The 144,179-nt window shown below is 38.5% G+C and overlaps 1 pseudogene; it reads left to right on the plus strand.

Annotated features, from left to right (window-relative positions):
• Positions 1 to 32,114: 32,114 nt before the first annotated feature.
• Positions 32,115 to 92,297, plus strand: LOC128089195 (palmitoyltransferase ZDHHC1-like; annotated as a pseudogene).
• Positions 92,298 to 144,179: the final 51,882 nt, after the last annotated feature.

Raw genomic sequence — 144,179 nt, forward strand, 5'->3', positions numbered from 1 at the left:
AACAGAGAGCTCTGGTACTCTTGAAAGGCAGCCTTAAAGAGTTGCCAACTCCACTCTAATCATATGACCCTAACGGCAGCTTCCCAGGTGACCTCATCCATTTCTTCCTTAAATTGCCTGAAGTTCATTCTCCTGAAGTTCAGAGTCCTGATTTTACTTTTTGCCAGACCTATCACCTCAAGATCACAAACTCAACAGAGCATGATCACTACAGCTCAGACTGACTCTTTAAATATTGCTTTTTACTGAGCTCCTGCACAAAGAAATTATCCTCAATGTCTCCTGAATTGATTGCAGCCCACCATGTTGCTTTCCCAGCAGACATCCAGGTGATTGAATACCTCATTAAGATGAGAGCCTGCAAGTGCAATATTTGTAGTTGAACAAAGAAGGCCATCCACAGGCTCATCCTGGTTAGTAGGAGACCGTGATATACCACATATACTTTTCTGGTCTGTTCCCTGATTTTCACCCGTAAGTTCTCAATCTAGTTACAGCTGTTTCTCAGAGACAACTCTTTTCACTGTGGTCTTTCACCAGGAAACTAGCAGCAAATATTCTCCCTCTTTAGCTATGATCTCACCAAACTCCAAAAAAAACCTAGGAGAAAATAAAGGGATATGTAGCATGATGGTGTGCTCTCAGATAAAAAAGTTATGGCTGAACAAGACAGAACTTCACATTTTACGTGATGGCCAACCTTATCACAATTTATAGATTATAGGCAAGATCATAGATCAAGTATTCCTGTTACGCTACAACAAGAATGAAATTGCTAGTCTAACCTTTAAAAACAAGACAAACCTCCCATCTCTTCTTTAAGGAAATGAATATTAGTTTGCATGACTATACAAAGAGATCTTTTATATAACGGAGCCAAGAAAACCTGTTTTCAAAGTATCATTTGAATCCGTTTTAACAAGAGGTGCATTCTAGTACTAAAAAAACATTTATATCATGAGACTACAGCTTGAACTCATAATAAGAAAAATGTATTATGAGCAAAAGAGTCTATCACAACATAACAATTTCCAGCTTCCACTCATTTTTCACTTTAAAGTCTTGGTTTTTGGTCTTTAGATAAGAATTTAAAGGTAGAAATCTGTGATAAAACATAGGACAACTGGAAGGAGGTCCAGCAATTACAGAAAGATACAAAACTGACAATATAGCTTTCAGTGTACTGATTTAACTGTGTTAAGGTTTAAATGTTATGGTAAAAGGTAGCATCACTATCTGTATTCACATACTACTGATACAGCAGGACATTTTTGTTTTCTGACTTGGAAGTATTAGCGCAAAAAGTCTTTCTGTAAAATAAACCATAAATTTGAAGGAATACAAAGCTATAATTTTTTTTCCCATATTAGCCAATGACACCAATTAGGATTACACTGAGGTATTTAACCTGCATTTTCCATTACTTGTGACCTACAGGAATATTCTTTAAGGACAGAGTTTAGGGCTTATTTGTTTTCTTTATGAAAAAAATTTGTTTGGCTAAATTGTTATATCATCTCTCCTAACTCAAACACAAATATTATACTCTTTTTAGCCAAGTATTAATATAATCTTGTTCGTGTAAACAAAGTATGCCATAAACTTACACTATTAAGTTCTCATTCAAAGTGCCTGTTTGCACAGATTGAAAGAAAGAGCAACTAAACAGTAAGTTTTTAAAAACTGTTGCATGTGTGCGTTGAAGCAGTATTGGCTACTGCTGTAAACTGTTATGTGTTTTGGCTGCTAATATTTGCAGAAAAAGCTTTCCCTGTAGAAACAATCCAGTGCCAGACACTTGACTTGACATCCTGTTGAGAGATTTCAAGAGGACTTTGCAAAATACCAACATAATTTAGAATATCAGAAATGACTATGGGGAGACTATAGAGGCAGAAATAAACCATTATTGGGATTAGTCTTTTGAACATTTGAATAATCTTAAATACAAGATTTGTATGGTGAATTCAGAGCTCAGCAGTTGCATTATGCATACCAACCATAATGGCAGAGTATAACAACAATCACAGACTTCTTTTCTTTTTTTTTTTTTTTTTTTTGGCAAGTGTTGCTATTTTCTGGATTATTTTGTCAATTTGAGTACACTCGAAACCACTGTGTATACAAAGAAGAAAAAAAAAGGAGCTGCAATGTTGATTAGCATTCAGACCGCCAAATTCTAGCAATCTCTTCCCCAGGTTACCACTACTCAGATTGCAAATCCTCTCATTACAGCAGTGCTTTGGTGGCATTGTCATTCACATTAGCAAGAAGTTTAAATAATTCTTTCTTAATTCATGGTTGTAATATTTCTTGATAAATTGTAAAAAGGCTATTTTAGATTTCACTCCTTTCACTCCTCAGAAACCTTATGTGATGGGAGAGTTTGTGCGCTCCAGGAAATGTTTGTATTGAAATAGGGCAGGAGGTTGAATGTCCTGAAATACGAGAAATGTCAGGGAAGTGCAAAAGAAATTAAATTCTGCCTCTTTATGTCTTTAAAAAACCTGAAGATAAATGAGATGAAATTGTTAGTACTGTTAAAACAGACTCTTTTTCTAATTAGCGTATCTCAGAAAGTACCTCAGATACAGCCAGATTTTAGGCTGTTTCATTAGAAATTATACATCGGTATATCTGTAAAAGCTTAATTTACCCACAGCTTTGTTGTTTCCTATCCTTTCCTACATTTAGTCCATATCAAGGGAAGCTGGCTAGGGAGGGCTAATAACTGAAGAGGGCTGTTAGAACATTTCAGGTGTTTGTTTTCTCATTTAGGGGTTTTCTGATAAGACTTCACTGACACAGTAGACTGCATAGTATTTTATCTAATATGCCATGTTTTGCTATAGTGTAATGGGGAGAAATAATGAATGGATCTCATCTGTATTTCATTTTGCATTAGTCACTGTGGGATTTTGAATGTGAGTAAAGCAGTGGTGTTCTTCCCTTTAGCAGCTGCTTCTTCACTCAGAAAAACACCCTTTTCACAACATCTTCAGGTGTTGGCTGTACACTTTTCTACATCTCTAGTAAGAACAGGCTATTTTAGATACATCGGACTTCAAACTAAATGGGAAGTTAGCTCAGAGGTAGGAGAATATCAAAATGTCTTCTTCTTCTGGACCTCCTTCTCAACCTGTTTGGAGTGGTGTTTTATGGCTCTAACCCATGCAGACAAAGGTGCAAAGCAATAAAGTTGTATTGTTGAGGGTAAAAAAATCTGAAGGGCAGCATGGGAGTTTCTGTCAGTTCTCCCTTACTGGGTTAAGGTTTCTAGCAAACTGTTAACAGTCACTGTGAGGTTAAAATAGCTCATCATTTTATCAGGATTATTGAGGTTATGACTGAGGACTTAATAGTCTGGTAGTGCTTTTTGTCACAATTTAATGGCATATTGATCTTCTGAGTGAACAATCATGACCTTCAGCTGCTTACAGATGCTTTCAAGGGGAAAATGCTTAAGGAGGTTGTCCCCAGGGAAGTGGGCACAGTGAGCCATGACCCACCTAGATGGGTGCAGATGGGTGCCACGCTGCCACCCTACACAGCAAAGCAATTTGGGAAATGCTTCCCTATCTAATGACATGTAAGTAGGGAGAGACCACAGAAACTCATGACCAGCCATTATTATCATAGACAATCAAAAAAGCAGTCATGAGTACCATTAGCAGATTCAAATCTTAGCCTGTTTATCACCTATGTTTAAGAAGCGTCTTTGATTGCTGTTCAGCAAGTGTCAAGGCAGCACTGTTCAGACAAACCTATGGAGTCATACTTCAGTGGTGTTGTGTAAAAACAGCAACTTGGTGGAAGAGACAGTTCTTCTGAAATGCACCAAAATCTTTTAAATTTTTTATGGACCATGCTATCAAGATGCTTTCTCATTCTTTGATAAGTAGATTTAATGCTTCTAGTGTGGTTCTTTTTTTTTTTTTTTTTTTTTTTTTTAAGCTATTCTGAACTATTTAAAAATAAAGGTAACCAGATGTTTCATACAAACATTCAATGTTTCGGAAACTTCACAAATCCTACTTAGAAATTTCTAGACTTTCAGTATTTAATACAGACTTTATTAGTGTAATATCTTGATCTAATGGCAAAGATCAATGTATATACACAACTCTTCACACACACACACACATATATAAGAATACTAGCTCACCTAACAATCGCAATTAATCTTTATGCATTTGGGGTGAAGAAAACTGTACATTCAGGAAGAAAATCTGACTTCAGTGTCATATTTATTTGTGCAAAACCTAGATTTTCTGTTGTCTTGTAATTTAATATGTCTTTGGCTGCAAAGATTATCCAAAGCAGAATGCTATTTGCCTCTTAGCATGGTTTAGTAAATGCCTCTTATGTCATTCTTTGCATTGCCTAATGTTGCAGCATCAAACATGCTGAGTGACAGGCCTACTGAAAAGGCACTCTCTTGTCTGTTTTGACAGAGCCACACACTAGCAGGCATTTTAAATCTGTCAGGAAGGAAAAAAAAGAAAAAAAGCTGAATATTTAATTATTGGTATACTTAGATTCTGCAATCCCACATCTTAGTTCTGATAAAGTTGACGTGATTTTTAGCATCAGTCTTGCATTATGTGAAAATTAGCTCAAATGAGCATGGAACTGTAATGTCCTTTAAAATTCCCCTGTATACTTTATTGACTAAAATGCACAGAAAATCAGGCAGTGCAGTAAACCATATTGAATGTGCTTTACTTGGAGGAGCTGAAGGGGGAGGGGAGTATCAATTTGTCTAAAATCCAGTAAATAGCCAATAAAAATTCACCTTGCCTCTATACTGTCCTAGGAGAGGCAATCTCATTTACATTTATTAGAAGAAATGATGTAGTGTCCTGCAGATAATTAACACAATAAAATGCTGCTAATTTCACAGTGTCATTATAAAATTTGCCAGTTTAAATTAGAAAGTGATTAACCCTCTGAGTGAGGCAGTGACATTTCCATTCCCAGTCTGCAAATTAAATTTGCAATATTTTTTTTCACTTTGAAAGTTCATCTGTCTCTCCAGTGATATCGTCCTGTATTTTTCCACCCTCCCACTCTGTCCGGTGAGCAAATCTGTTGGCAAAACAGTTTGAATCCCTGACTATTTCACATCACTAAGCCAAGCTCATACACAGGCATGAACATGCTAGTTAGTAGGGGATAAAGTCTCTCTTAAAAGCAAAAAGAACTAATAATGCCTGATAAGCAGAGGTGCACTGAGCAATGAACTTCTTGTTGGTGCGTGTAAAAGAGGAAGGCTTTTCCATTAATGAGGTCTCCAGAAAGAGCTTCATTTCGTATAATGACTGCAAATCCTTAACCTTTTGCCTGGACACTACTTTATCCATTTACTGTATCTATCTCTTCCACAACCTGTTTTAATTAATATCTTAAAAAAGGAACAAAGGAAAAAGAATAGACTTATTGCATGTAATTTAAATATTCTAACTCAAGTAAAATCCTCTTAAAGAATGTTTAATGAGGGAACAAAACCGAAACAGAATGAAAACTCAAATTAATGGTAGAATTGTCCTAGTCATTACACCAACTACTAATTGAATAAATTTAAAACATGAATTTACAATGTACCTAAAAATATGGTTAGCCCCACCTGCTAAAAAAAATTAAGCCACAAGAATAAATCAGCAATATGCAAGGACTATAACCGTAAAACTGAGGAAATATTTCTGAGGTATCTAATTTTACCTGGTACATTTTGTTAATTAATAATGAGATCTAGGGTCAAAGCCCCCTGCATTTTGTCTAGAAATGCATTACTTTATAGTTTGCCTGCAGATTTGCTGTATCTTCCATATGTTCAGTTATTTTCTTAAAGTTATGAAGTACCCCCACCACTGGAAGATTTGTTCCAGCAGATGAGGAAGAAAAAGACTGATGTATTGTATATATGTATTACTCCATAACAGCCTTGCTCTTGCTTCAGGATACTCCCGAATTGGGGTCCATCCTTAAACACAATGACTATGAATGATTACTTTTTGATCAGTAGATTCCAAAAGACATGGCCCCTTTGCAGGATCTCCCTAGATCCTGTTCACAGTCATGCCTGACCTATAAAGGTGCAGAAACTTACCTAAACAAACATGGAGAAACTCACAAACGTGCAATTATAAACATACTCAAGTGCAGGATGGAGAAACAGAACAAAGCTTCATCCTTGCTCTCCTTACAGAGAAAATTCAAAGTTAAGGGGATAATTACGTATATTTGTTATTGTTATTTTTGCTACAATGTGGATTGATCTCTTTAAATATCTTTTTAAACAAAGCACTTATGATGCATTTACTTGAAACATCTGTGTAAAGTTATTTCACTTATACACAACAATCTATAAAGTTGGCTTCTTGAATGCATTTTGTATGAGTCATGCACAGACAGCTCCCATTAAATGTCATGACATGAAAATGTCTGATTGATTTAGAGTACTGTAAGAAAGTAGTAGTTATTTCCCTGCACCGTTTAGGCCCTGCAGAGTCCTCCACTACAACAAATTAACCCACAGAAGTAGCTCCAGAAGATATTCAGTAGCATGAAAAGTCCCGAAACCAGGAGTTTAGCTTGCACTAGATCAGAAAAAATTTTGAACGTTGCATAAAAAGGGACTGAGTGATTAAATTTTGTTCTGTTATGGAAACAAAACCAGTGCAAAGATCCCATTTAAGGGAAGTATCTTGAACTACTGTAACCATTACAGAACAGCAGCCTCTCAGGAGTCTCCTGACCAGCCTGCATTTAGGGTGCAAACTTATTCAGAGAAGGAAGTATTCCACTGTCACAGAGGTGATTAGATCAATCTATGCATGTGAGAGGGGGGACAGAAGGCCCCTGGGCCTCCTCCCAGCCCCACAAAATGGGAAGGAAAAGGGAAAAGGAATAGAGAGATGGGAGCTGGGCTTGAGGAAGGAAAGAAAACAGCAGCAACGATCTATGGAGGAAAACTTACTTTACTATGATATTGGAATGCAAGATAACACAATAAAATGCCATCTAATTGGAATGAGACTAATAAATCAAATAAAATAAGAGAGAGAGAGAGTTCCTGAGGCCGAGTCAAACCTGAAAAGCTTGGTACAGCTAGGAAAGAACCCTTCAACACCCCCTGCGAGGCAGTAAGAAACCGCCCAACCAGGAAGGGCCAGATCCCATGACTTCTGCGACATACAGGGACAGGTGCCTGGAATTGGAGCATTAACAATTTAACCCCCAGTGCACTACATGGTATTATGATGTAGAATACTGAAAACCAAAAATCACAAAACCATGACATCCACTTAGCCCACTGAGAAGATCTCTTGTTACAGTTGACAACAGTCTCCAGCAGGAGACTATTTTCTATGAAGGATGGAGTTATATAGCATATCTCACCTAGGATCATATAAAATTATATAATAAACTTATAAATAAGCTTATTTGAATCCCTTCACATCTTTCTATGATTTTATATCAACTAGTTCTGTAGAAATGGTCATGTAGAGATATCTTAGTAGAAAAAGCTATTTTATACTTTTCAACTAGTTTTAGACAAACCAAACTTCTTTTTTTGTTTAATTTTCTTTTTTTGTTTTAATCTGTTTTAATAGTGCAACTTAATGAAAAAAAGAGAAGCTGGAATGTCACCATACACACAAAAAGAAATGGGGGACTGTGTATGGCACAAGAAAAGTCAAAATAAACCTTCCACACTTGTCAACTATATTGAAGACTGATGTTAAAGAAGAGAAGAGATAGTAACTCCTAAGGTAAACTCGTGTAAGTCTTCAAGCGCAATTCAAATCTGAGAAATATAGACATTTTCTTAATAAATATTACTGTCATTAGTCTTTGAAAAACAGGTGATATTCTTCTTCATGTAACAGTGTTTTCATGTTACTCTAGAAAGCTTATGGATAATACTTGCTACATTTAACATTGCATAGCAATTTTTATGATGCTTACTTGTCCTTGCACATTCATGACTCCCTTGAAAATTCTTTTGGGGACCTGCAATTTTTTATAGTTTTTATCTCTGCCTGAGAATAAACATTTTTTAAAGGCCCTGCAGCTATTTTTTTGTTCAATATGTTTGAAAAATAACAATTTACATTCTCATTTACAAACACAGCTACTCGCTTCATTATTATGGAGAAAAAATTCACAGGTATGAAGTTTGAAATCTGAAGTTTGCCTAGGGTTTTAAATGCTACCTTTTCTTGTAATAATAATATTAAAAAAAAAAAAAAAGTATAATTGCAAATCATCTGAAATGAGACAAGACAGTATCACTGAGAGAAGTGGATGAACATTTGGTTTCAGAATTCCTTCTCTGGGGCAGAGAAGTTAATGAAATGCTCTAGTTTTGCACCAGTTCAGAGTGAGTAGCACCAATCCCAAAATTTACTGAGGCTGTAGTTTAAAACATAATGCAAATCAGCAACTATTCCAAACAGTCTCCTTTCTTGGCTGCTCATACTATATGTGCTGAGTAGTGAGCCAGATAACTGGTTGAAAAAAAAACTGTTTTAACTAGGTTAGCTTTCTGCTCATCATCATGGCAAGAGTAAGCTGATGAGGTGAGGAGGAAGATGGGATTTTAGAGGCAACATCAACTGAGCTTGATCAATGCATAACAAAATTACAGCTTACTTTCAGTATGCCATTTACCCATGAAATGTGGATTGAAGAAACTGTGTTTGATATTTTTAAATTATTTAAAGCAATCTGAACTTCATGATTTCAGCTGAGACTAACCTGCATGCAGCTGTAACTTTGACTGACGCTTTTTAATTTGTATTCTTTCAACCATGCAAAAGCTTTTAAAATTTTCTTTCTCACCAAAAACCTTTTTCTTCCTGATCTTAGGAAGAATATTGTTCTGAGTTTTGTAATGAAGTCTTAAAATGACTAGCTGTGGAAAAAAAAAAAAAAAAGAAAAAGAAAAAAAAGAAAAAAAAAGAAAAACACTAAAAATTTGTATGAGTTTAAAATGTATTAAATGTAAATGTTTAAAATGTATTAAATGTATCAGGATAAACTTTTAAAATGTGGATATTGGGTAAAGAAACTTCAAGATCTTAGTTTAGGCACCTCAGAAGTGGACGTTTGAAAGCACTACACAGCAGCAAGTAGAAAACTCATTGGTTTTATCACATGGATTTTATAGATTGAGTGTAACTTGTATGGAAATTTCATGATGTATAGTTTCTTTTAGAAAGGAATCTAAAGCTTGAGAATATGAAATTTTGTATTTTGCAGTGAAAACCTAAAATAGAAAAATTAGTTTTGATTGAAATGGTTAAAAATTCTAATTATAGGACGCAATTTATAAATTTATATGGTAAGAAGAATCACCACAGAAACACAGAATTAGTGTCCGCTTTTTTTTGTCCCAAGACCCTGAAGTCAGGGATGGCCTTTGCTCCTCTCTTCACATCTGCTTGACAAGCTGCACATTGCAACTGGGGTACAGACCGAACTTGCCATACTGTTGCTCGGAGATGTAGGACTATCTAATCTTTCACAATCAAAAGATGATTTAATACTCGGACTGTCAAAGTCTTCCTATGGGCTGTTGCCATGATTCAGCGCCTCACCTTCTGCACTAGGATGCCACCTCTATGCACTGCTCAATTCAAGGTCACTGATAGGGATCTGACTCTACGTTTGTCTTTCTCTGGAGCTCCAGCATATGTGAGAGACATCCCCTGCTCAATAGTGGCAGTTTCCCAGTGGCATTACCCAACACTGTATCTGCTAATGTCAAAGCAAAGATCATCCTCCATCTTCCAAGGTGTACAGTCATTGTATAGCACTGTCCAGAAGCATATTGGATTGCAGGACAGGAGTCTGCCAAAAGATTTACTGAGTGGTCCCACAGAGTTAGAAATAAAATTATTTTCAGATTACCACTTCTGCAGTTAATGGCATATAATGGTCTTTTCACTACTTCTAAATTAATTAAAAGAAAAATACTATTTGAATTCAGGAAAGAAAAAAAAAATACCATTACAGCTTAGTCCTATATTCATTCTGAGACTTTTTAAATACTTGAAGTTTTGTATGTACTGACAATGGGAGGTGAAAGTACAACTGAACTTAGGCAGATACGTCACCCTAGAACATATTAATTAAGAGCTATACTTTGTGTAGCCATGCTAAAATTCCCTTGATGTGAGCAAAAAGCACACTCATCCCTACTTCTGAAGTACAAGATTTTAGCACCTACAAAGGTGAGAACTATGACCCAAAATTGGCTTTAATGTGTAAAACAGAATTTTGAGAAATATATACATATATAATACTTAAATTTCATGTTTTATCATAAAATATAGAAGTTCACAGATGTTTAAATTGCCAGCAGAGAAATTTCCAAATATACTTCTGCATATTCATGTGACTGCTTTTGCCAAGGTCTTCAGGACACCTTTTCCTTGCTAAAGTTTGTTCCAAATTCTCAAACTGAGCATTCTTCCAAATGAACGTTTCCAGAAAATCCATATGCAGTGGGTGTGTTTTTCAGTACTATTATTTGGTTTCTAAAACAACGACTCCAGAAATACTGCTGTAGCTACTGCCTTGTTAAGTAATGTCCACACATGAAAGATGCAACATTATTCATCTACGTGTATCACAGTGTTTAGACTAAATACTCAGGATGCATTCAACCAGCTGATCAGATCACTCAAATACTCTATCTTTGTGAAGAGTGTCAAATATTGACAAGACTATCACTATTATTGCTGTGCTCTTTACATAGCTGCAGACAATATAGCATTTTTGGGAAAGAGAAAGAAAGGCTTTTCATTTAGGCAAAAGAGAAGAATCATAACCAGAAACTGTGGTACTTCCCTTTTAAGGAAAAGTCAGCATGAATGTTTTGAAACTAGTGCAGGTATGTCTACACTATATTATTGTATCATGAGTTAAATCTTTAATGACTTAATCTTGATTTATTTCCTGACTATTAAATCTCACAAAATTTCCTTAAGTCTTTTAAGCAAAAAACGTCCTTGTTATACAGACAGCTCTTTGCAGCAGTTTTGAAGATCTCTCACATTTCCTTCTTTGTTCATTGTAGTTGGTCTTACTGATCCTAATTTTTGTAATGAAATGATGACACTTGGCAAACATCCATAAAATGTGATAAGAGGCATTTTTTAAAATATTCCGTAACACTAATGAAAAGATCATTCACCTATGTTGTAAGCAGAGCGGTAACCTGGCTGGAAAGATCTTGGCAGGGTGTAGCTGAAAAGGAGAAACCCATAGAAAAAACATTTGTGTTCTTCATTAACTTTGTTTTCTTCTCCATTTATGGCAAGAAATTCAATGCCTATATGTAAGTACTGCATGCCAGTCCCTTCACAGATTAGTGAATTCTGAAGGCTTTGTTCTTTCTTCCTTTTCTCTCTCCTCAAATTTACTAAAAAGGTGTAGAATGAATACTTCAAAATGCATAGCTAATATTTTGCTGCCATTGGAAATGAGTTTTTCAAATTAGACTTGTGGAAATAGGTAAAGAACATGAAATCAGTTAAATAACCAGCACAAACTGGAGATGCTCAGCAATACTTAGACACACAATACTTTCAGCTGTAAGAAATTTATGTCAGCTTTCAGAAAGCTGACTATTTAAAGTACTGCAAAATACTGTTTACATATCTTAGTAAATTCCATTCCACTGTGGTCACGATGCCTCATTTTATATTATCATATGTTGTTTCTCAAGCTGGGAAAATTAGGATCCAAATAACTCTCAGATTTTATGTTTAGAATTCATCATTCACTCCATTTTCATTAATTTAACTAGGTGCCATGCTTACAAACAGAATGAACCAATAGGTTCCTTGTCAGTATTTTGATATTACTTCAGGAATCAGATGTCATGATTTGACAGCCTATGATATCTCACCAGTATCTTACCTATTTTTTCACAGCCAGAAGAAAATAAAATTGTTGTCTTTTTCTAAATTCGGATTACGCATTCCAAATCACGTAAGTTTAGTTTTACTTTTGTATCATTCAAACATAAAAAATAAAATCAGTTAAAAGATTAGTTGCAAGAAAGTTTACATTTATAGCAATTTTTTTTTTTTTTTCCATATCATTTCAAATTCTACTGTTTGTTTAAAAAACAACAGACTATTCCAGGGGCTGAAATGAATTAGTTAAACAAGAAGCTATATGTCAGGCATCACTCTGATGCCTGACAGTTTATTAATTATTTTAAACACCTTTTATTTATTTATTGAATTTTTTATCAATGTTGTTTCAGGAAGTAAGAGATTACTTCAAAGAACTTCTCTCTGGAATAAAGAAATACTGTTTATGGGTATCATGCACAGAGGAGTTATGACTGGCAAATGAAGTCAAATACTGACTACTAGTTTACATATATTTTGTTGGTTTTTTTTTAATTAATATTTTAATCTTCGTGTTTTTTTACTGAACGTACAAGGGTTTGATACCCTTATTAGCATTTTGAAATAAATAAATTTAAAAGGAGACTGGAAAAAGAGGTGACAGTAAAGGCATACAGTCCTACAAAAATCTTAGCAAGAATTTAAGTTTGGATCTGATTCTGCAGAGAAAGTAAGTTTTCTGGGTGTTTGTTTGTTTGTTTGTTTTTGTTTTTGCTTTTCCTTCAGTTTTTACATGCTCAAAGCCTGAAACAGTAAAAAATTTCAGTATTCAGTTACTTGTGGGAGTATTCTTATTGGAAAACAAGAAAGAATATTTTAAGTATTAACATTGTTCAGGCACTACATGCTGTGGAGTCCCTGAACTCTAACATATTTTTTGCTCTAATGAGCTCCTAGGGATGCTCACCTCTTAGGGAAAGCAGATCTACAATACAGTCCTCAGAGCAGAAGAGAATATGAGAAAATCAAAGCATACATTGCTTTCTTCCTTTCACGTGTATCATGGAAAGGAAAACCAACATCTCTGTGAAGACAGTAGTGAAAAAACAATCAAATATCTCTTGCGCGCATACAAAGCCAGAAAGGTGGACTGAGAGCAGCGCACAGATAAAAAGCAAAGTCACTGAAACTCATTCTGTATTTAAAAAAGACAAATATCTTCACGTATAACCAACAACAATTTAGCAGCTGCATGGCCAAATCCAATAAAAAAAGTTAAGTATGACAAAAAACGTAGAGAAATATGCCATACTAGAAAGGTGATCCCACAAACATGACTAGCAGGCACTAGTTTGCATGAGAGCCAGACAGAATAGTGTTTGCTTTCCATCAGAGGGAATATGTGAACCTGTGCTGTTGCAGATGATAAAGTCATGAGGTTCATGCTTTGCCTTCTTGAGTTAAATGCCGTACTGTTCAAAATTTTTCAGGATGATACTAGCTTGTGTTATTTATCCCTTTACTAGAAGTATGCTCTTCACTTTCCATTCCAGCAGACACAAAAGCTAGTGCCTTAAATCAAAGCAACAGAGAAAAAAGAATTTCATTAATTCCTTGAATGCTACTTCTACACAAAAAAATGAATTTCCTTAATATGTATTTCAAGAAATGGATTTGGCAAGACAGCATTTACTCTAAAGCTCAAATTGTCACAAAATTTACATTATAAAGGTTGACAATATTATCATTATATTTAAAACCTCTTGTATAAGATCTCTTTCATACTAATGTCAATGACTTGAATACATGCAGTTTATGCCCATCTAGATGTTCTGTATGGATATTTCCAAAGAAAATCAATCTAATCTTATTGTGGGAGCAAAGACTAGAAATTTATTTTTTCTTTTACCACACTTTCACAAAGACTTTGTTATAAGCTCTGAAAAAGTTACATCAGTGTTAGAGATAGATAGCAGTATTTAATTGCAAAGAAGTGATGAAGGTGGTATGAAGTACCCTTCCTTCTTTGTTTACACCAGTCATTTTCTATTTCCACAGACTTTCCAGATTTTGTGGGATTTGTGTCAATCTGGTAATATTTGAAAATTATGTCAAGACTTTAGTCCTGAAAACAGCAGTTTATGATAATTTCCAGTGGTGTTTCATTCTCTATTTTAAAATATTTATTATCTATTTTTTAAAATATTTCCAGAAGAGGATAATAACAAAGATATAAGTTGTCACGGTACATGATTATTTTCAACTGTATTAGGGAGCATTTGCAAACAAACAAAACAGTCAAAATAGGTAAATACGGAAAATACTTTTTTTTTCTCCCATAAAACATGTGGTGCTTTAGGATGTATCTCATTATTTCTGTTAGTAATTAATGCATAAGGGCTTGTAGCAGTGTTTTTGTTTCTGTTTTTTTTGTAATAATTGGCAAGTTCTAACAGCAATTGAAGGCGATTTGTCCAAGCAACACCTGGCCAAACAATAAAAGGTGCAAAGTTAACATTAACATAACAAACCAGTTGCTTCAAAATAACCTAATAACAATATTTATTTTAAATATTTTCAAATTATCAGAAATTTAATTAAGATCTCACATTAAATTCTGATAGGGAGCAAGCATACCTTAGCAAATCAAGAATGTCCTAAAAAGTACAATCATTTATGTCCCTTCCAAAGTGAAAATATATCTCAAAAGCATTACAGTCCTAAGTAAAGTAAACTAAAGATAACCCTAAAATATAGATGAATATGAAAAAATTATTAATACAAATCAATTTGCAAAAATGATAGCCTGTACAAAAATCCACCCAAACTAAAAGCAGAAAAAAAAAAAAAAAAAAAAAAAAAAAAAGAAAAAAAGAAAAAGAAAAACAACAGCCAAACATCCTGACCTTCATTGAACCAAATAAGCTGTTAATTACAAAAGGATGAACACCCCTGGAGATACCTGCATACACGGTCAGTCAATAGAATGTGATAACATCCAATACAATTAAGAAACATTTGACTTGAGAACTGGATTCTACATGAAGACTGGAGGTTCTTAAGGCATTTCTGAGTCCACTAAACAGAAGTGACAGTTTGCCAGCTGGGGAAAGTGGGGTGCAAGAAACGTGGTAGCGATTAATTAATCCTTGTGACAACCGTTCAGTTAAAGTTCTCTAGTACTGTGGTCTGATTTTTCAGCTCACCTCAAGGAAAAGGATGGTTCTTATGAAATATGCAAAATCAAAAGCCTATTATCTCATTGTTCCCATGAGAATTAACTCATTGCAAATATAACAGTTATCTACCTAAATCAGTACATCAGAGAAGCTTCTGTGAAAATACATTTCATTTCTTTATGAAGTTATGCCACAATTTGATAGTCTTCATATAATCTCATTCTGAACTGTTACAAGCCTCCCACGATGATTTTGCAAGTAAGCATTTATTTTATTTCTCATCACAGTACAACTACTGGCATGTGCTACCAGCACTGCCAGTCCACTTTTATCTTCATTTCTTTTCTAGTAACTGGCTCTACAACATTTTTGAGAATTCTCTGAAATCACGTCAAGCCCTTACACTTACATAGCTGAGCTGTGCCGAGTGGTTCATATACCAGTAATAAACTGAAGTTCTTTGAAAGATTCCCAGTGGTATAAGGTGCAGGGTAAGTAGATGTTCTTTTTTTTTTTTTTTTCATTTTAAAATTAAAATTAACTCTTCTGTTATTTTATCTGACCCATCTCTTGTAACACAGCAGTATATTACCTTAATATACTTCAAATATTAATGAAATGCTAAAAAAATAATTTTTCCAGCTTAATTTTTAAATTCTTGATACAAAAATCTGAAAATATGAAAACATTCTGACTCAGTGCTTAAAACTGATTGGAGTTATACAGTAGAATATATTCCTGCTAATAATCCATTCTCAATCTGTTTATAAAAACAAAAAGGAGTTTGAATTTGTTTCATTCCAATTACCTGGAATCCAGAGATTGGACATGGATGGGCACCAATGACAACTAAGATTATCAGTTTAATTCCCCATATTCAATTTGCCCATGATAAAGAAAAGATTTGTAACTGAGAGTAATTTGTTGTGCTTGCGATGGCTTAGAAATTGCATAATGAAGTGTAATCTTTTTCACAGGAACCAGAAAAGAGGGGAGTAGATTACTGTAGCATTCTTCGTGCGGCCTCATCATTTCCTCATTTCTCAAACAAAAGACTCACCACAGTATTTACTGTCAACTTGGGGATGGTTTTAAGTTGAGGGAGGGAAGATTTAGGTTGGATGTCAGGGGGAAATTCTTTACAGAGAGAGTGGTGAGGTGCTGGAACAGGCTGCCCAGAGAGGTTGTGGATGCCCCATCTCTGGAGGTGTTCAAGGCCAGGTTGGATGGGGTCCTGGGCAGCCTGGTCTAGCATTAAATGTGGAGGTTGGTGGCCTTGCAGGTGGCAGGGGGGTTGGAGGTTCGTGATCCCTGAGATCCCTTCCAACCCTGGCCATTCTGTGATTCTGTGATTCTGTGATCTGTATATCCAAAAGATAATGAATTAAACCTCTCAATTTATACCTTTGTTTTATCCTTGCCATATCCTAAAAATTCTTACGCACTGAGACCATTAGGATTCCACATTTTTTCAGTTGTTCTCATTGCTCCTCTACCTAGTTGTTCTTTCCTAGTAACTTTTATACCCTTCTGTTAAATATAATTGAAAGTGGTCAGCAAGTTTAAGTACCAGGGCACTTTCCTACAAGTGTTGAGAAAACTGGCATCTAGACCAAAAGAAAGATGCCATCATTTCCTAAGAGAGTTTCCTACTCTTTCCATTTGGCCAGCCATCAGCATGTACACATCCAAAGTAGATACAGTAGGTTCTGGCTTTGCCAAGTTCTGGTTTTGGATTCATTGCAGAGAGTTGGTAGAAATCCAACTTACATATGGCCAAGACATAAGTTATCACCTCCTGACTCAGTTTTCCTGAGTACCACAGAGCTGGTTCATTCAAATGCACAGAGGCAAGTTGTTGCCAATGAGCTGACAAGAAAAATCTACCCACTCTATAAAGCAGAAAAGCAGGCACATGGATTTCCTGCACGAGTATCTCTCTCAAAAAGTGAGAATAAGGCTTGGCCCCATGTGAGCAGCTACCCTATTTGGATTTATTAGGAGACTTCTCTCCTGTGTGCTGAGGCTTAGAAACTGTTGAACATTTTTTGTGTGGTCTTTACTTCCTGTTTCATTTCTGGTTTCCAGACCTCATCAGAAACACATCCCTGCTCTTTCATCATGCTTCAGACTTGGAAATTGCTAGTAACCACATTCAAATAGGTTAATATGATTTTGCTTGTAGTTTGAGTCTGATTTACTGTATTTTGACCTGGTGAGTTTATTTAAAAAATCTTGTAATGCCCAACCTGGATTTTCCTCCTGTTTCACAATATAGCTAAAAAATTATAAACTAGTTGTTAAAAAAACACTGAATTGTTTTAACAGTTCCTTCAGCGCATTTCATTGTTAACATACTGTTGTTGTAAGCGTCTTTTTCTTACTCTGTTCTGTACACAGCGAGGTCAGGTCAGTGAACAGCCTTTTTTTGTTTTTTTGGTTTTTTTTTGTTTGTTTGTTTTGCTTTTTGTTTTTTGTTTTCCCCTTGAGTCAGTAATACTGTTCGCATTGTTTGTGAAAGCTTTAGAGATAGGAGAAATACAGGTAGCACTAATCTGGCCTTTTGCTGTCAGAGCAACTTGATTCTGAATTCATTGCATGGGGGTGAGACCACTATCTCCTGGGTAATAAGTCAATCCTATCTTTCTGCTCATTGAGCCCGTAGACCTCCTTCGCCACATTAATTCCACTTGAACTATAATAACCTCCTGGCTGGCAGCTGCTATTGATAAATCACAAGAGAAACTAGCAAATTGACATTGGTGGTGGACAGGCAAATGTGAACAGAAAAAAAAATCATAATGAAGTATGTTCAACAACTAGGTGTGCCAGAAAAAAAGAAAACACAAAAGCGTTGCTTTTATTTCCAAATTTCAGTCAGTTAAGGATATTATAAAAGTAGTCAGAGTACTGGATTTGTTGAGTAGTCAGCACTATTTTACCTCAGGCAGAATTTTTCAATCAGTTATTGGTTAATTAAATATGAAACCATCCAAATCACATTACCCAATCCCAGCTTTCTTTCTACTTGCAGACATCATCATGATATTTTGTTCTTCTCTCTCTTTATCTATCTTTGCAGAGTTTTATGCTTCACTCATAGGTAGGAAGCATTTTTACTTTTTTATCTACTAAGAGATATCTACTTTATTCAGCAAGTTCCTGACTGATAACAGTCAGACTGCTAGGAACAAAATCATCAGTGGTTACTTATTAATTGGAGGAGAAAGAAAATTTGCAACCTACTTGTCCATAACTGGAGCACATACTCGCTCACATTTATTATATGATGCCAGCTTCACCTTCCCTCATTCCAAGTGGGGGTGTATTCTATATTCCACATCTTCTCCCAGCAGTCCTGATTTTCAGAAACCTTCAGCACTGTATAACTGTGCTGCACTGTGCAAGGAATATAACTGAAATCAACAGGACTATATGCAACTAATGACATGATACATGACTTATACGCCCTTGAGAGACAAAGGACTTAACAGTATCTTCACAGATTAATTTAATTTCATAAAATGCTCATGGATCTCATAATTCCATTATATCCTGAATCTAGATTGTGAACTTGTCTGTAGTTAGTAAAACTGATAAAAATTTTGGAATTTCTTTTGCCAAATCTATCATCTACAACGATATTCCAGTGTTCAAAAGAAAATAAAACAAAACAAACAAAAGAAAACATTAAAAACATGCTTACAACATATAAAAATCCTGAATTATATTAAAAGATCAATACAGATTATCAAGCTGATTTTTTACATTTGAATTTTAGGTGGATATTTGTATCTGTTTAAACATACAATTTCACAGCTTTTCTTGTGGATTGTCCACTTTTCCCGGTACTGTAAAAAAAGACATATATTTCATCTGAGTGCAAATTATTTTATTTCTTGCAGTTTGTTTTCTTCTTTCTTAGCACATCTCAGAAAGCAAATACTTTCTTTAAAAAAGTTTGAAAATTCCTATGAAAAACAAGAACATTTTCCACAGTCTATGTTGATTAACTTCACTACTGCCACAAGATACTTTATTTTTATAGCTGAAAATCTACTGTGGTAGGCAAATGAAGTATACACTTAAATTTGAATGCATGGTTGTCAGTGCTTATTCTTACCCCAGTAAAGTATGTTGCTCCAATTGGTCTAGAAGTTTTATACTTCGTGCCTGCTACCAAGAAAGAAATGTACATTTTCTCTTTTTTTTTTTTTTTTTTTTTTTTTAATAAAGCATATGGGAAATTCTGCTGATGAAATCTTAGTGGATAGTTGAGTGTAATAACCCATTCAATGATAATGGCACTGATAAAAGAAAGAGAAATCACAGTTTCCTGCCCCATCATAGTTTTTTACAGTATTTGAGCAAGTCCCACTTCAGCTCCATGCCTCAGTTTTTTATGTGTAAAAAAACTAAAACATTTGGCTTTTACCTCACTGTATTTCATAGATAAGACTTTCATACAGTAACATAGTATTATCGTGGATGTCCACTAAACACTTTAAAGAGTGTTTCAGAGCACTGCTTAGCCAGTGATTAGAGAAAGACCTGCCACCTGAGCAGTCCTCCCCCTGCAGTGACTAATGGCCACACTGTACTGGTGGGTCATGCAAAACTTCATGCTGGGTAACCACTAGAAATTAGAAAGATAAAAGGAAGTGCACAGAGTGATCAACAGTACTGAGTAAAGGCTGAAAAGGGGAGAAAGGGAGAAAAAAAAAAATAGAAAAAAAGAATGCTTTCACTTCACTGGGAAGATGAGAACTACTTAATATGTTGGTGGGCATCCCTAGAATGGATTTTTAATCAACAACAGTCCTCATTTACTGGAAGAGTGAACCTATGAATAGACTAATACTACTGAGTGACATTATGGGCCATTTGTCTGCTTAAGTTGTCTGAAAATTTCAGCCACCAATGAAGGATTATTATCGATTTTCAGGCTGTCTTTGTTAAATACCTGATATACTGTACCACTCTCTTACTCCCCTCTACCTCCATTGTCACTGATATTAAAATGAAACCCACCTATTATCAAATCAATCATGCCTGATGAAACTACTCAGAATAAGGTGATGTGCACCATATTTACCCACTGAGATTGAAAGTTGGGATTTCAATCATTCAGGAAATGTACATTTCTTTATTTATTTATTGGTTTTGGTAAGCTATGAACTACAACAGCAATTACAACTCTTTAAGAGATGCTGTTTAGGACAAGAAGGATTTTCTTGTGATTGAGACACCAAGTAAGACTTAAGAGCTGCCACTTATGTTTCTGACTTTGGTAAAGGCTTCTTATGTAACTTCAAGAAAAAATGAATCAGTTCTCTGCACAACTGTTCTATCAATAAAGAAAAAAAAAGGCCTACATGTTTCCTGCAATTTAAAAACTGAAGGCAAATCACCACTTTTCTATGATATCAAGCTCTGCAGGCATGCAAGCTAGAAAAAGCACAGTTAGAGGAAATGTTCTTTATCACAGAAAATAAAAATTAACAAGTCCCCAAAAGTCAACTTTCTCTAGGTTATGTTGAAAAATTACAAATTATAACTCACACATTTCCACCTGTGAAAGCTTAACATAACTGCATGTTTTGATTTCTTATGAAAGAAAAAAGGGGACATTTTTTCCTGAAAACAAAGTAAAACGAAATAAGATAGAAAAAAAAGTTATACTGTATGATCAAAAGCTATAGATTTGATTTCCTAACACACAGGGTGATAGCTTGTCTTCTTGATTTCACATCCACCCAGCCTTCCTCAGCATCACTCACCCAGTTCCTAGGTCTTGCTTCTCTTACTGAGGATATGAAAGGAAAGGAATTCTGCCCAGTTATCCATAATCCACTACAGCACTCAATTATTCCAAATAATACTAGATTCAGACCAAAATCTACAGAGAGCCATCCTTTATTCTCTTCTTGTTTCCAAAATCAGTTCACACCTTAGGCAATTTGCTGAAGAATTTCCCTATGTTTGGGGAAAAAAAAAATAATAATTCTTCTAATTTGCACACTATATGTCTTTCCATCTGCTAAGGTACATCCCAGTCATTGCGGTCACTAACTCAACTTCATACAATTTTTCTCAGTTTGTGATTGGGGAGTTTTAATCCAAAGCATATGACACAGAAATAAAAACAACTCTACTTCCCTGGCTTCAGGATCTAAATTACTACGTCATCTTTTCCACTCTATTTTTTTTTTCATTTACATCAGACCTACTTGGAATTGAATTCATGTTCATATTGAAATACTTTGTTACTCATCTTTACTGGTTTTGTGCTTATCTTCTGTCTTAAAGCCTCCCATTTACAATGTCCACCCTTAATTCTCTTCACTACGTTAACCCCTGGGACCCAACTCATCATGGATACATTACACAAAGCACATGGATGCCCTAAGTTTTATAGCCTGTATTGCCTATCAAAATACTTGACGTGGTTTACACTCCCACATGTTTAAGCTACATAACTCTTTAAAAAACTGCACAACAAAAAGGATATGCAGCTGTATAATTTACAATATAGAGATACTCAATATATGGCTTCTAAGTCTGGAGGAAACTTAGAGATGATAAAAGATCTTCATCTCAGGAATGGAGTGTTAACTTGACAAGAAGTACATCCAAGATGGTATAAAAAGGACTTCACAGGATGTAAAATACAGTGCTAGGAATGGCAATTAGGATCCATAATATTTGAGGAACAGTATTTTTTCTTCTTTTCCTCTCAGTACGCAAGAAGTCATGGGAAGCTTACTTCTCTTTTTCATTATCTGGACCCTAACTTTTCTATTACTACTGATTAACATCAGTCTAAATGTGAATACACTCCCCTCATTTCTGGTGTTTTAATAGTTTCTCCAGTATTTTCGTGGAGTTGCTTTCACAGCTTGCCCATTACCACCAACCATGCTTGGCTCAGTACAAGATGGCTTGGTTATACTTCATAATAGGAAAATATCTTTGTGGTTGAGAGTACGATATTACTTTTGTGCTGTACAATACACGCCTGTTGTCTGGGCTCAGAAGGTGAGAGTGACTGGAGAACAGAGTATTTCTGAGCCCTGAAACAGGTAATTGGAAAATAGGGGAACAGCAGCCTTCAGGTAGCACATATGCTGAGACAGACATGAGCCCAGCTGTTCTCTGTGTCCTACACAGGGTGCTAGTCAGGGCAACTGTCTTTATTTCCCCTTGCGTTAACAGCTATGACTGCTGTATGACTTTTGGAATAGATACTGTTGTGTATACATGATTAAGTGTACTTGGTAAAGATTCAGAAGCAGGCGTGATCTTTCCATTCTTATATGGCCTTATCCTACTTAACAATATTTTCAAGTATCAGTTAATTATCAGTTGGGTTGATTTTATCATTATGGCCAGAAGTCATGCCACCATGAATTTAATATGGCTTCAGAAAAGAGGAAAGTGTCCAGAAGAGAGGAAGAAGGATCTAGGAGTCACCCAAACCCTCATGAGGTTTAAGAAGAATATACAACTCAAGGTGAGTGTCTGCATGTGTGCCCACAGTTCTCCAGCCTGGAACAATCACCAGGAGCCATATAAGCAAGGAGTACAAGCACAGCCAATGAGAAGTAGATTTCCTTTTGGGAGTCTAATGAACAATAAAATTCTAGGTCATCAGTGTTTGTATTCAAGCTGAATGCAATAATCTGTCATTTCATCTGCAGTAAAACTTCAGAATAATCATAGATGCCAAAATATTTATCAGTTTTCACAGGCGCAGAAAGAGAGAAATCCTTCTTCTTGTGTTTACAAATTAGCAAAGATCTAATCCTGGCCAGGAAGTAGCCAATAGAAAGGTGTAAGAAAATTTGAAAAGTAAAATGAGTATTCAACTGAAGATCTATCTTCAGCCTTGAATTTCTCAGTGTGTTTATCATGTTATATTATATCACTGTTGTTAAAAAATTCAGTTTCAACAAAAACAGGGTAGTCTGTGGGCATGAAACCTGAGACCACCCTTTCTATATTGACTGAAGACTCAGTAATATGGAGGACCTATTGTGTCATCTTTACACATCGTGCTGCAAATAAGGCTATCTATTTGTAAATAAAGCATATCAGTATTGCTACTGACATCACAGTAAGATGTTATCTTACATTATTTGTGAAAATATTCAAATTACGAAACTATGTTAAGCAATTCAATATATATTTAATCAGATCTTTATTGCCCTAGTTCCCAATAATTGTTACATTTACCTTAAAATATTTCTGTTAAACTCATCTTTTCTGAAGTCTTTTACATTTTCTATGTTTTCTCTGACTTATCTTGAATTCTGTGATTAAAAATGGAAAATAACATTTCTCTGCAATGGACCTTACACACACTAAAGTTTCCGTTGTTTTGGTATCTGCCAGTTCTGCCAGCTAGTCTTTTCTATTAGCAAAGTTATGTGTAGTCTAAAAGAGTAAATAAGCAGTATCTGTATAAAAAGACATATAGTTTTATGTTCTTTGTTTCTCTTATACTGCAATATTGTCTGACATGCGGAAAGAGATATCCTCTTACATTAAATTATCTTTTTCCACTTGGATTCATCTAATTTTTCTTCCTTTGTTTCTTACTAAAATGAAATACACATGAAGGCTCAGGCTCTCTCTCTCCAGTGTAGTGATTTGCCCCTAGCTGTTTGGAAGAACATAATTTAGCCTTTTACTGAATGAGCCATTTATGGGGTGTTATGGGCTCCTAAATAATAGTTCACTTTAGATAGCCTGAGTAGAATGAAAGAGGTTGATACCATGACATAGGTGAGCTATATGAAGTGAATATGGCAGCTCCACCTGTCTCAGCTCTCCCTAGGCAAAACCATTGCAGAACACCAGCGTGCTGGGAGGAAGAAAAATATTACTCATTGTTTTTCAAGCTATTTCATAGCAGACTGTGGCCAAACAGCTAGGTGGAAGGATTCTCAGAAGAAATCTGAGGAAAGAACTGCAGATATGTGCAGGAATTAATATGTTGAGTCCAGGGAGTTTGTCACCCCAAAATATAGGTTACCCAGAGAATCATTACTTTGAAGATTTTCATTTCCTGGTTGTTGATACTCACTTTTTCCTGTAAACTTCAGATTTTTCGATGGCCCAAGTAAAGCAATTGGTTTATATGCATTCACTTCTGTTTTAATTCTGTTTTACAACAGTATCTACCTTTTATGCAGGCTACACCTGGAAACATTTTAAGGCAAAAGAAGAAACTAGTGGTGCACACTCAAGAGAAAATATTGTTTTTAAATAGTACATTGTAAATTGTTCTTAAATGTTTAAATGTTCACAGCAGATTTATGAATGCTTTTACATATATGTCATGAAATCTTAATAGAGTTGGAATATGTGTATATCAATATGTTAAAGACTAAAATTTTTCCCTCTGTATATACAATTTAGTCATGGCCTGTAAGAGGCAGACTGATTTATTTCACACCTATGCAAGGCTGGTTAATAGAGACAGAAAGTCTCTTACAATTTTAAGGCTAAATCTTTTCTTCTGCAAAACACTGATACAATTTCCAGTAGTTGAGAATTTACTTTGCTAAATTGCAAGGTGCTTAATAATACCTTTTCCTGTAAAACAGAAGTACTGTACTGTTATTATCAAAGGGTCTGTAACAGAGTTTCTTTCGGTGCACAAGACAATGTCTCATGCTCCAAATACAGTATGAAAACAACAGCAGCTCCATAGCGTTCTATTCCAGTTACCTTTGTACCATAGAAACATAACCAGAAAACCCAGAGATAACATCATCCATTGCTAAATGGATGCAATAAATAAATAAGTAAGTAAGTAAGTAAGTAAATAAATAAATAAATAAAGATAAAACAGTTTTCTATTTTCCTTCTAAATCTGAAGCAACAAAAAATAAAATGTAAGCAAACACTTTCTCGGCTTTGTATACTGCCCCAGTAGCTTTTACTAGGAGAGGGACCCAGTAGAACATCAGAAGATCCACAGTCACGTGGGAGTTTTTTCTGCTGTGGTAGGAGCAGACACAAACTAAGTTAAAAAGAAAATATAAATGAGAAGAGAAATGGGGGAAGTTTCTGCCAAGGTGAAAGCAGCACTGCTGTTTTTCATTAGATGCCCTGTGCTTCTTCTCTTCTGGACAGGCATCCTGAGTAATTTTTTTCTGGAATAGGGAAAATCATTAGATCAATCAGAGGCTCTTAATTTTGCAGGCTGCAAGATTCCGAATACATTTTTTAACCCTTCTTCCCTTCAGTTCCTTCACTTGTAATGTTCAGATTTGCAAATACTTTTCCAAGTTAATAAAACATGTTTTCTGTAGGACTTTGTATTTAACACTGATCAGAGGAACCTTAGAGGATAAAGACAGATTCTTAGCTGATGCAAATCACTAACTCAACTGCTGCTGCTGTATAACTGCTGAGATTGGTGCACAGAGCTCATAAAACACTATGATTGCAAAGAGAAGGAAGAAGCATGCATTTTGTTACTGTAAAGCATTTACATAGGCAGACAGAAATTGCCCCTCCAGCAAAAATAGAATGAGCTGCAGCTAAACTAGGCCAGCTTGTAAGGTAGTTCTTTCAGCTTCTTTGCATAAAACACTTGTTAATACACAACCCAGGTGCCCCTTTGTGCCAGCCTTTGAGAAGAGATCTGCCCATGTTAACCCTAGACAGCTCCAACAGAAACTGACTGATGAATAAATAAATCTTTCCTTTCGCCTCAGTATTTTTATCTAAATATTACAAAGGTATTGGGGAAACTACTAAGGGCATTAATTACATCAGTCCAGACAGTGGCAGCCATGTAAGCATTATCAAGCCATGATGTATTAAACATAACATCATGCTTTCCATCTGCATGTTGAAAGTTGCTTCCCTCTGTAATGACAGGTTGAGAATACTCAGCTATTCTTTGAGTCAGTTGTAGAAACCAGCAGGATAAGACATTAACAAGCTTAAAAGGTATTACCTGTCTAGCCCTACCAGGAGGTTTATGCTGACGGTAGGGGTTTCACATATCTCTTGTACTTTCATGAGGGAATTAGTTAAAATTGCCATAGTGCAAAGTATTTGATTTAGATTAATCTTGCTTTTTCAAGCAGTGGAGACTCATTACTCTGATTGGCTGTTCTACCATACTGTCCCTAATGCTCTAACTATATACTCTGAAAAAAAAAGCCTTCAGTTCAAAGCTCTTGATGGATAAGTAAAATGGATCATCATTATCTTTTCAAGAAACCTTTAAAAGACTTAGAAGAATACACTGAAAAATATATATAAGTGAGAGACATGCCTCTAGAATTCAATCTGGGCATACGTCAAATTTTTCTGTTGCAGGTGACAAAATTTCTCAACCAGAGAGCAAAAGAGTGTTAAGTGTTAATCTTTTAATCTAAGAAACAATACTGACAATCCTGTGGTGCTGAAGGATTTTGTCTTTTTCCTAGAGTGACTGCACTGCACAATATGGGATGTCCATGGAATGATTGGGTTAGTCCAAGAAAATTTAGTGTATTTCTATGCTTTTAAAACATTTTTAGAATGATTCTTCACTTCTGCTTTTAGATACAAACTGCATATCTTTCCAGGCATGAAACAGTCTGAGACATTAATGGGACACACAGGAAAATCAGAACAGGAGTGCTAGCGTCCTCCACCCCTGTAAGGACAGAAGGTTACCTTCAATCATTTTACTTGGAAGAAGGCATCTATCAGCAAAGCTCCATGATGCTGACACAAGGGTGAATGCGCAAATGTGTTTTAATATCTAACCATTTAGCCATGCAGGCTGCTGAATCAGAGACATGCAATAAAAACATTATCTGTTTTGATCCTTTGCACTGTGCTTTGGGCTCAGTTTTCAATTATCTTAAAGGAACAGGCATGCAAAAGAAATAGACATCTCATGGTACTAAAGAATTTCCAGTGATCTAAAACACAAGATGTTTATCCTTCCTTAAGCCTTCGACACATTTAGAAGTCATAAGACATCCAATTGATCTGGCTGAGGTGGTTTTTAACAACTATCAGGGTTCTTAACAGATCATTGCAAGCTTGACATCAGTAACCAATAATTCCTCCAACTGTATATTTATAAGATCCCCAGTGTTAATTTCTTAACGTCAGAATTACCTCCAATAGAGTGATTCTGAGGCAGATGATCTGACAGTGGAAGCTACATTTTAAAAAGTGCTATCAGAGATAATGTGTGGAGTCTTGACCTGATTCAATTAGAGCTTTGCCCTTATGTTACCCAAGGGCATATTATCCAGCATTTATAAAGACATTGGCTTGGATAAATGAAAGAGAAAAAAGCACTATTGTTTACTCAGCAGGAGATGGGCTGTGGAAATGGTTAGATTGCTCTCTCATACAGACACTCAATCTTATAAACGCACGCACGCACACACACACATACATACAAACAGCCATACAATACCTTACAACCCTTACAAAATCTCCTCAAACTCCTGCCCCTTGCCATAATTACATATTTTAAATACAAGAAGTGAAGTTGGGTTATTTTTTTTTTTTCCTTTCGATGCAACAACTGGGCCCATTTTATGTGGTTTATATACATGTAATTAGCAGTTTAATTTCCTCAGAGGCTAAATTAGCCCTATGATTTTATTTAATAACTAGGAAAATTTACTACCACGGCTCAGGTTGCAGAGCCAGCCTTAGCTCTGCACTGCCCTCTGCTGCCTCTCGACAAAGAGCTCCGGCCAGTTCAACCTCGAGCACCACGACTGCAAACTAAGTGGCTGCGAGCAAATTGTCTGAAGGAAGGAGTGAGGGAACGCTATCCAACTCAAAAACATACTTAATGAGGATTCCTCCCCTCTTTTTCTTTTTTTTTTTTTTTTTTTTTTTTTATTTTATCCTCGACTCACCAAAAAGGCAAGAAATATATTCCTATGCTGTGTTGTATTTTTTTTTCCCCAGCAAATTCCTAGATTATACTCATTACCATATTAGCCTCATAACAAACTCATTCACATGGTTTACTTCAATTATAGATTACATTGTGTGCCTGTACACAGTCCATGAAGCTCAAGAAAATAATGTTGCACAAAGTAGCATCCATCATGCCTGAAGCAATATGATTAAACATGGCGTTCCTCATTCTTGCAAAATCTAATTCAGGCATTATGCTAAATTTCACTTAAAAATATCTTCTATTAGGTGGAAATAAATCCATGTGTTGCAAAGGAAGGATGTCTTCTTTTGGGACACACTGTACTGACTACTAGTTCTCGTGGAGAGGTCAATTTGCCTGCTAAGAAACTTGCTTGCTACTCTTATCTAAAAGGCTCTTCATTCTAAATGTTGTACCTAGCGACCTTTTTCATTTAAAGACATCTTTCATTTAAGTAGTGCAAAACATGGGGCAGACATTATACACAGAGGATAGTAATTATAGGTAATTTCAGCAGCAAAACTCAAAATGGTTTTGAAAATTAAAAATAGAGAGCTGAATTTCTTTGTTGCTGAAATGCAGCCACTTCTGGTGCAGAAGATGGCACATCTATACATAAACCAGTACAACAAAGAAATAATAACAACATTATTTTTTTAAGGACAATCTTATTGGATGTAATTGCAGGGGGAATTTTAAAAAGAAGCAGTAGGTAATGAGCCTACTGGAATTTAGCCAGAAATAATAGCCCTTTGTTTCTGATGTACTTAAGGAACTACAGCTGGCATCACACTGGCTAATAAGCACAGAAGTCTGGCAGGAAATGAGATCAATTAATTTGAAGGATTGTATTCTTACTAGCTAGAAATTCAGGACTGCATCTTCAGATCTGCACATAGAAGAACCTCATGGAAATACAGAGTCTAGGCAAACAAATGAGCCAATTCAGTGACATCTAGCCCAGTGTTTCACTGGGCTGAAGGCACATGTCAGAAAAAACATCATCTATGCGAAACTAAGAACTGTGGTTCTCTTCTCAGCTTTGACCAGCTTCAGGCAGGTGTGTGGAAAAAAGATAAATAAAAGAGCTCTTTCTTACATTCCACATGGAGAACTGAGAAACAAAGCTAAAAAGAAGCAAAAATTCTTCATAAAGATGACTCTCATCTTTAAACAATACATGGAATATAAATGATACCAGTAGCTCAAACACAAATTCTGCTATCTTGAAGGAAGACTTTACATTCAAATATGCACCTTCCATGCTTTCTCTTCTTTCTCACTTGATTGTTGTGGGAAAAGATTATCTGGTTTTCATTAAGGTCAATTGTAAATCAAGCAACTCTTTACTTCTCTTTCAAAACTGCAGACAAAAAAAAAAAAAAGATGACTTCTGGAAAGACTTAAAACATCTGGATCAGAAAATTAATCCTTTTTCACTCAAAGTTCTTGACAGATAAAGCCCCAAACTCTGAAAGCCATCATCCTTTTGGGTCTTTTTATGGAGGGGATAAATTTTGCCTGCTATTTTTATTGCCTAATATGAAGAAATCTAATGCAATGCTATGCAACTCCATTATCATCCATTCCTTTCCAGGAAATTGACGCCTGGCATCTGAATTCTGGGTCACTTAGACCTGAAAAAAAATGCAGGATTTGAGCATCGCAAGGCACAAGGATCTCAGTCATCTTTGCATAATTAATGACAAATCAGAGAGTAATGGAGAACAGCCAAGGGGTTTCTACCCACTTATGTCCTAAACCTTCTTGGCTAAGTGTCTCAGGAGATGATGCTGAGAGAGACAATGCACTGCTGCAAGAATCTCTGATTCAGTGTTAAGAAAACCAACAAGTAGTAATAGGCAATTTGGCAAGACTATCAAGTCCAGCTGCATGTGGTACAATTCTTGAAGGAAGAACATGGAAAATAAATGTCACCCACTTCCAATTGCTGTGCTGCTTTGGATACAGAATCAGGTGCGGAATCTATTACTGAAAATAGCGGGATATGCACTTTTGCAAGACATTTGTACAGAGAAAAAAAGAGGTCAAGGAAAGAAGTACAACATCTTCTCAGAAGTCATGTCCAAATGTTTAGTTTCACACCTCTGATATAACACAAGATCATCTCATTTCATCTCCTGTATACCACATACATTTCAATGCCATCTAGTTACACATGCTTTCATCTTATTAATTTACAACTAACAAGCATAACTTGTGTTTTAGCAAAAGCATTAATCACCTTCATTATTAGAAATGTGTGGCTCCTTTCCTGTTTGAAATTGCTTCAGGCTGTAGCCATCAGTATTTGTTTTGTATTTGTCCAAGGCCAAGCAGGACATTGTCTCACAAGCAAAAATGAAGGACCTTGGAGCTCTTTTTAAGCATGGTGGAAGTAGAAATATGAAGGACAATCACTGTCCTGGTCCCCATGGTAATTGTTAATGCACATGCCATTTAAACAGCTTTCACTACTTCTGCTCAAAGGGAAAAAGAAAATACCCCTAAAATATAAAGGGGCTGCCAAGACATTTTCTGAAGTCACAGGAATATAAGTCAGGAAACTCTTAATTGCTCTGGCTTTTCTGTAGGTATTACTCAAGCAGACACTAGTTTAAAATAGGGGCACACCAATACATGAGTTTCTATTTGTCCTTTGTTCGGGATGGTGTTTTTTAAGGTACACAGTATTTTAGACAGGACATTACTGTTGTGAAATTGTTCCTACTGCTAATTTACTCTGACAGTTTTTAAAGCAATGCATTGCCAAGGTAAGTTTCTGACACATCACTTTTGTTGACTTTACCTGGTACCTTTCAGCAAAAACCTTGGTGGATTCACCTCAGTAACTCCAGATTTTTGCAAAGTGCATGTTTATACCAGACCTAGTTCTCTAAATTCCTTTTACAGTCCCTTTAGAAAAGGTGGCACACATAATGGGCAATTCTTTTGACCTATCTTAGCCTTCACTGAAATGAGATAAATAATCTCAAATAAATGCCTCTTTCTTTCTGCTGACTAGCTGGGTTGTGGGTTCTTCCCCTGCAGTCCCTCATTACTGAGAGGAGACCATTGTAGGATACAAGCATTCCAGCTTCTGCTTCTGAGTAAGATGCTCTGATGTTACCAAAGTCCACCAAGGAGCCTTGTTTCAAAACAGTGAGGGAAGACTGAAGAGAACTGTATGAGGCCAAAATGCGCATGCTAATGATTGGAAAAACCTAGAAAAACAGATCTTTTTTCCAGGATTTTTTGCTCTTTAGTAACTGCATTTCTAAAGGGAGAAAAGATCACTGATTCAGGCAAACTTCTTTCTTTAGTGTATTCTTTAAAATAACAGAAGTGAGCCTTGGAGTTGATGCAGGAAGAACTTCATGTTATCAGGGCTGAAAACATGACAGCCAGATATATCCTTTCATTGTGTGTCATTCAAAGCTCTTTTGTGTTTATAATCATGTAGGAAACCAAGAAACATCACTATCAGGCAACAAGCTTAAAACTGAAGCTAAAGGAGGAAAGGACCTTTTTTTTTTTTTCTTTTTTTTTTTTTTCTTTTTTTTTATCCTATCTGGTAACAACAGAAATCACCTGTTACTTACAACCCTGAATGAAGGAAATAATTTTAAGTGATTAGAGTAACGTCTGCTTCTAATACTGTGTTCCTTCAATGAACTTTTTTTTTCTTTCCTGATTCACCCACAAGTTAATGTTATGTCACGCCACGCAGCACTGGTTTTGCATGGTTTTGGTAGCTGAGGAGCAGCCGGGGTGACCTCTGTGTGCGGAGCCAAGATGGCCCATGTGAGGTAAGAGCAGATTTAAGAAATGGAAAAATTGCTGCACCACATCAGCTGTGAGACAGGAATGAGAAATGTGAGAGAACAGCCGCCAAGGTGAGGGAGTACAGGAGGAGCTCCAGGCGCAGACCAGCAGCTCCCTGCAGCCCATGGGAGGCCCAGGGAGAAGCAGGCTGTTCCCTGCCGCCGCAAAGCCAATCTCCACACGCAGACACGGAGGAGCCCGCGGTGCAGCCTTAGCTGAGGCCTGAAGGAGAGGCCCACAGAACAGCCCCGCGGAGCCGCAGCCCGCTGTGGAGCTGGGGGAGCGGCCGCCCGTACGGGGCCGTGCGGATGGATGGGCCGCGTCGGAGCAGAGAGCCGGGAGACGCAGCCCTTGGAAAGGCCACGTGAGATGAGTTCAGAAAGGATGGCATCCAGTGGGAGAGAGCCACGTGGAGCAGGGAAAGGGAGCGGCTATGTGCCTGCTCTGCACATGACAGCAATTGGCAAGTGTTCTCCTGGTCTGTATCTCAACCCTCAAGATTTCTCTGTTGTATTTTTTCCCTGTTCTGCTGAGGAGGGGCTGTGAAAAAGTGGCATACTGGAAATGAACTGTTATTGGTACAAAACTACCATGAAACTATCACAGTCCTTCCCTCTCATCCTCTCCTTTTTTAAAATAATAATAATAATAATTTTATTTTATTTTGAGATTGAAGACTCCTTGCTTATTAAAGCATTTGAAAGCATTATGAAAACATTTGTCTTACCAAGCAACCACTAGATGTATTGAGGCACTGCTTCCTAAGAAGTTGTTGAACATCCTTTGGTGATGAAAAATAGAGAATAGTTTTTTTTTCTCTTTTTGTTTCCATGTGGCCTTTGAATTTTTCTTTCATTACGCTGCTCCTATCTTAAACCTACAACCTTTTTTTTTTTTTTTTCCCCTTGCATGTCATTTTCTCCCTGATCCCCAGTCATCCATCTTGCTGAAGAGTAGCAAGAGAGGCTTTCTGGCGCTTAGCTGCATTCAGATTTAAACCACAGTGTATTCAAAAACAGATTTTATCTGACCCACCACATAATATGTTAAAAACTGACCCAGTATCTAAAACAAAGTATGATCTTGCAAATTGTCATTTTGAAAATAAAAATACACTTTATCAAGTGGTTTCTTCATTGTTCATGCAGAACATGCCTAGATTATTCTCCCTTCTCCAAGACAAATCCAGAAAGCAAGCTGAGGAGCCAAGGATATGACTCTACAGAAAACTCATGTTGTTAAATTGTATTCAGGGATCACCTGCTTCTGCTTCCCATGGTACCTCCCAAGGCAGCAATAACTGTATTGCTCTGAAGGAGACCATTACCAACAATGGTTGCAACTCTGTATGGGCGAGAAATGGAATTTCATTATAACTACATTCAAAGGTATTTCAATCAGCACTGATTGCTGGCTCTTTTTAAAGAAAAAAATAATTTACTGAGTAGATTCAGCGGTTGTGGGAATCACAACCCATGATTTCCCACTCCCCAGTCCTTTTTCTTACAAAAACAGTGCATGCACTCTCCTGCTTATCTTCTGGCACTGTCGCCATGCAACTTGAAGCATTCAGAGAGCTAGATTCTGTCGTGCGATCTAAAATACTTAAGAACTTTACATTTTTTTTTTCCTTAATCAATGTTAAAACAATGTAAAGAAAAGGCTGTAATGACACATTTCGGTTGAACAGGCTTGATCTGTAGTTGTCTGTAAAATTGATTCATGGCTTTTTTATGGTCATGATCCACTCATGTGCCTCTTTCCCTCTGAGGTACCACATTATTGAGTAAGTTCATCTGACTTCTGCTGCCTCTTGCCCTTTATCCTGTCAATCTAGTGCAAAGTGTGATGGCTGCATTTTGGTAGAAAGCACTTCCTTTGCTAGCTGGAACTGAACTGAGACCACCAAAAAGTCGTAATAGCACAAGTGATAATGGCTGTTATTAGCCTTGAATAGATTTAGTCTGGATGTGTATGAATGAAAAGATACATCCTATGTGGTTTGTCAATAGCCTCCTACTATTCCATAGCCATACTTAAAGCAAAAACATAATTTACAGAAGGAGCAAAATCTTTTCTGTGAGAACGACCTAAGATATAGCAACTGCAATAAATCCTTGATTTTCTTTGCTTATTTCTTAGCAAACATTTGTTGAACGCAATGGAAAATAAAGTTAAAAGAAATGTATAGGTGAAAATGTCTGTGTATGTATATATGTGTGTGTGTGTGTGCATGTATATATATATATGTATATATATGTATGTAAGTGCCTGTGTATAAATAGTTGAATAATTTTCTTTTGAATCTCTCTCTACAGGTATTATTATTTTCTTAGAGGAGTGCATGTCTATGACTACTGCCCATTCAGTATAGAAAACTGAACTGTATCTTCTCGAAGTCTGGGAATACAAAAGCACAAAGGTTAATTCCAATCACCTTTCACAGGCAGGTGTGTATTCTCCACTAATGTCTCCATCTAGACTTTTCAGTCCACCCCCACCCCAGTTTTGCAGGACTATCACACACTCCTTCAGTATATGAACTTACCACTTGCTACCAGGCTTCTCTCCACTCTCCCTTGTACATCCCCAAAGATGTCATTTATGGGCTCTTTAACAACATTTGAAAATCAGAAGGAATAGGTGGGAGACATACTCCCAGAATTTTCTAGAGTTAGGCAGGCGCTGGAAGCAATGCTCTGGCCCAGACTGCTGCGGAAGCGGCAACCCAGCCTGCAGAGATTTAAAAAGAAATTACCCAATTAAGATGTAATGGTCCTCCAGCCTTCCTAGGCTGTGAATGAGTGCAGACATGATTTACAATCACAGAGAGTCATAAAACTCTATCCAGTTATATCAAATCAACGGGGCTAAATTAGCCAGCAACATCCTGATTAGGTGCTGTGCCTGTGTGTGTGTGTGCGAGTGTGCGCAGGATGATTTATGATGAGATCTGCTGAACCCGTCAGAAGAAATTTTAAAATGACCTTCCAGGGGAAAAAAGGAGTGGAAGAGAGGGAGATTGAGGTTTCAGAAAGACAATTGTACTGCCTCACTGTGAAAGATCACAGTGAATAGAAGCGAAGAAAGATTACATTTGTCAGTGTGTTTGTATGATGAATACTTATCCACATTCACTCGTTCCCTCCCCCTTGGCAGGCAAATAGGAGGCAAAGTTCATTCTCCATTGAGGAGTTTTGTTATGGTAGGGCTCCTAGTCACTATTTAATTATCCTAACAGAGAGATTTCCTTTTTTTTTAAGTGAATCTTACTTATGCTCATGAATACTGAAGGACTGCATGAGCACAGCAAAGTGGAGTCCTCTATTTATCCAAAGGTCAGAGATGATTGCAGGCAGGTGGTCCAATTACCCTAGAGGAAAAAAATATCTTTCTCCCTCCATCCTTCTGCCTGCCTCATTCTCCCCAGCTAGTCCAGGAAAAATGATAAATAAAAAACTAGAGCTGCATAAAGGAAGCTGTCAGCCTTTTTGCTTCTGAAGAGAGCAGCAGTACAATTTGGTACAAGCATAGTGTGTTCATGAATCCAAAACATAAATCACTGCCTTCATAATAGGGCCATGAAGGCAGGGATGAGGCTTCTTTCAGCCAAGAGAGCAACAAGCAGCAACATCTCAAAGGTGAGGGAGATTAGACCAGGTTTTTATTTCTCACTGTGCCTCTGCTCTTTCTGCTTTTCCAACCGTTCACAGCATTTCTTTCCCTGATATGTGCCCTACCTTCCAAACTCCTGGCCACCCTGAAATTTTTCAGCTGACCGCCCGAGCCCACAAGCTGTGACGCGTTCCAGAAAGGACTCTCCATGCTTGTCAGCTCCTCCTGGTGCCTTAATCCTGCAAAGGAAATATTTTTACAGGGCAGTAATGCGTGGCAGCCTTCAACTTCCCTAAAATATGGATGAGGGATGCTTTCAGTGATTGAGCACAAAACGAAAAAGCTCTTATACCAGCTTCCTCAAAGAGAGAAGATTGTTGTCTAGGCCATCATTACTGCAGAATAAAAATAATAATAATAATAATAAATTAAATGGCAGTACTTACACCAAATACAGCTTCTGAGGAGAACAACAAACTATGGAGATGAACACCACATCAGCTGTTCATAATCCAGACATCATTTTGTTAGTTCTTAGGAATTATTGTTTTTGTTGTTGTTGCTTTTACTTTGCTATGCATATGGGAATCTTAATCTGTCCTTCAAATGGAATTTCCTAGGCATCTTAAGAATCTAATGAACTTCTTGCTTAAACCCTTTGATAAAAAGCAAGTCTATTGGCAGGCAAAAGTTTCAGAATTGCAGTCTTTGAGCGAGTCTGACTGCTAAACTTGGCCTGAAAACTCATTTAATTTCTCAAGGTAGAGTCTGCCACCCTCAACACACAGTTCTAGGTGGAGAAGGGAAAAGAAACAGCAGTGGCCTATGAGGTTCAAAATAAGTTTTGCAAACAGCAAACATTCTTTGAGAAGAGACTTTTCCAGGCTAATCTTGCTTGTCAAATATGGCTGAGTTATGTCAAAATGTACTGTACACAAGCCAGTTCTTAGGTATGAAAAGTAGTGGAAGTATGTGACAAAAGATGTCAAGCAGTTAAGAACAAGGAAGAAAATGTAACTGAACAAAGTCTAGCAATCTGACCCCAGCTTTACAGATACTGCAGGGGTACAAAGAAGATCTACAAACTTAGAAAACTTAAATTCAAGAACCCAGCACAGTCAGCTCTGTCTTCTGTATACATGTGCTCTCCACCCCGGTGACATTGCAGCAGCTGAATGACCACAATGGGTATCATAAATAGCAACAGCAAGAAAGGTGGGAGGTGGAGAAACCATTTGGGACCAGAACATCAACAGAGTATTGTGAACCGCAGTCTAACTAAGATTATTTTTCTCTCCACTGTGAATTTTGATGCCTAAATAATATTATATATGGCTGTGAATAGGATATTTCACTGATTACAGAATTCAAGGTGCATGATAGTCGTAAGTGATTAAAAGTCTGTCCTTAACTTTTATTTTCTTATGTACTAGGAATTAGGAAGTGCACTTTGAAACTCTGAAAGAAGAAATAGGAAGGAAATGTTCTGTGTAATTTCTCTGCAGGACTAAGTCCCATATGAACACAATAAACCAGCTGAAAATAGATCTTCTCAATTTCTTATTATTTTAATGTCACAGACAACTTTTACACTCTCACTAAATATACACCTTCTTCCCCTTCCTCTTTTTCTGGATTGCAATTCTAACTGAAATGATACTTATATGGACAATATACTCCATTAAATAAATAAATAAATAAATAAATATCAGTTACATACCAGGATTAAAGAGTTTTTGTTGTTGCTGTTGTTTATAAGCATTGCTCAATTTACAGGACAAAACAAAAACAAAAACAAACAAACAACAACAACAACAAAAAAAAACAACAAAAGGTTTAGACACTAAAAGTGTAATTCTTATGTTCCATAGGTTTCAATTAACTATTGGAGTGTTACATTGCTAATCTTCATTGTGCCCATAATCCTCTGCAGGAACAACATATTCACTTTAAGTAACAAACATGTGGTAAGGGCAAGTGTAGAATCCTGCACCGGGGGAGGAATAACTGCATTCATCAATACAGATTAGGGATTGACCTGCTGGAGAGGACCTCTGTCAGAGAAAGACCTGGGTGTTCTAGTGGACAACAGGTTGACCATAAGCCAGAGCGTGTCCTTGTAGCCAAGAAGGCCAGTGGTATCCTGGTGCACATTAAAAAGAGTATGGCCAGCAGGTTGAGGGAGATGATTCTGCCTCTCTACTTTGCACTGCTGAGGCCACATCTAGAGTGATTTGTTCAGCTCTGTGCTCTTCAGTTAAAAAAAAGACAAGGTTGTTTGAAAGAGAACCCAGTGTAGGGCTACAGAGATGATTAAAGGTTTGGAGCATCTTCCATCTGAGGGAAGACTGAGACCTGGAGCTGTTCAGTCAGGAGGAGGCTGAAATTTTTGTCTTAATGACTCATATACTAATTATTTGTAGAACCAAGAAAATTTATTACTGGTCTAAGGTTACCATACTGTTAGAGAATTGAAAATGCTCTTATGTACCCTTAATACTCATGTAATAACTCCTTGCTTGGTGCTGCAGCTGTCCAAAAATGCCGTCTTCAAGCAGCAGTGTGCAAATGGTGGTATTTGGTCTCACAGTGCACATACAGTGAAGAAAAGATATCACTAGCCACCTAAAGGTCCTGTATTTGCTTTTCTAGCTGTAAATACATGAGTATTTCCAGTACTTACTGGCCACATGCCCACACTTGCATGTTCTTGGTGCAGTATTTCTGTTAATCATTTTCTGCCCTGCTCAGTGGAAAGTTGGAAAGAGCGCAGCTGTATAAAGCAGTGGCTAGCACATTTTTTATGAAGAAAATTTATGGAGTAATGTATCTACTTTTAGCATGACTATTGTTAAACCTGGAGATCAAGCAAAGTGACACCGAGTATATTGCTTTATCAATTGGATTCGTTCGAGTGAAAAATGCTGATCATGCCGTGTCTATCCCCTGGGTGCAGAAACACTACTTCACTCCTTGAGCGGTCGATACATAAAAGTCAAATTCATTATAATTTGTAGCTTTTTTTCTTGAAGAAGAACGCAGTTCTCAGTACATCAATATCAACTCTTAAATCCACATCGGATGGAGAGGGTACAGCACAGTAATTCAATCTCTTTACACTTAATATGGTCAGGAAGGGAGAATGAAAACAGCCTCTTGTAAAATGATGGAAAAAAACAGGATGCAATCATTCTGATGGAGCTTTGCAAAAGGAGTCATTTTACACCATTCGTTACCAGGGCAACAAAATATAGTGAGCCCTATACATCTAACAGGTGACATTTTAGCTAAGAAATTGCTTCTTTGGTATTTTTTCTGTCTATGAAAAACAATGTTACCAGCATTTTCACTTGTCATGTACTATAGGGCAACATATTCCCACTGACAGGCCCATAATGGAAAAATAGAGCAGTTAAATAGTATTACAGTCTAACTTTTAGGATACATGCTAATCTGCTCTTTAAAGAGACTTCAGACATTTTCAAACACCCTGGAGAGTTGAGTGAGTGGAAATTTCTGCGTAAGTGTATACAGACGAGCAGACATGTGTTTATGGGAAACAAAAAACCCCTCTTTTCCAATCTTTTCCGATTTAGCTAAAACCTGGAAGTTTCTTTTATAGATAAATACACTTCAATGTTTGTAAATGTCCACCCACAAACATACTTGTGCTGGATAATGGGTTGATTTCTATACCTTTGTACCACTGAATGTATCAGTTATTGCCCACGCTTATGAGGGTCACATTCTGCTTTCAGATTTCTGTATAACTGCTACTGAATTCAAAGAGAGAGATGGGGCTCCCTTTCCATGACATATTTTCACACCCGTAAGAAATTTAAGAACTGGCAGTACTCAATGGACACACAAACAAAGCTGTGCAACTCTGAAAAGCTGTGTTTTAGGTGTGAAGATGCCTTCTCAGTAACACATTTTGTTATTGTTGCTACAGAAGTCTAGAAGCAGAGTAGCCTCCTGAAGCTAGTGTCTTTCTGGCAGCACTTCATCAGCATCGGTGCTGACTGGCCAAGGGAGACTAGGTGAGAATTGAGTTTTAAGAATCTGTTTCTGCTAAGTGAATTTTATAAAGTGTGTGATCAGCATTAGGATGGAGTGGTGACACCCACCAGTAGGTCAGAATAGGGACAGCTCAGGTTAAGATTAAGGAAAGATTAAGGAAGATTAAGGAAATACCAATGAAAAGCTTGGAGAAAATTAATGCTTTATACAAAGAAATTCTTGTCTGAGTACATGGGGGCAGTCCATAGTAAAGAATAAGAGAGAAAGTCCAGATGCACAGAATCCAGAGATAAGAGAGAACACAGCTGTATTGGTAGAAAGGTTACATACCTCATATAATGTCTGACAGGTGTCAGGCATGTAGAAAATCACTGATAGCAGCCATGAAATATAATGTGATCAATAGAGCCCAGGTTATAACATGGAGGATTGTTTAAGGGGCAGTGCAATATGAAAAACAAAAGAGAGAGAGTTGTGTACTTCAGCAGAAAAGAAGCAGAATTACATGTGAGCAAGAAAAGAAGCAGTCAATGTTAAACATATGCAGAGGAGACAGAAGGATGAAGAATGGCACTGGATAGGAAATGAATCACACCATCACACAATAGAAATCTAAACTAGAAGGTCTCCACAAGCTTGAAAGCACTATGTATGTAAAGATTACTGTACCTGGAATTTTGGTAATGCCTTTGAAGTTCCTTCCCCTCCTGTTCAGAATCAGAGCTCAAATGTTTATCAGGATGAGATTAGCCTACACTGTCCAGGGAGACAAACAAGAACACATAACTAAAAAGACAACTGCAATGCTGTCCTTGAATATGATGTTATGGCCAAGACCTCTAGAGGAAACACTAATTTTTACTTTCTGTTCCCCCTGTCATGCAGTGACTAGCTATAGGTATAGTGTGAATTGACTCTTACTAGTTGTTAATTTCTAACTTTTATTAATTAAAGTGAAAATAAACTGTCCCTTGCTTCAGCCTTTGGATACTTCTTCTGTCCATGCGTCAGAACCAGCCATGATGCAGTGAGGTGTCTGTATAGAAAGGCTACAGAGCCACACTTTCCTGTAAATACAGAATTCATTGTTTGTGAAAGACAGCTAAGTGTCTTTCAGTTGTCAGTCATTTACAAACAATCCTCTGTGAATGGATAATGGGATTACTAAAAGGCTACATGTGGACAGGGAGGTGCATTTAAAATAGGACAGATTTCTGGGTTTCCTCCCAAGTTGTGTGGTAGTATTGTAAGAATAGCAAGGAACAAGACAGTGCACTGAAACTCTTTGGTATTCATATGTCACAGAAGGCACCTTTCATCAAAGATGCCTCCTTTGCTTTTCTCCCTGGATGTGGTGACTCAAAACCTGGAATCTGCATCAGCAGTTTCCCTTGCTACCCACATGGCATGGGTGTGCTGAGTCGCAGCAGTCATCTATGCCCAAGTCTTCCTTGACCATGAGAATAGAAAGTTTGATTTTGAAACATGTAGTTTGGGAACTTTTATTTCTCTGTCACTATGGCAGGACTAATCTGTGCCCTACAGACCTTAAGCTTCTGGCATTGTTATCGCAGCTCTCTCCCTTTCTCTTCTCATTTGCTTCTACACATGGTATTTAACCCTCTCATACAGGACTCTCACATTTTTCAATTTGTGTGCACTTCCTGCCTCAGGCTAAGTTATCCCTAACATCCAGCTGAGAGAGTGCAGTAATTACAGGCAGGTTTATTGTCACTTATGTGCCAGATCTTTTCTGTTGGTCCAAGTTCTCTGAAACACAGTACAATCACCTACGTATACAGATGTACACTAAGAGGCACATGTCTTTAGGCATTCCTGCACCTCCAATCCTGGAACAATATGTGCATCTCATTTGTCTCATACAAATAAATCTAGACTACATCAGATCAAAATATTAAATGAAAAGTGCCAGAAATAATGGTGCTGTTTAAAAGACGTACTTACATATCTTCAGTTTAAACTTTCACACCTAAGACTTCTACTGTGCTTCATAGACCTTCCAAGTAGCGAAATATAATTTATCTACAGATGTTTTTTTTATTTTGCTTTTTTTTCCATAATATTAATAAGCTAAGCTATAACTGTTTTTAAATAATATTCCAAGAGATATATAATCTTTAAACATTTCAAATTTAATTCAAAATAAACTCAAACATTTACATATGTATTCATAGGTTCCTACTGATACAGAATCACAGAATCACAGAATCACAGAATTGTAGGGGTTGGAAGGGACCTCCAGAGATCATCGAGTCCAACCCCCCTGCCAAAGCAGGTTCCCTACAGCAGGTCGCACAGGTAGGCATCCAGGCAGGTCTTGAACATCTCCAGAGAAGGAGACTCCACCACCTCCCTGGGCAGCCTGTTCCAGTGCTCCGTCACCTCACTGTAAAGAAGTTCTTGCGCATGTTTGTGCGGAACTTCCTATGCTGATACATATTTTTTCTTTCTCTGAGATTGAAGTGGATGCAAAAAAATGCAAACTAGAATTCAACTCACACATTTTTTACAGTATAAACATTATTTGGTGATGTGTCTGATGTGCACAGATAGTTATCTGAAGACTGATAACCAAGCAAAGCAAGGAAATGTGCAGAGTCATCTTAAAGTAGACAGTATCATTTAGGAAACTCAGTTTCAGCATACTGTCTACTATGCTTTAGGTTGTTTGGGAGAATGACATATTGTAGATACATAATAAATAATATTTTTAAAGTAAGAGACCCATATAATCTCACTGTCATGCTGTCAGAAGTCTGTTGTTTACACAATGAAGGTGAGATATTTTTTTGCTATCAGCTTTTTTTTGTTTGTTTGTTTCTACATTATATATCTATTCCTTAAAAGTCAGAGCATTAAATTAATTACTTATTAATTAATCATTGCCAAATCTAGACTAGAAGTTGAATCTCAGTACTTCAAGAATACAGCAGCAGCTAAACTGGTCCTTCTGCCTGTTGCTGCCACCAAAGTGTAGAAATCAGCACTGCCCCTTCAGTCTCCTCTTGAGGAGCTTTAGGCTGCCATGAAGCTTCCCTTCAGTCTCTTCTGCTCTGTGCTGAACAAACCAAGGGACCTCAGTCAATCCTCATACACCTTGCCCTTTAGACCATCATCTTCACAGACCTCCTTTGGATGCTCTCTAATAACATCTTTCTACATGACACCTAAGACTGCACACAGTAATCAACATGAGGCTGCACAAGAGAAGGATAACCCCTTACCTCAACCAGCAACAAGTGCTGGACCTGATGCATCCCAAGGTACAATTGGCCCTTTGGGCTCTCAGGGTACACTACTGATTCATGTTCAACCAGTTCCCCCATACCTCTTTCCATGGGGCTGTTCTTCAGCCTCTTATCACCCAGTCTGCAGAATCTGGCATTTACTTTTGTTAAAATTCATGTGTCTGGTGATTGCTCAGCCCTCTGATTTGTTGAGATCTCTCTGCAAGGCCTCTCTACACTCGAGGGAGTAAATAACTTCTCCCAATTTAGCATCATCCACCAACTAATTTAGCATACATGTAAATCCTGTATTCAAGACTTTGATGAAATATTGAAAAGAACTGGCCCTAGAATGAAATCCTGAGAAACCCTTCTGGTGACTGGCTGTCAGCCTGATGTAAGCCCATTAAACCATCCCTTAAATACCAGTGTGCCATACGATAGCATCTCACTGGGAAGACTGGTTTTATTCATTTCCCTCTTTGCATCTAACTTAAAGCTCTATTGATCAGCCTCATTAATTCCTCATTAATACAAAATCCCCATGTGAGAAAGGTGCATTCCAACAGGTGCCAACATGCCTGGTGTTGCTTAGAGCATCCCATGATCTAAAACCCAAAATTCTGATGGACACACCATCCTCAGAACCATGTATTAATCTGCTAGTCTTCTTGTTCCTTTCAATCTTGTTCCCTGCTAGTAAGATAGACAATAACACTACCTGTGTCCATGATCCTTTTGCCAATTACCCAAATGCCACAAAGTCTTTTCTGATTCCCATTGCACTTCTTTTTGCTACCTCCTTGCCACCAACATGACAGAACTACAATGAATAATAATCTGAGGGCCACACTGAAGTAGTGAGATTCCTAAAAATATCTCTTACCTGGGACTAAGGGACGCAGCTATGTGTCAAATATAGTCAGCATACCAGACCCTCTGTTATTCTCAGAAGGGAGTGACCTATGATAACAGCCTATCTTCTTTTCTTGACTGACATGATCATGATAAGGCAGGTAGGCTGACTTGCCCTAAGTGACCCAATCAACCTGTGTGGAGCTTGGTCCACCTCATCTTTTGCCTGTCCATGAAGTCCAGAGCCTCATACCTAGTTTATAAAGACACTTTGTAGGGTGCGGTAGGCAAGGAAAGGATTCTGCTGCTGCCTCAAACTGAAATCTGATTCCATTCCCCTCTGTCTCCTAAGCCCCCCCTTCTGCCTGTTGATAACAAGTAACTATTCTAACAGAATAGTCCTCTCTGCATAATATACCACACATTGTTTTGAATGAGAAGGCTTTCTTTCACCTGAAAACTTGGTGTCTTGTCCAGTCACTTCAGCTTTCAGTTCACATTAATTAAAAAATCTATAGTCCTGCTGAAAGTTCGGAATGTGTGAGGCAGCCAATTTGCTGCTAAGAGAGATTTCTCAGTGGGAGGTAAGTGCAGGGCAGAACCAATCTGTGCATGAAGTTGCATGATGGAAGAATGGACAATTAAAAATATTTGATGTTGGTTACAGCAGTGCAGTGCAGATTGCTTTGAGATGATTAACTGCACAAATACTGATGTAGCCAGAGTTGACATCCAATTTAGGCAGCCAGAGATGCAGGAAGGAAGACATGAAAATATCCAGTAAATTGGATCTTTTTCTGTGTGACTTAACCATTAGTACAAGCCATAGAGAAAATGGTTTTGGTGTGGGGAATCACAAAAGCTTCAAATGAGGGATAATCTGCTTTTGGTATTTTCAGCATGTTTCAATTTGGAAACAGAAAAGTGAGAGTAGGAAAGAAATAGAACAACGGGAAAACATGGCAAACTAGTTGAGGAGAAAGTTTAGTGGGAGGAAAACCAGGTGGAAGCCTATTCTCTGACATTTGTAGCATGGGATATATACAAAAGAAAGTATCAGTTAAGGACAAAGTTGTCAAAGTGAATGGTTGAAAAAAGCACCTAATTTAGGCTACGCAGTATGTTACCTGGTATGAAGTTGCTTTGGCTCATGTTTGTTTAGTATTCATCACCTGAGTGGGTCAGATGTGTCTGATAGTCAATTAGAAATATATATCCATACAGATGGATGTAAATCTAGGCATATCTGGCTTTAGATCCAATTGAACAACAACAATGACAACAAAAAGGAAAAAGAGAAGGCTTTTTTATGTAATATTTCCTCAGGAATTTGTGATTATTATTATTATTATGGGATAAATCTTCCTTTTACAACATTCTGTATTGCTGGATGTTAAGATACCAAATGAAGGGTGACCCTTTATTGGCAGTTATTTAAATATTGCTATAAATACCAGTACATAGAGGTCTCCAGCTTGAGTAAGACCTGGGCAGATTTTCCTTGCAAAGATGTAGTGTATGGGTTGATAAGAAAAGATAGGGGGTATACAACCAAAACTCAGGTTCTCATCTACATTTTTCCTCAAAGGAAGAGACTGTGCAGAAGTCTTGTAGACAAGCAGTTTTTCAACAGGTATTTCAGATAGAGATACCTGATATGGAAATTCAGGTTTTAAAATATTACAGAATTAAATCAGAAGATGTCTTCAAAACTAATGGAATTTGTGTACAAATAATCTCACATTCTATGGTAGGGTGTAATTATGAAGAGTGTTTTCAATACATTTTGTGGGAAATTGATTACCACTGGTAGCAGAAAACATATCCAAAATCTCTGAATGGTGTCGTCATAGAGCAAACTACATGGGTTGCTCTGAAAGTGATATAGTTATTTCCATGGAAATTACAAGAGATATAAACAGCACAATAGCACTATTTGGTAGAGCAACATCTAAGCTAAAGAGTACTGTTTTTCAACATAGACACAACCATTAATTGGATATATTCTCCATCAGTGAGCAAAAGTTTGCATGCCATGATCATAAAAATGTGCATGGCCCTCTGGAACGTGGCTTGTCTTTCATGTTACTGTTACTACTGCTGAAACACACCACGCACAGTTTGGTCTCCGTAATTGTTCAGAAAGCATTGATGGATGTCGGTGGGTGCCTGCATCTTTTATGCAAGGAGAAATTCAATTCCACACTTTTGCTTCATATGCACTTCCATGTCAGATACTGTTTTGTCACACTGCCTCTCTCCTATCACCTGTTTCATGGCACCAAAATATAGTGGAGTATCAATCAGAAGGTTCAGTCTCTAGCAGCGTACCACCAACATCTGCCTCTGACATCATATGCCAGCATTATAAAACAGGGGACATTACTTTCGGAGCAACTCTCATTTCATATTGGTACTTCAGAGGAACCTGTTTTAAAAATCTTGTCTTCGTTACTTAAACTTAATTTAAAAAGCGTACATTAAAGTTAATTATGCTGTGGAGTGTTCATTACTAATTTCTTGTATCCTCTTGTACAGGTGATAATGCAAATCTCTCATGAAAATTGAACTAAGATAAGTTGGGCTGAGGCTGTTTTTCCACAATCATTAATTCCAAACGTGTGTGCTACTAATTGCCCTATGTTAGATATGAAAACGTGCTCATAGTTCCATGCCATTTGCAAAAGCACTTACATGGTGTTTCATATGCTAAATGAGAGAACTGACCACACTGAAGTTACCTAGAAGTATAAAAAAAAGAAAATAACCACTTCAGAAGTATTTGGAATAAATTAAAAAGAGCAAAGAGATTTTGCACTGGTTCAGAACTATCTGTCTTGTGGCTTTGCAGTTTAGCCTAGCACTCAAGACCCTAAAATGTGATCTAATTCCTATGTGGAGCATAGCCATGATGTTCTTTTAGCACAAAGAAATATCTAAGATACAATGGCAAAGAGCTTCATCCACAATTAAATTCCCAGGGACTTCGAATTGAATTATTGTTAAGTATTGTTAAATAATAAATGCCTAGGGAGAAGACAACTACAAAAATAAACAAAACCACACACCAAAAAAAAAAAAAAAAAGTGAAAGAAAGAATAACACATATACCACCATACCATTAGGTAGCTGGAGTTTCAATCTTTTGTTCCATGATAAGGCAACCTTACCTTCAATTTTTCTCTGTCATTCTCTGAATCTGAATATTCAAGGTTCATTGGGTTCCAACTGAATAGGCAAGTAACAAAGTGCAGGAATGGATTTTGTATTGCTTTTTGTATTGCTGCATTTCTAAATAATGCAGGTTGTCTAACGAACACATAATTGATCCTACCACTACTTTGTATGCAACCTGAAGTTATGCACCAGTTTGAGTATGCCCAGGAAAATGCCAAAGTATTTTTACCCTTACACCTTACATCTTAAGAAATGACTTTTTTTGTTCCAAGCACCGTACAAGTTTTCCTTGTCCCATCTATCTACTTATCAATTGCACTATTTCTAAATCCTTGTGTTTTAAAGTGTTTCAAAGATACAGCATAGATTATAAAATGGAATATTTTATATTCCAGAATATAAAAAGGAAATTAAAATCCTTTTTTTTTTCTTCCCGTAACTGTGGAATTCTTTTAATAAGACACCTTTCTCAGAAAATAAGTTTTCCTCTAAAGATGTACAGTGAGGTACATTCTACAATAAAGTTCAGATTTTTTCTAATTAAGCTTAATCCTGTTTGTTTGTGATTTTTTGCCAGTGTATCGCTTCAGCTGAATACTGGTTTTGAAAACTAAAGCTCTTTTCTAGAAGGCTGTATTAATTACCTATTAGCTGATCAGAGATATCCAAATATATGCTATTTTAATTCCACTGAGATCAGTGAAAACAGTAAATAAATTTACATAATTTATGGAACTGCTGTTCTCTAAGTAGTGTGACATTGTTACTAAGAAGCATTGATTTTGTTTGACTTTTGCAGGGCACAAAATGAGGTTGACCCCAGAAGCTGTCTTGGAATAGTTCATGGCCACTGACCACTGAGAATGCAAAATTTCCCAGTCCTGCCTTTGAAGTGGGTTAAATCCACTGCAGTGATCGATTGGTTTGTCCAAGCAAATAATCACTGTATCACTATTACTCCCAGATGGGCTTACTGGTTTTCTGTTCTCAAAGGCTCTGAGAAGCAACTTTACTGATGCCATATCACTGATGCAGGGGCTAGTGTAAAATAAGGTATTATTTCTCACTGATTTCAGTGGGGCCATACAACCTCACAACAAATTGGATTCTAATCTCTTGTATTCATATGACTAGCTATCTTTTCAGGTTCCATGCTGCACGCTTCTTGAAAGTCACACTGAGGAAGTGAGAATCATCACTGGGCTGTCTCTTCAAACACTGCTGGACAACACTCATATTCTGAAGAACATTATGTCAGATTATCGCAGATCAGGTATTTGCTTCTGATGAGACTTAAAAAAAATACACTGTGGATTTGAATTAGTATCATTAGTAAACTGAGGCTTTTGCATTTCAGTAGGTGTACGTTATTAAAAAAAAAATAATCAGGTTTTGTGGCTAGGGGATATAAAATATCAAAACTTCCAAACTTAGTTAAGTTTGAAAAGAACACCATGTAACAACAACGCACAAGTGGGAAAGCACATTGATTATGCCAGCTAGACTAATGTCCTGTCTTACTTAGATGCACACTATCAGCTTTGTCAGGTTAGGTAATTATTTGCTCCTTAAGTTCTAAGCAGTTACCCTGTGTAGACTGGGTAGAACAAACGTGTGTAGTTTGTTAATAAGCAACAGAAACACTTCCACTCAGACAGTATATGCTGGAGAAAATTTGCTGGAGGATACGTGTATCAGCAGTAATAATCAAAAATATTTCTACATCCCATTTTTCTGAGTGTTGCTTTTGGAAGAACAAAACTTTTTAGCAAACTTACCTTTTTTTTTTCTTTTTTTTTTTTTTTCCTATCTTTCTTTAGCATATGCTTCAGAAATGCGAAATGCCAGACAGAGAGCTGTTAACTGAAGCAAGGCAGTTTCTTCCTCAAGAGACTAAACTCCCTTTCTCGGTTAGATCTTCCAGCCTTACAGGCCCAGGAGGTGAGAGAGAGCACATGGCTGCATATTTGTTTAGTCTTTTTCACAGAGTATGAAAGGACTGCACTACTCCTCACACATGTGAAACTTAAAAGCATCTTGGCAGCCATGGCTTAAGCAACACTGCATTTGTTGTTCCTGTGCTCCTATGCTGAGCGCTGGAAGTCCACTTTAGTTAGCTCCCTGGGCAGAACAGCCTGAAAACAGCTCCTTAGTAGTACACAAAGGAGAAGCCCAAACATCTATCTTGACATTCAGGGATCAAAGGGATCTTTGCATTCACGTTCAGATCATTCCACATGCATTCAGGTTTTGAATTCCTCCCTGAAACTGCCAATTGATTTTTGCGACAGTAATAGTGACACTGGCGGGAAGGTTGTGGGCACCTAAACATTTGGTACCGTCATAAATCAGACACTTTAAGTACATTATTTTTCAGTCACCATTCTATTGTTCTATCCAGTTCTTCAAACTCAAACTATTAAAACTTGCTTCGGGCTGAAATTCAGCCTTACACAAAATTTCTGCTAACAAAATCTCTCCCCTGCTCTTCTCCCTCCTCAGATAGGGTGAACATTCAGAAGCAGTGTGGGAAAACTGCAAGGAACACACAGTTCTGAAACAGAATTGGAAGGACTGGACTAATATGGGCTGTAGACTAGAGGAAAAAAAACAAGTGTAGTTTGTTATACAGTGGAAGAGAGAGGGAGGGGACTACAACTGTCCTTAGGTGTACTTTGTATTGTAGAATACTTGGGCAATGTTAACAGACAGGTTCAGATGTTGTTCCCATTATCTTTTAGCTGTTACCAAATGTACAATGCGCTTTTGTGTACTGTCATAAGTCAGCTAAAACATGTGTAAACATATGCTGTGTCAGTCATTAAGAAGTAGGGTATAATTACACTTTTAAATGTGGCAAAGCATTTTCAAAGTAGCGTATAATTTTCCAGAGCAGGAACCTTTATGAAACATATCTTCCTCTGAGTGTTTATACAGCCTGACATCTTCAGGTTTGTTCAGATCAAGAGCCCCACTGTGAACAAGCAGGCTTCAGACAAAGGAGGCAATTTGTTCTTTAGGTGCCATTTCAATGAGGGAGAGATGCAGAGAGAGAAGGAGGTGGGGAGGAGCGAGAAGAAAGAGGAAGAGAACACCATGTCACTGCATAGTTTAGAAGTATTCAGGATCTGGCATAATTACCTTGGGAATGAACACTGAGTGGCTTAGTGTCAGGGTGCTATTTTCACTGCTGGCGAATGATGATGTTGTCTTTTTCCTTGATAGTCGATGAAAGATATGAATATTAAACATTTAGATTAGTTGAAAGGTATGGAGTTTGTACTTTAATTAAATTAAATAGGCTCACTGCTCTCTTGGGGGTAGTGGGAATATGTAGTCTTACCCAGAAACCAAAGAACACAAAGGTGAAGGAGGAATCTTACAAACTGTTCATTTCATCCTTTTATATCATGAGAGGGTACTCCTACACAAGAGGGATTTGTGAAGCTGGTCTAGAAGTTTGAACACCTTCTCTTCATTAACTTTATAATTTTTCAAGGTAATTTTGGAAAATTTGAGCTTAAAAGGTTTTAGGTTTCCAAGAATAAACAGAGACTGCACGCTATTCTGCCTCCTAAATTCGGTTAAGCTACCAGGGTGTTTTGGCATAACAATTTACTTGGCAGCTGAGCCACGATACTCATCACTTCACTTCTATAACAGTTTTGAAGGAAAAATAAGGTAAAATGTCCTTGCAAAATAAATTTGGGAGGAACAAAAGAAGGATAGGCAGTCCTTTCAAAGCAAGATAAAGAAAAAATTGAGAAGAAGACTTTCAGTCTCAAAGATCTAGTTAAACAAACTTATCTTGCAAGGAGATGCTGTCTTAACACCTGTGTATAAATCTTTTTGTTTGGAAAAACAGCAAGTGATAGATTTTACAGGATACAAAAATATCAAAGAATCACAGAATCACCAGAATGGCCAAGGTTGGAAGGGACTTCAAAGATCATGAATCTCCAACCCCCCTGCCACATGCAGGGCCACCAACCTCCCCATTTAATACTAGACCAGGCTGCCAAGGGCCCAATCCAACCTGGCCTTGAACATCTCCGGGGATGGGGCATCCACAACCTCTCTAGACAGCCTATTCTAGCACCTCATCACTCTCTCTGTAAAGAACTTCCCCCTGACATCCAACCTAAATCTTCCCTCCCTCAACTTAAAACCATTTCCCCTTGTCCTGCAGTTATCTACCCTTTCAAAGAATTGACTTCCCTTCTGTTTGTAGGCTCCCTTTAGGTACTGAAAGGCTGCAATGAGGTCACCCCGCAGCCTTCTCTTCTCCAGGCTGAACAAGCCCAGCTCCCTCAGCCTGTCCTCATAGGGGAGGTGCTCCAGCCCCCTGATCATCCTAGTGGCCCTCCTCTGGACCCTCTCCAACAGCTCCCTGTCTTTTTTGTACTGGGGGCTCCACACTTGGACGCAGCATTCCAGATGGGGCCTCACAAGAGCAGAGTAGAGGGGGACAATCACCTCCCTGTCCCTGCTGGCCACCCTTCTGATGAAGCCCAGGATACCATTTGCTTTCCAAGCAGCAAGAGCACACTGCTGGCTCATGTTCAGTTTTTCATCCATCAAGACCCCCAAGCTCTTCCCTGCAGGGCTAAGTAGTTCTAGTTCAGCAAAATAACAAACTCTGAACGTAGATTACAAGGTAAGTCCAAACAAAGGAATTGGTTACCTACTGGGCAGAAGGCTGATAGGTGAATCAAGTATTTCAGCCAATGGGGACAGGGGAAGGGTTTACATTCCCTAGCACTGGGATACAGGAATAAACAGGCTGTGTCTTCCAGTACTTTGAGAGATCCCACGGGGGTATACCCCTGTGGACTCTCCCTTTATTCGTATAGAGAAAGCTAAAGATACTCCTCTGTCTCTTTTGGGGATAAAGGTGACTGAACAAGCTTATTGGAGCAGAAGTTCTTCTAACAGCTTCAACAACCTTAACAGAGTGAAATCTCAACCAACAATAATAATTCTTTTTTTTTTCTTTTTCTTTCTCTTTTTTTTTTTTTTTTTTTTTTGGCATGTGTGACACGTTTATCTGGTCCTGATACTTCTTCTTTTTTCTTTCCTTTTCTTTATTTTCTTTTTCAGAGATAAAATATATATTTTCCTGTGAAACAATTCAGTGCGTCTGGATGAATAAAAATCTGATGCTTGTTTAATGTAAAATTTGCATTTTATGTCATTTACATCTTTACAGCATTTACAGAAATGTGCTGTAAGTCCTTGTTCAACTATGAGGAAAATGAAATAAAAAAAATTCAAAAACTAAACATCTGAAAGAAATGAGGAGATTATAAAATTAACATCAGTAAACACTGATGCAAGCAACATTAAGGTGATTCCCAACTTTCTTTTAATAATTAACAATATTTACCCCAGCAGACTGTTTCCAATTTATAGAAGGAAGGAAATAATTGTCACACTTTGAAAATATAATAATCTCTTTCTCTCTGTCCAGGTTGGTCAAAAATGCTACTTCAAGTTAATTTACACCTGCCTGCATAAGCAATAAAAGTCATATTGAATATATCAAGAAATAAATAATGAATAAACATATAGAAATCAGCCTTGGAGTTAAAGGTGAAAAAGAATCTATAGAGGATAAAATTGTAAATATTGTTTACAGCCCAGGGATAATTAAAAAGAGAAGTTGCTGAAAGTACTGGATATATATGCTTCATTGCAAACTGAGAAAAGTGTTCCCTGAACATAAGTTCATGTACACAAGGAAATTTGAAGATTTCTAGCCATTGAACCAATCATTCTCCAACCTGAAAATGGAAATGAAAATTGCTGCACTCATCTGACAGTCTCCAGATCACACAGTTCTGTATCTGTCAGTTTCAGCTGTACCAAGGATTGAGGTTGGTCATTCTGACAGTCCAAAACATAGCAGTGTAACTATTCTCATTATTTATTTTCCCAAATTCTTGCAAATATTTTTTATTTCATGTTAGCATTTTTCCTGTTGTGCTAGAAGAAATTACTGCAAATTTCAAAGACTAGTTCCTTCATCAAAGTCTGGACAGTCAAGCCCACAATTCAATTGTTTTGAATGTCATATAATCGTAATTGTCAGAAGAGATTTGATCTCTGACATTCACGTTTGAACTGTAGTATAAATTTAATTTATGCCTCCATCGTATTTCCTTGAATTTACATCAGACTATCTTTCTAATCATTTTTGTTCTGATATTACCATGTGCTGAAGTCTCATTTGGCATATCTGAATACAAGGGTTACATGTGCATTGAAGCTTGTGTTGAAATAAATAGGCCAGCAGAAAATGTGATTTGGATGACAGAGCCCAACTATGCTTCTTGGAAAGAGTCACACAAATTTTTGTTTTGTCAAGGCAGAAATGAATTTTTTTTTCCCAATTTTAAACACATTTATAGCTTTCTAGTCAACAGTGTGCTTTAATACTCAATGTCATATTGGTTTGTACTCAGAGCTAATTTTATTCATAGAAGCCAGTAGGGTGCTGTGTTTTGGATTTGTGGTGAAAATAGTACTGATAACACAACAATGTTGCAGTTGCTGTTGAGCGCTGCTTGCATGTCTGCCACCAAGATCTGCTCTGTTCCACCTGCTCTGCCACCAGTGAGCAGCTGGAATTCACAAGAAGTTGGGAGGGATCACACCCAGGACCAGTGACCCCAGCCGACCAAATGGATGTCACACACAATACGATGTCATCTTCAGCAACAAAAGATGAGAGGAAGAAGAAGATATTTGAACTGACAACATTTGTCTTGCCAAATAATCATTACAGGTGATGAGAACTGCTGTCCTGGAAGTAGCTGAACATCTGCCTGCCCATAGGTAGTGAATTAATTTGTTGTTTTTCTTTGCTTGCACGAGCAGCTTTTCCTGTACCTATTAACCTGTCTCTGTCTTGACCTGTGTGGTTTTTCTCCATTATGCTTCCAACTCTCTCCTATCCTACTAGGAGAGAGTAAGTGAGCAAATGTTTGGGACTCAGCTTTCTACTGGGATTAAGCCATGAGATATATGCAGGCCCCAGTCCAGCAAAGGCCACTGAGTGTGTCCTTTAATTCAGACTTTCTGTGTCATCCCACGCAATTGGAATACAATATTCCTACAGCACTGTGAGACTGGGATTTTCTGTCAGACTCAGCCATAAAGTCTCTGCTAAGGCAGCATAGGAAAAATGCTCTTATTTGCATGATTTTTACTTAGCATTTAACTGGAAAAATACATTGTAGACTGCAAAGAACATCCTAGAGATTTTCCAGTAGGCAATGAGAGTGAAAAAAATATCTGATGATTTCTTATGACCAGGTGCGGACAATAGCTTTGTAGTGCACGTTGGAGTGGTCTTTCATACCACTGTGCAGATTCTGCTTAAACTGGTGGCTTAAATGTCCTTATAAAACTTTGTCTGTCATTATTTAGCAGTAATTTGTCCTGTCATATACAAAGACAACATATTTAACTCTGTGATGAAAAAAACAAACACACCTGCAACACCTGAACAGATTTTTGTCTTCTGTTATCACTCACAAGTTCAGCACTTTATTTCCACTGTCATGAAATTAAGAAAAAAAAATATTTCAAGTTCATTTTCATAGCAGAAATCATCTTAAATTTAGAATCCTAATTTTCTGATGGACTTCATCTCAAGTGGTAGCAATTAATTTACTTTAAAAATTCAAAAGATTTGCAACCATTTTTATTTTTGTAAGTATTCCCATTTGTAATAAAGAATGATGGTCACATTGTTGAGTTGCACAATTATGGCCCCTGAATGACTGTTATCACTCGGTGTCATTAGCGGCTAACTCTCTGAAAATGTCAGTTCAGTACTAGTTGCTAGGCAGCAATCAAAGAAGCAAATAAAATGTTGGGAACATTAGGACATGAATAGAAGTGAAAAACAGTTTAAATATCTATGCCATTGTTACAATGCTGATGATGGAATCATTCTGTTCCTTTACTCCTGCTTTAAAACAGATAGTGAAACAGAAAATGCCACAGAGAAGAGCAGTGAAAACAACCAGAGATTTGAAGTATCACTTCATGAGATGGCAAATGTAAATTGGAACATAAGGAAAAATGCTACAAACTGGTCATGCTTGTAGAGGCTGATAAAATTCAAGCAGGATGAACATTACAAAAAAATGATTCTTATATGCCATCTACTTGAAGTCATGCAAGGACTTTGACATGGTTCCCCACCATATCCTTATCTCTAAATTGGAGAGATACAGATTTGAGGAGTGGACTATACAGTGGATAAGAAATTGGTTGGAAGGCTGTAGACAGAGGATTGTAGTGAATGGCTCTATGTCCAAGTGGAAGCTGGTGACAAATAGTGTCCCCCAGGGATCTGTCTTGGGACCGGTGCCCTTCAATATCTTCATCAGTGACATCAACAACTGGCTCGAGTGCACTCTCAGCAACTTTGCTGATGATATCAAGCTGAGTGGTGTGGATGGAAGGAAGGGATGCCATTCAGAGACACCTCAACAAACTCCAAAGGTGGCCCCATGAGAACCTGATGAGGTTCAACGTAGCAAAGTGCAAGGTTTTGTACTTGGGCTGAAGAAATCCAAGATTTATGTGTACAGACTGGGAGAAAAACTCCTTGAGAATAGCCCTGTGGAGCAGGACTTGGGGGTCCTGATGGATGAAAAACTGAACATGAGCCAGCAGTGTTCTCTTGGAAAGCAAATTGTATCCTGGGCTCCATTAGAAGAGGGGTGGCCAGCAGGAACAGGAAGGTGATTGTCCCTTTCTACTCTGCTCTTGTGAGGCCCCATCTGCAGTACTGCATCCAGGTCTGGAGCCCCCAGTGCAGGAAAGATGTGGAGCTGTTGGAGAGGATCCAGAGGAGAGCCACAAAGGTGATCAAGGGACTGGAGCACTACCCCTATGAAGACAGGCTGAGGGAGCTGGGCTTGTTCAGCCTGGAGAAGGCTGCAAGGAGACCACATTGCAGCCTTCCAATATTTAAAAAAGGTATTATCAAAGGGAGGGGAATCCACTTTTTAGAAAGGTAGATAGTGACAGGAGAAGAGGGAATGGTTTTAAGCTCAAGGATGGAAGATTTAGGTTGGTTGACAGGGGGAAGTTCTTTACAGTGATGAGGTGCTGGAACAGGCTGCTCAGAGAGACCGTGTGTGCTCCGTCCCAGGTGTTGGCCAGATTGTATGGGACCCTGGGCAGCCTGATCTAGCATGAGATCCAGAGTCTGACGGCCCTGCCTGTGGCAGGAACTTGATGATCCCTGGGGTCTCTTCCAACCCAAGCCTTTCTATAGTTCTGTGTCTACAGAGGAATTAGCAATACCCTGAGAAATTTTGAAATAGTGTGATTAAAATAAGGAAAAAGAAGAAATTGTATTGACCACAGCAAGCTCTAGACATTTTTATGATATAATATTGCTAACAACATTTGCCATCACTTCACAGCAGCTCTACACCTAAACCTACAGCTAAAATACCATTCCGTTCTGTCATTCCAAAAGGCTGAAATAGCAGCCTCCCTTATTTTTCATTACATATATTGATATGTCTCATAGGTCTAGCAGATCTTTCCCTTAGTTGCAGTGTCTGTATGTGAATCTTTGTTCTGAGAGGACTTTTGTTTAAATGAAATGTCAAATGCCTTCAGTGCATAGAACTCTTGATCACTTGCAAATCTTAAATGTAGCTGTGGTAATCCAATAACGAGGCACTGTAGCACTGCCTGATTTTTTAAAATAAACTGTTACTTCTGGTGCAGTTTGCCGTGCTCTACTCTAGACTCTTCTAGGATCAGTGTCCATATGCCTTTGTAGTAATTTGCTTACAATGCTCAGTGAGATTCTGCTAGAAGAAGCCAAACAAAGAACTTAATCTCTGGATCTGCTATGTATTCAAGTGAATTTATGTGTTTATTATGCTGCTTGACAACAGACAATCCTGTAAAAAATAGACCCAGTGTTATTCTTTAAGCGTTGGCATAGCCACTACATCTTACGCAATTAAGCACTCTTCATCAATTTAGTTATAATTTGTGGGAAGAATTTACTTACCTTTATCAGACAGTTATAGACCTTTTATTAGGGTATTAAAAAGGCTGCTAGGTCACACAATGTTTTTTCCAAATGTTTTAAGCCATTTTTTAAAAAGGGGAGCCACTGCTTAACAGGGCAAAGTAGTATTGCTAGCTGCTTTAAGTAGATGAAGCAAATACATCTATTTGAAAGATAACTAGACAGAAAAGCTATTCCAAAGAACAGAGTTGCAGCCAAACTGTGAATTGCCCAATTTTCCTCACGTTAGTTCCAGAGTTTCCATGAGTTTTTGGAGAATTATATTCTTTAAATACTTATATTTTGGAGGAGCAAGAACATAATTACGAACACTATTGATGATCAGTGCATTGCATTTTTGTATCTTCCACACACCTACAACTTTCCCAGGAAAACATACAGTTTTCATTAACCCATGACTCTGTAGATGGACTTCGAGCATAACTGAGAGTCTATTTCTGCATCTGCTCTAAATGTATACAGTCATTGCAATGATCTGCATTACCTAAGGGGGTGAAGGAGAGTGGGAAGTATGGAAGCAAATTTCAAATCTATCAAACTTTTGAGTCTTATTTGCAGCTACAGTAGATGCATCATTTTTCAACTTGCAGCACAACATTTTCCCTTACACTGGGGAGTATTAGTGGGCTATACATTACAGAAGAAAGAAGCAGTGTATCTTGCAAAGCTTGCATTAAACAGCATAGATTGCTCCAATTATGTCAGAAGGATTCTGGCAAACCTTCGTTTTCTTCCATCTGAATTCTACTTGCAGAAGTGTATATTGTTTCAGTGAAGAGAGGTAAAGTAAGGAAAGTAGAAAAGTATGCAAGTATGATAGTTGTCAAACAGCACTGCTGGTAAACGTATTGGGGTTGATAAGGTGTAACAGAAATAAGTTGAGGGATAGGGACATATTTCTGCACAGAGACGTATATCATCCAGTAAAAAGATTTAATCTTGCACAAGTAGAAAACTTGATATAGTTTTCTGTAACTTTTTATTATTTCATATATAAAAGGAGTAATATTACCTACTTATCTCAGACTGTTTCACATGCTTATTCCCACTGTGTTTTCATAGAATCATAGAATCACAAGGTTGGAAACTACCTACAAGATCATCCAGTCCAACCATCTCCTCATCACCATTGCCACCACAAGCACTAAACCACATCACGCAGCACATCATCCAGACGCCTCTTGAACACTAACAGGAACGGCAACTCCATCACCTCCCTGGGCAGCCATTCCAGTGCCTGACCACTCTCTGAGAGAAAAAGTTCTTCCTTATGTCTAATCTAAACCTCCTCTGATACAACTTTGCGGCCATTACTCCATGTCCTACTCGTTGCATGGGAGAAGAGGCCAAATTCCTCCTCTTCACAGCCTCCTTTCGGGAAGTTGTAGAGTGCAATGAGGTCTCCCCTGAGCCTCCTCTTCTCTAGACAATCCCAGCTCCCTCAGCTGCTCCTCATAAGACTTGTCTTCAGACCCCTCACCAGTTTTGTTGCCCTTCTCTGCATACGCTCCAGGACCTCAACATCTTTCCTGTAGTGAGGAGCCCAAAACTGAACACAGTACTTGAGTTGCGGCCTCACCAGTGCTGAGTAGAGGGGGATGATCACCTCCCTGCTCCTGCTGGCCACACTATTTCTAATGCAGGCCAGGATGCCGTTGGCCCTCTTGGCCACCTGGGCACACTGACGGCTCATGTTCAGCCGAGCATCAACAATCACCTCCAGGTCCTTCTCTTCTTCACACTCATCCAGCCACTCATCCCCCAGCCTGTAATGCTGCATGGGTTGTTGTGCCCAAAGTGCAGGACCCGGCATTTGGCCTTGTTGAACCTCATCCCATTCACCTCAGCCCAGCGGTCCAGCCTGCCTAAATCCCTCTGAAGGGCCGCCCTACACCCAGGCAGATCGACACCACCTCCCAAGTTGGTGTCATCTGCAAACTTACTGAGGGTGCACTCAATGCCCTCATCTAGGTCATCAGTAAAGATATTAAACAAGATGGGCCCCAGTACCGACCCCTGGGGGACACCACCTGAAATGAGTCACCAGCTGGACTTCATTCCATTCACCACGACCCACTGGGCACGGCCCTCTAGCCAGTTCCTTACCCAAAGAAGGGTAGACCTGTTCAGACCACAGGCAGCCAATTTCCCCAGAAGAAGCCTGTGAGGGACCGTGTCAAAGGCTTTGCTGAAGTCTAGGTAGACTACATCAACAGCCTTTCCCTCATCAACCAGAAAGATTTGGTCTCTAAGTTCAATAGATCTTAGTAATGGATTTGTCCTGCAGACAGCTACGTTAAAAATGGAAGACAGCTTAAATTTTGGGATTCTGGTAGGTAACCTCATGAATAGATTGGAGAATAAAGTATAATTTCAGTGTGCTGCGTCTTTTGAGCATAGCTACAGAGGTTCTTCTGGCATCTTCAGCTCTACAGTGTCATAGTAATTTAATGCAGTGTGCATCAAATGGCATGAGTAACATCTAATGTATGTAGATCATTATCTTTTTCATCTCCTTCTCTGAAAGAAAATGGTATGTGTATTATCTTGGTAAGTTGTCTTGGACAACTTACAAGGTTTGGCTTTATTAAAATCCTGTGCTAATAAAGGTTATATTCTTAACTCTTTTCCTACCAGCAATTTGGAGGATGACTCCTCTTTGTTTCCTCAGACACAGCTGCACAGGATATGGAGGCCTGTATCCATACAGCAGTGGAAGTACAGCTGTGGGTTCACGGATTTACGGTACAATTAATATTCTCAAGTGTATGATCGTCACCTTGTTACATCTTACATTTTATTTACTGAAGAATCACAACTTGCTGTTCTGGGAAGGAAGAGTACAGGGAGAGGTGACAACAGCCCCCAGATGCAGTCAGGTTTGTGCTGCTCCAGCAATGGTTTGGTGGCAAGCTATCTTCTGCATGTGATGCCTGCTCTCTACACCCTTTGAGGCTATCAACAGCCTGAATCCAGAAGCTGGAAGGAAATGGCTTCACATTCTGATCTCTAATCTTCCTCTTGCTACACTAGCAGAACCAAAAGCAGAGCATACTCTTTTTTGCTTCCGCTGTCTGTTAATGTCAGATCTGCCCCTTCTACTGGCTGGAAAATTGTTCATCCAAGCCACTTGCACACATAAAATTGAAAAAGAAGTAATGTCAGTGTTACCTAATCATAATAGCAAGGGAAATATGTTTCATTAAAGTATTAATTTTATAACAGCATACATTATAGGGGAAGTGCTAGCAAAGTTTCAGAAATGTTGCCTGAATTGCCATGTTTTTTTCTTTATTATCTCTCTTCTCCACACAATATAGCCTACATTATTGAAAAAAGAACCAAAATAAAAACAATTCCAGAGATCTAACAGTTTTTATAAGCAATATTTTAAAAATGAGTATTATTTTTTTCTAGTCAGGAATTACAACATGTGAAGAAACTCCCCAGTGAGGAGTTTTCTCTCTCTTGCATGTGAAAGATCCCACATGTGATCTTTAAGATGCTGCAGGTGGTTTCTATCTGTCCAGCAGAGAGCAGGACAAGATGGAGCACACTGTTCTGTCCTACGCTGGGGTCAAATATCACGTGGTCTCTCAGAGTTAGTTGACAATAACTCTTAAGGTCCCATAATCTATTTTGGTGCCCTGGATAGGGAGCCAAAAAGCTCTCTTTGATTACTACATCCAGCACTGAAAACAGATGTGAATGTGGGAAACTTCCCAGAACATCCATCCCAAAATCTTTCATGGGCAACTGCACTAGATAACTTAACTCAGAAAGGATAAAGGTCTTCTTGAAAGCTTCTAAGGGTTCTTCTTGCCCCCACTGCTGCAACTGGAACACTGTTACAAACTAAATTCAGTAAGTAAATAGAGAATTAAAACAGATGGAAAATCACTATTGTATGAATTACTAAATAAAACAGAAAAAAAAAATCTGGAAAAAGATAATTTTTCATTTTCTTTTATGAAAACATTATTGTTTTACCTTTTCCTGAACCATAATTTGTACCCTCCTGACTGTTTCTCTAGCCCTCCTCTGCTCCCAGTCCAGCTTAGTTTTTTTTTATTGATATTAGCAATGATACTAGGAAGGAATATGCAAACATGCTATTGACTTGCATGAAAACAATAACATCCTTCTACTTTTATAGGAAGTATCACATCTTACATATTTGAATTGTATCACAGATTATTATTATGGTGTGCCAAAATCGTTTTGAAAGTAGCCTCATACTCTCCACTGACAGTCTGTCCATTTTTACAATTGTCATTGTAAAACCTTGACAAACCTTCCTGATTCCTAATAATACCCATTAATTCCAAATAATGCAAGCTAGACTTTCGAATATGCCAGCTTCAAATACAAACTAGTGTCTATAATTGAAAGCTTATTGAAGGAACCAACATTATTTATTTGGTAGCTCTGCTGTTGGGTTATGTGTACATATAGAAAGTGGGATTTAAAACCCATGCTATTTACTATACAGGAATGTTGTTAGCCTGCATTTCATTTAACTCCAAGGAGTCATTTAAACCTCTTGGGTGAATTAACATTTATGAATGTTTTCTATGAAATTTTTATTATTTATCCACTGTATCATGAGAGCTCTGAAGGAGCCACAGAGTGTAAATGTGTGTGTGTGTGTGTAGGGTATGGAAAAAAAGAGCTTCATAAAAAGCCTAATTCTGTTATATCGATGCTAGCAGCACAGCATCCAACTCTGGGAATGAGGGCAACCAAATCAGACCAACAGTACGTTAAAAAGTAAACAAATAAATAAATAACTTGAAGTGAGCAAGCCACTCATGCAGTGATTGAAGAGGAATATGTCAGAAAGAGAACAGGTAAAGCTGTGTCACTTAAATGTATCAACTACATTGTCTAAATCAGAAACTGACTATGATATTTTAACTCAGAAACCCAAGAGAGATGATTTCCTGGTGGTTCTAACACTGTAATTGGACTGTCACTGTCTAGATCCTGCGTATTATTCACTTCCTGCATCTTGCCTGGTTTCCATAATTTTTATATGTTTCTACATATCTGCTGAGGTGGCTGCTGACTCTTGAAGATTTTGGCCCTTCTTCATCTGTGGTGGTTTAACCCAATCTTTTTCCTCTCCCATCTTCTTGTGCAATCCTGGCCTCCTTGCTGATTGAGGAGGTTGAGAAGCAGAAACATCTTCATCTGACTGCAAAAACTGCTCAGCAATAACAAACACTCCTGTGTTATCAAAACTATTTTCATCATAAATCCAAAGTGTAACACTATTTAAGCTAATGTGGGGAAAATTAGCTCTATTCCAGATGCAATAACATCCCAAATCACTGCTTTGCAAAATTTGCCATTTACACTGCCTGCCCCTGACCCAGTGATCAGCTTGATAGTCCAAAACAAAGCCTACAAATACTCATTCTTCACACCTCATAGCTTATAAAAACTTTCAAATTCCCCTCTAGTATCTGATCACAAGCAACATCAGAATAATGAGGCACAATTATGAATTAGCTGAAGCTGTGTAGGAATGACAAACAGAACATAAGAGAAATAAGAATGTGTTTGAATTACTTAAATATTATTCAGGAGTAAAATATTTTGGATAAAAATAATTAGGAAACTCAAAATATACTTAATCTATGCTGGTTACCTTTTCATTTCAGCCTGAAGTTTTATTGTTTTGTGATTATTAAAATCTAAATATCCATTATTACTTTCCTGTAACTCTGGAAGACTCCATCTGGGAGATGAATATTCTGCCCAGAGTAAGAAGAATAAAAGTCTTCAAAATAGTCATTCCAAAACAATACCTGGAGTAAGGGGCAACCGAGAGCCAACAGCACAGAAAAAAAAACAACTCTGCTCATTGTGTTTTTTTGCCACTAGATAAAAATAGTATGTCTCCTATACCTCACCAGATACTTGGAAACAGCATTCCTCTCCTGCCAAAGTACAAGTGTGTGACTGAGGCTTTCTTTCCTCTGCACCTACTAACATGTAGAGAATACTTTGGAAATACCTCACCAAATATGAAAATCTGTTGAACCCCAAAACACCATGGTCTTAAAATACAGCTTCTGTCATGACAGGCTCCACTCCTGTAATACTGTTCATGGAGTCCACCACTGAGGAAGACTCAGCATGAGTGGAGTGTGCAGGAGGACATAGTTGAGGATGGGCCTAAGTGAGGCACCATGAAGTGTGAAAACTTTCTCAGGTCCCCTTTGAATCAGTCATTCCTATCCTGCTTTGTTTCAGTGGTGCAGGATTCTCTTTAAAATGTGTATTCTCTGCTGAGAAAATGTGCTTCTAATTGTTAACAAATATGTCAGCAGCTGTGATCTTCCCTGTTCAGAGTTTAGTCCAGAGCATTTTTTTATGTCCACTTTATGATCCATGAGAACATAAGTTTATAGTGGATTCTGAAAGATCTCTTAAAACTCTGTAGCAGTGACACTATCATTTCATCTGTTATTTATTAATTTGTATTATAACATAATAAATATTACTGATGTAACAGGGATTTTTAAAGTAAAATACTGTTTTGAAAGCTGTATTGAATGTCAAACAGAATGCATTTTGCATTAGTTCTGTACAATTTTTTATTGAATTCAAACTTTTAAATAAATCTTCCTACATCTAATGTCTCTTATCAAAGCACAAAAACCCATTATCTGATTATAAGAAGAATCTCAGAACTCACCGTCTTCAAATTTAATGGACTCCTGATGCTTTCTTCCATGCCTAGACTGTTTTTAAGAGATTTTGCAGTATTTTATACATTATAAATGGATTCCATTCTTGGCTTGGTAATTCACCTAATGGACAATGGATACAAAAAAGCTCTAACTCCAGGGACATTAAATTGGTTCTAAACTCTGAAAATTACAGCTTTTACAAAGACGAAGAAAATACTAAAAACATGTCTAATGCAACACTGCGTCTCATTTTCCACTACCTTCAAAATCTGTCTAAAAGCTTCTAAATTTCTTAATGACACAATATGTTAAAATTGCATTCCTTTATATTTAGATCTCTAAAACATCTTTTCTTTTTTTACAATCCTAAGAAGATCCGCTAGAAAAGGGGGGAAAAAAAGAAGAAAAAAAAAAAAAACAACACACATGCTTGGCATTCCAACAGCAGGAAGCCCAGAAAGCACTACACTGCTGAATAAATCCTGTGTTTTGTATTTGACTGTGGTCAAAGCTGAGTACCTGAGGAAGGTAGATACTGTTTGCAACGAGTGTACCTCTCATTCTGGGAAAGCAGTGACATGTAACTGCATAGGAAAGCTCTCTGGAAAGACCCTGGAATTCTTTAAACAGAATCACAATTCTTTCCCTGGGGTTCTCAATTTAGGAGTGTTCAGTAGCCAGCAATATAGCAAATGCTGCACCATCTCTCTGTCTGCTGCTCTATTTCTCACCCCTCTGAAATGCTGTGGGATTTGCTCTTTGACCTTACGCAGCTTGACAGCAACAATAAGCTGTAGAGAGAGAAGAAAAAACTGCTTTTACTTGCCCCATTAATTTGTGTTGCTGTATAAAGGGATGCGGAGGCTAGAGGAAGGATGCCTTCCTCTCTCATGCTGCTAATCTATCACTTCCCAAAGCAAAAATGTTTATGATATTACCCTAGTTCAAAAGGATTCACAGGAAAGGAGAGTCTTTTCCTGACATGAAAAAGCAATTCTTCTAGGAATTCTTCTATCAGGAAGCTTTACAGTATTTCATATTTTCAGTGCTTTCTTTATTTATTCTTTTGTTAAATAGATAAATACACTTTATTTTATAGATATTATCAGATACACTCCTACTTATATTAACACTTTTGTTGTAATGTTTTTTAAAAAGGAAATGAATGGTAGACGTGAATGTGAAATCGATTCCATATTAATCGTTATATTTTTTGCACATTTGTCCTCCCTCATACAATAATCACTTCATTTCAGTTAGAGATTCACTTTGTTTGGATAGATCTTGGGCCATTTTCAGTTCAGCTGCCTTCTCAGAACAGTGTCAGCACTGAATTTAAATAAGATTGGTTAGGGCAGTGTCCAGTCAGGTCTCCTGGACCTCCAGGAATTTGAGAAGCTCCTTTTGCAACTTGTGCCAGCATTTAATTAATTCTTTGTATCCACTTAGGACTGCACTTACTTAATCTTTTCTCAAGGTCAGCGTTGGCGTGGATCCAATGACTTTGCTTGCCTCTCTTCTTTTTCATTTTTTCCAATGCGTTTTTCTGAGATCAGAAGACTGCCAAACACTGTGTTCCAATAATAATTCCATAATTTCCATAATTGATATGGAAAAAAAGTGTTGATTAGAGTAGCTATTCTCAAAGCTTACTGTCAGAAAATGAAGCAAACTTTCTCACATTTGTACTTGTCTATTTGTAAACCTGAATGCAGGCTTGTCCAACCTTCAGCCCAGCACAGCTTGTAATGCAGCCGCCTCTCTCCCTGTGCTTTATAGCAGCAGCTCTTTCCTGAGGAGTGGCACCACACATGCACCCATCGCTCAGCAGCAGCCACGCCATCATCAGGCTATTACTGCTATGCCATCCAGAACCAGGGCATGGGGAGGGTGGTGCCAGGCAGTGTTGATGAAGTGATGGCAAATAATTGTATGTGTTCTGATACCCTGGCTTAATACAGTGCTTTCTGTTTTGGTAAAAGAATTTGAGAATAGGTTTCAAGACTGGAAAAAAAAAAAAAAATATATATATATATATGTATACATATATATATCAATTTTTGCTTGTGGCAGCATTTTTAATGATACGAATACATTACCTGCAAATTTTCAAAGGGTCTGTCAAGAGTTGCAAACAGATATACAGATCAAAAAGCTGATCCCGTCTCTTTGCCAGACCTCTCTTACCAGAGAAAAGTATCCCTCATTTCACAATCAAGCTTATTCAATTGTAACAATTGTTTTCAAAGATAAAGTAAAGAAACAGCAAAACTTATCAAAAATCTCCCATTTTTGAGAACTCAGTAAGAACTGCAGCTCCTTCCATTGAGTCAGACTTATTCATTAGTTTCAAAAAAACAACATCAAATATCAGACTTGTTTTATATTCTGGCATCCCTATTTAAAACAAAACAAAACAAAACAAAACAAAACAAAACAAAAAAAATAGATGAATGTACATTTTATTACTTATATACAATAACTACATTATATATTTTACAAGGGTTGCTCTGAAAGTAATGCTTCCTATTTTATTATGAAGTGGATGTTGGTGATATGGCAGTAGAGGATGAACCTTCCCACTAATGTTCCATTATGTGTGGTTGCCATCTGACAGAAGACAGCAGAGGGGCACTCTGACAGAATGGTGTCTGGCATGGAATTGTGTATGAAGCCAAAGTGCATCACTGAATTCCTACATGTGGAAAAAATTGCACCCACTGACTTTCACCAATGCTTGTTGAATGTTTACGGAGACCAAACAGAGGATGTAAGTTTGGTGAAGTGGTGGGTGATGTGTTTCATCAGAGGCGACAGGGGGTCACCTTAATTGGTGCAGATTTTTACAAGCACAGCACACAGGCTCTTTCTCATTACTGGTAAAAGTGCATGGCTGATGGTGGTGACCATGTTGAAAGATACAGTTCTGTAGCTGAGAACTTGCTCTATCAACTAGTGTTATTGTATCTCCTTGTGTCTCTTGTAGTTTCCAGGAAACAAATAAGAGGCATTACTTTCAAACCAACTTAAGTGTATACAGTTCAAGACAATTCCTCTTCTCTCAATGTAGCCCAAGCAAGCCAAAAGGTTGGACACCCATGCCTTAATATGGATAAAGTTTTCTCTGCTATGCACACTTCCATGACACAGGCATTAATGTTTGTTTTCCACAATATCCATGTTAATTTTCAGCTTTGTTATTTATAAGCAGAAATTAAGTTGTCAGATACTTTTTTTTTTTTTTTCTTTTTTTTTTTTTTTTTTTTTTTATGCACAGCAGAAAAGTTTTTAAAGAATGATCATACTCCAGATATTCATAGTAGAAAGTCAGTGTTGTAAATCACCTAAGATACTCAAAATAATATTGAGCAAGACGGGAAAACAAGCTGAGGTACTCCCACAAAAATCCAGTCCAGCCTGAACATCACATTGCCTCTTCCCTCTTTCCCAAAAAACCTATCAGTCAAAAATGAGAAAACATTATATAGAACTGCATGTAGGCATAACTGTTCCACTTGCATTTTTAACATTTCAGCTTTGAAAACTACACTTCATTGGGAATTCATGGGGAAATAGGGAAAGAGGGAGGAAGAAAGAAGGAGAAAGAAAGATGACAGGAAAAGAAGGTCAGAGTGAAAAGCGGGAAAATAGGAAGGGAGGAGAGAGGAAGGAATAAAGGAAGGAACAAAAGAAGGAAAGAAGGAAAATGACTCTTTTTTCTTAGCTCCTTCACTGCCTAAACCAAAATTTCTATCCACACCTTTATCTCTCTGCTTTCAAATAAGCTATGCCAAATGCAAAAGTCTTCGAACTTTCACTCATAAGTATTTGTAGTTTTTAATTTCATGGGGTCATTTTCATTGACCTCTTTACTACTGACCTGTTATATTATTGGATTTGGAAGGATCATTTACACTGACCTCTGCTGCTTTACTGGATTTCTCTCCTCTTTGCTCCCATATCACCCAAGCAATTGAATTTCAGTCTCAATTCTAGTTATTGGATACATAAAGTAATTTCATTTGTATTGATATTATTCCTAGCTGAATTGTCTTTTTGCTGTATGCCTTCCCCAGCTCGTAGTTTAAGCCTTTTTAATATTCATTACAGCTGTCTGTTTCCTTCTGGTTATGGTAGCGACCATTCCTTATATTATAGATACTTCCTTCCTCCAAAGACTCCCTTGTTCCTAATAAACTCAAATTTCTCTTCTCCGAGCAATCTTCTTAAGCATGCACAGACACTTTCTAATTCACCTGGTGTCCCCGAGCCGGAGGTCAGCATCTGTGCTATCAGCACTGAGTCTATCAAGTCAGGTGAACTTTGAGGTAGCAGTTTTGCAGAGAAAGACCACAAATTCTGCTAGTTTGTCTATTTTATCAGCCTCCAGAGAGTTTCAGACTATCAGTGTTGAAAGGCAGTGGAGCATCCAAGAAGCCAGAGAAACTCTTCATTCAGTTTTTCCCTACTAGTAGGTATGCAGTTACAGAATATTACAACATTGTTATACACTGATTGATAACAGTACCATGTCTTGCATAAATGGCAATCTGCTGCTTTCATAGATTCTGATCCAAAGTTTCTTTACAGAAATAACAATTTGATTTTAATTTCCACAATTTCTCAAGTATCAATATAAAAGATACCACTGGCAACAACAAATTATGACATTTCAAACAATGTCCAATTAATGAAATAGATAATTTTTAACTATTTTTTCATAAATAATTCCAACTTATTTGTAGAATTACATAAATTATCAGATTATTAAAAAAAATAAAACTGTGCATGAAGTATGGATATAGTAATAACACGAAGAATGTAGCTGTGCTACTGGAGTAAGCAAAGTCTAGCAACAAGACACATACAGAGAATTTCTCTGTGTATATTGACAATTTTCAACTTGTTTCCAATCTTCTCTTACTTTGAAAGGTTCTTTCGCTTGCAATTCCAAGAGAAGTTCTAGAAATGTTACCTATTCTAAGTATTATAAATATCTTATATTCAACCATCAGAATATAGGAAACGTCAAGCCTGAAACTTGTAGTTTTATGTTATGCATATGGTATGTGGTTACTGAACGGGAAACTGATTCTCTTGACCCTTATCCATCTGTCTTTCTGTGTCTCTATGACAAAACTGTCATGTTTTGGAAGATTTGATGTTTAGCAGATGAAGAATAACTTACAAAGATTATCTGAGACATGAAAAGATACTAACACTTGCCAAGATTAAAATATCTTGTAGTAGAAAAACCCATGTGCTTTTCAGCAAAAATGCTCATTTCAGGACATACTTGAATTGCTTCTCTGGACTTAGATCAAATTTGTACTTTGCTAATTTGTTTCTTAGATGCTTTTTAATTTGAAAAGATAACATGATGGCAAACCAATTCCAGACTGTAAGAAAGAATACTTATTCAGAAGAGAAAGTAAGGAGAGAATATTGATTCAGGTGAGTCAAAATAATCCATAGGTGATAGTGCAATAAAGGACTGCTATGAAGTTACATTCTGGGCTCTTCAGCTAATCTCAGGTTAACTGTGACCTATGACTATGAATGACCAAGTTTCAAACATAGGCACGTAATTTACGTGCACATGTATTTACATGCTGTGCACATGTAATTTACATGCTATGACACTCTATGTTTCAAAGTTTTAAATAAAGGTTGGCTATTGTGGAGAAAGATGATTAGATAACATGTCAGTTTATAGTTAAAAATAAATAAACACCAGAGAAATGTGGAATCAAAAGTAGAGAATTTAAAACATTTTCTTGAGATAAAAACACTGTGGGAAGGCATAGTGTAGTATTCAACAAGTAACCTGGAGTCTTAAAGCCAGAAGACACTATTGCAAAAGGCATTTGAAAGAAAAACAGAATGAAGAAATGTGTTTTACTAATATTGTCTTCAGTGTTTGAAACTATACATTACTTCGCTGTGTATTTGCACTTGCTTTGCTTCATAAAACACACTGATGATATTGAAAAGGGAAGTACATTTTCAAATGTATTTTATTTTTAGTGAGGAGGAAAGTTAAAGCTTCTGAGACAGAAAGAAGCTGGTAATGCTCAGTTTCACTGTGTGGAAACTTGCTAAGATTCATTATCTTTATCTTGACATTTGAATATCCAGCACGTGGTCCCTATTCCCATCTTTAGAGAGTGCGCAATGTACTAGCATCAGAAAATGTGAAGACATACGTTGTTAGGAAAATGGTGGCAGGGAAGAGAAATATCAAGGGCTAAACCAGCTTCATGAACAAACACAGAAATATGAAATAATGCAGGTCTCATTTTAGTTTTAAATACAGGACATTTCCATGATCAGGAGTATAGAAAGGAACTGTGGCTTAATTATAAATTGGCTTTACTTTTAAGTGCTTCTCTTTCCCCTTCCTTGCAAAAGGTGATGCTTTGGCAGATACAATATCAAAATACAGTGCAATACAAAGAAAGAAAAGCCTGCTCTGAACATAATGTGATGAAAGTTTCTTTTAAAGGATCCTTCTGGATAGCATCCTGGCCAAGCCTAAAATATGTCATGGAATCCATTTAATTTCACAGATCCAGAAGGGGAAAAAACCAGGAAGTGGTACAAAAATGTTACCTGTTTACTCAAACTTCCACCCTAGAAATTTGAGTTGCATTAGAATTTTGAAGAAGGCTAGTGGAAACCATTTATGTAAACCCTAACCCAGTGTTGTTTACATTAAACCAAGTAATATTTAGTAGTAAAGGAGCTGAAAAAAATCATACCTTTGAAAATCTTGTTGCCTATACTCTGCACTTCCATCCTTCTTTTGTTTTCTATTCTTTGCATTTATCTTTGTGCTGCACTTCTAATATCATAGGAAGTTCGCCAGCTCTGGCAGCTATGAAATAGAACTGACGGCTGACACCTTGCTGATACCTCTCCTATGGTGAACGGTCACTTTTAAGCAGGGAAGGGAGTACTTGTATGCACACTGGAACTCAAACAACAGAGGCAAGAATGATAGACTCAATTCATTGCTTAACCCCCCAAAAGCAGAATCTCTTCGGAATTTTATTTTGGTGAATGAGAGTAAGAATGACAGCAGAAACCTATATGATTTCTTAATAGCAACTGAAATGATAGTCAGTTTTGTTGGAATTAGTATTAGAAGGTCTGCCTATGTGAAGAATGAGAATTAAGAAGAATAATTAAATCATTACTCCGTTCAACTGGTTTTGAGTGAATTTGGTTGCTGCACAAAATCAAATCCTACAATCTCACAGATATTATGTACTTACATAGTACATACTTATAAAATTCCTCTCATTATTTCAACAGTAGATTTCCATATAAATTTATTGAAAGATTGTATGCAAGTATCTAATACAAACCAGGTCTGGAAATGAGTGAAAATATGCACTTGGAATAGAGAAAGGATAGCTATTACTTCATAATCATGGATATAAGTTAACATTCTTTTAATAAGCTTCATTATTAATCAATTGAAAAGTTGTTCACATGGACACAAACTGTGTTTTGACTGAAGGATAAGTAGGAACAAATATCTTTTACTGGTCAATTCTAGTAACAGAGATTGGGAACAGAAAAAGATGGAAAGAACCCGAATGGGAGATTAACAGGTTTTGTGGTTAGTTGTGTCATCAGAGAAAGCCTGATACACTGACAGCAAGCATATCACACAATGGAAGCAGCACAGATACTGCCAAGTTAGCCAATTACCAAAATAAACACAGTCAATGCAATGTTTATGTTATTTTTTTATTGTCTCAAACACATCTGCTAGCGAATACTGCTGGAGACAGGATATGGGCTAGATGGAAATGTTATTAGATATATATTATTGCTAAATAAATGGAAATTTACAGTAGAGTATATTTAAAAAAAAAAAAATCCTACCGAGAACACAGTTTGCAATCATTTACTTCCTTTTTTTTTCCACATTGCGAAGCTGTACAACCAGGTTGGATGTTTGTTTTGTCTTTCATGTTTATTAGCAAATTATTTAAAATGCATTAACAACTACATTGCTATGACAGTATAGAAGTTCCACTTCAGCTGAGGAGAATGGCATAATGCGAAGATAAAGTTCCAAGTGGGAAGTAAAAAGTCTAAGCACAGAAATAGCATGATCTAGAGAAAGAAGTAAAGAATATGATTTGTCAAAACATGGCTTCTTGCTTATAAAAGCAGATCAAGAATGAAAATACAAACTTTGATTTAAATATTAAAAATAAAAAAGTGCAGCTATATCCTGGGAATAAAAATCCACTGAAAAATCCACAGTCAGCATAGGGGGACATGTTCATTTAAAGAGTTATGCTTTTACTAATATCTCTTCCATTACAGGAAAGACTGAATGAAAACTGACAGTGTATTTAGGATCACTGGGTACACCCATATGAATGGCATAATGACATTATCTCAATTAGTTTGGAGGCAAAGAAACATGGTGAACAGTGCATTACAAACAGTGGAATCAAAATGTGTTGCAGACTCTGAGTATGCCTGCTGAATGAAAGATTCTCAAACAAAATCCTGAAGGGACTTAATGATCCTTTCATTCATAAAATAAACAAACAAGCAAACATACAAATAAATAAATAGATAAATAGATAGATAGATAGATAGATAAACAGATAAATAAATAAATAAATAAATAACATTTCCTTCAGTGTAGATGATATTCCATTTCTCTACTGTTGAACTGGTTTCATAAAAAGTGCAATCTTTGCACCAGAACTTGGAATCACCAAGTTATGCTAAACCATTTGGACAGCACATGCAGAAAGGGTTCTGACTGCAACAGATTAAAAAGCCCAGCTACTATTTGGATGAGACATGCTACAGATGAACGTAGTAAAGTAACAGGTTACCCTACATTGGAAGGGATGTTAAAGCCCATGCAAGGTGAGGAGGTGATCTGAGACAGAAAGGCTTCACAAAGGGTAGATCATGCCTGACCAATTGGATGGTCTTCTGTAATGGAATGATGGCTCCAGTGGACAAAGGAAGGGCAACTGTTGTTGTCTGCCTGGACTTGTGCAAGGTCTTTTACATGGTCCTGTTCTATATCCTTATCTCTACATTGGAGAAGTATGGATTTGAAGGCTAGACTATTTGGTGCATAAGTAACTGGTTAGATGGTAGAGGGTTGTAGACAGGTTGTTGTCAATGGCTTTCAGTTCAAGTGAAAGCCAATCATGAGTGATGTCCTGCAGGGGTCCATCTGGGGATTGGAGTTCTTCAACATTTGTATCAATGACATAGCCAGTGGGATCATGTAAATTTGCTGATGACATCAAAATGAGTAGTGCAGTTGATACAATAGAAGAAAGGGATGCCAACCAGAGTAACACGGATATGCTTGAAAAGATTGTTTACACTTGTATAATGAGGTTTAACAAGGCCAAGTGCAAGGTGTCACACTTAGATTGTGGAATTCCCAGATATATATGCAGACTGGGAGATGAACTTATAGAGAACAGCCTTGCAGAGAAGAAATTGAACGTTCCGATGGATGAAAATCTGAACATGAGCCAGCAGTGTGTGCTTGCAGCCCAGAAGACCAACAGTATCCTGGCTACCAAAAGAGAGGTGGCCAGCAGAGAGATGGAGGACCACTTAGCATAAGAAGGGCATTCAGCTGTTAGAGCAGGTCCAGAGGAGGTCCACAAAGATGATCAGAGGGCAGGAGCATCACCCCTATGAGGACAGGCTGAGAGAGTTATATCTCTTCCACTCAGAGTGATCTTACAGCTGCCTTCCAGTATTTGAAGGGGGCATACAGGAAAGCTGGGGAAGGGCTTCTAATAAGGACAGAAGGAAAATGATCTTAAACTGCAAGAGGATAAATTTAGGCTAGATATTAGGCAGAAATTCTTTCTTTACTCTGTGGGTGTTGAGACACTGGAAAAAGGTGCCCAGCAAAGTTGTGGATGTCCCCACCCTGGAGGCATCCAAGGCCAACTTGATTGTTTCTGCTTGGAACTACATAATCTCTAAGATCCTCTCTAACCTAAGACATTCTATGATTCTGTATTTGGTATTTGGCTCATCAGCTTTGAAAGCTTTTATTCCTCAGATCCTTGCACTCATCTCGCCTTAGTTTTCATCATTCATCATCATTCATTTTTCTCAAGTACAATCAATGGGAATTGTTACTTCATAAAAGGTAAACTAATCCTTCTCCCCATTTTATTAAGCTCATAGCTCAGATTTTTCCATGTGATATATTCAGTCAGATCATGTAAATTTTCTTCATTCCTCTTTGCTTATCCCTTTTAATATTTCCATGTTACATTTTACATTAAGTATCCTAGGCTGCTCAAGGTCTCCAGATAGCCCATCTTTCTAGTTTTCTGTTGCATACATATTTTTAAAGCACAAAGACCTCAGTCAAGAAGATCTTTGGCATCTTTTCTAGACTTAGTTTGTATAAAGCATTCATTTCAAATTTTTCATGACAGTTCTCTCACAGTGACAGTTCTCTTGCAGTGACAGCTCATAAGGAGGCACCCGAGTAGCAGTAATATGTACTTCTGTATAGGCTGGAATTCAGACAAATCACAAGTCTTCTGGATGGACCTACTGATGACATATTTGAAAGGTTCTGATGCAGAATAAAGGAAGCATAATAGAGGTTGTTATAGAAGGAGGATGGAGTAGGCTAGAGGTAAAAAAGGAAGTGTAGAAGAGAAATATCTAAAATTTAAAAACTATCAGATCTCAGAATGTTCTCCCAAAACAAACTCCAAGCATTATGATTTTATCACTGTTTGTGCTTAAGTACGCTTGCTTATGATTTCACAGGCAAAGATAGGAAAGTTAAGGACATATCTAACCATTGCATTCAGAAGTTCAAGTCGTATTTCTTTCACAGCCTGACAGACATTATGATAGATGCCAATGCAAAACTGCTCATACTCTTCCTGATTTGGAGAGGAAATATTGATGAGACAAATGCCCTTATTAGTCAGATATTTTTCACAATTTTTTTTAACACCTTTGAACCTCTAGCCATTTTAAGTCATTTTTACCCAGCAGCCTGGGTATGATAGGCTGCACAGAGCAGTGCTCTTACTGACTTTCTGGGAACCAAGTGCCAGGAGTAGTACGTCTACACTGCTTACCACCACTGGAATGTACTTTGCATCATGCTAGTGGTTTCATATGGGAACTGAACAGACATGCTGTCATTTGAAGAGTAATAAACTCAGCAGCAAGCAATTTGAAAAGCTTCACGGATATGAGAGGTGATGGAACTGAATTCCTCTACCAAAGAATGAAGATGTTCTTGAAAAAATAACAGAAGGATTTGACAACATGGTTTGTGAATTGAGATTAATTTTGAAGAAAAAAAAAATATCAGGAAAAACTGTCATACATGAGAAACAGTGGTAAGAAAAAATATACATTTTTTGAATAACATGAAGAATATAACTGGAAAAAAGATTGTCTAAATTTCTTCCTTACATCAACTTCTGTCATCTCTAAGATTTGTTCTTATGCTTGTGCTTAGTAGAGCTGAAGATTGTTATCGCCCTCTTCTCTAAAAACGAATAGTCCCATTTTTCAGTGTATACTGTAGCCTACCAGTAAGCTCTGTGTAACAATGCTTCAAGAACAAACTATGTACAGACCTGATGTTTTTCATCAATATCTTTTCAGCATTCCTTTCAGACATTCTTTCTTTTGAATCTTTATCTCCTGTTTATATTTAATATTTATTAAATGTGTGTCTGAGGACTTTTTAAGTCACTATTAGAGACCAAAAAACTTTATCGCACTATAGTTTAACAGTTATAGTGAAACAATGTGCTATTCACAGTCCATGATTGGAATATCTTAGGTCATGAATGGAAAATTGATGGAGAGGGTCACTAAGACTGATTTCTCTAGGGATTATCCTGTTGCAGGTAGCAAACCACTTAGTCACTGTCTCTGGAATCAGTGTATACTACTCTCATTTTTGTTTTAGCATTCAGTTCCCTGAGTTAGAAACTGTTGACTTGAAAAGTTTGATCCAGTCTTCACTTCCTGTAAAGTTTCTCTCACCAGGATAGAGAGGCAATCTATTAGAGGAAGAGAACAAAGAGGGCCAACACCATCCTGGCCTGCATTGGAAATATTGTGGCCAGCAGGAGCAAGGAGGTAACCATCCTCCTGTACTGAGCACAGTGTAGGCCACTTGAGTATTGCGTGGTTTTGGGCCCCTCACTACAAGAAAGATATTGAGGCCCTGGAATGTGTCCAGAGAAGGGCAATGAAACTGGTGAAGGGTCTGAAGACAAGTCTTATGAGGAGCAGCTGAGGGAGCTGGGATTGTCTAGAGAAGAGGAGGCTCAGGGGAGATCTCATTGCACTCTACAACTTCCCGAAAGGAGGCTGTGAAGAGGAGGAATTTGGCCTCTTCTCCCATGCAACGAGTAGGACATGGAGTAATGGCCGCAAAGTTGTATCAGAGGAGGTTTAGATTAGACATAAGGAAGAACTTTTTCTCTCAGAGAGTGGTCAGGCACTGGAATGGCTGCCCAGGGAGGTGGTAGAGTCACTGTCTCTGGCAGTGTTCAAGAGGCTTCTGGATGAGGAGCTATGAGATATGGTTTTGTAGCTTGTGGTAGCAGTGGTAATGGGAGGACGACTGGACTAGATGATCTTGTAGGTCATTTCCAACCTTGTGATTCTATGAGTCTATGATTCTGTGATTCAGAGACAGACACTTAAAATTTAAAACTTGAATTATTTTTATTAGATTATATTTATTCCACTGGACAAATTTGCATGAACATTTATTCAAGAGAAATACTGAGATTTCTATCCTGATTTGTAACAAATTCATCTAAAAATTAGAATGAGAAGAATTTCAAAGTTTTCTGTTGATGACCAGATTGCAATGTTTACTTTTCTTTAGATCATTTGAGCTCCTACCATCAGAAAACCATTGGAATCTGAAGGGTATAAATTAAGCTGCAACGAAGTAAGAACGAAGTATTTTCAGATATCTCTCTCCTACGCTTAAGTGAAGAAAATACAAACAAAAATTTTTTCTCCTTATTGCATACATTTTCTTCAGTTACACTCTTACAAACTCTCTTCTGTGATTCAGACTATTAGAAACTAATTTTCTACTGCTAGTTTGAGAATCCATATAATTCACCCATATCTGTAACTCTATTCTTCCATTGCAATTTTTCTATTTAAAAGAATGGAGAAGATTTATATGGAAACAGAAAGAAAGTATGCAACAGCACCATATGTCATCAGTAAAATATGTAAAGCCTAACAGTGATAGAGTAGTTGTGTGGGGTTTGTTTTGTGGGCTAGTTCGGGAGTGATTTATAGCAATTAGGAAACACACTCAGTATTGTTATAATTTGTGTCTTTTAAAGAAGAGGTGATCTCTTGTTACAGAATCCATTTTACTACTTTCATTTGCATGGAAATATGTAACAAAGACATATAACAGCTTTCAACAATAGTTGGCCCTTTAAGGAAAGACAAGTATTCACACACAATGGAAACAAGTTGTGCAGTAAAGCACAAGTAAATGAAATGTTTTTCTCCATGAGTTCCTCTCACAGGAATGAAAAATCAGAATTGCATGTTTGTGGAAGCCATCACAAACTTATCTGCTAAACATGAACAGCAAAAAATGTTCATATTCCGGTTCTTACAAAGTCACTGCTTTCTTCACTCAGATCTCTCTTGAAAACTGCATCCTCCCATTAGAGCTCTACTAGACAATAAATGTTTGCTATTATTTTGCAAGACTTGCAGAATGCAAGATTTTCCTATGACTTCTGGCTATCTTCTAGAAGACATGATTCCATTCTTATCCTGTTCTGCTCAACTACTTTGTCATGTCACTACTCATCATGTGTTTTGTTCTTAAACCCTTTTTAGCAAGTCCTGTTTCTTAATTGTGTTTGCTAATACTTGGCTAAATGGAGCAATAAGAAACACCATGCTACAAATAGATAATAAAATATCCTTTACTTATGGAAGAAACAAAACAAACAGTTCTATCTGCAACCCCATTAGAGCACAAATAAACAGAGAATCCTTTACCAAGCTTTATATATAATGCTCAAACTTTTCAACAGAAACAACAAAACCCACAGAGACTACAGAAAAGATGAATTTCAAGTTCTAATAGATACAAATAGACTTTAATTCGTCTCTCCAAAGACCTTCTGACTAACAAAAATCACAGGGGAGAAGATCAGTGTGATAATAGCAAGTCACAGTCATGCATGTATCTAATATGCTTTTAAACTGAACAACAAATCTGAAATAAACAAACAAAGCAAATTCAGTATGGTAAGAATGACTTTTTTTCCATGTTTTTTTTTTTTTTTTTTTTTTGCCTGCTCAGAAATTTCTACCTATCCTGTTTTTCTTTTCCCCTTAAGGAAAATATATTTAATGTCATCCAGACAACTAGAATATATAATGAAGACATACGATATGCAACAGACTGGGACTTGGCCTGCTGAAGTTAGGAGGAAAACATGTCTTCAGAGGTAAGATACACACCAATAAAACAGAACAATATGATTTTTAGTAATAAAAGGTTAGTCAAAATTTTGTCTAAAAGTGGCAGTTATTCCAACCTTTGCAGGAGGAAAATGTCCAGAAAAAAAGAAAATTTATATAAAATTTCTCTGAAATGTTAAATTCTCAATCTTCAGAGGATGTTCTGATAATTTTGAATGATCAACTCTACTAGCCACGAAGGGTATCACGTAACGTAGTCTAAATGATGTTGCAAATCCTAGTCATTTTGTAATTGACAGTGTCTTCACTAAAAACACTTACCACAGATTACTGTCCAGAGATTTCAGTTGTTTATAAAATTAATTGACTCTCTGATGATGATGTGTTTTATTTTGACTGTGAATTACAAATAACTCACAAATAAAGATGACGTTTCTGCAATTTTCTGACTTATTCTCATGCTCTGTTTCATGAAAAACCCTTCATTAAAACAAAAACAAAAACTTTGAATACATTTCTTTTAGATATTTTGCTGTGAATTCAGAATAATAAAGCAGAATTTACCGAATTCTTTATGCAACAGTCAAATGAAAGAAACAAATGAAAGAAAATAAATAATACCTGCTTCTATGTAGAAACCATATAGTGACATTAGAGCAAACAAATCTCTGCACCTTCATTGTGAAATAATTACAATTTCTGTAGCTAAGTTTTTGTAATCATCAGTATTTTACAGATACTGAGGTTGCTTCTCTGTTGCACTGTGACATTACCTGTATTCACTAGGTATATATTTTGAGGAAAACCTTTTAAGTCAGTACCTGTTCATTTAAGACAAATCTAATTCTCCAAATATTTACATCCATGTTTAGATTGTTCAAGTGGAAGGAAGAGCTGAACAGGAATGCAAACAGTTCTTATTTTAATCTGACTTCAACGGCTAGTATACTGGAAATATTTTACTTCTTTCTTGGAGGGACATTGATATGGTGTGTAATAATTTGTATCACAAACAACAATAGGATTGGTTTTAAAAATCATTTTCTACAAGGTTGCATAACATAAAGGTACAGATGGAAACATAAAACTTAAGACGATGGAAAATCATGTCCTACTGTGCTTAGGTTCTTGTACTGGAAGTTATGGAATGCTAACAGACAGAAAGAGAACCACAGAACAAACCAGCCTTTGGTCTGCACAGTGATTTCCCTGCATAGCAAATGGTGTGTTTTCATTTTAGCTGAGTTTCAGACCTTAGTGCAAATATTACCAAATATGTGGTCTGCTGCAAAGCACATGTAAATCAGCAGAAAGACTGAAAATAAATAAAGGGCAGCACATGTTAAGAGGAGGCAGAACTCCTTGCTCTTAACCAACCCAGTCAAAAATTTTCCAATGTCTCTTTGATATATTTGCATGTTGATATTACTAATTTTGAGGAATATCTGTGGGTTTTATGTGTCAATAAAAGTAGAAGAAAAATAATCTGACTTCTTTCTCCTTTTAATTGTGTTGTAAAAGCCTTATTTTCGCTCTGATTCTTAAAAAATTGAAAATTTTACTTACACAGTGGTGGATTTAAGTATGTTAAAATTATGTATAGGAAGAATTTTTCATTAGACTGTTTTTTTTTTTTTTTTCAAATTATAAGGCATATAAACATGCTATGAGTGTTGCTACTACTTTTGCTGTATTATTAAGGGGGAAAAAAAAGAAAAAAGAAAAAAAAGAAAGATAAAGAAAAAAAAAGAAATAATAAGGAAAAGAGAGGGAAAAGAGAGAGAAAGAGAAAAAAAAAAAAAAAACAGAAAAGAAAAATAAAAGAAAAAGTCAGATATATAGACATAAAATTTTGTCCTTGGTTTAATATCGGTACAGAGCATGTAAGTGTATTTCAGTGCAGAAGCACACATACATAAGCATCTGTTTCTCCTTTATGCAAGGTACTGTGGATAGAGAACAAAAAGGAAAGCTTTTATCCACAGCCCAAGACATTACTCTATATATATTTGGTGTATCTGGATGTGTGTTATAAAAATACATCCTATGGATATACTTGTACAAAGAAGGGTACAGGGGATAGAACAACATGAAAAAATATAATGTACTGCTCATGAGCACTGTTTTTGTTTCCCTATCTTATACACAAAGAAAATGATGGCAGAGAACAGGAAATGCAATACAAGGGCAGCTCTTCAGTGAAGAGATACCATTCCTAGACAGCTAGAAGCATTCTCTCACCTAGCCCTTGTAATGTCAAGCCTAATGCATTCTGGTTTCTGCAATCTACTGGGAAGAACTTTATCCCAGTTTTGTACAATTCCGAGAGTTGCCCTTGCCAGTATTTATAGTAAAAGCAGAAACCTTGGGGCACTCTGAATCACTTCAAGGCTACTTTTTTTCTTTATTTCTAAAGAGATGTAAGCTACATCGTCCAGCACAGACCACATATGAAAGTAATTCAACAATTTTGCTAAGTGACTGCTGGACAATGTGCTGCATCACATGGTAAAAGATTAAAAATAGGATTAAAAATGTCAAACAATAAAGGATGGAACAAGACCTCAAATTAAAGTCTGGTTTTACAGAACTGAAGAGAGATGGAAAGGTTTTTAACCCTTTATATTCAAGTTCAGAAAAAGATAATCTTCCGGAGTTTATTTAGTCTGTCATTTGCATGACCTCTCCATTGCTTCTACCAGAAAAAAATCCTCAGAAATTAAAGCTGACTGTATTGAGTATACCTTAAAATTAGATTAGGTTAGATTAGGTTCAGATTAGATCTGTTTTACCAACTCTGGGAGATTTCCTATAGAAACTGTGGTGAAACTATTAAAAAAATAAATAAAAATACAGAGGGATAAAAAAGCATCCAAGAAGTTGGAGCTGGCAGTGCTGCTGTTGCATCTCATGGAAGCTCTATCTGTGTACCCTGACTCACAGCAGACACACTGTGGCTCTGTCGTATACATTAATGTGGAAGTGCAGAACTGAGTAAACAACATACAGTACAGTAATATAATGCAGTATAATGTACTATACTATACAATATCAGAAAACATTGCTGAAATGATTAACAGAAGGAAAAAAATCACTCAGAAACTTAAAAACTTTGCTGCGGGTAAAGAATTGCCTAAAATTCTCCTTTCTTCCAGGATCGAAATCATTTCTCTCCTCTAGAAACGTGACCTTCTGAGTTTTAGGTAGACACACTCCCGTTTTCTTCAGCATACAGAAGCTTTGGATAGAATCTGGCAAGAATTGCAGTAAAAGCTTACTGCATTCATTCCTTCCTGTGGGCTGTAACCTCTGCAAAATACAAGTCTCACAAGATCATCCACCACTGTGTATTTTGTTACAGCAGCGCACAAGTTGTGGCACAAGTAGGAGTAAATAACAGTCGTCTGAAATGGCATTTCTCTGCTGCCCTATAAAAGAAAAAAATTGAGCTTGCTTGTTTTCAGCCACTAGGCAGAGGTAATGGAAGTGACGAATAAGGACAGAAATGCTGAGGTTCCCACACCTGTGTTTCTTCTGCCCTTCAGTTCTATAAGAGGAACATGTTCCTTATTAGTTTTCATCATCACATCTCATGGTTTCTGAAGATTTATCATCTTCCTTGAGATACACCTAATACTTTTAAAACTAGTTGACAAAGTCTGGTTTGATTTTTGATTTTGACACAAGCTCTGACACGCAAATAAGAGAGCAGATTTCACAAGCAGGCCATTTAAGACTGACACAAGAATTGCTAAAGGAAAAGACCTAGATCCTACATATCATTGAAAATCACTGTCCAAGCCTACCCAATACATTTTATATTTCATGGATTACATAGATTACTCTCTTTTCTGAAGAAAAAGAGACTCTGAGCTGAGTAGTGAATACTGAAATGTTCTGCTCTGACAGAACTTTCCTAAGCACCTTTCTGCATACACAAATTTCACATCATTATGGCTTCTTGGTTTATTGCTATGAATACAATTTTACTTCCATTAGTATGATAAAGTTCATTTTGTTCTGGGAGAGACAGCACAAATCCATTGTGTCTGCCCTGTCATCTGCAGAACTGCTCACTGGAGATCCACAATAGGTAACTGTCCCCAGATACCTCTGTACAACTCTGCTAGCTGAATACAGAGGAAATCAACAAAATCACCTGTAATAACCAAAAAGAGTATATGATTAGATACAGGAAAAAAATATATGAGCCGGAAGTGTAGCTTGCTTTTTCAGTGAAGAACAAGTAAATTTAAATTGGAATCCTTTTGGAAAAACAGATTCAGAGATTATTATCTTTACAGTCATTCATTGGAGATGAATTATATTTGAGCATGGATGAGGAGAACAGCTTTGGGAAAACAGACGTATTTCTATATTCTTTACTCCAATGTACTAAGCTCTAGTAGCCAGCACACTCAGCTATCTGGAGTATTAGAAGATGAACACAACATTTGCCTATATCTTCTTTGCTCAGCTTTTTGATGGAGAATGTTGCACAGATAATAATCTGTCCCTCTTGTTTTCACTTCCCTAGTGATTTTTTCTCCACTCTTTAATTTGTGCAAGGTGAAGATAAGGACAAAAAAATGATAAAAAACTGCTTCTCACAGAAGTCTCAAAAATGATCTTTAAGGTGAACCCTCAATTCCCAGAGGATTGACTTTGACGTCTCTACTAGCTTCAATGTAAGACGTTCAGAAAACAGCAAAGCGATGAGAAAACTCACAAGCCTGCTGGAGCACCTCTAGAGGCAAGCACTGCCCCACCTGAAGTCCCAGACGCCCCTCAGTCAGGTAGTAGACATGTGTTTAGACTACACTGAGTTCTCCAGATATCAAGAATCTTTCTGTTAAAATGCTTTTTCTACTTCCATGACTCCATGTTAAAAAGTATTTTACTCCCATGACAATAATATTCCATTCCCTGAATCCTAAATTTGCCGGGTCCATTAAATTCAACACAAATAATTGTACTTCAAGGCTCTGTGTTTCTGCAGTGTCAAAGGCACCTAATGATTTCACAGCTTAAAGGATTTCATAGTAGTTAATGTCAGTACAATCATTCACAGGAATTCTAGAGTATATTTTAACTTCCAGAGAAGGGTGGGTTTCAATAGCCAGTACCTTGAGAGAGATGGAGGTGGATACAACACAGGTGCTGCCCGTATAGTGGAGAATACCAGAGAGAGGAGGAGATGCACTGAGAAAACACAAGAACAATACTGAACATCCCCACAATCCAACAAAATCAAAGAGAAACACATATTTCTTCATAATGCAACCTTCCCTCTGAGACCCCTCCTTCTAGGTCTGCCTAACGATGATTGGGACCTACTGTATTGATTCACCTGTGCTTACTGTATCCATATCTAGATAACCTATTTTTCATTTTCTCCTCTTCAGCTCTTCCCACACAAACTTTAAGTTTCTCAGGAAGAACTGATATGTGCAAGGTCACTTCTCCCCTTCATATTTTCCCTGCGTGAGCTGGAATAACACAGTCTATGAACTACTCTCCTGTCCAGTATTTTCAACAGACTGAAGCTTATCTTCAGCTGGTTCATCTCATTCATTGTCACTGCATTTCCGCTGTTGTATTATTTTTATTCATGGACCATGTCCTCACATATGTTCCATTATTTATATATACTATATAAGTGTGTGTGTTCATGTTATATATGTGAACATATACGTTGTATATATATAAATAAAAACGTGCACATGTATGGGCATGTACACACACACAGCATGCATAAAATCTTAGAGCCACACTATAGGCAGTATTTTATCCAGAGAATGTTGTAACAGAGTGGAGGGAGGGAAGAAGTCTTCCTTTTTGCTCCTGTCATAGGACAAACAAGACTGTGACTGACTGCAATACAGGACACAGTCTTTGCTTCCCTCTGTATTTTGCCAAACTTTATTTCACTAGAGGGGCAATCACAGGAAGAAGTGCTGGAGTCCGTTGCAGGATAAAATAATAAAATATGTTTTTATGGCACTGCACATTGCCCATCTCCTCAGCGTGTTTCAAAGGTAGCATAATTCAAGGTGATACAATTCTTATTTCACTGGTATCTGCCAGTGATCCCTGGGAGTTCCACTTTCCTGTTGGGATGTTCTCTTACACTGTGCACATGAACCAGAACAGCCCACTGTTGATGGAAGCTCATTGTGGCCACACACAGATGATCCAAGCAAAAGCCTTCTTCAGTCTGCACAGCTCTACAGTTGTGCTAACTTCCTGCTCAGGAGCAGGCTGATCCCCTGAGGTCTATGAATGCATACCCTTCTTCCTAAAATGAAATATTTGGGGATTGGACTAGGTGACATTTTGAGGTCCATTCTAATTCCTACTGTTTTGTGATTTTATGATTTTCACATTCCCTTGCTTCAAAAATATATTTGGAAAATGAATTGATTTCTATCAAGTTAGATACATAAATAATTTGTGTCTCAGGAAAGTTTCAAAAAGTGGATTTTTCTATTAAAAAGCATATAAATCATATTAAGAAGAATTTTATTTTTTTTTTTTAAATCCTAAAGAAATTGAAAATTTCAGCACTTTGAAACTTCTTAAGAAAATGTAGTATTATTTATGTAGTACTTTATAGATTTGTCAGTGGGCATTGCTGGCAAAAAAAGATGGATGGTTTTGGCCTGACACAACTGTAACCTTGATTTAGAACTTTGTTTAAATATTATCAAATTATAAGCCACATTAGGATGCATTAGGATTCAAGCTGAAAATGTATTATCCATAAACTGTATCTGAAAAACCCCAGTTTTTCATTCACAAGAAATCTACCTAAATACTATGTCTTTACATCACATAACTAGATATTTTTATTGACTAACAAGCTTTTATGTTAAGGAAAACAAACTACTTTATTGATTTCCAACAGCATTTCCTCATAACTAAAATCACAGCATAGTTGTGTTTCATTCAATACAATGAGATTTAAAAATTCATTTATTTGGTAGAAATGAATAACAAACTACTTGAATAATTTTTCTTATTGCATTAGGTGATGTTAGTAGTATTTATTAGACAGGTTTCATCTTCACGTGTAAGCAATATTTTTTAAAAAATGAGCTACAAATAAAATCTGAATTTGCATCTACCTATCAATATAACAACTGAATCTCCATCATAGCTCTTCCATCATAACCTCAGAAATTCGTTTCACAGACACTCAGTAGTTCCACTCCCAGATTCCAGGCAGTGCTGAAGAGCTTAGTGGTACAAAGCCACTCATTAATCACAGTCATGGTACTTACTTTAATAAAGAAACAACTTGAATGAAATGTAATAGCTTCTGATGCAGAGATCAAGCTGTATTTGATGTAACTTTGTATTTTGTTTCCGCATTTGTATTTAAGTGCTGTCACCTCCGATGCACAGCATCTGGGCAGATTTTTTTCAAAATCAGCAAATGCCCTGCACAAAGCTCAAAAGAATTTTTTCCTAATTGCATAATATTTTAAAATTATTTTTCTCAGACAGCCATAAATTTTTGGATGTGTTGTTTGTCTTTAAAAGTTAATCTAACCTCAAGATACAACCATGACTTTGTATTAGTGCTATTGTACAAGCATCAAATGGAGGAGGGTAATTTTGAAACTACCATCATCCTCTAATCATCCATTTCTTTGCCTCATCTTTCCTAAGTTTCCATTTTTTTCTTGCAAGACATTATTATAACATTGCTTTAACATTATTTTTCTTTAAATTAGTGACATGTTAGCTTATTTCAACTTAAATTACTTTTAAAAAAGGCTTATATATTGAAAAGAATCTGGTAAGGAAATTTCAGAAAATTCCAAGAGACACTGCATACTTGGCTAATGTTTGAATGAATTTTTAATGGAAATAAATGATAAGCAGAGAAAATCTTTCTTTAAACAGTTGCCTTTTTATCCTGAAGATGACAAGCCAGACATTTCTGGTTCTGTACAGCAGGTCCCTAGAAGTCCCTGCTGTTTTTCCAAAACGTAAAGAGAATTTGTAGGGTTCAAATGCAGCCTACATTTCAATTTCAAATGTGATCTTTTGTATGTGACCAATGTTTACTGATACGAGCAAAGATGACGTTCTCTAACCCAGTGCTGACTAGAGTACAAAGAGACATGTTAGAACACTCTGCAAGTTGCAAGTGCTATGAAATATTCATTGGACACTTCAAGGGTTGTTTTCTTTTTTTCCACATGAAAGTGCTTTGTTTGTTGTAGCTGATCTTTTCCAGAGCTCACAGAAAGGTATTTGCCAACACCACCTTTCCCTTCTCTAGTGCTACTAATTGAAATAAACAAAATCATTTGCACTGTGTTAATTGTTAACTCATGATATTTAATTGCATCACAATTTTTTGCACACAGGTACACCTTTGCCTGATTAAGGAACCATAGATTAGACACCAGATGTCTGACAGAATCATATCTTATTACTAATTAATAATAGACAAGATAAGTCATTAAATAGACCACAAAGCCCATCTTTTTCATGCATACCTAACTGTAAGATGTATGTGTCAGATCTTTATGAACCAGCTACTTTGTTGGCAGTTGAATCTGATTAGACTTTCCTTCTCAGACATTTTTTTTATCCCAAAACACTGAGAAATCAAATTGCTATTATTCGACTGAAAAACTGGTAAACCAGTGTAGCTATATGAACAATGAGATATAAGTACTGCTTTTTTAAAAACCCTGTTTTTGTACTTTCCAAAGATTTCTCTAAATAATTTCAATTCACAAAAATCACATGGAATTAAAACTACGTAAACTTCATTTTTTATTCTGAACTTAGGAATTAAAGAATGCATGTAAATAAATAGTCATGATAACTCATACAGAACTCACAGACTCATTGATCTAATTTATTTGCATATAGTGCATTTAAGACTGGGGCTTAGTCAGCAGTGGGATTTTTCTGAGAGTTATATCTACAAATCAAACCAGTGACTTTATTTGTAAAAACGATTTTACCATCTGAATTAAATGCCTGTTGAAAAGTAGCATTTGCAAAAATGAAGCTGGAAGAGAAAACTCTGATTCCACCAATAAAATTTAAGCGAAATCCATCCAGAAGTCTGAATACAAAAAAAAAAAAAAAAAAAATCATAATCTCATCCAAGCGTCTTTAGTATATGTAATAGTCTGTCTTTTGTTTCAAGACTTATCAACTCCTTTCAAAACTAATAATCTGTCTCCGAAGTCCTCGTGCTTTTTATAAATTCAGCTAATATTATTCTAAATAAAATACTCTTTTTCACATTATTTCAAATACAATAGCCTCCACACACAAAAGAAGCATTAATGTCACTAGTAAAAACACTTCACTGTCTTTTGGATTTACTTCCTCTTCTATTTAAGGTTGTCGGGAGATCCAGCTAGACTGTTATGAGGTGAAAACCCATAATACTCTGACAGTGCAATTAGTGAAAGTACTGCTTGAAAAATCACGATGGAAAGTTTTAGGATTTCATGTTTTTTTTAAAGAGCTCACTTTCATGAGAATTCCCTGTGCAGGGAGAAGAGTCCAAATCTAGGAAGTAAATTATTAGAATGGAGCATTCCAAACAGATTTAGTTGCATAAATTCCTTTCCCCTAATGACTAAGTGAAAATTGCAAGTGTATCTGTTTGACTGTTTCCATACAATGATATGTCTAGAATGGGCAGTATCTTGCAAGAATTATCTTGTTTGTGCCTGCATTTCCTTTCTACATTTCTCATACTTTCTTATTCAGGCATGGAAAGATTGTAGAAATTCTTGTTTGTTCACACTGAATTTCACTATAGTCTTATTTACTGTTGCATGCCTTTCAGAGTCCTTTTATTTCCCATGACTACGAGTGGATTTTAGTGTGAGAGGCAACTGAGTATAAATAACAATGTATTTCAAGTTTGTAAGATGACTTTTTCTTCACTAAGACACCTATAAAGTGAGATGAAGCATTTCTGTATTAACTCAATTTTAAGAACAGAAAATAAAGGTGAAAAGGTGACATTTTTGGTCAGAATCTGGCTAAAGAGATAATACTGACCATTCACAAATAAGATATTAGGAGTCATTTGTACTTTAAGAACAGACTTGCTGTTATATTCTCAAATCTTTGAATTGTAGCTCCTTTATCTATTGATCTTTTCAACAGCTGGAATATACAGTACAGGTGTCCTGGGAGGCATTTTTCCTTTTTTTTTTTTCTCTCGTATTCAGTGGCATAAAGCAACATTAATTGGGTGAAACTCCTTTTTTCAATAACTCAGCTTTTCAGGACACTTAAGACTGACCAGATGAAACTGTCTTTGCAAAGCTTTGCTAAGAATAATACTATTTTACTAGATCAATAAAGCACAGTGTCAGCAGTACTAAAGGAAATGTCCATTACTTTCAATTAACTGACATTTGGGTCTCCCTTCAAATCCCTCTCATGTTCAGAATAAAGATTTTCTTTTATTCTGCACAACTCTGCCTGCACACAGCCCTCCTTCAATGTGAGTCATTGTGCCTCAACTCCGACTTTTCTACAACTTTTTCTATCAGTCTCAGTAAATGATGAAGAGACTGCAACACTAAGGCAGTTTCCTTGTGTCTGCCCTGTCCTCATGATCAGTTTCTGACTGAAACTCACATATTAGCTTGGTCAATCAAGCTCTCACATGCAGATTTTTTTCCTAAAACTCTTATGAACACTTCAGTACGTTTTTGCACTCCGTTGTCCAGGTTCTCCTAACTTTTAAACTTCATTTTTTCGTGTTGTTTTATATATCCTAGGCAAATCAGTCAGATCTACTCAATTTTTTTTCTGCAAAGGTCATACTCTGACATTATCTCTTTGACCATATATACCTCTTTTTGAATTCCATTCTACTGCCATTTTTGTCAACTATAAACTTCTTGTCTTTAATTTTAAGATATTTCCCTTAGTCCCAACCTATCCCCCTTCTATCATCTTCCCTATAGAGACATTTGGTCTAATCCACACATCCCAGTTTCTTGTAATGAACAATAACAAATCATGAGGACCAGATTTTGTTCACACAAGAGCTTTAAAATAAGTCATGGATGAAATAGACAAACAACTAACCACAGTATGTAGTCTTTGATTTAGAATTCTGACAGTCACAGGAATAGAGGGTGGACACTATGGTACTATTTTTTTACAGAAGTCACACGAAAAATGGGGGGAATAACACACCAGTAAGTCTTATGTGCTTATCAGGCACACCATTAGCAATTATTCTAAAAAGAAGAATTTTAGACTGATTAAACAAGATGTATGGATAAATTTTCTGCATTGGTAATAACATTTCAAAAATCTTTTGTGATTTCTTAAGTGGTTTTGAATCCGGGGAAAAGATAGATCAACTGGTAACCAGAAGACATTTCATAAAATCCCTCACTAATGCCTGATAAAGAAACTAAGGTATTCCTAAGATAAAAGTAAATATTCTCCTGTATATAAGTAGCTAAACAAAAAATTGAAAAGGTGAGAAGTATCTCACAAGTGGAATCCCTCAGGAGTCTTTGCTGTTCAGCACATTTGCAAATGGTCTTGGAAAGACAATAATGATACTAAGCATCAGGTAAGGGCAAGGGCTTCCTACTCATTGCTGGAGAGAATCTTGAGTAACATAGAAGATTAAATTAAATGCAATAAATGTGAAGTGAGCAATACAGGATATAAAGTATGTATGTATGAAATAAGTTTGGAATTAGGTTATTAGTAATTTTCAAAAAAGATGTTTTTTTTGAAAGTGCTGACTCAATCATTAAAAGACTACTAGGTACCTTGGAGTCATTAAGAAAATGCAGAGAGTATAAGTGTAAAATATTATTAGCGTCTCCATAAATCTGTGTTGTAGTAGTAACTCTGTGTGATGCCAGCAGTTCTGTTTCCCTGTACTGAAGATGTATAGTAGAAAGGGAAAAATAGTGCAGAAAATTAACAAAGATGGTCAAAGTTATCACAGAAGATATGCATGAAGTGGTTTATACATATGGACAGTGCAATCAACACTGGGAGAGGAATGACAGGACTGGAAGCACACAGTTGAGACATAACAAATGTTATCTGTACATAATCAGAGAACCACAGATTTGTAAGACTTGGAAAGGACCTCCAGAGATCATCGAGTCCAATCTCTCTACAAAAGCAGGCTCGCTACAACAGGTTGCACATGTAGGCATCCAAACATGTCTTGAATACCTCCAGAGGAGACTCCACAACCTCTCTAGGCAGCCTGTTCCAGTGCTAAATCACCCTTATTGTGAAGACGTTCTTTCACATATTGGTGTGGAACTTCCTGTGCTGCAGTTTATGGCCATCTCTGCTTGTCCTGTCCCCACAGACCACTGAAAAGAGGTTGGCCATGTCCTTTTGTCTCCCAGACTGAAGATATTTGTAAATACTAATAAAATCCCCTCTCGGTCTTCTTTTCTCACGGCTGAACAGACCCATTTCACTCAGATTTTCCTCATAGGAGAGATGCTCCAGGCCCTTTAAAGTCTTTGTGGCCCTCTGCTGGACTCTTTCCAAGAGATCCTTGTCTTTTTTTCTACTGGGGAGCGCAGAACTGGATACAGTACTTCAAGAGAGGCTTGACCTGCTGGCCATGCTCCTTTTAATGCACCCGAGGATAGCATTGGCCTTCTTGGCCACCAGGGCACACTGATGTCTCATGGCCAACCTGTCATTCACCAGAACCCCTGGGTCCTTTTCTGCAGAGCTTCTCTTCAGAAGGTCATTCCCCAAACTGATAAAGGCAGTTAGTTATTCCTTCCCAGGTGCAAGACTCTACACTTGGCTTTTGTTAAACCTCATCTGGTTTCTTACAGTCTAGCTCTCCAGCCTGTCTTGGTCCTGCTGAATGGCAAGACAGCTTTCTGGTGTGTCAACCACTCCTCCCAGTTTTGTATCACTGACATATTTGTTGAGGGTGGACACTATCCCCTCATCAAGATAATAAATGAAGATATTGAACAAGATTAGAGTTAGCACAACCCCTGGGAAATACTGCTAACCACAGGTCTCCAACTGGGCTCTGCATCACTGATGGCAACCCTCTGAGCTTGACCACTCGTTCAATTCTCAACCCCACCTCACCATCCAGTCATCTATCCTACACTTTCTCAGCTTTGTTATCAGGATGTCATGGAAGAGAATATCAAAAGCCTTGCTGAAGTCGAGGTAGATATTATTCACTGCTCTGCCCCATCTACTCAGCCAGTGATGCCACTACAGAAGGCTACAAGGTTGGTATGTTCAAATCTAACTCCAATAGGTATATCCAGTAGGTGAGATGCAGAAATGTTGTGAACATTTTAAATGTCCTGGGCTTCAGATAGTCATCAAGCAAGATCTCAGTAGAAAAATCCTTCAAAAAACATCAGGATAAGATCTGTCTTGTCTGGTGACTGTAAGCCTACCAGGCCATCTCTTAACCTTTCACATCTATCTTATGTGGAACAAACTGACTACATATGAGTACATCCTGCAGCAGCATGCCCATGAAGAAGCCAAAGAAGCAGACAAGCAGCTGGATCCTTGTCTCTCTCAGGTCAGGAAAAGGACTTACTATCAGCTTACCCTGGCCATACATACCCTGGTGTTCAGGTAGAGGACTTCTCAGCAGTCAATTCAGAAAAATGCTTTTCAAAGCTCTACGTCCACACCAATGAAGCTGTTCCTGAATGCAGCTCCTCCCCTGACCTCCCGTATCTTCACTTTGTGGCCTCTTTGCAGATACATAAAAAAAGGACAAAGAAGATGCTAAGGACTTCTTTCTCAGTGATGGAGAACAGATCTAAACCACACACTGGAAACTGGGCTTCTTTTCCAGGTCCCCAGTCAGGGTTTCCAGCCACAACTGATGTCACCTCCTCCTCCCACAGCCCTCTCAGCCCTCTCCTCCTGGTGCTCACCATTCTCCCAGCTGACTATCACTGCTGAATCCATGGATGAGATTCCTGTGGCTCAGATTCACCACAGCAACACAGCCCTTCACAGCCCTTATAAGAACAGCTCAAGTTGTCCTCGGCGCTGTCCTGTGTCCACACCTAATCCCAAATATTGCAAAGAGAAAAGTTTGCATTCTGGACACAAGGTGAAAAGGAAAAGCTGCTAGCAAGACAGACATGTGGAGCAAAATCTGGAACTCAGAGAAGCTCATGTCTGTCAGCCCCAGACTGATGGGAGCACATCTGAGCCACAGCACAGAAAATGAACCAGCAAACAGCATCTGGGCAGGCATGACCCATGCTTAAAGGATATAAGGAAAAACACCACAATGCCTGAGTGACCATCCTTCCAAAGCCACAGACTTGCTTCACAGACTTGTGAAGCAAGATGTTATTTTTCTGTTTGTGTGTTTCTATTCAAAGCTTTTCACTCAACAGCAACTCATTTTCTGGTGACAGCAGCATCCCTGTGTGTAATATTGTCCAACTTCCAGCACACTTATCTGGGAGGCAGCAAAAGCCCTGCTGCATCATATCCTTCTGCATTTCACTCATCTCTCAAGACAAGGGGAAATGGCTTTAAGTAGCATCAGGGTAAGTTTAGGTTGGATATCAGCAAAGTTGTTTACAAAAAGGGTTGTTAAATACTGGAATAGGCTCCCTGGGGAGATGGTTGAGTCACCATCCCTGGATGTGTTTAAAAACTGTTTGGATGTGGTGCTCAGGGATATGATTTAGCAGAAGGTTGTTAGGGTAGTATGGTTAGGTAGTGGTTGGACTTAATGATCCTTAAGGTCTTCTCCAATCTGAGTGATTCCATGATTCTATGAAATTCCTTCCTAGCATCCAGGCAACTGTGGGGGCTTAAAAGCAATTGGTAGCTAAGCTCTCACTCTCTCCTCAGCAAAACAGGAGGAGAAAACACAGTGGAAAAAAATCATGGACTGAGATAAGGAGATAAGGGAGATCACTCCTCAATTACTGTCATGGAGAAAACAGCCTCAGCAAATGGGAGATGTAACTTATTTACTGTTGATAATAGCTTAGAGCAGTAAAAACTAAAGGCAAAGTAAATCATATTTCCCCCTCAACTCTCTTCTATCTCATCTACACTCTACTCTCCATTGTGGCCATCCCTACCACAGGATGCTGTCCTTCCCCATCTGGTCCTATATGGGCTTTCCACAGGCTGCCTCTTTCAGGCACTGTGGGCTCCTCCATGTCCGCATGCAGAGATTTGCTCCACAGCAGCCTCCCCTGCTCTACAGGGAGATGCTGCTCTGTGCTTGGAGCTCCTCTATCTCCTCTGCTGACCTTGGGAATGGTTCTCTCACTGTTCCTCACTCCCAGCTGCTATTGCACAGCATTTTTCCCTCTCAGAGGCACAACCTAGAGGCACACCCAGCATCACTCATGACTCAGCTCTGGCAGCAGAAGATTCATTTTGGACCAGCTGGAGCTGGCTCTGATCTGACATGTGGCAGCTGCTGGACCCTTCACACAGAAGTCACCTTGAAGCCCCAGTGCCAAAAACCTCACCACGTAAACCTAGTTAAGAGTACACATAGAAAGTTTATACTGCAGATATGTTCTGTTAATATATACACTTTCTAGCAACAAAGGCAGACCAGAGGCTCAGTATGGTTATACCTGAGGTGTTGAGCATTCATGACAAAAGAAGAACCAAAGAAGAAACAAAGATAAAGAAGAACCAAAGAAGAAACAAAGATAAAGAACCAAAGAAAAGAAGAACCAAAGATAATTCTCATCCTATATTTGTTGCAGCAGGGAATGGCCACTGAGGACAAGGAGAGGGCTGAGGTCCTCAATGCCTTCTTTACATCTGCCTTTAATAGCCAGATCAGTTATCCTCCGGGCTTTTTATGCCCTGATCTGGAATTAGGGGACGCTGCTCAGAATACGCCCCCAGCAATTCCGGTGGAGACGGTCGGAGAGTTCCTCCTCTGTCTGGACTGTGACAAGTCCATGGGACTGGATGGGCTGCACCCTCAGGTGCTGAGGGAGCTGGAGGGGGTAATTGCCAAGCTCCTCTCAGCCATCTATCAGCGTTCCTGGTAAACTGGTGAGGTCCCAGAGGATTGGAGGCTTGCTGATGTGACTCCCATCTTCAAGAAGAGCCATAAGGAGGATTTGGGGAACTACAGGCCTGTTAGCCTGACCTCGGTACCAGCAAAAGTAATGGAGCAAATCATCTTGGATGAGATTGCACAGCATGTACGTGGTGTCCAGGGGATCAGGCCCAGCCAGCACGGGTTCATAAAAGGCAGATCGTGCTTGACCAACCTCATCTCCTTCTATGACTGGGTGACCAGTCTGCCAGATGAGGGAAGGGCTGTTGATGTAGTCTTCCTAGACTTCAGCAAAGCCCTTGACATGGACCCTCACAGGCTTCTTCTGGGGAAACTGGCTGCCCATGGCCTGGACAGGTCTACCCTTCTATGGGAAGGGAACTGGCTAGAGGGCCTTGCCCAGCGGGTCATGGTGAATGGAGTGAAGTCCAGCTGGCGACCCATTTCAATTGGTGTCCCCAGGGGTCGGTACTGGGGCTCATCTTGTTTAATATCTTTACTGATGACCTAGATGAGGGCATTGAGTGCACCCTCAGTAAGTTTGCAGATGACATCAAGCTGGGAGGTGGTGTCAACATGCCTGAAGGTAGAGTGGCCCTTCAGAGGGATTTAGACAGGCTGGACCGCTGGATTGAGGTGAATGGGATGAGGTTCAACAAGGCCAAGTGCCGGGTCCTGCACTTTGGGCACAACAACCCATGCAGCGTTACAGGCTGGGGGATGAGTGGCTGGATGAGTGTGAAGAAGAGAAGGACCTGGAGGTGATGGTTGATGCTCGGCTGAACATGAGCCGTCAGTGTGCCCAGGTGGCCAAGAGGGCCAACGGCATCCTGGCCTGCATTAGAAATAGTGTGGCCAGCAGGAGCAGGGAGGTGATCATCCCCCTCTACTCAGCACTGGTGAGGCCGCAACTCAAGTACTGTGTTCAGTTTTGGGCTCCTCACTACAGGAAAGATGTTGAGGTCCTGGAGCGTATGCAGAGAAGGGCAACAAAACTGGTGAGGGGTCTGAAGACAAGTCTTATGAGGAGCAGCTGAGGGAGCTGGGATTGTCTAGAGAAGAGGAGGCTCAGGGGAGACCTCATTGCACTCTACAACTTCCCGAAAGGAGGCTGTGAAGAGGAGGAATTTGGCCTCTTCTCCCATGCAACGAGTAGGACATGGAGTAATGGCCGCAAAGTTGTATCAGAGGAGGTTTAGATTAGACATAAGGAAGAACTTTTTCTCTCAGAGAGTGGTCAGGCACTGGAATGGCTGCCCAGGGAGGTGGTGGAGTTGCCGTTCCTGTCAGTGTTCAAGAGGCATCTGGATGACGTGCTGCGTGATGTGGTTTAGTGCTTGTGGTGGCAATGGTGATGAGGAGACGGTTGGACTGGATGATCTTGTAGGTCGTTTCCAACCTTGTGATTCTATGATTCTATGATTCTGTGGAAATAATTTTCCCACAGTTCTATTCCTTTCTCAAGAGAGACCTGGACCACGAACACTGAGAAGGTTATTTCAGGATCTCTTCCCAAAATTGCGATTTTCACAAGCACTACAGGAGAACTTGATAGACAAGATTTTTCATGTGTTAAACTTTGTTCACTATGGTTTCTTTGTCTTCTACTAACTCGTCTGTCTTGCTTTCCACTTAAACTGTGAGCCCTTTAGAGTAGCAGCTTTTTCTAAGCTGTGCTTGTGTAGCACCAGGCAGCAGGGGACACCAGTTTCTGACTAGGGATTCTAAGGGTATGAAAATTGTAGTAATTAACGTGACTAAGAATGTCAGAAATGGGTTTTTAAATGTATAAAATGGCTTAGCTTGGGATTTGCAACTGTGTGGGATTTGCAATTTCAACACATATAAGATTCATTGAACTGAGGGTGAGAAGAATCTGATAGCCACTTTCACAATAAAACATGCATTGGAGTAATAGAATTTTTTAAGGAAAGACATCAAACCTTCCTTCAGTCACTGTATCATAAGTCTACCAGCTTTAGATATACCAAGTATAAACAGGAAGAAGTTTCAATACGAAGTACTAAAGAGACAATTTTAATTTAATATTATTTCTAAGCCAAAACTAATGAAGTTTCTTTTACATTGCTTCCTTGTCTCTCACATTTTAAGCTAGCTAAAAAAATAGTTAAAAATGTAGATTGAAGCAAATTCCAATCCATTCATTTAGAATTTTACTGAATCAGAGAAGCGCTTCTTTATGTCTTCACTGCAAAGTAGTCATTGTTAACAATACAAAATTATCATTATTTTGATAGTGTTCATACATTCATTTGGTTGTTTTTATGTGGCACCCTAAAGTGTACTTAATGGAATAAAATATGCCAAAATCTGGGACCACTTCATTCAATAAAATGTAGGTTATCAAGGTGAAAGACTTCTTTAACAACAGCCAAACATTTATTCAGCTCCCAATTACTCATCTCAGAACTTGCTATATGTATAAGAATAGCAGGGAAAAATGCTGTTCTGGATGTTACTTCTTTTATGTTCTATTAAAATTGTAATAGCCTGCATCCATTATACATTTCCCTGTATATTTCAATCAACATGTCACTTAGCTGCTGCTCCTGAAGTGCACTTAATATTTTCATTAAAATCAATAAAGCCAAGAAATGACAAGGGTGCAGGTGGATGCAAGCAATTAAACTTCTCCTATATGTATTGTTAACTAGCATGTGGAAAAAGAAGCTTCATTCAACACCTGTCCCTTTTCTTTTGAATGGCAGCTAACAGAAATCCACTTAGCCAGCTTTTGTCTGCTTATTTTGCTGACAGATGATGTGAAGAAGTAGACAGTTACAGGGCCAGTAATTCAGAATTAATTTTCCCTTCAAAAGAATGATGTGGACAACCGAGTGCAGTAATGGTACCTGTTCAGAATTCCGGGGGTAAACAAGATAATTTGAGATGATGGGACAGAAATAAAAGCTCTATAAAGGTTTTCTCCTCGCATGACTCTCAGTGGCACACTCACTAGCAATTTTTGTCCATCTCAAATTAAAGTCAGAAGAGTTAATCATTGAAGTATTAGCCTGATGTACTTCTTGTGTGCTAGGATTGAAAAGGAAGAAAACAAAATAAGAGAATGACTATTGTGCCCCACCCAATATTAAAAATATGTGATAGTGAAAGACAATGCTTAAGCTTAAGATAGTTTATCAATCCTTTTTTCAGAACATGCTGCAAATTAAACGGAGCTGCTGATTGTGCATTTGCAATAAAGGGAAATCAACATAACTGCAATCATTGGATGACATTTGTTTATCTGTCATCTGTGCAGAGCTAACCAGTGTCAACCTCTGTATTTGTGGAAGAGTGAAATTTAGAAAGCTGTATTGTCATTAAAAAAGCCAAATGCAGTCATTCTGTAAGTGTGCACTAGTTTAAGTGCAATGCAGAAGCCAGAGCTCTGCATTCACTGCTCCAGATGTGCCAGTAAGGTTATCTAAACAGGCATAAACACACAGATGAAGAACTGAGGTAGGTTCTAGAAACTTCTGAGCAAAGGATTGATTTGTCTGAGTGTTTCCTCTCTCTGTGCTGTAAGCAAATACAACGGCATAAATATCTCAAGGTAATCAAAAGTAAGAGGAACCTTCTCAGGGACTTCTCTCTCCCAGCCACAAAGGCAGCCAAATTTGAGGCCTTCCTGTTTGAAGACCTTCTGAGCAGCTCAGAGAACTTGCTATTCCATAGAGAAACAGAGCCTTGGATTGGAGCCTATTGATCTCTGTCTGTATAACTCTTAAATGCAGTTCTAGAAGGAGTTAATGGAACTATTTATGGGACAGCTGCCAAAACAGTCTGTGTTTGGAGTTTGATGCCTTATAACCTCTCATCCATCTCTTCCTAGTATTCATTCCTGTTCTATTACCCAATATCATTATTACTAGATGGCTGTTTCTGTCCTCTGACAATTTACTCTGCACTCCGAAAATTACCACCTACAAAATACATGGAAGTACTTAATACCTAACTGATTTTTGCTGTGACTATACTCCATAAAAAAACAAGAGAGGGAGTGGGCTAATCTTCAGCACACTTCGTAATTCATTCTTGTTCACTATATAAGAGGGATTTCTGGGCTCAGACACTGGTGCAAAAATGTCAAAGCGCATCTCAGGCCTAAGCTCCTCACAGAATCCAGCTGCTTTTGCAGGAGTCACATATAATCAGGTCCTTCTAGGGAGAATTATCTGCTCTTCACTTCTGCCCCAAAAATTTAGTACTGGCAAGCTGTCAGATTAGGGAAGTATCTCTTGGCTGAATTTACCTCATTGCTAACCAAGCTGAGCTGACAGTATTACAGCTACACTTGGCAAACCCATATACACAGTCCTCTTATGAAGGAAACTGTGCACTGGCTGTGCTTGCAAATAGTGCAGTACTGTGTCTTAATAGGGCAGTCTTCCCCTATCTCTACCGCCACTTTACAATGCCCCAAAGTGCAGTGCAGACTGTGCTGACTACTATCATCTCTGACTGTAAAACAAATCACATCAGAGAAGAAATAAGTGCTGAAGTGCTTCTCTTACATTAGAACTCAGGCCTCAAAAGGTTTGTAGACACGTTTTCTGTAAAACTTGCAAGAAGTTGTCTGTGGAGGCATGCAAGCAAATCATTTTAAACATGCATAAAATGCGTGAAGACAGAATGTTGCTTGCAATTCTCTTGTTGTGCAAGCTGCATTTTATTTGTTCTTTTATTTTTTTGAGGAAACCTTCAGCACATTCTGAGATCTACCAAAATAATAATACTCTTATAAACAACTTTAACAACTTAAGTAGTGTCTTCTTTCATGCTTTTCTAGAAAAGAATGGGACTTTATATCTTGGTTAGTTCAAATATATCACGTGAATTTGTTTGGAAGATCAGCATATTTATTGCATGTGGTTAGCCTAGTTTGTCTCCAACACATGCTTATTTCTAGCTATTGTGAGACTTGTTTCATAGAATTTCAGATTGATATGGAAGAGAATGAGACCAGAATGTGGCCCAATCTGTGTGAGAGTCAAGTGGTAGACAGTTCTGTGGTAATGACTTATCTTTTTGATCAGTGGGGTAACTTCTACTGATAAATCTCAGATCTTCTGACATTAAATTATGGGGAGCATTACTGAAAGTAATGCCTCCTGTTTTATTATGTTGGCCCACGACATCAGAGACAGAAGTTGTAAGTATGACAATAGAGATTGAACCTTCCGACCAATATTCCATTACGTTCTGTTGCTGTGAAACAGTTGGTAGCAGAGCGGCAGCCTAACAAAACAGCATCAAACATGGAAGTAGATATGAAGCAAAGGTGTGTCACTGAATTCCTTGATGTGGTAAAAATGGCATCCATTGACTTTCACTGGCACTTGCTGAACTTTTATGGAGACCAAACTGCAGATGTGAGCACAATGAGGGGTGGGTGGTGCACTTCAGCAGTAGCAACAGTGACATGAAATGCAAGCCATGCTTCAAATGGACATGAACAACTATCATGCTGCAAGACAAAGAGCATATCAATCATCTTATCTGCACAAATTGGTGGGTTACAATCAGCATGCAAAGCTGAATATTGGTTTCATTGAATTGGAAACAATGGTGGCAGTGTTGGAATATTAAAAAGTTTGTGCCAAGTGGGTGCTATGAATGCTCACAATGGAACAGAACCGATACCATATGTGTGTTTTTCAGAACATAGTGAACCAATACAAGGCTGAACATGACAACTTCCTGGAGTGCACCATGAGATGTGGTGTTACCACTGCGAGCCAAAACAGCAGTCCATGGAATTGCTACGTGATTTCCTCACTGAAGAAAAAGTTAAAGACTCAACCCTAAAGAGGTATAGTAATATACACACTCCCTTTTGGGATAAGTGTGATTTGATGTCCTTGGAACTCCTGACAAACCATCAGCTCTGACTGCTACTTTGCAACACTGACTAAGATGGAGGCTTGTACTTCCAGAGTTAGGCCAGAGGAGATGACAATCCTTGTAACATGATAATGGCAGGGCCCATGTCAGTTTGAGGACCTTGGAGTACTTTTCAGTCTTGGTTGAACCACATCCACTGTGCAGTCCAGATTTGGCATTCTGACTTCCATTTGTTCAGGCTGATGAAAGATAAGACTGCATGGGCAATATTTTTCTAGCAATGTTGCCATCATAACAGTCATAAAACAGTGGGTCGCATCCATTGTTGCAGATGCAGATTTTCTTGGGCGAGACATACTCCACCTGAGGTTTCTTAAAGTACAGATCATGTAGTCTAATGTGTTCCTAATTCAGGCTTTCAAGTTTGAGCTAAAGAATTGTTTTAGAGAGCAAGAAAGTCAAACACTGGTTTTACAGCAGAACTATAGGCACAAATGTGTACTTCCTCCATCTCTGTGGTGTGTGTAGCGTGGCTGTTGTTAGTGCCTGTTTTCCCCAGCTAATTTATTCTCTTCATACATTCACCTGAAGCACTCACCAGATTTTGGTAATTTCACCTTAGTCCACATGGTTTTGTAGCAGTGAGTTCCCAGCACAGAGAGGTCCATCCATTCTGAACGTACTTTGAGAGCAGGCATATAACTAATTTTGACTGAAGATGAAAAAGAATGTGAGTTGTGACATACAACAGACATTTGGCTTTGTTTGAAGCCTGTTACAACAAACCAATTTCAATATTTTTGTTTACTGCATTGTTATTTTAAATATGCCTGCATATTATGTGGGAAAAAAACCCTTTTTTTCACTTGTGATTCTTCTTGTTTTCAGTGTTCTCTGCTCAAAATTCAGAAGGCTGTTATCATTTATCTTCATAAGAATGATTCTCATAAGCACTTTTGCCAAAGAAAAAAATATTTTTAAAAAAAATATATTTATTCAATGAAGATTAAAAAAAATATAAAATTATTATTCAGTATCTTTCTTTCTCCTCAAAAGCATCGCTTTCTTTAATTTAAGATTTTTGTAAAAACTGCCCACATAAAAGATTTGCTTCATTTCTGATCAGCGCTGGGAAAAAACTTGCTCCTAGTCTGAATGATGAGATGTTCTCTGAATAAGACACCATCCAATGTGTACAGTGAATATAATTAGGTCTAATTCTCAGGAGTATTACAAATCATATCAAGGGAAATGAGTTTTATGTCTTGCTACTAATATCAGTTGCTAAATATAGTAACTGTGGAAATTTAATAATTATTTTAATTCAGAGATACGTGTGTACGTATGTATACATGTATGCATATGTGTGTGTTTGTGTATGTGCTTGTGTGTGAGAGAGTATGTGTGTATATATATAGTTATATGCCTAAATAGACAAGAAAATGCTAAATGATATACAGTCTACATTCATCAGTATCGCTTAAAAGGAAATGCAAATCCAAAGCCTTGAGGTGAGAATGCATCACATGGCTCCAGTCTTGTTATAAAAAATACGCCTTTCGTAAAACCTATTGCCACTTTTTGTATTCACAAGGATTTGTGTAATCTGATTTATTATTTCAAATGTAAAGGAAATGTTCAGTACATAAACTACTAATATTTTTTCCACTTTCAGTCTTTTCCTACTGAAGTTCATTCCATGTTCAAGTGGTAGAAGAAAATTCTCATATTGTCCAACTAGCCAGCAATTCATGACAGTTAAAAGGTACAATGATTTTGATTGCCAGAAACCTCATTTATGAATGCACATAGAACCATAGAATGTCTTGTGTTGGAAAAGACATTAGAGGCCATCCAGTTCCAGCCCTGCTGCCATGAGGAGGGTTGCTACCCACCATATCAGGATGCCTAGGATCCCCATCCAACCTGGTATTGAATGCTGCCAGGGATGGGGCATCCTTACAAAGCATCTGAGAAATAAGAAATGTGTCTGCGAAAATCAGCACCAAGAACTTCATAATTTCCTAAGCTCTAAAGCAGAACTTAGACCATCAGCCATCTGCTTCTACAGTTTATTGTACTGGGCTGAATGTCAAGCACAGTTTGTAGGTTTCCTGAAAATAATTTATTGGTTTTCTGTGTTCACGTGGATGAGGATTGCTGTTTGTTTACTAGCTGATGTTATACTCAGTATCCAAATTATTTTTAAAATATTTATTTGATTAAGAAATGGTAGTGTCAGACAATATAGAATCATAGAATCATAGAATCACAAGGTTGGAAACTACCTACAAGATCATCCAGTCCAACCGTCTCCTCATCACCATTGCCACCACAAGCACTAAACCACATCACGCAGCACGTCATCCAGATGCCTCTTGAACACTGACAGGGATGGCAACTCCACCACCTCCCTGGGCAGCCATTCCAGTGCCTGACCACTCTCTGAGAGAAAAAGTTCTTCCTTATGTCTAATCTAAACCTCCTCTGATACAACTTTGCGGCTATTACCCCGTGTCCTGTTCGTTGCCTGGGTGAAATGGCCACAAGTAATGACTTGAAGTTGGGTGTCAGAAAGAAAACACTTCTCTTGGAGGGTAGCAGAGCATATAGGGGAGCTACTCTCAAGGGCTTATTTCCATCTTCAAAAGTTTTCAGCATTTCACTATACATCATGACTGCCTCTATCTAGTGCTGGTGAAGTTCCTATCAAGTTCATCTGAGATGCAGAGGTTGTTTCCAACCATCATTACTTTGATTCTGGGAAAATGATATTGTGAAGGAAACTAAGCAACAATTTTAGAATTATACTTTCAGTATCCTCTTTTTCATCTTCAAAATGTCTAATCTGAAGGAATGGATAAAATAAATATTAAAAAAAAAAAAAGAAGAAAAAAATAAAATAAATAACTACTATTACCTCTAATCTCCATTAACGTGTAAAGGATGAAAAAATATTTGCTAGCCCATACAACTATGGACTGTGAACAAGCTAAAAATAACCTAAGTAGAAAGCAGTCGAAGCTACAGGAAAACACATTTTTAAAAGGTATAATAAAACATATATAGACTTGGGTTTCTAGTTTATAGGTAAAACTATTGCTCTGTTTGGTTAATATAGTGATCTCCAGTGGGCAGTAACACTTCTTAATGGTTCCTTTCTCAACACAGAAGGCAATTACTTCTTTTCTACTCTAAACCTCAATAAGAGTTTATATGTTCCTATTTTTAGATCAGAATTAATTTGCAACAGTAAAATAAATTGTACAGCTATAAGAAATATTGACATAAGCAAATGAGTACATGTATATAATGAAGATATACAATATTGCCATTGATATCTTTGCTAAAAACAGAACATCACACTGCAACATGCTCTCTCCTTGTTGTGGTATAACTCAGCAGGCAGCTGAGCACCACACAACCTTTCACTCACTCTCCACTCTCCCAGTAGGAAAGGTAAGAGAATTGAGTGGGAAAGGAAAAGAAAAAAAAAAGGTAGAATATGTAGATTGAGATAAAAATTATGTACTAAGTCTGAAAAGAAAGACAGAATTAATAGTAATGATAACATATGTGTACTTTTATATACATTTACCAAAAAAAAGCATCACACAACACAATAGATCAGCACCCACCAACCAATTCCCAACCAGTTTCCAAGTAATGTCTGCCTTCTCCAGCCAGAACCCCATGGTGCTATAATTTCCGCATATTGTCATATGGTATGGAATATCGCTTTGCCCGCTTTAGGCCAGTTGCTCTGGTTCTGTCCCCTCCCAGTTCCTTCTGCCTCCCTAATCTGCTTGCTGGCAAGAAAGTACAAGAAGCTGAAAAAGTTAGTCAGTGACTCTCTACAGCACTTTCAGCAATGACTAAAATATCAGTATATTATCAACACTTTTTTTCTCCTAAATCCAAAACATAGTATCATATCAGACACAGTGAAGAAAGTCAACTCTGTACCAGGTGAAATTAAAGCATATCTTCATACTCAAAAGATGAGGAAAATGCAAAAACCACTCACCATTGTTCTTTCGGGCACCCTTCTCTTGCCCATATTTAAAAAAAAAAATCTGTATACTAGCAACATTACAAAAAGATTTTGTTATGCAAAAGCATCAGTTGGCTGGAGATCTTTTTGAAAGTCTTCTATAATGTTTTGAATAGTGCTTTAGCAGCTGTCTTCATCTTTGTGTTTTAGAACTCACATTCCCTCTCATCAGCCTGTTTTCTCATTTACTGAACAAATAAAGACAGATCACATGGGTACCATTTCAGTTATAGCTGGGGCATCTGACACTAAAAGCCCTGTCTAGTTGTCTATCATTCTCACAAGGATCAAAGCTCTCTACTTTAAGTTCTGGAGAATATTAATGAGTATTATATAGGATCAAGAAAGGCCTATTTTTTTTTTCTGTTAGTCTCTCAAACAGAGATCCATATATAAAGTTGAGAGAGAAGCTGAGAAAGTGTGATTAGGATTGATTTGTGTACAAAATTCCGGTGCATTGAGGAGATGAAAAAAAAATTAGCAGGCCTGCAACAGAAAATGCTTCATCTAAGTAAGATGACAATCTGTTCGTAACTAAACAGCAAGGTTATGAAGTGTTATTAGAATACAGGTCTGCCTATGTAGATGTGGAAGACATTAGGCATGTAAAACCACCCACTCACTCTAAAATGTCTAGTCAGAGGTCTAGTTCTTCCAACCAGATCCCTTTATAGTCATCCATAATACAACTGTATTTGTTGGAAATGGAATGAATTTCTTCGTTATGTTCTTACACTTAACATTCTTTAGACATTTATACTTTCAACATTTGACAATAATGGCTAAGCCATTGAAAATCATTGGGGCACATACCTTTGAGGCTGTTGGTCCTAATGCACTTCTCCAGTGAGTTGGGAAGATTACCTCCTCCATAACTGAGCAAACCCTCCCTATGGAATTCTTCAGAAGTCCCAGGACAACTCTTTCCCTTTCGCACAGGAATGTAGTTTTTGTATGTAGTTAATGACACCCATTCTGTATTCTCCTCTGTGTAAATCCATAGAATCATAGAATCACTAAGGTTGGAAAAGACCTCTAAGTTCAGTCCATCTGTCCCCTTATGGCCAATATTTCCTATGAAGCCACATCTCTCAGTGCAACATCTACATATTTCTTGATCATCTCCAGGGACGGTGACTCCGACACCTCCATGGGCAGCCCATTCCAGCACCTGACCGCTCACTTGGAGAAGAAGCATTTCCTAACATCCAATCTGAGTCTACCTGAATCTGGCTAAGCTTGAAGCCTCGGATCTCCTGAGGCTTACCACTTCTCCTAACAGTTCTTGACACTGGAAAATGAGCTCAACCAGCTTTAGTTATCGCAGTAAAGTTATTCTGAACATCCTCAGTATATAGTCTTTACTTGATAACACCAATGCCTGTCCATAAACAAAATGAGTTATCAAATAAAAAATTTCTTGTGGTTTTCTGCTAAATTAGCAGGGGTTTTCTCTTTGTTATGCTGAACTACAAATAAATATATCAAATTTTCTAGCAAAATACATTCCAAAATCCACTTAATTCCATCAGACAGAGTGAAACAATGCACTGTAGCTGTATAGAATGCTAAAGAGAATAGGAAGTGTTTCTGAGCCTTCTGCAGATGGAACAGGAAAATCAATAGTTTGTGAGACAAAGCTTCCAGCAATATAAATTGTTTGAACTACTTAACATTATGTCAAATTCACTTTAGGATCAGCAAATAGACACACCATAAAATGAATATTGAGAGAAGCACTATTTGTTCTGTTTGCATTTAAAGGCCTAAAGTTGTATAGATTTTTAGAATCAAGTCTATATAATTCAATTACAAGGCTTTTATTTAACCCTTAAACAGTTAATAGACCTAACATTCTTTTCTTCAATTTGGCTCAGGCAAAATACAAATAACATTTTTATGCATCATATTTTTCTTTCCTGTACTGTCTTCCTTTCATATTATTTTTAATTTTTAGAACATTTCCCTCTGGTAATCTAAAGTACTTTTGTCAAGAGTCTTGAAAGGAGTTTATCACCTTAAAGCAAATAAACATTCCCACCTTGGAAAAGAACAAAAGGAAGGAAGGGATGGAGTGAGGATGGAAAGAAGGAAGAAAGGAAGGAATGCAGGGAGAGAGGAAGGGAGGGAGAAAGGGAGAAAGGACGCTAGGAAGGTAGGAAGAAAGGGGGAAAGGGAGGAAGGAAGGGAGAGAAGAAGAGAGGAAAGGAAGGGAGCGAGGAATGGAGTAATGGAAAGGAGGAAAGGAAGGAGGAAGGACAGGAGGGAGGGAATTAAATTTAAATTTAATTAAATTTTAATTTTTAAAATTATACATTGCATGAACTGTTGAATGGACAGATGGAATTAGGCATCCTTGTTACTCTGTTGTGACATGGACTTGAAATATGTTTGTAGTAGTTTTCATTTTGAACGATATGAATCGTGGTTTCCAAATCAAATGATCTACCCAAAACTGTGACAAATTGTTTACACAGGGTTTACAACTGGGTAGAGTCCATTGCATACCGTGAATCACACAGGCTTTAAAAAAGAAAAAAGAGAAGAAAAAAAGGCCAAAACAAAAGTATTCATTATAGTTACTCCTTCTGAGGACTAAGGTGCTAGTTTAATTTCTGATAGTCGCTCAGGACATTGATTTTTACCTTCTATGGATATGAAGATAGAAAGCATCAGAGTATGGAATCACAGAATTGTAGGGGCTGGAAGGGACCTTTGGAGATCATCTAGTCCAGCCCTCTGCTAAAGCATATTCCTTATAGTGGTTTTCACAGGTAAGTGTCTGAATGGATCTTGAGTATCTCCAGAGGAGAGTCCGCAACTTCTCTGGGCAGACAGTAGCAGTGCTATATTACCCTCATAGTGGAGAAATTCTTCCTTGTTTTTGTAGATACAGAAGGGTAAACAAAAATGAGGTTGTTGAATCCCAAAGAAATACCACTAGGACAGACCTATGTTTACAAAATTATGTCACATACTAGGGCATCGTACAAACTTTTATTTGGCTTCTTTTTTAAGTTTCCTAGTAAGAACATTGAGGGGAAAAATCATTACTACCTAGAGGAGTCTTGGTTCTGCACCACTAATCTAATATTTCAGCCAAAATATCTCAACTGCCTGAGAGGCAGGGCCACACAGATCACTCTGCTCTTAGTACTTAGGATTTTAGATGTCTAACTTCGGTGCTTTTTATGTTCTTGAAATAATATAACTACCTGTTTGATTTGGATTGATAGCAATTTTATTGAGCCTACCTGGGAAATTTTTAACACTGTCAGATACAAATCTTTCCTTACTGGCCATCTGCTGTGGTGCTCAAAGTTTCATCAAGGCAGCCAACTTTTGTAATATGTATGACAATATTGTTAAAGACCTATTTTCATTAACTCTTATTCACTAGTGTGGAACTCAAGGCTGTCAGTTCAAAAAACAGAGGAACAAAGAAAAAAAATTTAAAGTGTTTTGAGATGGCGATGTTAACTATCTTATCAGATTGTTTACAGGGCAGGGCTAAGGACATGAATGAAAACCACAGAATAAGAGCATTGTGATAGCTAAAAAATTATAAATCATAAATACACTTAAGTGTATTTAAGTGACTTCAATGATGAAATAAATGGTGTCTTATCCTAACAGCAAATTAACCCTGAGTTCAGATAACACTTTCTCATCTTACAAAGCAGGTATGCTGCACTGAAATATGCAAGCTCAACATAATTCTCTTATAAACTGGTATCTGCAGGCCACCTACAAAACCAGGGTGGAATTGTCAGTGACTGTTTCTAAAAAGCCTCTGCTAGATTGGGTATTATTTTAAGCACAGTTTTAATGCCTGCTTTTAGGAAAGGCAAGTTCTTGTCAACGGTTTATGGGCTGGTCCGGCCCAGTTCCGTGACCAGCAGGGCGGAGGGATCTGTGGATCCGCGCCTCTGGAAAAGGGGAAGCAGGGGACCCCAAAATACTTGAAAAAACAACAGCACTGATCTGAGGTGGAACAAATGATTTTACTAAATATAGTATTAGTAAACTACAAAGAGAGAGAGAGAGAGTCTGTTTGAATTGTATAGACCTCACCACAATCCTGGGGTGAGACGTGCAGTCCAGTTGAGTGACTGAAGTACAGACGGCGAAGTGCAGATGGCGAAACGCAGGCGGCGAAGCGCAGGCGGCGAAGCGCAGATAGCGAAGCGCAGACAGCGAAGCGCAGGCAAAGAAGAAGGCTCAGGTGACCTTGCATGGAGTTATATCCCCTTGCTGACCGCAAAGCCTCCTGGGGAAATGTAGTTCTTCTCCGACGGACGAACATTCAGCAGATATCAAACCCCACCCCCAGTGCATTACATGATGTTATGGTGTGGAATACTGATGACCAAAAATCATAAAACCATGACATTCCACCCCTTATTCTACATCACTACATCATGCTTAACACATGGGATTACAGACTGCACTCCCCCAACATCAAATTCCTTTGTGGTACACACTGAACATCCCCGTTTTTCTGCATCACCCACCAGGTGGACCCAGGTCCCTGGGCAAAGACAGTTCCGCGAAGAGGTTTGCCCTTCCCAGAAGGAGGAAAAACCCAAACTGCTTTTCCTAACATGTTCTTTACATGTACTACAGGGACCTTATCTCCCTCTACAATATGTAGGGAGCTGGATTGGGTAGGACCATCTCGACTGATTGATCCTCTGGTGTTAACCAGCCAGGTGGCTTCTGCCAAATGCTTCTCCCAGTGTTTAAATGTTCCGCCACCCATTGCTTTCAACATGGTTTTTAACAACCCGTTGTAGCGTTCGATCTTACCAGAGGCTGGTGCATGATAGGGGATATGATAAATCCACTCGATGCCATGTTCTCTGGCCCAAGTATCCACAAGTGAATTTTTAAAATGAGTCCCATTATCTGACTCAATCCTTTCTGGGGTGCCATGTCGCCACAGGATTTGCCTCTCCAGACCTAATATGGTGTTTCGGGCGGTAGCATGGGGTACTGCATATGTTTCAAGCCACCCGGTTGTTGCCTCCACCATGGTGAGCACATAATGCTTACCATTGCGAGATCGTGGCAAGGTGATATAATCAACCTGCCATGCCTCCCCATATTTGTACTTTTGCCATCGCCCTTCCTCCCAGAGAGGTTTCATCCTCTTAGCTTGTTTAATTGTGGCGCATGTATCACAGTCATGAATGATTTGTACAATGGCATCCATAGTTAAGTCCACCCCTCGGTCTCTGGCCCATTTGTATGTTGCGTCTCTTCCTTGATGACCTGAGGTCTCATGGGCCCACCGAGCTAGAAATAATTCACCCTTGTTCTGCCAGTCCAGGTCTATTTGAGCCACCTCAATTCTGGCAGCTTGGTCTACCTGATGGTTATTTCGCTGATCTTCTGTAGCTCTACTCTTGGGCACATGAGCATCTACATGACGCACCTTTATAACCATATTTTTTGTTCGGGTAGCAATATCTTTCCATAGGTCAGCAGCCCAAATAGGCTTGCCCTTTCTTTGCCAGTTATTTTGCTCCCACTGCTGTAACCACCCCCATAAGGCATTTGCTACCATCCATGAGTCAGTGTAAAGATAGAGCATTGGCCACCTCTCCCGTTCAGCGACATCTAAGGCCAGTTGGACAGCCTTTACCTCTGCAAATTGGCTTGATTCTCCTTTCCCTTCAGTGGCCTCTGCAACTTGTCGTGTGGGGCTCCACACAGCAGATTTCCATCTGCGATGCTTTCCCACAATACGACACGATCCATCTGTGAATAGGGCATATTTCTTTTCATTCTCTGGTAGTTCATTGTATGGTGGGGCTTCTTTAGCACGTGATACTTCCTCTGCTGGTGGTGTTCCAAACTTTTTACCTTCAGGCCAGTCCATGATGACCTCTAGGATTCCTGGACGGCTGAGGTTCCCTATCCGTGCTCGTTGTGTAATCAGTGCAATCCACTTACTCCAAGTGGCATCAGTGGCATGATGGGTGGAAGGAACCTTTCCCTTGAACATCCAGTTCAACACTGGCAGTCGAGGTGCCAGAAGAAGCTGTGTTTCAGTACCGACTACTTCGGAAGCAGCCCGAACCCCCTCATATGCAGCTAAGATCTCCTTCTCAGTTGGAGTGTAGCCCTCCTCCGACCCCCTGTAGGCTCGACTCCAGAATCCCAAGGGTCGGCCTCGGGTCTCTCCTGATGCTCTTTGCCACAAACTCCAAGTGGGGCCTTTCTCTCCAGCAGCAGTGTAGAGGATGTTCTTCACATCCTGTTCTATCCGTACTGGCCCCAGGGCCACAGCACGGGCTATCTCCTGTTTAATCTGCTCAAAAGCCTGCTGCTGCTCAGGACCCCACACAAAATCATTCTTCTTCCGTGTCACCTGATAAAGTGGGCTTACAATGAGGCTGTAGTTTGGAACATGCATTCTCCAAAAACCCACTACGCCCAGAAACGATTGTGTCTCTTTCTTATTAGTGGGGGAAGACATGGCAGTGATTTTGTTGATCACATCTGTCGGGATGTGACGACGGCCATCTTGCCACTTTATGCCTAGGAACTGAATTTCCTGGGCAGGTCCTTTCACTTTGCTTCGCTTAATAGCAAAACCAGCACGGAGAAGGATCTGGATTATTTGCTCTCCTTTCTCAAAAACTTCCTTTGCTGTGTTGCCCCACACAATGATGTCATCAATGTACTGCAGATGCTCAGGAGCACCTCCCTGTTCCAGTGCAGCTTGGATCAACCCATGGCAAATGGTCGGGCTGTGTTTCCACCCCTGGGGCAAACGGTTCCAGGTATACTGAATGCCCCTCCATGTGAAAGCAAACTGTGGCCTACATTCTTTGGCCAAAGGAATGGAGAAAAAGGCATTAGCAATGTCAATGGTGGCATACCACTTAGCTGCTTTTGACTCCAGTTCGTATTGGAGTTCTAACATATCTGGCACAGCAGCACTCCATGAGGGTGTGACTTCATTCAGGCCACGGTAGTCCACCGTCAGCCTCCATTCTCCACTGGCTTTACGCACTGGCCATATGGGGCTGTTAAAAGGCGAGTGAGTTTTGCTGATCACTCCCTGGTTCTCTAATTGATGAATTAACTTCTGAATGGGGCGCAAGGAATCCCTGTTGGTGCGGTACTGCCGTCTGTGCACCGTTTTTGTAGCTATCGGTACCTGTTGCTCTTCTACTCGTAGCAACCCCACAACAGACGGATCTTCTGATAGGCCAGGCAAAGCAGATAACTGCTTAGCACCTTCTGTGTCTACAGCAGCTATTCCAAAGGCCCATCGATACCCTTTGGGATCCTTAAAATATCCCCTTTTGAGGTAATCAATACCAAGTATACATGGAGCCCCTGGGCCAGTCACAATAGGGTGCTTTTGCCAGTCTTCACCAGTGAGGCTGATTTCGGCCTCCAACATAGTCAGTTCTTGGGAACCTCCTGTCACCCCATGAATATAAATTGATTTTGTCCCTTGGTGACTCGAGGGCATTAGAGTGCACTGTGCACCAGTATCCACTAGGGCCTTATATTTCTGTGGTTCTGATGTACCAGGCCATCTAATCCACACAGTCCAATAAACTCTATTATCCCTTTCCCCCCCCTGGCTGGGGGCAGGGCCCCTCTATTTGTTACCTCTGTTGTCTGCAGCAACTGGAGCAATTACCTTTCTGGAGAAGTTCACCTTGGTGGCTGATTTGTCTTGTAGCTCTTTTACCCGTGCTTGAAGTGCAGGAGTGGGTTGCTTATGCCACTTCTTCATATCTTCTCCATGGTCGCGTAGGTAATGCCACAAGGCAAAACGTGACGTGGTCTTACTGTTGTCACTTGTTCGAGCAGGAGGACGTCTTCTTTTGATAGCTGAGATGTTGGATGACACCGGCTGGGAGGAAACCAAGTTGATCAGCCCCTCAAGTAGGCTGTTTTGGGAATTCTGTTCCTCATTAGATGTATCTGTGACCACCATGTATTCATCGGCATCAGGCACAATTGATAGTTTATCTATTATATCTTCTTGTTTGTTTTCCATTCTGTCCAGCTTTTCAGCTACTTTTTCAATGGCTGAAACACAAGCTCGTAGAGGGCTTAAATGTAACTCAAAGTCTTGAAGCTTATTAACCAACTCATTTATAAGGGGTCTTCTTTCCCCTCTGCCATACATAGCTGCAAATGTACTGGCATACCTTTCTGGTGCAGTCTTCGTGAACGTACGCCACATATTTGGTGTACACCTGGCCCTCTCAGGATCATGCTCTTGATTTGGCTCATCAGGAATGAAATCAGGGCTATGTAGTGTTTCCACCACAGCACATTCTCTCAAATAACGGATGCCTTCCTCCATATCAGCCCATTTCTTCTTCTCGGGCATCAGATCGTCTTTGAAGGGGTAACTTTCTCTTACAGCTAACAGCATCCTCTTCCAGAGGGTGAAAGCCTGGTTCTGGCATGTACTAATACCTCTGTCAATGGCGGAGTCCCTAGCAATGCCACCCAATTGGCGAGCTTCTCTACTATCTAGCCACACACTGTTGGCCCCGTTGTCCCAGCATCGAAGTAACCAAGTAGCAATAGGCTCATTTGGGTGGCGTGAGAAGTCTTTTCTCAGACTTCGAATTTCATTCATTTTCAGAGATCGATCCACAAAAGTAACAATATCTTGCTCACCTCTTGCTCTTCCAGGACTTCTTGCCCTTGTAGGTGTTGGTGACCGTGGTCTTACTGAGGGTCCCTCCCCTGGACTCAGAGGTGCTTCTCTTGGACCTCGGAGCCACTCCTCTGGACCTCTTTCCTCCTCTTTCTTCTCTTCTAACTGAGTCGAGATTCGCTTTGTTTTTCGTCCTCTTACAGGGGCAACTGACATCGATTGTGGTGCCTCTTGTGGTTGATCAAGTTGGTCGGTTCCAATGCTCTCATCCTCCAGTTCAGCTTGGAGCTTGTTTCGTTCGATTATGACAGTATCTAGCTCAGATTGGAGGGTGTGTTGTTGAGATTTAAGATTGTCGAGTTTGGACTGCAGGGAGTCTCTTTCAATTCGGAGGGCATCTCTCTCAGATCGGAGGTTTTTCCTCTGGAGCAGGAGACTCTCTCGCTCATTTTGAACTTTTTCCCTGAGGCTCTCCCTTTCAATTTCAGAAGCTCTCTCTCTCTCCAAGATAGTATTGAATAAGGCCCGATAAGCATTAGCCAGGCCCCAAATCATATGTGCCTCCTCAGAACTGCCCAAACCGCAACATTCCTGCCTTAAATAGCTGTTTAGACTCTCAGGGTCTTTCAGGTGTTCTGGAGTAAAGTTCCATGAGACTGAAGATTTCCATCTGTCTAAAGTCTTTCCCAGACCTCTCCACACTCCCTGCCACTCAGTATTCTCTGGTTTTGGGGAGGATATCCTCAAAATATAATAAATACTAATACTGAGCGAAATGATGAGCAATACATTCAGGGAGATTAGTAATGCGACTAGGTGTTCATTCAAAAACTGCATTACAGGCTGAAAGGTAAGACTGGAAACCTTAAAAAATCCCAGTCCTGTAAAATTGGCAGCTGTCTCCGGAATTGTAAGCCACATTGTACGAACATGCCAGGTCCATATTTCCACCCATGTTTTCATTTGATTGTATATGCCGATTGCTCCATAGAGCAAGGTGGCAAGCTTAATTAATGCCCAGTATGTTTTGAGCATTAGGAAAGAAGAGGCAGCAGCGTGCAGCCCTTTAAAAGTAAGTTTCACTACAGAAAGCATTTTTTTTTTTTTTTTTTTTTTTTTTACAGAGGCGAGATAGTAAAGCTCCGAGTTTACAAATATCCTACGATACTGGCAGTCCGCCTGGAGTTTTCAAGGTCACGTTTTTTTAGAGAGTACCAGTGAAACAGATAAGCTTTACCAACGGAACTCTCCGAGAGCAGAGAGTCTAAACAGCTAGAAAGCCACTGTTGCCCGCATTCTCCACCAAAAATGTCAACGGTTTATGGGCTGGTCCGGCCCAGTTCCGTGACCAGCAGGGCGGAGGGATCTGTGGATCCGCGCCTCTGGAAAAGGGGAAGCAGGGGACCCCAAAATACTTGAAAAAACAACAGCACTGATCTGAGGTGGAACAAATGATTTTACTAAATATAGTATTAGTAAACTACAAAGAGAGAGAGAGAGAGTCTGTTTGAATTGTATAGACCTCACCACAATCCTGGGGTGAGACGTGCAGTCCAGTTGAGTGACTGAAGTACAGACGGCGAAGTGCAGATGGCGAAACGCAGGCGGCGAAGCGCAGGCGGCGAAGCGCAGGCGGCGAAGCGCAGATAGCGAAGCGCAGACAGCGAAGCGCAGACAGCGAAGCGCAGGCAAAGAAGAAGGCTCAGGTGACCTTGCATAGAGTTATATCCCCTTGCTGACCGCAAAGCCTCCTGGGGAAATGTAGTTCTTCTCCGACGGACGAACATTCGGCAGATATCAAACCCCACCCCCAGTGCATTACATGATGTTATGGTGTGGAATACTGATGACCAAAAATCATAAAACCATGACAGTTCTGAATTCCAATATTAATATAAAATTGATCAGGCTCTTTAAACTTCTGAATTTCTTTACTTAAAAACAAAACTTCTGCTTCCTCCCACATATCTTCATTCACTCAGCTAGCTGGATGCACAACACTGGTCAGGAAGCATGTGATATACTACAAGCTGCTGAGGATTTTCCCACACATCCTTATGTGGGAAATCACAGCCATTCTCTCCATAGCAAACACTCTACAAGGATTGATACAAAAGAAATGCCTCCTATTTATTTCCATGAAAACTACAGCGAATCCAGAGAGCACAATAACAGTATTTATAGAGCAAATTCTCAGATACAAAACACTATTTTTCAACATAGTCACTACCGTGAGCTAAAAACAGAGATGAGCAAGACCGTCCACTGGGGTCCTGGGAGATCTTTTTTGAACTGGGGAACATAGAATGAACACAGTATTCTAAAAGTGACCTCACTAGAACGAAATAGATGGGGAGAATGACCTCCCTTGATTTGCTGGCCATGCTCTTTTTACTGTGTCCCAGGATATTGCTGACCACAAGGGCACACTGCTGGCTCACGTCCAACCTGCTGTCGACTAGGCCCCCCAGGTCCTTCTACTTAGAGCTCAGAACAAGGATGTTGTGGGAGATTGTGTCAAGTGCCTTGGTGAAGTCAAGGTAGACAACATCCACTGCTCTCCTCCCATCTATCCAGCCAGAAATGACATCACAGAAGGCAACTGAGTTGGTCAAGCATGATTTCCCCTTGGTGAATCAACACTGATTATTTCTAATAGCCCTCTTTTCTTCCAATTGCTTAGAGAGGGTATCCATAAAAAATTGTTCCATCACCTTTTGAGGGATGGAGGTGAGGCTGATTGGCCTGTAGTTTACTGAATCCTCCTTCTTGTCCCTTTCTGAACACTCAAGTGACCTTGGCTATTCTCCAGTCTTTAGGCACCATTCCCATTTGCCTAAGCCTTTCAAAGATGATAGGGAGAAGTTCAGCAGTCACCTCTGCTAGTTCTCACAGCACAATGTGTGTCCATGGATTTGTGTGTGTTGATTTTGGCTAGATACTCTCTGCTTACATCCTCCTTGACCTCTGGGAGGACCTCCTTTACCCAGACTCCCTCTCTTACCTCCAGTGTCTGGAATTCCTGAGGGCAAGCCTTAACATTAAAGACTGAACAAAAAAGGGCATTCAGAATCTCTGCTTTCTTTTCATCCCCTGTTACCAAGGAACTGGCCTCATTTAGTAGGGAACCCACATTTTCCCTAGTCTTCCTTTTACTACTGTCATACTAAAAAAAAAAACCCTTTCTTGTTATCCTTTACCTCTTTTGCAAGGTTTAATTCCAAGAGGGACTTAGCCTTCCTTATTGCAATCCTACAGGATTGCAATCCTGACAACATTCTTACACTCCTTGCAGGTGGACAGGCCCTATTTCCATGTTTCATGGACATTCTTCTTCTCATTTATTTTATCCATGAGTTCCTCACTCATCCACGAAGACCTCCTGCCATTTCCCCAGTTTTTTACCCTAAGAGAGGCACCTACTTTGAGCTCAAAAGAAGTGGTGTTTTTTGAGTTAGACTCATAGAGTCATAGAATCACAGAATGTTTTGGGTTCAAGAGGACCTCAAGGATCATCAAACTCCAGCCCCTCTGCCGCAGGCAGGTGTCTCACTCCAATTTATAGGAGGGAGAGGAGGTTCTTTTATTATCTATATACCCGGCGTGAGATTAAGAAGCAATGGTTCAAATGTTGGTCCAACCAGTTTATTACAAATCTTAATTAGGAAAATGGGGAAGGGGAGGACGGACACTATTATGAATTAGGGTAATGGGGAAGGGAAGGAGGGCGATAAAAAAGTTAGGAAAGAAGAGGCAAGGAGTCTTTATAGGAAGCAAGAGGGACATAATCACCACCATGGATCCAGCGAGGTTTGTAGTTCCGTCTTTGATCAATGTCATCGGGCATTGTTGTTCTATTGAAGACGAAGGACGACGACGACCATGGCTATGATGGCCCCTTTTCAATGCTTTCAGAGTGGTCGAGTCAGCTGTCTTTGAGTGGCAGCTTCTGGCTCTGGGATCTCAGCAGAAACTCCTTTGTTCCCATCTTCCGGGCCTTGCCAGCAGATAAGAGGGAGCAGGGATGCCCATCTGCATCCTGTTTTTCACAGAACACGATGGTATCATTCCCCAATTTTCCCACACCTAGCTAGAGCTGTTTAGTCACAGGCCAGATCTTCCACCAGTAAACAGTCCTGAGCACTCTCATCTGCTCTTCTACAGAGCAAGCAGCTCTGGGGGAAGAGGCTTTCAAATGTTCCCAAAGCGATATTGATTGTCACACAGTTAGCACCCATCAGTTGCCTCCTTGACAAATCACCCAGAGTCTTATCATGAGAAAAACCTCAGGAAGCAAGCTTTGAGCCAAAAAAAAACCAAAGGATTCTCACAGCAGGGCTGCCAATCTCCCTATCTAATATTAGACCAGGCTGCCCAGGACCCCATCCAACCTGGCCTCGAACACCTCCAGGGATGAGGCATCCACAACCTCTCTGGGTAGCCTGTTTTGGCACCTTACCTCTTTCTTGGTAAAGAACTTCCCACTGATATCCAAGCTAAATCTTCCCTCCTTCAACTTAAAACCATTTTCTCTTGTCCTGCCATTATGTACCCTTGTTGGGGTTGACTCCCTTTCTTTTTGTAGACTCTCTTTAGGTACTGGAAGGCTGCAATTTGGTCACCTCACAGCCTTCTCTTCTCTAAGTTGAACAAGGACAGCTTCTTCAGCTTGTCTTCATAGGGGAGGTGCTTCAGCCCCTGATCATTTCTGTAGTCCTCCCCTGAATCCTCTCCAATAGCACCCTGTCTTTCTTATACTGGGGACCCCAGACCTGGACACTGTAGTCTAGATGGGACCTCAGGAGGGCAGAGTGGAGAGGGACAATCACGTCCCTGTCCCTTCTGGCCACTCCTCTTCTGACTGAGCCCAGGATACCATTTTCTTTCTGAGCTGAAAGAACACACTTCTGGCTCATGTTCAGTTTTGCATCAACCCCACGTTCTTCCCTGCAGGGCTATTCTCAAGGATTACTCCTCCCAGTCTATATATATACCTGGGATTCTTCCAGCTCAAGCTTGCACTTTGCTGTGTTACCCAGACCCACCTTTCAAGTCTCTTAAGGTTCCTCTGAATGGCATCCTTCACATGGCTATGCCATGTAAGGTATAGCTGATATCATGTTACTGAAATTACGCTGACACTTGAAAAGCACTGTCTTATTTTCATCCTACAACACAAAAACTGCAAGAAACAAAATTTGTTTAAATTATCTTTCTGTATGTTCTGTGATCTTAAGATCCTCTGGTCAGTTGTACTCTGTACTGTTCTTCTTCCAAATGTATGAAGAACTCTATCTTATTCTTCATGATAATCTGCCTGAATACTGAGTGTATAACTTCACAGAAGCAGTCTAAGTATGGGATCTCACTCCTGAAGAAGCAGGATGACTAGTGCTTTCAAACCACAGAGCAGATAGTAGGAGTTTGAAGTGTGTTCTTCGGAAATGCTCTGGATACCAGAAAAGCACTGAGTGCTCATTAACATTCACATCATTCCTAGACTCATTATCTTGCCCAGATGTTTCTATGACTGTCCCTTTAAAGAATTCCTGTCTAAATTTTATTTACATTTGTTCAGCAATATTGATGCTTAATGAATAAATGCAGTATGCTGTCAGTACTGGAGACTAATTACATCTATGTATGAGCCTGAGAACTTGATTGAAAAATGTGCAATAAGTAAACTGGGTTTAAATAAACACTTTAGTGTAGTGCTTTAATTACACTTTAGTTTGTAACGTAATTTTTGGCTGTTTAAACTATGATTTAGGCTGAGCTAATTACAAATGATTTTCTACTCAGTAATTAATAATAACAGAATTGTAATTAGACAGCTGCACTGGATCAAGGCGGCAGTTTGTTAGCTGACACAGGATCAGACTGGCAGATAGACAAGAAATGCATTTGGAGCCTGAGATACGCTACACCTTTTTCTGCTTTATTTTCAGTCAGAGGAGCTGTTATGGTTGGAAGGTTCCAAAACACTCCATGTTTTTGAGATCTACAGTTTGATATTTGCAGTGGGAAGTTCTGGTACTTCTGAAGATGAGTGATTCTATCTATGGCTGGTAGAGATCACGCAGTTGCCTTTCTCTTGCCCAACAGAAAATAAATCCATGTTTCTCCGCACATTGTACAACTGCATCACCATTAAATACTCAAGCTCACAGTAAGAAACTGTTTAGACCAGTGGCGTTTGATCCACCATCAGCCAGAAAGTTACACACATTACAGCAAAGCAAAAGTAAGCTAGGGTTTATATTTCCATATGTTAGTATCCTAGTAAATGTTCCATGCTCCAGAAGTGTTTGATGATAAAACATCCTCTCTGATAGAAGGCTGCGGGGCAACCAAATTGCAGCCTTCCAGTTTCTAAAGGGAGCCTTTGAACAGGAGGGGTTAACTCTTTGAAAAGGAAGATAACAGCAGGACAAGGGGAAATGGTTTTAAGTTGAAGGAGGGAAGATTCAGGTTGTATATCAGGGAGAAGTTTTTTACTATGAGAGTGGTAAGATGCTGGAACAGGCTGCCCAGAGAAGCTGTGGGTGCCCCATCCCTGGAGGTGTTCAAGGCCAGGTTGGATGGGGTCCTGGGCAGCCTTGTCTAGTATTAGATATGGAGGTTGGTGGCCCTGCCTGTGGTGGAGGTGGGTTGGAGATTCATGATTCTTGAGGTCCCTTTCAACCTGTGCCATTTTTTGATTCTGTGATTCTGTTAGTGGTATCATTACTTATTTCAGATATTGCGTACCTCATTAATAGAGTCAACCATATAACACTCCAACCACCACCACTGAAATTCTGCTGGTCTGTAAATTTCTTCCTCTCTATTTATATTCAGCAGGCTGAGTAATATAAATAATGACTTTTCAGACATACAGTCAGACACCCCTTTCATCACCAGAGACCCCTGGTGCATAAACAGATCTACTGAAAAGAACAAGCATACATTGCTACTTCCTATCTCTTTTTGTGAATCCACATTTTGTGAGTTCTAGATCTCACTCTTTACTTACTGCACTTTTTTGTTGTTGTTTGTTTGTTTGTTTTTCTGTAGCAGATATTTGCTTTTAAAAATGCATAAAACTTTTCCGGTCTGGGCAAAAATCTTAAATGATTTTAACAAGCTTATCTTAGGATGAATTTTATGCTCTCATTTATTGAATCTTGTTCATAATAGGGTGCAAACTGTGTGCTTGCCTGAACTTGATGAAAATAAAATCAAAAACAAAATGGGGCTTCTTTAGAAAGATATTTCTCCTAACTGCTTAGACAGACTTTCGTTTAAAACTGATTTGAGCACATCACCAGTCTTGTTGTCCTGTTTATTCCACCTATTGAAAAACACTGAAAAGCACCCTCCACATGCCTTGGGAATGGAACCTCTTATAAGCTATGGCTTTGCTGGCACCCAGGTAATGTTTAGTAGAAGTGAGAGGCTTCGACAAAATTGTCTCTCTGTATGTTTAAGTACACATGGAGTTGTGTGAAGGATTTAAATATATACTGTTACCAGCCCATTAGTTAAAGTCACCTCACGTCCAAATACATGAATTTCTAGCAAAGTTGGTGCATTTCAAGTTGAAAAACCCACTTAAGGATTAAGGAATCACTAGAATCAGTTGTACCAAAATATATACTTATAAATCAGTCATATACAAAGAAACTTTACAACCTCTTCCAGACTATAATAAGTAGTTTAAGCAAAACACATTGTGTGCTGTTTTACTTAAAATACTTATTCCAAAGCATGTTGTTTTCTAACAGAGTGTAATTATGTATTTTGTAACATCTCTTACAAATAGATACGAATAGATACATCATTATGTAGAAGTCTAAAATCTAAACCCATCATATGATCTAATTCAGGGCAGGATCATAAAACTATGAAATAGAATAAATTGGGAAGTCTTTGGGCAGAGGAAAAAATGTAGAAAATAGTTCCTGCTAGGACATTCTCTTTTTGTGTTCTGCAGTGAGCAAGATAAATGAATCTGAAAATAGATGAGTTTAATTAAAAATCATCTATGTATCCCTTTTTTCTCTATTTTTGAACTTTCCTGTGGTCTCAGTTGCTTTCAATCTTTTTCTGGTAAGATTCTGTAAAATACATTTCATGCCTTTGGGTTTCCTGACATATTTTCCTATTCATATTTAAACTATTTCTAGTCTTAAGTAAAAAGTAGCTCCTTCCCTATTGGCATTTCTCTCTCACATTTTAAATGTAACTCTATACATTAAAAAAAAAAAAAAAAAAAAAAGCACTCCGTTTTTTTGTTTCCTATAAGGATGTTAACAACCAAAGAGAGCAAGTTTTCAAAAAATAGTGATATAATAGTAATATGGTTGTATGCATTCAGTAAATGGATTTTAATATGAGTCATTTTTAACGAAAAACCACTTTTTACAAGGCATAATCCCCAGCTGCTACAGTCAAGGTAGCTCGCATCATCCAAGCTACTATAAAAAGATCTTTGACTGGTCCTGGTCCTGTAGGCAAATTCACAAGAGATTTTCATAGATCCCTAGATTTCCCACCCTCTCACCTTTCTCACCTCACCAGTATTCCATCACTCATTTACTTGTACTGGGTCTAACTACCACACCAAATTCTTAATTCTCATGTCCATTGTGTTAGGATGGAGCAACATGGGAAATGAATAAGATATAAAAAAGTAATTTTCAAGCTTCCAAAAAGCCATTTTTAAGTTCTTTTATTTTTCCTGGAAACTGAATGTATAAGCAGGGTATAAACCTTCTTTTGAAAGAAGACCATCTAATACAGGTTTAGCTATACACTCTTCTGTACAAGACTCTATTCAGTTTTTGTGTACTAAGATAAAGTACAGACTGAACTCCTACACTTCCTCAGAAGAAAAAAAAAAAAAAAAAAAAAAAAAGGTTGATCATCATAATCAATAAATGATTAGTGAAACTACATAAAATCAAAAGTAAATGTAAAGTTTTCGAGCCTGTTGATCCATTGACACCTGAAATAATTTCTGTCTGCAAATTCTATACCCGTTTGTTTGCTTGTTTGTAGAGAACCTTTTCTGTCCTGATACTTTCTGATCTAAGAGTTGAATTCAGTAACTTTTGTCTCAGTACTTTGCTCTATTGGTTCCGGGTTTTTATTGAGTTGTGCAGAGCTAAATAAATAAAATTTTTATGATATTTCATATCTTTCTGATCTTTCTTACTTAATGCTCTGGGGAATAAAATCCTTAGTCTTGTTTTTATGTTTCTGTTTTTATAGTAAACCTCCATTCTCATACAGCACCACTAATTGTGAATCTTCATTCTTTTTAAATTAGACAAAGCAATATTAAATCCATTTAGAAGTGCATAACAAGATATGAATGCCTCACATATTTGAGCAATTCAGTAATTCCCTGGATCTTTTGGAAAAAAAAAAATCAGAAAAGTGAATTGCTAATATTTTCAGGGAGAAACTTGTACACATCATGTATGTTTATTATAAAACAATAGATCTTTTTTCCCTTCCAACATGAACAGTTTAAAAATAGAATATTTTGGAACCACTTGTATCACCACTTGGTTTGTTCCCACATAAATGTACCAACAATCCCTTGACTTTAATCAAAAGATATTGCCAGCCAAAAGGTCAGAATAGTAAGACAATAAAAAGGGCCAAAAATAAAATGTTTTTCTTCACCTCACCAGAAAATACGAAAATGTTTTCCAATTAAATCTACATTAAACTTTGAATTCTTATGTGGATCTGATTATTTATTAATCTTAGACCTCATTTAGAGTGGAGAGGGGAGTTAAGGACTGAACATAAGTCTAGTTTCTCATTTCAGAAGTCATGTAATCAAAAGTAACTAGAAATAACTGTATAAATGCTTAATATTATTAAACATAGAGTAAAGCTCCTAAATTCCTTATACACATTTTAAATGTTCTGCTAACTATTTCTACAGTGATTGCCCTTAAAATGCCAACATATGCCAAAAGCTACTAGAAGCTGAGTGAGATACTGCAGTAATTCTCTATACTTGGTAGACAAATTAATTACAATATAGCTAAGGCATTTTGTGGGATATTTTAGGAAATCCTGTTTGAAGGAAATGCATTTACTACATCTCTTTTCAGGATGCTTGTTTTTTAAATGAAAATTTTAAAAATGGGGTATTTTTTTTAAAGGATAAAAAGAAATAAGGTATTAGAGAACTTAAAACTCAAGAAATTTATTAGATGCTCCACACTAAATCTTGTCTTTTTTTATGTGATTTGGATTTAATCAAAGAATATTTATACTGATTCCTTACACATTTACTGTTCTTTCTACTTGTTTGTTTTAACAAGTTTACAACAAAAAACTTAGCAAAGTAGAATTAAAGTCTAGAGTCTAGCGACACATCAACCTGAAAAAGAATTTTTCCTTAAGTTTCCCACTGAAATCAACAACTCCAACATTTAGTGATCCATTAAAAGTTTGTTTTATCACTTTTGTTAGTTTAAATCATCAACAAATAAATGGAGCTGAAGAGCAATGGAACCTGAACAAATTATATAAAAAATAAATCCAAATTATGCAGTCATATTTAATCTAACTGCTATTAAAGAAAATTCCATTTCTTTGCCTGTGGTTTTAAGAAACTTCAAAAACTGCTGAAGCCAGTACTAAGTCTACACCATATAATGCTTCCCAAAGGTTTTTAACAGTTACCATGTTTTGTCCTAGTCACAAATGATATGGAACAAATTAAAGGAGAATAAAACTCTTCAAAGTCAGATGTTAAGGTAGAGAATTATCTGAATCATTTAAAAAGAAGCCTGTACCTTAAATCATCCAGAGTAAGGTGGCTGACCTGAAGCATTTGTCTCTAGTCATGGAACAGATGTTATAAATACTATGGAATACCATCAAATAATTTCAGCAATCATTGTCACAAAATATTCTTGTTAAAAAGATTTAAAATAGCGTGATTCATGAATCTTCATTTGGAATCAAGTACCAGGTGTTTCTTCAATACATGCATCCCACTGGTTAGTAGGTGAAGAATCATAATGTACGAGTGATATTTTATTTTTGGTTAAAGAATGGCTTTCTGGCCAGCTCCTCACCATCAATCTCCCGTGTTGAATCTTGGTTGTAGTTTATGAGTTTACCAGAATTTGGGGAAACACAATTAACCTTCATAATGAAATGATCAAGTTTTCAGCTAACTCAGAAATTTAACAGATCTGCACCTGTTAAACAGGGAGAAGTCACCAAAGGACCTTATAGTGTCCTACCAGTATCTGAATAGAGCCTACAGGAGAGCTGGAGAGGGACTTTATAAGAGCATGATGGTGACAGGACAAGGGGAAATTACTTTAAACTGGAAGGGGGTAGATTTAGACTAGAAATTAGAAAGAAATTCTTTACTTTCAGGGTGGTGAGACACTGGAATAAGTTGCCCAGAGAGGATATGTATGCCCCCCAACCTGAAGGCATTCAAAGCCCAGGCTGGAGGGGAATTGGGACTTTGAAAAATCTGGTCTAGTGGGAGGTATCCCTGCCTGTAGCAGGGGGTTGGAACTAGGTGATCTTAAAGATCCCTTCCAACCCAAATCTTCCATGATTCTGTGATTTTACAATTCCATGTTTCCCATGAGGCTTCTCTTCTCCAGGTTAAATAAGCCCATCTCCTTCAGCCTTTCTTTGTAGGAGAGGTGCCCCAGTCCTCAAAACCCTTAAAACTTCCTTTGGACCCACTGCAACAGCTCCACATCTCTCTTGTGCTGGGAGCACACATTAATCCAGTTGCATCTCACAAGGGTAGAGCAGGGGAAGACAATCACTACATTAACTATATTTGCTTTCTCATTGGAGTGATACGTTTGATTTAGAAGGATCAAGTAGTGTGTATAGCTATAATTTCTCTGCCACTCTAGTCCATTTTCCATGCCTTCCCACTGTTCTTTGTATTAATTTTTTTCTCCCATGCTTATGGTAATGCATAGGTTTAGAACAGACTTGGAGATTACTTGCATCTTTGGATCTGCTTCAGAAATTAACAGATGAGATTTTGTACTTCAGGAGGACAAATAAAATGTCTGCAAGGTCCCTGTTCAGAATCCCACCCATTTTGTGACTCATGCAAAAAACTTCTTAAAGGAACACAAGGGAAAGAGAAAAAAATCAGAGTCAAAAATGAATAGGGCAGAATATCTTGTAGCAGTTGTGGGAAGCTGATAATATACAGAAAGAAATCTGAGTGCTTCTGTGAAGATGATCAGCAACTTTTAAGACCCCTCTTGAAAATACATTATTATTTTCTTAAGGTGTATGTTTGGTTTTGTTTGTTTGTTTGTTTCCTTCTATGTGGAGATGCTTCAGTCACCTTCAGATTTGCACGTGTGCATGTATTTAAATCCTAAAAAAAAAAAAAAAAAAAGTTATTTGTTTATAAGGATTACCTCTGATATTTACTACTGATCTTGCAAATTTTGTGAAAATCTCCCACATCTGAGAAGGAGAAAAAATGAGTTTTCATATGTCTTCTCACTCTTGCACTTCATTTATAAAGGAAGGTCTGAGCAGAGGATGTTTAGCTGTCAATGCAATGCAGTAATAATTGAAGAAAGCAGGATACATATTATTTAAAGAAAATGAGAATGCAGTCTGCTACTTCATGAAAAATGTCCCTACTTTTAACCTGTATTTTTTTGGATGCTGTTTTTCAAGATCCTTTGCTGTACATGTATACATACTTACAAACCAGTCAAAATACATGTAAATGCATTTTCAGACTAGCTGAAATTAGTTTTACACACTGAAATTTCCTGCTCTCTATAGATCATATCTGGTAGTTCTTAGCCAAATCTCCTTTTAGTCACTTCAGAATTTTTCTTGACTGAAGAGTCAGTATGCATACAAATATAAATATGGAAGAGAAAAGATATACCTCATATAAATTACATCAGATATTCTCTCTATAGCCCAAATACAATTTAGACTCGGCTGTGGGACAGCATTTGGTAGGGATGGCTCCAAATATTAGTGCAGATATGACAAAACTGCCCTCTATGGATATAAGAGAAATGTACCCATATTTATGGAAGCCTTGACATGCACTTGTTCTTGGGATCAAAATATAGAGGATATTCTGTTTTATCTGCTAGTATCAAAGAGAGATTGAAAAACTGGCAAACAGACAGACATAAATATGCATTAAGATGCATAATTAGTTTTAGAGATGATCCAAAACAGCAGGGTACAATACTGGCTAACTTTATCTTGGAGTACATAAGACCATATTCCAAAATCCAATTCTACCAATGTGGAACTGGCATATTTCTTAATTAATGAGATACGTTTTGAGTTTGATTATGAACTAATCTACTCTACTATATCCTAAACACTATACCTGGACAGATTGACAGGATTGTAAAGTGGTTCTTAGTGAGACTTCAGTGCATAGCACTCAAGAGTAAAGTGTTGAAGAATAATCAGTGGAACACAAAAATGTAAGATTACAAAGTGGATCTCAGTGTTGACCAACATAAAATCTGTCACTGACTAAAAATGCCGGAAGTAAGATGAGCTCTGATTTTATAAATCATACCCTGAATTTAATACAAGGTAAGTATATATCTTTTCACCCTACAATAATAACCATCGGACCTACTAGAATAACAATGGTTCTGTTCAATTTATCTAAACAGATCAACATGTTATGTCTAAATTACACTAAGTACAGTTTTCTTATATATAAGTGATGCTGGCAAGAGAAAAAAAAAAAAAAACAAAACGCTTTTTTCTCTTTGTCTGGTTGTGATGCTCAGGGACATGATTTAGTGGTGGGTTGTTAGAGTTAGGGCAGTATGGTTAGGTTGAGATTGGACTTGATGATCCTGGAGGTCTTTTCCAACTGAGCAGTTTTACGATTCTGTGAGCATATATGCATATATTCTTTAAAATATAGAAGAATTCTTATATCCCATAAATCAGCTGAATATTATTTTTTCTGCTGCATAATTGTTTTCAGGTGATAGCTGAGATAATTCTTCACTTGTGAGTTGTGTGAAAGCAGCAACAGAAACTCATTAGAAGTAAAATTGAAAAGAATTATTTATGAAAATTGATTGAATGTTCTCCCAAGTTTTCATTTCTTTATAGCAAAAGAAAAACTTTAAAATGTGTGAAGGAAATAAAATTAAAAAAAAAAACAAAAACCCACACATATGGCTCATTCAACATACCTGATGTATAACTGACAAAGAAGTGAGCGTATCACTGATAGGACATTAAAAAGTGAGATTTTCTTCTTTGCTAGTTACATATTGCACCAAAATAACGACAGTTTCTCACCGCAAAACTGTTATGATCAAAGCCATTTGTTGTGGGGTTTTGGGGGGGGGGAGGGGGGTTTGTTTTTTTGGTTTTTGTTTTTGGTTTTTTTTTTTTTTTTTCAGCTGCATTTGAGCCATTTCTTTTCCAACAATTACTTTGACATCTACAAGTAGATATAATTTCTGGGAGTCGGGCTTCAGAAAAGACTAAATGTAGTATATAAATACACCTCTTTTCTTTCACTTTTCTTTCTTCTACTAGTGATTCTAGATTCTGTCTCTATATGTCCCAGTATAAATTTAAATTAGCTCTACTGACTACTACATTACTTGTAGCTAGAGTTATCTTCGTCTCAGAAAGAGAGAAAACAGAAGTGAAAGCGAGATTAAAGAGAAATTGGAGGAAAGGACAGGAGAAAAGAGAAAAGAGGGGGAGAGACAAAAAAAGATTTGAAAAAAAAAAAAAGAAAAAAGTGTACATACAGTTATGTGTCCTTCTGATCACACAGAGCAATGATTTTTAGATAAATAACTTTTTAGGAGGAAAATCCACACAATCACTTGTTGGCAGGGAAATGTCTCTGTAAATGTCACATTAGGGATCAGCTGAGATCAGTTTTTTTTAGCAGAAGCATTAAGTACAGTGTTGCTGTATTTATCTTTTTGAAACATTGTGAAAACTTGTTGATGTTTCTTCTTACAGGATTATTTAAAATTACATGAAGATTTTCCCTTTTAGGTGACAGTCATTTTCATATTATATGTAGTGTACTGTTCACTGACAATATTATTTTTAAAATTACTTCGTTAAAAAATGTGTACAGTAATTTCAAGTATTTAATATTTAAAAGCTATATCTAGCTTTTGTTTCTCATAGACAGAGACAGGATCTATAAAATATAGTGGCTTAAGAAATTTAATAACAAAATAGACTAATACAAAAACCAAATTCTATTTTAGAAAACCAAGATCTATTTCAGAAAACTCCAAAAATCTGACTAAATTTTCAAGTATAATTTCATTTTTCTTCAAAACAATTTTCTCCTTAACTGATTTTTTTTTTTTTTTACTTGTTTTGGGATGTTCATTTCTTTTTTCAATCTCAAAAGAATAGCATTTCTCCAATTATACATAATTTACTAATCTGAGCTCTAAAAATTTTAGTGTGGAGAAAAATATTTAAATAGGCAAAAATAAAGCTCACGTATCATTTTGTCTTGTGAAATCACTGACCTAAGCAAATAATGAAGAAAGACAAAGTGATTTCAATTGCTTCCCACTCTAAATTAGAAATTTATTTCCATTATTAATTTTTTCTTTTCCTTTTTTAATAAACACAGCAGGCCATGCTGATATACATCAGTCTGCTGTATGCAGATGCACCTGCTGACTTTATGTGTTACAAAATCTTCTCAGAATGCTCTCAAATTTTTCTGCTTAATATTGAAAGGAATAGAGAAGATACCAACATTAACATAAGTTATATCAGCAGTGCTTCAGTCAAGTCCTAGCACAGAGCTTTCCATCCTTCTAAATCAATAGATCTGTGTACATTTTATGCTACAGTGAAGCTCGGAATGACCCTCTTTTCATGTAGTACCTAGCCTAAGATTCAGTCTGAAAAAGTAGATCATCACAGAATAGCCTTACGATTTTCATGGAAGCATGGAATGTCTTGGATTGAAAAGGACCTTAAAGATCATCTAAATTTTGTTTTAGAAAGCTATTAGGATTCCTCAGTGTGGAACTCAAACTCTTACAATGCTAGATCTAATCCTTGGAATGTCATAAACACCAAAGAAAAAGCCACATCTCAAGGTCCATTGAAGTCCCAAATTCTTTTCCAATACTAAGTTAGATTAAGACCTCTCCAGTGCTTCTGCTGTGACACTGGTTTGCACCTTAATATCTTTTGGAACGTCAAGAGCAAAAGTATACTTGAGAATAATTTAGAAACTAGGAAAGGCTTGGCTACCCTAATTGTTAATGAGACTACAGGGGGCTCAGCTGGAGAATCCTCATTATTGCACTTATACAGAGCTTGCCAGTGCCTCTAATTTATTGCAGAAGGAAATTCAGAATCAGATAAGAGAGGAAATGACTAGCAAGGACATATTTATTTGAAGTAAGCAATCATTGTTGCTATGGTTATGAAAGAAGTGACTGATGTCTTGAAAGGAAGAAACCATCAAATTTTATTTTTCTCTGTATGCCCTGTGTGCATCCCCATCATCTTGCCTTCCTGTTCCTTTGCACTAAAACCACAGCCAGGGAGTGGGGCTGAGAAATAAATGTTTGAGCCTTCTTTCAATAGGATGGAATGGCTCTACTCCCTCTCTCCCTATAAGAAAAGCAAACATACAATTCTATCTTCATGTCTATGGGCAATAGATGTGACTTTAGGGAAAGAAAATTAAGCATGAGGTGATTTATCACAGCATGTATTTATTATGTACTTACAGAACTCATAAGAATAAGGCAAACCTACAAGTGTCTACCTTTGAGAGATAAGGATGGGACTGCAATTACTATGCAGTGTGCATGTGGAAGAGTGCTTTTCTTACCACTGACTCTTGCAACAAATTCTCTTGTGTGGAAGTTGCATCCATTCTTATTTTGTTTTAAAGAGGTAAGCTGGTTAGATCTTCGCTTATATCAAGTGGTATGCATAAAACCACAAAAAATTTTGGAGTCCTTGAAAATCCACTGAAAAGTAGATTACAGCTTTTCAATGAAGAAATACAAGCTGGGTAGCCTTGTGTCTGCTGGAGGGATGCTTTGAACTTGCTTAATTTCTGCTCCCCTGTGGCAGAATGACAGCAGTGACCTTCCAGAGAACTAGAGTACTCCCAAACAGACTAAATAGATCACTGTCATTGATAATTCACTGTTTCTCTGCTAGTAATTTCATTAGGTAATTCATTCAATTTATTTGCATATATTTCTAGAGACAGAAAAACTTCATGAAATAGGTGAACAGATAACTTCATAGGGCTTGAGAAATAGCAGCCTAAGCTAATGCCTCAATACAGCTATTATGTTTCACATGTTACTATTCCCTCCCACAATAAAGTTTCCTAAACCATCATGAAGTGGGGAGAGGAAACTGCTTGCCACACTCAGAGTGGAATACAAAAACTGCAGCAAAGAATTTCACTTCCAACAGAAGCTCCTGAAATATAGTGGCAGTCATTGCTCTTCAGTAACACTGAACTGTTTGAAAAGAAAAGAAAAAAAAAAAAAAAGAGGGGAAGGGCATCTTTTATTTGTTTTTGTGGTTTTTTTAATTTTTTAAGATTTTGTGAAATAAGTTAGGTCAGGATGTTATAAAAACACTTTTTTCTTCTGTTCTGGATCAAAATTTGGTATGAACATGAGCCTGGTCTATACTCAGGAGAGACCTCTTCACAGTTTTGTACTAAATCCCACCCAGTTTGCTTTCATACTATTATAGAATGTATACAACAAGAAGGGGTCCTCACACATACTGTAACATGACAGTAATTGTGTTACGCACCAAATTCCACTCACATATGTAGTCAAACAAATATCCTATGGCAGAAGACATGCAGTTAATGTTCAGTATTCTCAACTCAAGCTCCAGTTCGTAAGTAACCACAGGCCAAACTTGGAGTGCACTCAGCTGTCTGCCAAAAGTTACAAGCATTCATGAACCTCAACAGCAACTGAGAAGCATTTCTGATAGCTTCCCTAGCCTAATATCATTCTTTGAAAGAGGCATTACTGCCAACTCCAATGAATCATCAAATAGCTTCTTACCTTCCTCCTTCTGATGCCCTACTGCAGTGAATCAGTTTGATGCAAAAACTTACACATGAGAGAGAGACCTTTGTGAATGGCACTAGATGTGTTCCTCAGGGAAATGTGTTTCTTGTTTAACTTGAGTTGATAACCTCATTTCTCCAGGCATTAGAGTGTTACATGCACATCTTTCCAGATCTTGCCATGACAAGCCTGCTGCCCTTGTTCATGTGGATAATAGTGGTGCAATGTGCTAAGTGCTGTAATTGCCACGATGCTAGATCCCTTTACTACTCACAGATGTACATCAAACTGATTCAAAGCTTCGTGGATCTCTTTGTATCCTTCCTGATGGATTCAATCTCAAAGTGTTACAAGCAAATCTTTGTAATAAACAGAAGACTAGACAGAAAAGAAACAAAACTTACCAAAACAACATAAAAGCTTTATTAATTCATAGTCATTTATTTCATACATTTAGGTGAACAGATGACACTATTTAAGTTCTGCTCACATGCTTTGCAGAAATAAAACAACCAGATCATTTCAGAGGATGAGATGCACTTATATGTAACAATGCTTCTGATGCACAGAAAAGAGAGCTATCACAAATAAAACAAATATAAACATCAAGCTCAAGATGAAACCTATAGCGTGCCTAAACTGATGTAAATTTCCAGTCTAATGTACTTTACAGGAAAAAGACATTTTTATTCACTGTAAGAATATTCTTACAGTCTCATAGTTTGATAAGGTTTTCACTTACCATCCTCTTGAAGACACTACACAATGAGTCATACTGGACATCAAAAGATGCTTCTCACAATTAGGCATAATAATCCCCATACTTACACTTAGGAGGCCATATGTGTAGTTTCCACGATTAGGTTTTGTTTGGTTTCACACATGAGCTGACAGGCTGATAGATAGATGGGTTTATATTAATAACAGAGAAACAAGAAACATAAATACTTTTGGCAACTCTACTAATCTTAACAAAAACACATTGAAACTTCCATTTTGACCAAAGGCCAAAGACCAAATTGTCTTGAAAAGAGTGAGTTGTGATAGTCATTTTCAGTATTCATGAGCCAGAAAAATAAGAATACAAAATTTCTGGAAGCAATTACTTTGACCTCCACTACAATGGTTCAGGACCTGTTCCTGCTGAGTAGCATAAATAATTCAAGAAAAAAATCCTTGAGGACATCTGCTGATGTTTATTACCTGACCCTGCATAGTTATCCTTAGAGAGATGAGGTTTTTTATTAAAGCTGTTAAATCTTATTGAATGTTGAAGACTGTTTTCCATCACAGGCTGTAGCATTGCTGCTCTGCATATACAAATAGAAACACTGAAGGAATCAGAATGTGAATGGTCAGTAGAAACCACTAGAGTGAGCCTGAGGACGAAGATTACAAAAAACTTTTTTTGGCTTACATTAGAATCAATCCTACGTGTGGGAAGATGATATGAAAAAAGCAAGAGAGGAAATAGATGGACGAAATAGGAAACAGAGACCAGGAAAAGCAGTGACTGGTGGTGCACAAAAGGAGTGGGAAAAATAAACAAACAGAATATATGTAACTAGTTGTTTGTACTGGCTTTAAAATACTATGATGCATAGCTTTGCATATAAACTCCTAGGAAGATAAGAATTTTCACAGAAGTAGAACATCAGTAGAAGTGTTTGGAAAGATGAGATTCTGAGCTGGCAGAGTACAAAACATAATTATAATTAAGATGTTTACTGCCAAAACCACTGCTAAATTATAACCAGAAGATGAATGTATAAACTGACTGGTGATACAGTCAAGAAAGAACAAATTTCCAATGATTTTTGTGCTTTGTTACACTAGTGAACTATCAATTATATGCATATGTTCTTGGACCCTGATCACCAGAAACTACAACTGGCAACAGGTAAATTATTATTTCTCTGCTCTACATTTGTTTTCCAGCTTTTCTGGCAATTATTAATTCATTTATTTTTGTTAGAAGGAAATGAAGATAGGTGCAATAACTGTTGTATTTTATCCAAACCTGAAGGTAAATTAAGGTCTAAAAGGAAAATGATATATAGGATATCCCAGATAATTGATTGTCATAATTGAAAAACTCCTATGATCCATAACACATACAAACTACCTGACATTTGCTCTGAATTCCAAGATGTGTATCACTACGCTTCAAGCATTTATTACATGCAAAGAATTCATAAGGAAGCATCTAAGCAAGATGATTATAACATATGCCAACTTCTCAACAGGGCTAAAAATGAAAGCTTCTTTAAACGGTTTATCTATGTTCTCAGGGAATTGCCAGGGGAATTTTAATGGCCATTAAGAGTCCCAGCTACAATGGAAAAGTTGGTCTAGTGTATTGGTCCTAATACAGTGCCTCTTCCCATCACAGCAGATTTGACTCTCACTGTTATACATGGATTATGTCTATTTTTCCCCTCCTCTACAAAATGTAAGTCTGTTATGTTCTCATCGAGGGAAATGATGATAGGGTTACAAAGGTCTGTGATTAAATTTGCTTAGCAGCAACTTGTAAATAACCTGCAGCACTCATTCCATTTTTTGTTTTCATTCTGTATCCTGCAGTGAATGTTGACTTCCTAGTACTGTTCAGCAAAAAGGAAAAGCACACAGCCAACTGATTGGTCCTCATTTTCTGAAATGAGAAATGATGAACAGAGAGTCATCACAAAAGGCTCCAGAAAAGAAACCAATTTTGAACCAGTATGTCTCCCATACATTTTTACCTGACTACTGTGAATAGCTTTTGCACTGTGCCTTGTCCTCATCATAGGTCAACAAGGACAACTGCCTTGTATTTAAGAGAAAGCTGATGAACTCAGTGATCTCTGCAGAGTGAGGAGGCACAATGAAATGGCTGTCTGTTCATGGGTGATTAGAGTCAATAACTCCAGAGCCTTGTGTTGTCTTTATCTATCTTCATCTTGTCAATAAAATGAAGTGAGTTTTGCACTGGGCTTTAACAGAAGAGAGAGAGAGGTGATTCTTCTGAACCCCTCTGCTTCAGTGTTGACAGAGGACTCAAAAGCGTGCTTCTGGGCCAGAGGACAGCCTTGACAGTAATGGGATAATCTAGGGACACTCTAAATGAAAGAAAATCTGTAAAGATCTCCATCTAGGTGTTACCAGACCACACACAGGATATTTATTTTCTTCAACATTCTTCCAAGAACTGAAGAGGTTCTTCTCAATGCAGTTTGGAAGTGCTTGGAAATCTTTCCCATCAGATTCTGGCAGTATTTCATTTCTCTGATCTTTGTGCATTTGTATTCATGGAATTTGTTATTGTTGCTTAACTTCCCAGAGAATCATTGGACTGAAGCACCTCTTTTCATTTCTCTAACTAGTGCCATTTGACCCATTATACAATTTAATCCAGCCTCCACTTTTGAATGGATTTTCTCACAAGTGGCAATCTCTAACAGGGTCACATTGAGAGGCAACTCCATTGCATGTTACCTTGCACCATAATGAGGGCAATTTCAAAAGCATTCAATCAAAAGAATTGGTGTTTTCTGCAAGAGGCTTGTGTCATAGGCTTTTGTCTGTCCATATGGCGGGCAGTAGCTTTTGAAACAGCTCAGTCTGTGTCTTGCAATTGTGTCAGTTTTGTGTTTCACAGTGGTAGGAGTTGCAGTACTACAAAAGTATTCTTAACGGCCACTGGAAAATTTGCAAGACTTTGTAGAGCTGAATTGCTCCTTAGGAAAATTGGATGATTCCAGTCTTTTCAGGTGGAACTTTTCAGACGATTTCTATTTACTTGGCCATTAAGACACAAACAAATGAGAAGGTTTGGAGGAAGACAGAAAGCAAGGAAGCTGTCATTATGCTATTCATACTACACTGTTTTCCGAGTTACTACAAAACCATGTTTTGTACTGTATATTAGATATTAGAATTTTTCCACTACTGTAAAGGAACACATTAGTGTAATATGTGCTAACCCATGCTCTTTGACATCCATTCTCTAACACCTTGTGTCTTTTCTGTCTGCCTTTGCTTCTCTTCTTTTATAATTTAAAACTCATGAAGTGGTCTGTGCTGGGTCCTGTCTTCTTCAACATCTTCATCAATGACCTTCATGAGGTAAAAGTGGCCAGCCTCAGCAAGTTTGCTGATGATATGAAGTTGGGAGGTTTGGCTGACAAGCCTGAAGGCCGTGCTGCCATTCAGCAAGACCTGGACAGGCTGGAGAGCTGCGCAGTGAGAAATTGGATGAGGTTCAACAAAAGCAAGTGTGGAGCCTTATACTTAGGGAGGAATAATTGCATGCACCAATGAGGGTTGGGGGATGAGCTGCTGGAGAGGACCTGGGCGTCCTGGTGGATGACAGGTTGACAGGTTGATGAGGCAGCAGTGTGCCCTCGTGGCCAAAAAGGCCAATGTCATTCCGAGGTGCATTAAAAAGAGCCAGCAGGCCAGCAGGTCGAGGGAGGTAATCCTCCCCCTCTACTCTGCCCTGGTAAGGCCTCATCTGGAGTACTGTGTAGCCTTCCGCATCATGCTGTGAGATGGGTGCATCTGATGATCACTTATCGTGCACTTTGAGCAACGTGGTCCAAACATAAACATGTACTTTAGTGGGAAATTTACATAGCACAGCTATCCTGTAGGCTTTGGTCCTCCCACCTGTATATCTACCCAAGCTGTGCAGTTTTATGGGGAATCAAAGCAAGCCTTGAGTTACTTAACTTTTGGAAATCTTGCCATAGCAACTTTAGGAGGAAAGAGGGAAAGGGGGAGGAATGGAGAGAGATCGCCAGTCCTGGATCCAGCATCTGACCTGCCAGTGGGGTGTCAGGCATGGAGGGAAAGGGCCCCCCCAGACTGCTACATGTGCTTACCTATAGGCCCCAGTACCCAGTACTTTTGGAGCCTTCTCTTGTCCCAGTTCCAGGACTGGCTGAGACATCTATCCGATCAAGAGAAACTGTCAGCTGGGTTGGGCTACTAGGACTGAAGTTTCTCAGGAATGGCAACATAACGGTGAATTATCTTTGACTTGGTGGGCACATGAAACGGATAGGAAGAGAAACAAAACAGAGATGAACTCAGGACTGAAAAGTGGAGGTGAACATGAATGATATCCACCCTCAGCAAGTTTGCTGATGATATGAAGCTACGAGGATTGGCTGACACACCTGAAGGCTGTGCTGCCGTTCAGTGAGACCTGGACAGGCTGGAGAGCTGCGCAGTGAGAAAACGGATGATGTTCAACAAAAGCAAGTGTGGAGTCTTACACCTAGGGAGGAATAATTGCATGCACCAATGCAGGTTGGGGGACAAGCTGCTGGAGGGGAGCTCTGCAGAGAGGGACCTGGGCGTCCTGGTGGATGACAGGTTGGCCATGAGCCAGCAGTGTGTTCGTGTGGCCAAAAAGGCCAGTGGCATTCCGGGGTGCATTAAAAAGAGCATGGCCAGCAGGTCGAGGGAGGTGATCCTCCCCCTCTACTCTGCCCTGGTGAGGCCTCATCTGGAGTACTGTGTCCAGTTCTGGGCTCCCCAGTACAAAAAAGACAGGGACCTCTTGGAAAGAGTCCAGCGGAGGGGCACGAAGATGGTGAAGGGCCTGGAGCATCTCCCTGTGATGAAAAGCTGAGTGAACTGGGTCTATTTAACCTTGAGGAAAAAAAGACTGAGAGGGGATCTAATCCAGGTTCATAAATATCTGAGGTGTGGGGGCCATAGTGGTGAGGCCAGTCTCTTTTCAGTGGTGAGTGGAGACAGGACAAGGGGAAAAGAACACAAGCTGCAGCATAGGAAGTTCCGCACAAATGTGCACCAGAACTTCTTTAAGGTGAGGGTGACGGAGCACTGGAACAGGCTGCCCAGGGGGGTTGTGGAGTGTCCTTCTCTGGGGATACTCAAGTCTCGCCTGGACGCCTACCTGTGCAACCTGGTCTAGGGAATCTGCTTTGATGGGGTGGGGTGGACTTGATGATCTGTGGAGGTCCCTTCCAACCCAAACAGTTCTGTGATTCTGTGATATTGCAGTCTATCCATGAGCGTGTGTCACGGTGACGTGATTTGTAGCTCACACCGCACCAAAGGCCCAAGAGAAGGGTTTATGGGTGCCACAGCCACAGTGGGTGCAGAGAGCACCGGCTCTCGTACGGCACGGTGTGCGTAGGGTGCGTGCGTGAAGGATGAACCTCGGAAAGGACAGACACTGGGAACAGCGCGTGCTTCTGTGTTCTAATCTTTTATTGGAAACGCGTAAGCCCCGCTAGTGGCGACGGGGGCGCCGCCTCTTGCAGGGCGGAGGAGCGCGCTGGGCGCTGCCGGCCCTCCTCTTCGTGGGGCGCCGGGACCCCCCAGCCGAGCGCTTCCTGCGGCGCTGAGCAGAGGGACCGGGCTCTTCGGGAGCCGGCTCCTCGCCAGGACCTGTGCCGAGGGCCCCGCTGGACGTGCCGGGAAGCTCCTCTGCGTCGGGACCCGCGGAGCTGCCGGAGGGCACGGCGCTGCGATCGACGGCGTCTTGCGGGGAGGCGGCGGGACCGGACGGGGCCGCGGGGCCGTCCTGCTGCTCCTGGGCAGCGCTGGGATCTTCGACGCCCAGCAGCCTGCGGGCCCCCTGGCCGCACCGGCTCTCGATAGCGGTGATGAGGCCGTCGATGAGCGGCGCGGAGCTGGGTCCCAGGGCGTGCTCTGTGCACTCCACCAGGACGTCTCGGTCCGGCCCCACCTGGCACAGGAATGCCAGGATCATGCCTTTGAGCCAGTTGATTTTCCACCAACGCAGCTCCCCGTTGCGGCGCAATTCTTCCTCCAGCCAGGGCAGCACCGGGTCCAGGATGTCTCGATGGACCCTGAAAAGTGCCGCCCACTGCTCCGGCAGGAGGCCGCCCACTCGCTGCAGCTCCTCGGCCGTGGGCTCAGGGGACGGCGGTGGAAGGGGTGGCAGAAGTTCCTCCTCGCCGTCAGGGTCCGTGGCAGCGGTGGCGCCGAAGCCGGCGGGCACCGGCAGTGCGGGCGGGGAGACGATGCAGTCCACGAACTGATTGTCTCCCCGCACAGAGACCCGGATGGTCTGCATGGCCGAGCGGCAGAGCGGGCAGCTGTCCCTCAGCCTCGCCCACCGCTGGATGCAGCCCAGGCAGAAAGTGTGATTGCACGGAATCACACGGGCCGTGTCCCGCCGCACGTCGCGGCACACAGGACACGTCCATGCCTCTTCTGCAGCCATGGTCTTCTCGCTGCAGGGGCTGGGAGAACCGAGGATGACCAGCTGTTCTCCCTCAACGCAGCCGCAGAGGTGCTGTCTGCCCTGCAAGAGGAAGGAAGGAAGGTCACGGTCACTCGCTGTGCCAGGGTGTGCGAGTCCTCTGCACAAAGCCCTCCCAAGGCCACGACTGGGCCTTCTCGTGCTCCCCGCTGGCACAGGGCCAGGCTCCCCACGGCTGCCCTGAGGGACCCAGCTGTCCCCGCACCACTCACCTCCGCTGCTGCGGGTGCGCTCCGTAGGGTCCCGGCTGCCTGCACGAGGCAGGGCCGGGGAAACAGACGCGATGCTGCGGGGTCAGGCACTGAGATGCTGCGAGCAGCCCCAGGCACGACCCAGCACAGCACAGCCAAAACCTTGCTCGACCTCCAAGCCTCGCAGAGCTGCTCAGCACGGTCCAGGAACGAGCCAGACTGAGCCAGGCGCGGCCGGCACCCCACTATGAGCAGTGAGGGCAAGGCTGTCACAATCCGCCACTCGGCGACGGCACAGCCTGTTGCTCGGTGACATCACAGACTCATCCCGATTGGCAAAGACCTCCAAGATCATCAAGTCCAAACTCTAACCTAGCGCTTCCAAATCTACCGCTGAACAGTGTCCCTAAAGACCACATCTACGCGTCCTTCAAGGTTGGGGACTCATTTTCCTACCTGTCCAGGAAGAAGAGACATAGTAAAATACCTTCTCCTGGAAGGCAAGCAATCTGTCATAGGCACGAATTGGCCAACAGCAGTCACCAGCACTGAGAGGAGAAATAAAGAATGTCATTTTAAAACAGACTTACAGGGCATGGTCTCCTACTGCATAATGCCAGCTCGATGTCACTGTAGTCCCACTGTCCAGTCTCACAGCAGCTTCATTCCTGCACATGCAAACTGTCTTACACCTTCTGCACATTGCAGTTTCTTGACAATAGATGATGATACATATTAGTATAAGTGTTCAAGGAGCACAGTGGTGAAATGCTTTACACAGGCATTGTGACAGAGCACTGGAACAGGCTGCCCGGGGGGGGTTGTGGAGTCTCCTTCTCTGGAGATATTCAAGTCTCTCCTGGACTCCTAGCTGTGCAACCTGGTGTAGGGAACCTGCTTTGGCAGAGGGGTTGGTCTCGATGATCTCTAGAGGTCCCTTCCAACCCCTACAATTCTGTGATTCTGTGATTCTGTGAAAGTGACTGAATTGATAGACTGTGAAACTTGCTGTCAATAGAAAAGGTATAGCATGTGTGTCTGCATTTCCTCCCTTCTATATGAGCAGCAAGTCTGCTATTAAGGAAAGCAACTTAGTGCTCAGCCTCAGCACTGATGCAAGTACTGCATACCCAGTACAGGGACTGACAACTCAGTCTCAAAAAGTGAGCTTTCTACAGGAGTAAACAGAGTACCAAGTCTTACTCAGACTGGAGAATACTTGCTGGGAAATACCTGATCTGTGGCTTCTTAAGCTCTTGCTTGTGTTTCTATGTACAAAGATAGATTTCTTAGTAATCATTAAGCTGAATGAGGACCACTGGAGTTCCCTGTCCTCATCACCATTTATTTCAGAGGCCAAACACTTAAGGCAAGAATCTGGGATATATTTCCCTAAAGAAATGGGCTATAAACATGATGAAGTAGATTCTTACTAAATTGAGGTGGCACTTTAATTCTTTTCTTTGTAATTAGGGGTGGAGAGACATTATTTTAAACTTCTTTATGTTTTCTAACACAAAATAAATTTCAAAGACAATTGAAGCAATGCAAAAATGGAATCGCTGGTTTAGTACTTATACACTGTCTGCATCTAATTTATTCTATTTCTCCATAGAAAACAAATTTGTACTTTTTCCATGCCAAATGTGGTAACACTTGTGAGCTCATCATTACATAACGGTTCTGAAGATATGCAATTAAAAACTCAGTATATTTTTCAAAAATCTTTTCAGAGATGCTTCAGAAAGAGATTTAAAAAAAAAGAAAAAAGAAAAAAAAAAGAAAAAAGGGAATGAATAAAATTTACTTCAGGACATGAAAAAGAAGGGAATTTCTCAGTACTGCAAGAAATTATCATACTTTCAGTAGAAAAAATGATCAGCAATTTCAACACTATATCAGATTCCATTTAGTTACTGCACACCTTCTTCTTGTTTCATTTATTCAAAAGAACACACTTTTCCTATTGCTCTGTAACGAAGATAGGTACACAGAATGACAGTTGCAGAGAAAGACGCCCACCCATACACTAAGACTGAGAAAGAATGACATTTGTCTAGAGATACAGGGCTCTCATGTTTCATCTAGCACTGGGAAGCTGACACAGTAATAAAGGTTCAATCCAACAGATTTCAATTGTCAGCAGCATCACTGTACAGGTTACAGTGAGGAAAAGACAAAGAATCAGCGAAGCACGGAATTTACTTCTCTCTTACAAACTTCTGGTGCAGACCAGAAGCAACATAATTATCCCTTATGTTCCTTTGACTGAATTAGGGAAGGAAAGCTGAGGAGAGATGAACCAACTAACAATTTAACTTCAACAGAACAAGACTCTTCTTAGAGATACATAGGGAAAGATAAGAGGCCACTGACACAATTTGTAACGAGTGAAATTCTGAGTAGATGTAAGAAAAATAAGAAAATAAGAAAAATAAAAGTCACATGGAGCTGAACATAGGAACAGATTGTTCAAAGCAGCCATGGAATATCTCTGGGGCTACTCCAAAGTAGATTGGTCAAGCAGAGCAATCTGAACTGACCTCAAAGTTGGTTCCTCTTTGAGCAGAAAATTAAGTAACATTGTATATTCCATAATTACGGCATCACAAAAGCTACGCAGTCTTGAGTAGATCGATCATAGGACACAATGGCTTGAGTTGGAAGGGACCTTCAGGATGGTCTAGTTCCAATTCTATGCCATGGGGCAGTGTTGCAACCCACTAGATCAGTTTGCTCTAAATTTTTTACATTTTGACCTGCATTGTATGACCTTTTAGTGTTCTTGGTGAATAAAATATGTATTTCATATATTTTAGTGTGTATAAAATATGTATTTATATATATGAACGTTTAGTTAAAATATATACATTATATACTGTTATGACAAGCTGTCTGGAGCTCTAGCTGTGTATGAAAGAAAAATAATGCAGTAACTGTTTTCAATCTGTGCTAATGACCAGTGCAGGAATTTGTCTTCCTGTTCATCACTCCCTCCCTGTGCACAGCTGTTGAAAGCAATCCTATTAGCTATTGATGACTTCATTCTGCAATGTTGTTTCCAGGCAGCAGCATCATTCACTTTGCCATTGTTTTTGTTGGATTTGCAAGGAATCTTCAAATGACATTTGTTAATCAATATGAGTGAAGGTCCGTAACTGACAAAAGTAAATGATTTACTTCCTAGCTTGTCTCACCACCGAGTTTCACTCATTGAGGACGTTCCTCTTTAGGCTTCCTTCCTGAAACATTGGTGCCTGCCACGATGGAATATTTTCATACACTAAGCATACACAAAATTGAGTATTTAGGATAACAAATACTGTTTTATTATTCTCATGCTAATTTTTTTGTCCATAATCATATGCATGTCATGAATTAGTCATGCTGACACCTCTCTGATACCTTTTTGCCCTTTTGATAAAGTTGGATTTAACTGCTGCTGCCAGAGTTTATTTATTCTCTTCCTATCAATGGTGGCAGTGGGAGTAAAAGTTGTTAGCAGAGATTATTTGACTTTGTTGTCTAAAGCAAGGATTGTTGTTCTAAGTCTCCATTTCCTTCTTCCTGTGACTCTTTTGTTGGAGGTACAAGATTCTCTTCAACACTAAATGGGAAATATGAGAACAGAGTAGAAGAAATAGAAAACAGTGCTGTCATATTTGACATTTTCAGCAAAAGAAATAGTATGCAACTATTTTGGCTACTTCTTTTCCTTTTTTCAACCTGGTTTTATTAGCTGCAATGTCCATAATCATGAAGTATTTAAAGGAGGTATTTAAAGTATGATGATGTCAAAGCTGCTAACGGGGACTTTTCAATCTGCACATTCTGTAAACAAAGAATAAGCAAGATGGAGAGAAAAGGAGAGTGCTTAGAAACCCAACTACCAGTCCTACCACATAAAACAAAAAGAAGTAGCACTCACAGCAGCAGTCTGTACAGGATTATTAGTTGTATTTTCATCTTGAATGTACCACTGCAGCTTCTTACCCACGGCCGACATAGCACTCAGATATATCTACCAGGAAACAGCAGGCTGATGGCTCTTAAATGCCTAATACGCTTTCCTCATACAATCTAAATGCTTGCTGGTTTGGGGTTTTTGTTTATTTGTTTGTTTTTGTTTTTGTTTTTGTAATAGCACAGGGTTGATCTGGCCCACTGCCTTTTATTCTTGTGGTGGCTTAAAACTCATCACTATGTGGTCAATGAAGAATTCATTACCCTAGGGCAGTAAGGAATTAATTCAAAAATTTTAGCCCACATAGCTTTTTGTCTGACTAGAGGAAGACAAAGCCGTTGTGGATAACCTGCTCCAAAACCTTGTCCAAGATGCTGTCTGCTTCATAAGCTGAGCACAACAAAATCCTGCACTACCTGTAGACATATCTGAAATGTGGTAAGAAATCATTAGAACAGTTCAAACAGTTAACTGGCATTTGAAAATTGACAGTCAATTTCACTACATTCTATTTTCCTCCAGGACACCTTCAGTCAGAAAACGTTAGTTCTCCATCCAACGGAAATATTTTTGTCTTCTGTTTTGAGAAGACACGAGACAAGGGATATTTTAGGAAGATCACCATTTTGCCTTTCTCACTCTTCTCCTTTTCCAGCAGCTGGCCACAGGAAACTATTTGCAGAAGGGCTCTCATCTCACAGTGGGAAAGTGAGTGCCTATTTTCTATACTACAGTGCAGTTGCGTGAGTGCCTAAACCTCTTGGTTCATCTTCTTCTGAAGCAGTACTGCAGGAACAAGTAGAGAAGTCTGATAATCTTTTCTCCCCCAAGTACCAAGATACAGCTTAAAAAATTCAAAATACACTTTTAGTGCAATTGGGAATAATTTTAATAGCTCATATCATCTGTGAAGCAAGCCACTCCCAATATTACTTGTCAAATTATGCATTTACATAATGAACTAATAAGTAGTAGTTGATTAGTAATCTTGCAGTATGAAACTCCTTCCCTTGGCATTTCTCCAGTAGAAATACACATGAATGACTGAAAATTCAAAGTGTAAAATTTGATTGCATCTTTCTATTTATAACCTCATATGCATTAAAATGATTCCCTGGTAATCCCAAAAGGTGTGAAGCTACCACTGATAGCCACTGGCAGCTCCACACCAAAACAATATAATTTGCTCTCCCCCTGGACAGTTATAACATTTAATTACGTGACCTCAATTAACCAGCCTTTCACTATCCTATACTTTAGGATTATCTGCATAAAACCTAATTTTCTATAGTTTTGCATCATGGCTATTTGATCTTCCTTTCTAATTCTTGAATTTTATTATGGCTGCCTGAAGTTATCTTTATTCAGCTCTTAGATATAAGAACATTTTCATTCTACAACTATCAATCTGACTGTTTTTGGAGGAAAAAAAAAAGGTTAGAAGAAGTAACAACCAGCTAAATGAAGTCAAAAGGAGTATTCACAGACAGATCCCTCTTCCTGCTACACAAGACAACACAGAAACAAGATAGCAGCAAGAATTAAAGCTTTTCTCATAGTCTCTTTGTTAAGCATAATTCTCTCCAGCTGAGCCCAGCCACACTTCCAAGGGCAAGGAAATTGCACTAATTATTTTGCTCAGGCTTTCAGCATTAACCCTTAAAAGGTGAATCTATAAAATTTCTCACCTATCTTTATTAGGTACTTGGATCCAATTTACTTTACGCTGTATTTACAACACAGGAAAAAAAGAAAAAAAAAAGAAAAAAATTAAGAAGTTTAGACATTCAATAAATGAAAATATAATTGCCATAATGAAGAGATATGATATTCTTACTGTCTGGAAAATTCCTCCGATATATCTTCATTAAATTTTATGAACTGTAGTGTAGTTTTGCTGACAGCCATTTCTGTCAGTACTGAAATAAGGAGTTAAAGGAACTAAAGGTCACCGAAAGATTAATATTATGACATTCAGTTAGCAAGTTATGCTTTCACAATGTCCAAAGTTTAAAATAGTAATAAATAATAACAATTGTTAGAAACTTCAGAGTCATTGAGATTACATGTTTTA

Source organism: Tympanuchus pallidicinctus, unplaced genomic scaffold, assembly GCF_026119805.1.
Source record: "Tympanuchus pallidicinctus isolate F22 unplaced genomic scaffold, pur_lepc_1.0 scaffold4, whole genome shotgun sequence".
NCBI lineage: Eukaryota > Metazoa > Chordata > Aves > Galliformes > Phasianidae > Tympanuchus > Tympanuchus pallidicinctus.